The sequence below is a fragment of the Pimephales promelas genome, chromosome 4, assembly GCF_988280905.1.
Source record: "Pimephales promelas chromosome 4, fPimPro1.hap1.1, whole genome shotgun sequence".
Classification (NCBI taxonomy): domain Eukaryota; kingdom Metazoa; phylum Chordata; class Actinopteri; order Cypriniformes; family Leuciscidae; genus Pimephales; species Pimephales promelas.
The window spans coordinates 33,138,147-33,248,993 of NC_142772.1; the positions used below are offsets into that span (position 1 = coordinate 33,138,147).

Consider the following 110,847-nt stretch of genomic DNA (forward strand, 5'->3'; position numbering starts at 1 on the left):
ATACTCCACTTTTTTTTTTTTTTGGAAATAGGCTCATTTTACAACTCCCCCAGAGTTAAACAGTTGAGTTTTACCATTTTTGAATCCATTCAGCCGATTTTCTGATGTTTAGAAGAATATCAGTAACCAGACCGTTTCTGGTCTCTTTGTTACTATGGAATTCAAAGAGACCAGAAACTGTCTGGTTACTGATATTCTTCTAAATATCAGAAAATCGGCTGAATGGATTCAAAAATGGTAAAACTCAAGTGTTTAACTCTGGGGGAGTTGTAAAATGAGCCTATTTCCAAAAAAAGTGGAGTATCCCTTTAACAAACATGTCTGCTGTTAAAACATGTAAAAATGTTGATTTAGCCGAACAGTTCTCTTGACTCGTAAACAATAAAAGCAGGAGTCAGTGGCACTTCTACCCCCTACAATGTCAGTCATGTGCATGACAGAGGTTGCATATTTAACTTGCTAAATGTGTTTCTCTTTGTGAGTGCTCAGGTGTTCTTGACAGAACCTTTTCTGTTTGAGGCCAGCTGTCCACCGCAGATCATACAGACGTCTTCATCTCCTTTCTCTCTTAAAGCACATGCACATGAATCCTGCTGTTATGTTGCCTTCACCACTGGGTCCATTGGCACATTCAAGGGTGCCGGAGTTAAAACTTTCATGAAGCCCTTTCACTATCATGTTCTGTTCATGATTTTTCAAGGTCAGACCTTCATGGGTGAGACAAAGCCTGTGGAATAGTACAGAGAGACTGAAGTCGACAGAGCGTCATGTTTCAGCATTTTTAGCCATCTCCTCTGGAGTGTGCAGTGTCAGGTTGTAGTCATGCAGTGTGAGAGCTTCGAACCCCCTGTTCATCCGTAACACTGCTGCGAAGCATGTGCTAATTAATTAGTCTGTGTCTCTCTTCTGAGCATGAGGTGAAGTCAGTTCTGAGAGAAAGACCAATATAGTAGTAGTGAAATGTGCTATGGAGCAAGACACAGAGGACACTGTTGTGAAATAAATCCTGTTTCTATCTGGAATAGAATTTCATTCCATCTACAATTGGCTGACAAGCACTGTATAGATGGTGCTATTAAAGGGATATTTCTACGGTGGCCGAGAGAGTTCAACGTGTTGCAACCTAAAGAAGACACAAATACAAAAAAACGTGTGCAAATATAAAAAAAAAAACATCCGCAAAAACATCTTCATCAGTTCCACAACACACGTGTGCTCCAAGTACTCACAACACAACCAAATACACAAAACACGCTGCAAAACCTCACAACACAACCAAATACGGAAACGCTGCAAGTAACACAGAGCACAACGGAAATGTTTCCGCGGAACCAAATAAGTGACGGACCCAACTGGGACTTGCTTATTGCTCGTGAGCTTCCCTATGCCCTACTCCCTTCAAAAATGTATATAGGCTTTGACTTCTTGTCAATAAAGGTTTTTGGCTGTAAGCACGTCCTGTGTATGCTATGACCACGTCCCAGTCGGGTCCGTCACTTATTTGGTTCCCCGGAAACATTTACGTTGTGGACTGTGTTATTTGCAGCACGTTTCTGTATTTGGTGGTGTTGTGAACGTTTGCAGCGCGTTTCTGTATTTGGTTGTGTTGTGAGTACTTGGAGCACACGTGTGTTGTGGAACTGATGAAGATATTTCTTAATTTGCGGATGTTTTTTTTGTATTTGCATGCGTTTTTATATTTGCACACGTTTTTTTGCGTCTTCATCAGGTTGCAGCGCGGTGAGCTCTCTCAGCCGTATTTTCCACCCCAAAAATGAGAAGAAACACATACACACACACACAAATGTCCAAGATGCTCTTAGAATGCAAATGGATAAGAACCAGGAGGTCACTGTTTATATTCCTTGAATAGAAAACAGCAACTTGGAGTGAAACTAATTAGGAACAACAATGATGATAGAATTTTCATGTTTGGGTGAACTATCCCTTTAAAAAAAATAGATGTTAAGCTGTTTAACTGAAGAACATTATACTTAAAATACTGCCAAAGGAATCCATCACTTATGAAGGTGTCCTCTAAGTACAGCCAAGAAGAGAATACATCCTCCTTGCTTTGAGTCAGTTGAAAAAAAAAACCCTCTGCACTGTCAGCCAGTGAAGGTCATGGCCAGTGGCCACCGCGTAAAACCAGTTACCATTATAGAAATGCACCAAGCTCATCCTGAAAATCTTCCATTGCCTCCCTTTATTATCTCCTCCCCTCTATCTCTTATTTTACACTCTCCTTTCTCCCTTCTACAATTGCTTTCTTCCTGATATACAGTCTTCCCAGCAGTGCCTTTCCAGGTGTCTTTCTCCTCCTCTTTTTTCATGTCTTTTGTTGAAGATTTAAGACGGAGCAAGGACTAAAACATTCCAAAAAATACTTTTTAATGCATATTCCTGATCTTATTGTGAACGATTTGACAGTTATTTAGACATTTGCACACCATTCTAGCATTAAAACGAATTTGTCTTAATAATAAAAATGATGTGGTCATTGCTGTGTTCTGGTATCCTCTTTTCACCACCAAATAAATTCTTAATGGATTCCCAAAGTCCTAGTCTAGATAGTCTTGTTCAACACTTGTCACATTACTGTCCTTAAAGGGATAGTTCACCCAAAAATGACAGTTAACGGCCATTTCACACCGCAAGTGGCAGCAGCGCGTGAGCGTCAAGCAGGAACGTCACCTGAGCAGCACTGAAGCGCAGGTTTCGGGCGCAGAGTCTATTTTTGCTGCGCTGCTGACGCTCAATTAAAGTGAAAGCACACAAAATAAAAAAGATTTCACACAAAAAGTGCTCAAAAATGCACAGAATAAGCATGTGTGGTGTGTTTTAAGAACTGGACTATGTCAAAAAAGAAATCGAAGATTAAAAAAAATGTAGAATATTTACCCATTTAAACTTGTTTTAATCATTCCGTTTGGGTGAAAGTATGGTTATGATTATAAAAAATAGTGCACGTGGGCAGATGATGATGTACACCTGTACAGCAATAGATGATACGAGGCTGATCGTGGAAGCTGAGAAGCACGAAGTGCTTTATGAGCCAAAAAATAGGTACTACAAGGTAGAGCCTGACCGATATATCGGCAGGCCGATATTAGGCATTTTCAAAACTATGCAGTATCTGCAGTTATAATTGCCTTATAATAAATAATAATACAGTTAAAATATTATAATAAATTAATATTTCGAAAATAAAATAAAAACGGACGAAACACGCTTGAACCATGTCATGAGTGTTGGAGTTGCAGTATGATGTAATCCATTGCTAAATTATGGCGCATCATAGACTAGCTAACCACAAAGCTAGCTAATGCCACTATCATCAGTCTGTTGTGTTGTGACAATAAAAGAAACTAAAAGAAAATAAAAGTTTCTTTTTAAAATGCATTTTCATATTATTTTAGTTAAAACTCATAAATAACTACAAATAACTAATGTTAGGGAAATCTGTTAATGTTTTTGCGCGTTTCTGAAAAAAAAAATCTAAGTCGGCATCGGCCTTGAAAATCCTTTATCGGTCGGGCTCTACTGCAAGGACATATCTTCTAGCGTGGGATGAAATTGCTTCTGCTATTTCTGCAGATGGTCAGTCAACAATTTTATTACAAATATTCTGCAAGTTAAATACTGGCATATAATGAAGAAAAACCGAAAAGTTGTCTGAGAACCCAATGTTTAAAGAACATTGTTTAAATTGTTCATCTGTCGGTTTGGAGCTGAGCTGTGACGCTGCACAAACGTTTCCAGTGTGAATACTCTTGCCCATCTGCAGCTGCAGTGACGATGTATTTGCGCTGTGGCGCTGTCGCTTGCGGTGTGAAACGGCCGTAAGTCATTATTTACCCACCCTGGTGTTGTTCAAATTCTCAATGACCTTTCTTTTTCTTTTTTTGTGTTTTAATTATCTTGATTTCTCAAAATGGTGTGCTTTTCCTAGGCGAGCCAGTGTGAAGTGCTGTGCTAATACAGCCTCATGAACACTACACAGAAGACCAACGGATAAGGTCAGGACTTTCGCTAAATAAAACATTTAAATTTGCCCTCAAAACACTTGGATAATACAATGTATAGGATCATTCCTTTGATCTTTTTTGTCACTATCCACTTCCATTATAGGAATGAGCATGTGTGGGGCATTTTTAAAAATATCTCCTTGAAAAAGAAAGACGGTCAAACATCATTAGAAAAACACCAGCGTGAGTAAATAATGACTAAAGTTGCATTTTAGGGTGAACTATCCCTTTAAGTAATGTCTTGTGCATGTCAACTTGCATTCACTAAGTAAATTAAATGAAACATTCATGTTGGTCAAGTGGGTGTGTGCCGTTCTCTTTACTTACAGATAAGGCATCAGTATATTTCGCAGGCAAATTCTACAAACTAATACTATTTATTATAGTCATTATTGCTAAAAGGACTGTACTTAATGACTCTGAATCGGAGGAAAAGTTTGATGTGAAATGCTTCTCGCTGATGCTGATGCTCCCCCACTCAATCCCCAAATAATATAAATATTAATAATAATAGCAATACACAATTTAACAATCTTAGAAAGGGAAAATCTCAAGAAAGGATGCAAAATACTCTCCACCCCACTTTATGTTGTCTGTTTTAGATTTGGAGCGATAACACTGCAGTCCTGTAGCCCTATATTTCTGTAGTCCTGATGTTTTGAGGTTACCAGAGACTGCAGCGCTGCAAAGCTATCACATGTGAACATCACAATTACACGTCAAGCTCTTGCTCCAGGCATTAACATGGTGCGTTTTAGTATCATCTAGTCTTTCCCAAATGACACCTTGTTCCATTCACCAACTAATTGCTATAGTTTTATATCTAGATATCATCGAGGCATCTTAATGTGTTCACAATAATTACTTACAGAGAAAATTGCATGAGGAATGATATAATCTCATAAATTTAAAAGAGTGGCAGAGGGAGATCAAATGCTTATACCATTTATCTCACCCTCACGTTGTTCTAAACCTGCATGACTTTTATTCTTTGTGGAACAATATACAGTAAAAGGAGCATTGGCAAAATGTCTGAACTGGTCCCCATCCACTGTTAATGTATGGAAAAAGAGCAGCTTGTACATTCTGCTTAATATATCATTTTTAAGCATATTCAAGAAAGCCATACGACATGAGTGTTGGTAAGTGATGACAGATTTTTTAATGATCACTTTAAAGGGTTAGTTCACCCAAAAATGAAAATTCTGCCAACCCCGTAAGACCTTCGTTCATCTTCGGAACACAAATTAAGATATTTTTGATGAAATCTGAGAGCTGGATCACTCCTAGTCCATAGGCTTCTTGAAGAATTGAAACTTGCCGTCCTCGAAAAGTTATTAAATACATCGTTAAAATAGTCCAAGTGACTTCAGTGGCTAAATCTTAACTTTATCAAGTGACAAGAACACTTTTTGTGCGCAAAAACAAAAATAAAGACTTTATTTCAACTATTCACTTCCTTCTCTATGCGCCTCTAGTCAGTTAACGTAGTGTGATAGCGTAGAGCTACGTCACACGTAGGCTCACTATTGGCTGACGCTGCGTGTGACGTACAATAACAGAAGCTTACGCTGTTAAACTAGTAACCTGACTCGAGGCAGAGAGAGAAGTAAATGAATAGTTGAAATAAAGTCGTTATTTTTGTTGTTTTTTTGTGCACAAAAACTATTCTCGTTGCTTGATAAACTTAAGATTGAGGCACTGTAGTCACTTGGACTATTTTCACGGCGTCTTTAATAACTTTTCGAGGCCAGCAAGTTTCAATTCCTCAAGAAGCCTATGGACTAGTATGCAGGAGTGACCCAGCTCTCAGATTTCATCAGAACTATCTTAATTTGTGTTCCGAAGATGAACGAAGGTCTTACGGGGTTGGAACAACATGAGGGTGAGTAAATACTGATTTTTGGGTGAACTTCTCAGAAACCTGGCGAATGAGAAATTTCTACTGAAACTGTGGCACAATAAACCAATGAGTGGGTGAAGTCAACATTACAGAGGTCCTCAGAGCTCACTGAGGAGATAATAGCATGACTAGCAGAACTTCACCTCAGCCTCCTTAATAGCAATAACGGATAGCATCACTTCTGAAAGCACCGGGATGCTTTAAAAAGATTGATAGTACAAATCTTTTAAGTAAACCATAAAAATAATGTTTTTTCCTTCTGTATTATATGAATTTGAATGTGGTTATGAATCAAGCTCATGCAGTACAGCCCTCAAGTGTTTTAAGTTCAGGGAAGTAGGTGGCGTTACGCAACACATGCTAGAGAGTCTGCAAATCAAAGGAAAAGTGAAGAAACATGTACTGGTGAAAGAACAACTAGAGCTCTCAGAGAAGGTCTCCACCCACAGTTTTACCTTGAGTGGATAGACATTTGTGGGTAGATGAGAGGAAAAGGTCAAGAAATGTTTCTGGACTTTTCTATAGGTCTTTTCTCATTAACCTCTATTCCAGTTCTTTCATTATCAAATCAACATATTCTATCCATCTGCTGAGAATCCCCCCCCCCCCCCCCAACTCCTGCTGCACCTTATCCTTATGGGAAGAGGGATGGAGATAGTGAACGAGAAGGAGAAAGGCTGAAATCAGACTTCGCTAAAGTCAGTCTAATTTAGTCTAGAAGATAATCTCAGCAATTTTCTAATCCACTTTTCAAAATCATGCCCTAAATTAAGGTCTCTACATGTCGACAGATATTCCAGATATGTAGACTTGTTGGCCATCACTACTCTTCCGAGATTTAATCTCCAAGTGAGACTTTCATCTGTTGATCAACCCGGTTTTATGAAAAGTCATAATCCTTTTTACAAGATTGCAAATCTTAAATTGTACAGTATTGAGTTGAGAAACATACAAATCAAACCAAAACCTACTAGTGTTTTCGTTAAAATGTAAGTGGCATGTTACAACGCATTTTCGCTATCTCATATAAATTATTATTAGTTGTCATTTGTACTATTACCAACCCAGTATGATGAAAAGACATTTATTTGTTCAAGATGGAGAATAAAATGCCAATAATTTGTGCAAGATTGTAAAAAATATGTAGTTTTACTTTACATTTTCACAATCTTGTATGACTTGTGGCCTATTTTCTCATGAGTGTGTTGCTATCTGGACCTTTTTGCGGACTTGTAACTTGTACACACGACTTTGCTAGTGGGTGGTGAGCCAAAAATGTGAGTGCATCAAATGCTCATTAAATGGCCTGTGGCCAGTTTTAGACTGTTCTTGATTTCTTCATTAACAGCATGGACAGATTAACTGAAGACCTGAGTGGTGGTCATAATACCTGCTGCTATTAACCAGGGCTCGTTTCCTTGACGATAGAGGAGAGGAACGGGGCGGATTATGACAACAAGGCACCCAAAAGCCCTTATTAAGAATAATCAAACATATGCTAAAGGAGAAATCAAACCTAAAACAGTCTCCTGCGTCTCTCAGAGCAATCAGACATGTCCCTCTGTGATGTCATTAAATCTGGGTTAAAAGGCTGAGCGGGGTCTCGCTCTCGTGGGTTATTTAAACAAGCCAATTAGCTTGCTGGCAGGTCTCTAAAGAAGTGACATTTGGGAAACAGGAAGTAGGTCTCATTAGTATTGTGATGGGGCATTCCTTTAATGAAGTTCTTAGAAGTCTGTGACATCTGATGTGATGTCATTTCTACAGTGCTGGAATGCGTTTGATTCTCTGAAAAAATGAGAGGATTTGGGGTACCACGTGTGAAATTAGGGTTAGAGTTGGGGTTGAGTTATCGTGGCTAAATGCTCATTCCGTTGGTAAAGAAATGACTACAACCTAAAACTGTTGAATGCTGCCTTTGACTCCAATTTTATACTTGTGAAAAAGTTCAATAAAAAAAAACAACAACTCACTGCATGACACAGGACTGCTGAATGAAGAAGCTCTAGTAACCTCTTTTCAATGTTCTGTTGAAGGACAAACGCTGTAAAGACAGTTTTATTTTTTCAACAGTCTACAAGGACAGAAAAAGGGTGGAAGAATAGCTATAAAGTCTTCCATCATACTCATCAGGGATGCTAAAGAAAAAAAGGCCATGTTCAGAGAGGCATATTGCCATTCTACTTGTAGCCTACTATTTTTAAGGTATGCAAAATTGCATAGAACTCCCTATATGCAAATGTGCACTACACACAGAGGAATACTGTATCCCACAATGCAGTGAGTGTTTATGTATGAACATGAAACAATAGCAACAGCTTTTTTTGTTCAAAGAGGATAATTGAATGCTTATTGCTGAATTCACTATGTAGTATAATGTGGTCATGAAACAGCAGTGCAGCACCGTCTGAAATAATAATCACCATGACATGTTGCAAGTTGTTTAATATATTTAGAGATATATTTTCAAATATTAAAACAGAAAACCCTTCACAATATTACTGTATTTTATTGATCATATAAATTCAGCCACGATGAGCATTGCGAGCCCGATCTCATGAAAGTTCGTATCTATAGCACGAATGTCATTTCTCGTGCCATTTTTTCGCGCGCATATGATACACACTTTTTGGCGTATAATAAGTACGAACTCCCCACCCCCCTTCCCCCTAAACCTACCTAGGGGGTTTTCAGTGCGTAGCACATGCACACAAAAACCATTTTTGGCGTATAAATGCCACGAGAAATGACAATCGTGGTGTAGATACGCACATTCATGAGACTGTGTTGGCATTGCAGACAGAAGACGTTGCAAAATGCTTACCAACCCCAATCTTATGAATGACAGTGTATGCATTATATACTGCATAATGTGCCATACACTACATTCTGAACACAGAGAGAGAGAAACAGGAAAAATTGTCTAAAACTGTCATATTGCAACAATACAGAGACATAAAGAGAACAATTTTCACAATGACGTCTTCAGCTCTGCCTAAGGCAAATTAAGTAGGAAAAAACTGAAGTAAGCTGTAGTGTATTGACAGAAAGACTTGATGTGTGTAGTTCTCGAGTGTCAGGAGACGAGCCACGGAGGGCAGCTGACTCCAGTGAAGCAGAGCTCAGCCTCAGATCATCTCAGCACGGCCCTGCACTGCCTATAGGCATTGCAATGGAGCTTGACATCAGAGAATTGAAAACAAATGCAAATATTCTCTCCCCAAACACACACACAAAGCGAGCCTTTTCTCTCAGCCTCTTTCTTACATACAGGAAATCAAACCTCCAGCGTTTGACAGAAGTCAGAGAGCAGATCATTGCTTTTCTCTAGAGCACACTTACAGCGATGAGATTCATTTCACACGGCACTTTCGCCTCGATTTCATTTCGTGAGTGGACATTAAAAAGACATGCCGCTAGGGATAGTGTCTGAGACATTTGAAGAAAAAGAAATCGTATCAGTTAATGAACACGATGAATAATTTAGCTACATTATAGTAGCTTCTAAGGGATCACAAGCTGTTTAACTATCATCATTGAACATATAATCATGATGTACATTGGTAAACCTATGCAAATATGTTAATCTATTAGCTGACAAAACTAGCTAAAACTTTAAACGACGCTTCCTTGGTCAAACATAAGATGCTGCATACACTTTACTGCCAATAGTATGTAGACACCCAAATGTGCTTACTGAGGATTTAAATGTCAAAACCACTGGCATTGGACGGGACACAGTAATGAGATACAAAGCATCTAAAAAAAGCATGTGAAGAGTACAAGTATCTAAGATTATGGTAGCAAAACACAAAAGAGATCAGCAGTTTAGAAAAATATAACTTTGTTGTGCTTCTGACTTGCAGTCGTAAAAGACAACTGCAGGCCATTCTCAGTGAATTCATACACTCATAAGTTTTCAAAGGCTTTTGCATCCCAAAAGAATACAAATCGTCCTGTTTGTGTAATAAGAATCAAGTCCTCGTATCCATTGTTCATCTATGAAAGTATCACCGTTTTCCTAAGAGTGTGACTAGTTCATGCGAATAAAAATAGTGTAGATAATGTAACCATGATGGCAACATTTCGTATATGATTTAAAGGTGCTATATGTAACTTTTCTTCTAAAACGAATCCTTTTTTTATTGCCCGTGTGTGAAGGGGTTGTAATCACACATTACAATGATTCACTTGTTGGGTTTTGCTATTAACTCTGAAGGCCAGTATTCCTATTTCTAAGTGGGTCGGATTTTCTACTAAATCCATCGGATGTGACGTGTATGCGCGATCCCGAGCCTCTCTCCTTTTTATATAAAGTCTATGCGACGGCACTACAGCTGACGACTTAAATCTGATAACGCCCAAAAATGACCTGCCTCCTGAACAACACAGACTCAAAACAAACTGTTACACTGAAATTGTTCAGTTTAGTTCACAAACCGTTTTCGTTATCATATTATACATTCATCTACGTTGACACTGCTGCCTTATTGTGAAAGATACATGAATAGTTAGTGAAATGCCTTATGCTAGTCCACATGCTGGTTAAATGCAGTCACTGTAACATTATCATGTTACGAGCATGGAGCATGTTCAACGACAAGCAGATAAAAGCAGCCTATTATTGTAATATTGCAGTGGGAGTTTACACGAGTTTCCAGCATGTTGTGTGATACTTTCTCCGGCGTGTTGAAAGTCTCAGTGCGACCGGTACCATGAGTGCTCACTCTTGTGTTCAAGCATGAACGCTCTTATAAAAATTGGTTGCAATCTGATGCTACATTCACACCGGACTCGAATGGCGCGTCAAATTCGCGTCTAGTTTGACGCTTGACCACTTTGCGTTAATTCGCGCATCAAGATCGAGCGAAACCGAAACATATTTAGATATATCGAAATCATCTTCCATTGCGATTTCCTGTGTATCTAAATATGTTTAGTGAAAGGTAAAACTTCCGAAATCTCAGTGTAAACAATGCGTGACGTAGACGTGCACTTCCGGGACACGGTTCAGTTGGACATCTGATTCTGATCAGTTCGACATAGCTGTTAACAAGAGGTAAACATAAATACTGTTCGTTTTCTCACACAAACCGCTCATTTCGTGTCTTAGGCCATCAGTGTGTACTTACATTTACGAGTCTTTAAATCATGTTTAATTTTCACTTCTCTGTGCATGCTCTTTGAGATGGACCCCCTAAACCTGCATTATATGACTGACAGAAAACAACGGTTTGACCGAAAAATGTCAAAATTGAAAAATACTGCAGAAACAAAGACACCTACATCTTGGATGGCCTTGAGGTAAGCTAAAACATATCAAAAATGTATTTCGAAGTGAACTATCCCTTTAACAAATCAGCTAACAGTTGTAGTTGTTATGTACTCTTGTCTTGTATGGCTACAGTTGTACGTAACTGGTTAGCAACAAGCACAAGTTTGAGTTATAGGCTAAACAATGCTAATTCTCTATTATTAGCAATACAAACCAAACTGCTCATTTCTAAAACAAGCAATAAACAACTGCATTCATCTAGTGCAAGCCCTTATTCCTGCATAACATGACGCAGAGCCAAAACACAAATCATCTGCTGTGAAAGCACCATTAATCCGGACTCCTCTTCAGCGAAGCCTGAATCACAGCCACCCACCCCTTCTCGGGACCAGCACATCTACAGATTATCAGTTACTCCGTTTTTCACTTCACTCTCTCACTTTTTCCCTCATCCGAGGTGTAGGTGTGAAGAGAGAGTTTCGCGACCATCCCGGTGTCAAAGGCTATTTATACTTCTTCAAACCCACAGCCTCAAGCCCCCACCGGATGACTTCATCATCATCATCCTCATCTCCCCTCTGCTGTCGCAGCTGTAGGGTCTCACTGCTGGTGTCCAGCTCGTGGGAAGGCAGGGAGCGGGAGAGGAGGTGTGAGGAGAGCTGACTCACAGGTAATGAGGGGGATGTTACAGTTTAGAGCTCCTCTGAATCATCACTGTCTTCTCCAGCACAATCACCACCACCATCATCATCATCATCAGTGACACATCCGTCATTCAGTGTTTCTGTGAATGGAGAGAAAGAGGGAGGCAGGGAGAAATACTGGTGCTACTATGAGGTAAATTTGTCCACTTTTATTGGTGAAGATGAGTTCCAGGGTGTGGCTCTGTCACATGTCGACAATGCATGCGTATTTTTTTGAAAGCGACAGCCTATATTTAGGCGAAGGGTTACAATAAAACAGCAGATGGTTTACATTCTAGGAGGGAAGAAAATGCTGACATGGGAGGGACTATTTGTATTACTAAAGGGAGGGTCCATGTGTTTGCCAAGCCAAAACACAAACAAATAGACCTCAGACACCTCTGATGCCTGTTTTCAATTGGATCAGGATGCCGGGAATGGTGTTAATATTTAAATAGGAAACGAACACAAAAACCTCATGTTGGCATGATTTTTTTTAATGCACTTGTAATTGTTACATTTTATTGAAGTTATAGTCAAGTTTCATAAAAACTGGATTATGTGTAATTTAGTATAATTTTCAGTAGCAAGCCACAATCGAGGCTTCAGGCTCCATATGTAAGGCAGTTTGAGATTAATTGATCCTTTCAGCACTGGGAAAAAAGAAGGATCAAATCAAAAAGTACTGACAAATGTCTTATTTAGTACTTATAAGTAGCTACATACGAAATGTGATGGCTTTTGTTAAACAGCTGCACAAATTATATGGAATTTAATATGGGACAGAATTTCGAGGTCAAAGCAACAGAAACCTTGAGGAATGTCAATATGCTAGAAGTAAGGGTGTAAAATTAATCTTAAATAGAAGCTGCATGGCAAATTTTGTGATTTCAACTTAAAAGTTTAAAATTTCAAAAGAAAGTAAAATAGGCAAGGAACAATTTACAGTAGCAAAATAAATTCAAGTTAATTCTACAAATCCAAGTGAACAAACAAAATGTTCTTAAATCAGCTTAATGCAGCGTTAATGTTAATGAAAACATTTGTTAACTAAAATAATAGTAATGATAATAATAATAATAAGTAGCAAAAACTGAAACTAAACTACATTATAGTCCAGTCAAATAAAATAAATATTGCTGCAACAATGTAGCAATTCATGTTTTTTTGCTGTTATAAAACTCGCCAACAACATGCTCAAGTTTTGACTCAAGTAATTTTCTGTAAAAGAAGAAAACCCTTAGGCACATGAATTTGCATATCTTGCTTTTTTAATTAAAAACAAGTGAGCAATCAACCCAGAGCAGTTTTTTTCTTTTTGCGTGACATAGCAAATCAATTCAAAAGGGTCAAGTGTAAACTTACAACAATATAATACATTGTTATGACATTTTTTTTAATGTGGATGGCTGAATTGAAAAATTCTTTTCATATCAATTATTTATGCAATTGTCCATATTCACAACTATATACATTCATGTCAAATTCAAAGCAATTGAAGCCATAAACTCTGAAAAAAAAAAAAAACATCCATAAAAATAAAATAGATAGAAAATGCTTCAAATTAAACTATATAATTTTCTTTAAAAATATAGTTGAAGAGAGGACTTTTACAATGATATGAAGATTAAATTAAGATTGCTTCATTTCAAACATAGGCACATCGTTTGTTAATATCTGAGGCTTTATAGTGACAGGAAATTTTCCTGGCAGACATTTTGAAATGTTCCACCTGAACTGAGGCTGAGCAGGGCCACCAAACATAGCCAGCGCTCCATGCTAGTACATATGTAAACAAAAACATCGAGGACTAAAGGATCTGTGTCCGTCATTGGAGCTTTCTTTTCGATTATAACACCACCTCCACCAACCGCCCCCAAATATCTCTTCTGGAAGATAAATATACATTTCTTTTTTAAACAACAATGATTCTTTGGCATAAATAACTTCCCATCTCAATCCATTTCCAACTAAAATGAAATCAAACTGAAATAAAAATCAAAGACCTGAACACCCCTGTCAAGAACAAAAAGCTATATTTCATAAAAAAGAGAAACACTTGGCTACAGGGCAAAAATGACAATTAATAAAATAGGTTAACTATTTAGATAGACATTGATTAGAACCTTTACGTGACCGCAAAAACAGCAACATATCTCTCTGTTAGCCAATCAAATGCTTCACTCAAGACTCACCCTAAAATGTCCCTGTAATGATAATATATATATTTTTAAAGCAACACAACTTCCATAACCGTATCCATGTCACCACAGTTAAAATACTGGTGAGTCTCAATCGCTAGATAAGAAGGAAACCGCTTTGATGGATGTTCAAGTTCTGCACCTTTTGACCGTCCAATAAACTCACGAATGTGCATCATTTAACAGATCAAACACTCAAGATAAGAACCTCTCCAACCGCAGTAATATAACAGAATAGATCTATAAAACCAACTAATATGCCCCAAAGAGTAATGGACATCATAATTCAGTCCAGTGTTTCATGCGGCACAACATAAAGTGATATTTCTGTACATAGTGCTCTACATTTCCTGGAGATATGCCGCACTACGAGTGAGTTGAGGATCTGGGACGTCACATGACAATGTAAGACACAAGCACTGACATTCCACTCATTAGGACATTTCATAGCTTTGTTAACTGGCCCACAATCAGTTGAAAGATCACTTTGAGTTGCTCTCTTAAGGCAAACGGCGCCTTCTGTACTCGAATGGCACATCAAACTCATTGTTTCGTTTTTTTATTTTACTCGCAAACACCAGCCGCCATTTGTCTAGAAGCATATGGTTTTCAATGTAACTGCTAGCTGCTAGTACAGAACAAACATCAGGCTCCTCGGTTTTGGATAGATATCGAAATATTGTGAATTGTATGTAGTCTCGGGCCACTTTGAAGGATGAGACTGCGTCGGCAGCTTCGTATTTTTAGGCGACGTGTCCGGAGAGAGTGGGAGAGGCAGGGAAGGTGACCTGCTTTTACTTTGATCGATTGTCTTGCCCACGGTGGCAAAGAAAACCAAGGGGCGGAGAAAGGAACATGTGAGTAAGAAACAAATTTGGCACAGCCCACTAAACTCTCTAAAAAGGGGGTAAAACAGACAACGTGAGCCCAAAAAAAGAAGAAAAAGTCAATACCCTTCGCCATCATTTCAAGAGGAAACTTTTATGATTATGAAGAGACACAAAACATCACCGTGCCACTAACTTCATGATTAAACAGTGAAGGGGTGGGTTTACAGGTGGATTTTTCTGGAAAACGTATGTGGCCCGTTCCCGCCGCAGCAGTAGAGCGCAGAAGGCCATACACCCATGGGGCTCTGGCAAGCTTCCCGTCTTTCATCTGCATCTCTCTCTTTCATCCCTCCATCACGGGGACAGGTTGAGCTGCTTAGTGGATTTATTTGGGTAATTAATGGCCAGGCTGATGGCTGCGATGTTCTTCAGCGCCTATGCAATAAAACAAGTAAAAGAACAATATGTGAAATGTGAGTGCAGAAGGAGAAAGAAAAAAAAAAAGGGAGGGGAGGGCAACAAAAGCAGAAAAAGTCATAGAGAACGAGAGGGACAGGGAGAGAGAGAAAATAAAACCATTAAGCAAAACATTGTGGGTAATTTATCAAACCGTTTCACACACCTGTGGCCTTCAGAGCTCAGCAAAAACACCCACACACAAACACACCATTATCACACTTCAAATATGCCACTGCTCAACCCATTTAAAAACTTTTTAGGCACAAAAACACTATTTGGTTAACAACATGAACCACTTGTTTGGCTGTCTGTCGTGAATATTACAAGCCTGTTTTGTATTGAAGCTAAAAAGGTTCTAGGGAGAAGATAAATAGAGAGCATTAATCCCGTCCTACACATCACAATGTGGTCATTTAGCCGCCCCTGTGGCGGAGATGAGGCTGCGCCACACCCAACGCGATAATGGGGTTAATGACTAAAAGCAACAGAGTTGCCCTCAGCCCCCACACAAACACACTCTTAAACACACGTACACGTACATGGAGTCAACACAGGTGTTTTTTTAATCAATATATCCTTTCTGTCGTTCAGCTGTTTTAGCATAATATTTGGTTAAAGCCATCAGGTGATGAGGAGCACAAATATTTATTTCACCAAAGGCAATTGTGTCACTATTGCCATTATCTCTCAATGTGAACAAAGGTTGTGGACTCTTACTTTTAGAGAAAGTAAGACATTTTCTCAAATTGCCTTCATGAATGATACTGCAACAGAAATGATCAAATGCGATCGCTACAGTATAGTAATAATAAAATACACTTTCATTAATTTTTCATCAAGCATCCATTCCGTACAATGACTGTCAGTCATCAAGTTGTGCTGATAAAACAAGCTTTACACATCATTAGACATTACAGGATCATTATTCCTCATCAACATATGGTGAGACCATCCATCGGAGCCATTTGAAAAGCATCCCCATTTCACTGTGCTGTGGTTTTCCTGTGAATTTGCAGCTTTACAGCAGTTACTGCACTAGGCTCTGCCACATCTCACTTTAAGCAGTAAACCAATGCCACTGAAAACCCAACGTGGCTCCTGTTATACCGTACACGTACTCATTTGAGGATAGCTGCATCAGTTTCTTGTCCTCATTTGTCTTCAACTGCACAACCCTTACCTACTGTATATTGTATAATACGATCTGGTATCTTTCTCTTCTTATATATCAACTTATTAATTGGTATATACAGATTAAAAATATTATTACATAATTAATTCCTAAAACTGGTCAATCTCTGGTACTCACGCTACCTGTATAAAATGTTTAATTACATAATTACAGCAAATGTACTAAAGTTGAATTGACAGTCCATCATTATTTCCAAGGGAAAACCATCTTTTTGCTTATCTATATTTTAATGATACAGATGTGGTGTTTATGGCTTATGTTCTCCAGATATGCTCATGAATGTTCATGAAGCCTGGTCTGAACTAGGAAAAAAGTTATTTTCATTTTACAGGAATAGCTTACAAACAACAACTGCAACTTGTGACATCAGAAGTAGCGTAGTGCATCTTGGTCACCTAATTATACACCTGTTCACGTATTGCCATATTGCCTTGGCAAACAAAAAAATGTTTTTCACAATAAAACCCAATTCACAGTTTTATGTGAATGATTAGGAGGATGATTTTCAGATCATTGTGAAGAAAAAACTCTAGGCAGCAACACCCATTAGTCAAAAGTAATGTGGACGTATATTTCGTATGTGTTTTATGGCCTTATTTCAGAACCTTTGATTTTTAGTTTTTTCAATAACCATACATAAACAATATTCTCTCAAAAATACAAACATGTACATACATGTAGCTCACATATTATGGTAGCCCTGTTTGTGCGAAATAGAGTGTAATTTCACCTGTGCCATTATTATGTTTATAAGCAAATGAAAAAAGCACAAATGTCACAGCATGTCAAAACATCTCAAGGACACCTTAGACCCAAGAGGGTTAAATATCAGCAGTATGTCACATTACTACACATTACATACCATCTGCTGGACGCTACTTTTTTACTTTATTAAGTTTAAAAATATGAATATTTATCTTACACGAACACATCGCTTCACTTTAGAAGGCTGTGTGGTGCACTTTTATCATGGATGGATGTACTTTGATGGACTTCAAAACAGAAACATTCACTGCCATTATAAAGCTTGGAAGTGTCAGGACATTTTTTATATAACTCAGATTGTATTCATCTAAAAGAATAAAAGTTATATACACCAAAGATATCTTGAGTGTGAGTAAATCATGGGCTAATTTTCAGTTTAAAGTGAACAACTCTAAGTTTTTCTTGCCTCGTGGGTTTACATTATCTTAACAAGCAAAGCAATTCAAAATTATATTAAATAAAATATTTATTATCACAAAAATGTTATGTTTATTGAAGACAATAGACTGTCATTGACTGAACATATTTGGGTTCGTATCCATAGGCCACGAAGTGTTGCAAAATAATTCTTGCACAAAATAAATTCAGTCCCTTTCAAGGACCAGTATCTATGCATGTTTATCTTCAAAAACTTTCCAGGGCCTTGACATTTTTTTCCAGAACCATAAACTTTCAAGGATTTCAAGGACCCGTGGGAACAATTATGAACACCATAGGGATTGTGGTTGTCTTACCTGTGCAGTGCGAATTACCAGCTGTTCATTGGTCGTGAGAGCAAGAAGGTACTCTTGCAGAACGTCCTGCTCCTGATGGACAAATGAAAAGACAAATACCAGCATCAGTATTCACCCACAATATGAACTGAACACATTTGATATAGAAAACAAGCTGCAAAAACATCAAAATTTATTCTACAGCATTTGCCAGGAGAGCGATCTGATGAAAGGCCAGTTCAATTCAAAGCCAGTTAGACTGTTATTTACCATAGACTGGCTCAACATGAGCTGTTAATCTGGGGTTTGGAACAGCACCATGCTGTTGATGACATGACTCTGAATCAAACCAGACATCATCTAAATCAGCTCCGCCTCTGCTATCTAATTTCCTGAGGTAGGAGTACTTGCACTCTTCCAGGTATTTCACATTGATCAAAGTCTAAAGCCAATTTCTGTTACACATAATCTCCAGGGAATTTTTGAAGGTGCATGGAACCATAAAGCCCATATAAACGTTACATAAAATATGCATAGCAATACAGTAAAGTAGATTGTTTAAAAAAAAAACCCTGAAAAATCAGAATATATGTTCATGTGAAAGTAAACTTTGATCGACATTACGTATAAACAACACACCATGAGGTTGATAAGGTTAATGCATACTTGTGCACCAATTGGCACAAATTAGCCATTGAATGTTCAAATGTGCTCATGAACTCCAGATGGCACGCTATAGGCTAGAAATGCGAATGCTAATGGAAAATGGGAAACTGAACAATAACAGCACAAAAGTTATTGTAACTGTCCTTAATTTTTTAAAAGGGAACTTTTGATACAGATATCAGTATTCAGTCACTATGATTAGACATATAAGACATTTATAATGTTACCTAATATGTCTAATTCAAATAAAGATTTTTTGATTTTATTATTTACAGAGAATTTTGGAACAAAAACGTATCATGGTTTCCATGAAAATAATAAACAGCACAACAGTGATATTAATAAGCACCAAATCAGTATATTAAAATCATTTCTGAAGGATCATGTGACACTGAAGACATGCCGAACATTAAGTTTACCATCACAGAAATAAATGAGGTAAAAAAATAATTTCAATAGAAAAAAAAGTTATTTTAAATTGTAACATTTACAAATAGATATATATATATATATATATATATATATATATATATATATATATATATATTATGCATCTATTAAATAAGCATGCTGAAAAAAAGCATGTAAAATAAAAATAAAACATTACTTAAAGGGTTAGTTCACCCATAAATGATAATCCTGTCATATACAAACCTGTTTGAATTTCGTTCTTCTGCTGAACATAAAAGATGTTTTGAAGAATATTTATAGAAAAAAAAAATGGGACCCATCAACTGTTTGGTTCATATGATTCTTCAATATATCTTCTTTTGTGTTCAGCATCAGAAAGAAATTCATACAGGTTTGGAACAAATTTAGGGTGAGTAAATGGTTATAGAGTTTATTTATGGTGAACTTTAAATGTAAATAAATTGTTTTCTAGATAAAAACATTTAAAAAACTAATATACATCCATTACAATATCCTGTTTAGTCTCCTTAACCTCGTCAAACAACATCCTTACTGAGAGCTCAACTTTGATGGCTTTAGTTGGAAGAGTAATGAACGTCAACAGAAGCCGGTCAGATCGCACTTTACCTCTAGTCTACACCCAAATGAACAGCATCTAGACATCTAAACGCTTCATGACAGAACTCTCTGAAGACTGTGGAGAGGCTGCAACTTTTGTCATGTCAGAACACATTCGAAACCACTTCCTCTGTGAAGGAGGGTTTTTTTTTTTTTTTTGTCATCCAGCAGAAATATGTGTTACTACACTACAGGAGAGGAACAAAAAAGGCATGTCTGAACGTCTTATCAGTTTTTTTTCTTCTTTCCGTCTCATTTCCGACATGAACGTTGCAACAGCTGAGTATTCACATTCTGAAACGCTCTTTCAAATACGCGTTGACAATCTCCCATTAGTTCAGTGCTCTGAGCCCATTTTATAGCGTTGCCTAACAGGAAAAAAACAATAGATCAGTCATGATCATTTGGCGGCTGAGATGTTTGAAATCTTTATGGTAAGTTCTGAGAAGTGCAGCGGTTGTGGTAGAGATTAAGGCTCTTCATAATGAGGCCAAACAGTATTGAGTATCTACTGCCGTAACCACTCAACACTCAAAACACTCACTTCATCCATTTGCCTGTCAGTCCACACTAATGCTCACTTAAACATATCTCATTCAAACACACACAAACAAACCACTTCATATTCGAGTCCAACTTGGCTGTTACAGCATTACGGCTCAGTGATGAAAGAGTATAGTCAATAAAACTTTCCTCCCATTCACAGGCTCAAAGAAAGAGCGCCATTCACGCAGACATTACCCGACATGGCTGTCTATTTCTATAAATGTACTGCATACATATGTTCATATGCATCTCTCTGAACTGTCTGTGTGACTATACGGTGTTCTTGAAGACTATTTTGACTTACTTTAAATACAAGGAGGTGTCTTAATGCCCTCTAGTGCCCACTTTTGTCTCTCCCACGCACTTATAAAATGTTTGGAAGCTGAAGCCACGTTTACATTTGTATAATTGTCCTTGCAATACATAACAAAAATATGAAACATTTTTTTTTTGAAGAAATATAGCAAAACACTAAGTTTAACACTAAGTTTTAAACACTGTGTGTTTAAAACTAAGACAAGTATTTTGACACCGCTTGTCAAACATTAGTGTAACATAGTTAATGTGATGAAATACACATGTGGTTACTCTGCTATGAACATACATGAAACTTACCTAATACATTCACTTAAAAATGACCTTGAAAGCAATTGGTAAAAATTCATTGCATTCAAATAGTAATTGTTAACCAGTGAAAAGTGCCCCAAATACTCTGATCGTTCACATGAAAAAACTAGAGATAGACAAAGAAAGACATATAGAAGTCTGTATCCATATGAATGCAATATGTGATGGATCTTGGACAATTTTGGATTGTTGCACAGATCCATACATATGGATCATCAAAGAGATCCATGACTGTGAGTTTGGGCTGAGGATCCACCATCGGTAAACAGGACATGGATTACAAACAGCCATAACAAGTCTTTCTAACAAGTCTTTCAGACTACACAACGTAAATGTGGCCATTAAGGCCAATGGCAGGCCTGTATGTTTCGGTGTGGGTGTTTCTATTATTTTTGGAGCATACAAATGCATATGGGAAGCCCCTGACAGACACTCACAGACCCTGGCATGATTCATACTGAATGAAATCTGACACTAAAAGTCTATTGCTCTCCAGTCTCCTTTTTCACATTTCATCACAGAACTATTTCCTTCAGACAACACAAAACAATTACTTGAACGTCACCTGGAAGCCTCCCAGAATTCAATAAATATGCTCCATAAAAAGCAACTGTTCGGACAGAGGAATGCCAGGATAAATTTTGGAAGGGGACACATTTGTCACAGTTTTATCATCACTGTCTGAAGGACAGAACATCTGTTACACATGCACAACCCTAAACGCATACCAAAATAAATGATGAATCAAAGATAGAGACAAATGATGCACCTTAAATGAAACTATACAAAAATATGACTGATGTTCTCACCTGATGTCAACTGTTTTCTATTTTAATATACTGTAAAATGTAATTTATTTCTGTGATGGTAAAGTTGAATTTTCAGCATTATTACTCCAGTCTCCAGTGTCACATGATCCTTCAGAAATCATTATAATATGCCGATATTATGCCCATATGATGACTTAATTAATTGGGTTTTAGTGATTTTATTGGTGTTGGAAAGACGTGTTTGCCATTCCTTAACCATTCCTTTCAACAGCTAATCAGCTTTAATCGAAAAGATTTGTAGCTGAGGTGAACGCTTCTTTCTCAAGAATGTTTTTAGAAGAGCTGCTTGAGAGGAAGAAGAGGAAGAAGATGGTCACTCACCATGGCCTTTGCTTCGGCAATGAAAAAGAGCTCTGTGAGAGCGCGGTGAAGAGGAAGGAGGACCGTGATGCTGGTGGGGTCCTGACTCAAACCACTTTCCATAGTAGTGAAGAGCTGCCACAGCGGCCGCAGAAGTGTAAGGTCACAACCCCTGTGTTAACACACACAACAATCTAAATGTGAGGTCATTACACCCTGAATGATCTTAGCTTTATCATTACTCATATTTGACCTATATGGCCATCTCATTCACCCGATTAATGTTCCCCTTGCGGAGAGCAGGTGGTCATTTGCATGGGCTATTCCTCAAACTCGCTAACTCATCTGACACCACAGGTTAATGTCTCTATTTCTCTCATACACGGCCTCTCTGCTGCTGATGATGATGTAACTGTGTCCAAACACCATGGAAATTATGCAAATCAGCCTGACATGTGACCTTGTTGCCATGGGAACAATGAAAGCAGAAAGCCACTGTCAGGTGCGTTATGCAAAAGCTGTGTTAATCTGGATGCTCACCAAAACAAAACACACTAAAGAACGAGCCAGAGTAGTATAAACCACTCAAGAAGTGTGAATACAAGAAATACAACATCTGTGTGCTTAAAAGTCGGCCCCTTGATTCAATTTTAAAAAGCATTTCTGAACTCATTGATTTTCAGGAACAAGAAGAAAAGTTGCAGAGCGAGAGGAAGATAGGCTCACTTGAGGCGTTTTAAACTGGGTCAAGTTGGACCGGCTATCCACAGAGTGCAGAACTGACCTGACAGGTTCTGAAAGCAAGTTGCTGCCTCATCTCTCCAGAATATTGGGACAGCTATAAAGCACTGCAGGATGATGCGGCTTCCTTTTGTTGGTTTTAATAAATGCCGTCAGCTTTTAAAAAGCACTATCAGAAAGGTAAGAAGGGACACACCATTGAGACGGACACTGCAGGAGCCGCAGCAGCAGATGAATAGCTTTCAGCCGCTGGTTTCCAGTTTGCCGACAAGCCACGCCCACCTGCCACTCCCAGATGTCAGACAGCGGGAGGTGAGTGAGGGCCTGCTCATCCGCTAGCATCTGCTTCAGGATCTCAAAACCTGTTCAAATTAAAAAAACACTAATGTGAACATTAGTTAAAGGGGTCCTATTATGTTCATCATTGTTTATGAGGTCTGATAGAATACACTTACATTCTTTAATGTAAAAAAAAAAAAACATTTTCCAATAATTTACATTGTTGACGCATCTGAACTCTGTTTTAGTTTAGATTTCTTTAAAACCCGCCTTTCGAAAAGCTCAGTCTGCTTTGATTGGTCAGCTGGCTCCAGTCTATTGGCGCTTTTCCATTACCAGTACCAGTGCGACTCGACTCAGCTCACTTTTCCATTGCAGTACCGCCACAAATAGTCAGTGGTCGTCATAGTGACGGCGCAGGAAACTGCCGTGACGTAATCTTATACGCGAGTATTATGAATCTTATACAAAGGAAAGTCTGCACCTCCTCGTTTGACCACGCCATATTCTTACGAGTTGCCATAATAATATTAGTAAGTTTAGTAACTATCTCTGGTCAAACTATTTAAAAATGGCGGGGTTATTCTGGATACTCCATCTGGCGCGTGCAATGATAACGCAGTGAATAGTGACGATTCTCTCTGACCAATCAGCAGTCGGCATCAGCTCTGTAACTAGTGGTGTGTTCACGTGCTATGGTAATTATGGTAAATACCAAAAGCCGACGTGGAAAATGCACATGAACCCCCCTTCATGTGGTATTTTCCACTGGGCAACTCGTAGAATATTTTGATGCACGAGTTGCCGAGATGAGATAATCTTTAATCTTTTCAAAATGGCGGAGAGCAACGCAAGAGTCGTGAATGGTAAAAATATGTACTATTCATGATCTAGAAAATAAACAACATATTATTTACCGTTTGAATTTGATAAATCATTTTCTTGTGGTAGCAGATGACTTAAGCAATCTAAAATAGTTGTAGCTAAATAACAGGTCTGGATCTCCATCTTTTTACCACATTACGACAACAAAAGCACTTGAATGCATCAAGAGTTATTAAGTAAACAATTGCAAAAGCATACCAGTCTGGAAGCGCCCTCGATGGCCACCAGTCACAGTGAACTTGTAGCCCCATTCTGTGTTACTCATGTCTGATATAAACCTGAAGTAGAGAGTGTCCCCTAGAGGAGAAAGAGGAAAAAAAAATATGGTTTTCACTAAAGTTACATCATCAGATATACAACTGCAGGAAAACATATGTGAAAGCGAACCATTTCTTCTTCACTTGTGAGTAACTCCAATCTTCACTCTTCACACACTACGCTTGTAAAAAAGAACACTATTAGGGTTATAGTCAAGTGTTTTAGTTGCTTTACAAAAGTGACGCATTCGGCGCAGCATCCGTCCAGTGAGCCAATCAGTGCCATGGAAAAGACATGCAAGTCAGTGATCCCCGCCCACTGAATTGAGTCTGACTGATCGAGAACATGTACGGATGCCAGCAGTACTGTAACGATTTATCTGCTACAGTTGTGTGCGTGCCTGTAAAGTAAGTAGCAGTCCGTTTATACATTGTTCTCCACTTAGTTTATGAACGTTTGAAGAGCCCCGCATGTGTAAAAGTGAATGTATATGAGTGACAATACGAACTAGCTCATAAAGATGTTCATGTGCATTGTTATATTTAGAAGACATAATCTACGTGCCTTTTAGTCATTATAATGCTCCTCCCACCTGCACAATACTCTTCTATCTACTTTTTTACAACTGAGTTCCCACGGAACTTCAGCGCGAGACTACAGCTAGCCGTCTAAAACACTATTTAGTTGAATTTAAACAATGGCTAAGTTGCTAAACGCATCTTGTTGTCGTGTAAGGGCCATGTTCATGTTGGACAGACATTTTAATCGCATTTTGTGTCTGTTAAGAGGCACAAAGACAATCTTTATGTATCCACAAGTTTCCGAGGGGCGCTCCTGTAAAAAATAAAGTGGGTGAAACTTCCGGCGAGGCGGCGGAAGTAGCATTCCAATGGTATTTTGTGTGTTAGTTAGCGAAGAGGCTAGCCGTTTTTCGGAGAATTATTTTACTATTTAAAGACGCAAATCTTTACGAGAGATGTCGTTACGGAGCTCAGGGACATCATGTGCTGTTCGCGGTTGTATGTATAACCGGACTAAACTAATTCAGTGGCTTAAACATGATTGTTTTGAACATAAGCTGAAAACGAAATCACAGTGATCCTACCAGAGCCCGTCTCTGATCCTGCCAACGACTGTAGTTTCCATCACCTCCCAAAAGACGACGAATCTTCCTGTGTACATTTGTTTAAATTCTTAATATTCTATAAACTCTATCAGCATGTGTTTGGCTGTTCGCTACTGATGTTACACCTAAACTCAGGATCTAAGCCTGTGTTGACAGAATACCAAATGTGCCAGTTAATGTATTCTAGTAGCACATTCATTTATAATTTTGAATAAACTCCAAAGCCCAATGACTAAGTGTGTATTTTTTATTTGAATTGTTTGTCAGCTCGCACAACTGTCTGTCACCATGCCTTGATGAGTATTGATTATTAATAATGTTATTATAATACTCCCAATCAACTACTGCGGAGGGTAAAGGTACTGTTATTTCACCCTTTTGAATTTCGTTGAGGTTGTGTTCCCACATCGTTAGCTAGTTTGGATCGCTATAACTTGAATGACTGTCAACTGTTGAATGAACAAGTGTCAAGCATGTCAAATCGCGCTTTGTTTACTTCCAACCGGAAGTCGCGCCCACTTTTGACGCAAGGCATCATGGGGCGTAGGAAACTTGTGGATATGCCCCCATAACTGCTGTTTTAGCTGAGTGGGAGCTCTGGTCATCAGCTTTAGAAGCTCCGTGTTGCAAGCACTAATCCGGTTCGTTTTTTTTTTTTTTTTCTATAGACACTACTCTCAAAGGTATAACGATCAAGTAGGGCTGTCAAATGATTAATCGTGATTTATCACATCCAAAATAAAAGTTTGTGTTTACATAATATATGTGGGTGCACTGTGTATAATTATTTTGTATATATATATATAAATACATACACATGCATGTATATTTAAGAAAAAAATATTATTTATATATAAAATGTTTATTTTTACATATCATAAAAATAATATATAAATCTATATACAGTATATACAAGAAAATATTTCTTAAATATATACAAGCATGTGTGTGTATTTATATATATAAAATAATTATACACAGTGAACCCACATATATGATGTAAACACAAACTTTTATTTTGGATGCGATTAATCGCGATTAATCGTTTGACAGCCCTACGATCAAGATTAACTAAAAAATTGCCCGGAGTTCACCTTTAATTATTTAACCAATTTATGCAGAAATTCAGACCATTTCTGAGTCCAAATCAAGTAAAAGCAAGTCCAAACCAAGTAAACGCAAGTCTGTTATGATTCATTATTTATAAACCACTAGCACTCAAACATGCCACTTTCTCAAACTCTCACCAGGAATCTCAAAGTCCGTCCATTTCTGGTGAGAACCACTGAAGGTGTGCAGGTCTTGCAGGAAGTCGGTACTGCTGGCCATCAGGAGCTCGTCACATCCTTCCTCTGTGTGACAGCGCGAGTCGAACTTTACAGACAGGAAGATCGCTCCAGGGATGTGCACCTTATCCTGAGACAATGCAAAAGATGACACTGAGTGGACCAGAAATACTCAATCATGATCAAGGGATTTTGAGTAAAAAAAAAAAATGGAATTCATACCTCAAAGTTGGTATTGTTGTCATAGGGGTGCTTGGACTCACGGACCTGCACGGCCATCCCAGGCTCCTCCATAAACTGACATGCAGTCAGTGACAGATTACCCAGCATGCTCTGGCTGCAGCCCCTCAGTACCTTCTGCAAGATCTGAGATGCAATATGTGAGGAAGAAATTTAGTAACAATAGTAACAATTGTACAGTTTCATTGAAAGAAACCTTCCTGCCTGTACATTTTCTCAACTCACTCACAGGTTTGGCATTTTAGATCCTGACTACAAATCCCCTTCTCACCTTCTCCCACATCGGTCTCTCCTCTAGTTGCATGAGCATGTCCAGTATGTAGGCCATGTGCGATGCTCCACTCAGCTCAAGGTCTTCCTCTCTGATGGGTGTGTCAGAAGGCCAGTTGGCCAGCAGTGTCGCCAACACATGACGTGCGTACAGGATAGCAATGGCCTCGTTCACCTTGAAGAGGTACTGTCGCACTGCCTTGTTACTGCGGGCGTCCAGCTCTTTATGCAACAGAGCTGAGCTTTTGGTGCGCCGCTGTTTGGCGTAACTCAGCTGCAGGTCACTCTCGCTGTTGGTGATAAGTTTCTGTGTGATGACGTTCGTTTCTTCTGTGGCTTTTTCACACCGGGTGGGTTTAGACTAAGGACAAAGAAAGTAGAGTGAATCAACTTAATTTACTCAAGATCACAAAATATAAGTTTAATCTTAAAATTATTCTTACCACACAGGGCACAATGATAATATCAGTATCTACTGCCTTGGTGCTTCTTTCCTCAGAACGAGGTCGTTTAGATGGTTGCCACTTCTGTGCCAGCGTACGAATAGTCTCATCGGTTTTTATAGCATCACCATCAAACCTTCGAAATGATATTTTAGAAAAAAAGGATCATTTGAGAGAAAGTCTTTGATTTTATTTAAAGGAGCCGTATGTACGATTGTGGCCAAAACTGGTACTGCAATCACTTTCAAATTACTGTAGAGCGGTGTATCCCCTCCCCCTTGACTCAAGGTTTCCAGATAGGCTACAGGATCCATCATTTTTCTTTATACAACACATCTGTATCTGCAGCTGTGATAAATAGAGCAGAGCTGGCAACACTACTGGCTTTGTAATTGGTAGATCGGTGGAGGGTGGAGCATCAGACCAAAACACAACATGACAACATCAACATCAGTTGAGGGCTGCACCTTCACTTTTTAAATGACAATATCCTGGCTGGACTACTGTTGTCAGTGATACAAGTATTTGAAATGAACATGATTTCTTAATGTCTAGTGACATATTAGGGCCATTTTATGATTATTTGAAATACATTTCTTACATACAGCTCCTTTAATACAACTGAGTTACACACACACTACAATTCTGCTAATAAGTCAGCACACCTCTCACAAAATCTGCAAGAACAAAATATTTTCAAAATTATTTGTTTTATAATAAACCACTCACTGAGAAAATACAGATCAAGAAGTCACTGATTCACGGATTTGTGTAATTTCAGTCAATCTATGTATGTATCTATGTATTATTTTCCCTAATGGGCCAGATTTACTAACAGCTTGCACCAGCGAAAACCCTTTTTTGACATTAATAAACTACTGTCAGGATTTACTAAAGATAATTTTCACTTTCAGATGCAAAATTTATGAGAGGAGAGTATTTAAATGAATCATGCAAGGTGATCACGAGCAGAACTTTACACTCCAATTGGCACTTTTTTGGAATTGCGCTCACGCTAATTTGCCCTGTTTATTAAATCTGATTTTTTTTTCTATTTTTTTTGTAAATCTATTTTTTTCATGTATTAGTACTGATTCTGCAAGAGGTATGCACATTCTTAGCTCATTCATGATAAAATTTCAAGCTTGACTATATAACAGAAATCCTAATTCAAAGTACAACTCACCTTTTCTGCACCTCAAGGAAGAAAGAGTCAGTCCTCTTCATCTGGAGCTCATACATTGCTCTCAAGATGTGGAGTGGGGCATTGAGAGCATCATGGGTAATCTAAGAGCAAGACAAATATCAGAGCTAATTATTCCTCTAAATACTAATTTCTACATTCTAATGCTGCGAATTATCCACCCCCTTTCCTTCTCCAATTCAGCTGGTAAGGAGCAATTACAAAACTCAATCAATCTGATGATTCAAGATCAAACTGCTGGAAGAGATATGAGAAGAACAGAAGGAGGAGAAACCAGAGGATGAGTGTCTGAAGCCGAACCTGGAAACAGATCTTTGTTTCTTCATCCAGTCCTTCCAGTGGGTCCGGTCTGTTTGGATCAGCATCATCAGCGCAGCAGCTGGAGTGATCAGAGTCATGCTCTTTCTCTCTCTCCTTCTCTCCATCGGTCTCGGCGTCTCCGTCCTCTGCCATGGAGTGGATCTCTCGCTTGGAGGAATAAAGCATGATGGAGAGGATCTCTAGGTCTCGCAAAAGCCACATCTTGCTGAAGCCTGTGCCCTTGCTGCACTTACGGACCAGGAGCTGCATCAGGCCGGAGCCTTGGATGGCCTCCTGGGCTTTATCCACACCGTGCTTCTGCAAGAAAGGGAAACATGACCACTCATGACTTGTTGTGTATTTATATATTATAAATAATGTGTATAATAACTGTAATAATTGTATATTTGATACACTATGTCTGGTGAATACCTTCAGAGTGTTATAGAGTCCTTTAAGAGCGAGAGAGAGCACCCAGGTGGCCTCCACAGCATCTTGGGCACTGCTCTCCACCTCGACCTGCAGCAGGTGACTCACAATAGAGGTGAAGTTCTTCAGGTAGGAGCTCAGGTGGGCGGAGGTCGGGGACACAGCCTGACCCTCATGAGACTCCACATCATTCCTGCTGCTGCTCTCATGCGCCTGGACTAACTGGTAGTCTTTCACTGAGAGGAATTATAGTAGACACAGAGAGTCGTATTTATTAATGTAATTTCTTACCATTACTTGTTTTGTGTGACCATGGGTGTTTCTGAAATGTCCCCTACGCAGCCATTATTTGAGGTAAAGAAGTCCTAGTTGAATGTTTATAGAACATCCCGTCTTCATCGTCTTGCAATTCTGCTACCCACAGCATACTTTCAGTGGTCGAAATTTGAAAGCCAGTTTAATCACAACAAACACTGTTGTTTTTTCAGCATATGATTGTTTTACAATAGAGAAATATGCATTGCAGTCATCAAATATTTGCTGTTATGTTTAAAGCCTTAGAAGCCAGTTAGTTTACTTAAGGGGTACCTTCATACAAAAACAGCCTGTTAAACAAGGGAGTAAAGCAGACACACCCTTTGTAAATGAAGGCGGGTTTGAATATCATTGGCAGTCATGTGATTTTAGACAGTGCTGAAAGACTCGTTCAGCTCGGGTATTTTTACAGCTTGAGAAACCAGTGTGATAAGTGTAAAGAACCCATTGAAAGCTCTACTCGCACCTGTTCTCCTCTTGCGGGTCTTGACGTCCACCACAGCAGCTCTGTTCTTCTCAGTGAAGTGCTTGAGCAGAATCATGTTGTGCTGTTCGTTGGCATTATCGATGAACACAGCCTGAGTCCCCATGCACAGAACCTAACATAAAGAGACACGTTTATTATGAGCAGCTTCTCAAAATGTTATAAGGGCTTTTGCATCTTCAAATAAGTGTTATTGTAACAGGGCATTGTTATATAATTCTACATTTAACTTAATACAGGCCTATATTAAACGTGTTAGCGTGCACGTGTGGCATGTTCGTTCATACCTCAGGGAATCCCACGAGCACCAGCAGAGTGAAGAGGTTGGTTCTCTTAAGTTGCTGTGGTAACTGCTGGATGCAGTGATCAGTGAAAGCTGCCACAACAGCACACCACTGTGAGGAAACATTCAGGTTCCGCAAGATGTCCGCCACTGAACAAGCCCAATCCAGACCTATACGACTGTTGTCATGTAAAGACAGATGATGGACGCAGACACAAGTGAAAAGTGTTATATAAAACATAATTTTGTTAAATACATTAATATGGTTCTAAATGCATTTTATTATAGGTCAAAATGCACATTAAAAAGCAATTTAAAAAAATATATAAAATACAATAACTTACAACAAACCTAAAGTTTCATTGTCTCTTTTGGAGTCAGTAAGATTAAAAAAAAAAAAATTGTTTAAGAAACAACGTTTCTTAACGTTTTCAACGTTTTGTATTTATAATTATTTTAAAACGCCAATTATTCCTGTGATAGCAAAGCTGAATTTTCAGCATCTTTACTCCAGGCTTCAGTGTCACATGATCCTTCAGAAATCATTCTAATATGCTGATTTGCTGCTCCAGAAACATTTCTTAGTACTAGCAAAAGTGAAAACAGTTGTGCTGCATAATATTTTTGTGGAAACCATGATGCAATGTTTTAGGATTCTTTGACAAACAGAAAGTTCAAAAACGAGTAAGTGAACTTTCTAATTTTTAATTTATTTGAAAGTAATTTATTTGAGAGTAATTTATTTGAAAAAGAAACATTTTGTTAATATTATAAATGTCTGGTCAATTTAATACAACAAAGCATAAAAATAAATATATATTTTACTGACGCCAAACTGACACTGTACATCAAAATTATTATTTAAGTGGCTTTGCAATGGCATCATTATTTATAAAATACAATTTAAGCAGCATAAATACATTAATATGGTTCTAAATGCATTTTATTATAGGTCAAAATGCACATAGCACAATATTTATACAATATTGAACAGTAAAATCTGTTCATCTCTGTCTCCATATTCAGGTTGAAGACCTCTCATACACATTCTATTTAGCCATATGTTACATATTGTATCACACTACCTGTCAAGACACACTGCTCCCAGACTGAAGAGCAGTTGAGTGGTCTTCCAACCAGGAACATCAAGTGCTGCTCCATATCCGAGGGTAAGGAGATCAAATTTATCTGTCAGTGCCTCTGACACAGCTGCATCAGCCTCAGCAGGAGCAATCCTTAACAGAAGCTGTCCCAGAAGACCTAGTGTCAGGTGGTATGTTTCATTGAGACAGCCGGCATTCGAGATGACCACTCTGAACAGCAGTGGCAGAATGGGACTCAAGCTGGACAAAGATACTGGGCTGCCCTATATAGGATTACATTTGTATATTAGCATATTTTGTAGAATAGAAATGTGAAAAAAAGAGGTATTTCAAATGGCTACAAATCAAAAATATTCCAAAAGTAATCTCTGCCAACAATTACAATGTATACTGGAATCTTTGTTATTACCGGTTTGGTTGCAGGCAACATGGCTGCCAACAATCCCAGAATTCTCTCTCTGGAGCATTCAGCAAACACGTGTTCCTGTAGCGGCCCCCGGGCTGTCTTTTCCTCCTGGTCTTTATATGCATCCACATTTTCTGAGGTAGGAGATGTGATGGTGTCTCCACTCGACTCTGAAACTGAGACACACACAAAAAAAATAACACACTAAATTAGCTACTTATAATGTAAGTTACAACATCTTTACTCTAGTACTTTCGTCCCCATTTAAACCTTCTATGTTCCGTTGTCTTTGATTGAATCCCACAAGACATTCAAATGTAACAAATTTACACCTAAAGCAGAAATCAAACTTGGACTAAATAAAGATATTATACTGTAGACTAGAGCTCTTGATTATTAAAGAGTACTCAGAGAAAACGAAATCCCCACAAGCTCACCTCTGACTCCAGGGGACAGTGTGTCCTCACTAGACACAGAGGGTGTCTGACTTGCACTGGACGAGTCTGATGTATCTTCAGAGACCAGCTTCCTCCTCCTCGCATCACCTTCTGGATTAGGCTCATGCTTTTGAGGTTTCTTGTCAAGAGGGAAAAAACATTATCATAAGGGCAGATTGTACTTTTTTTTTAAAGGGGTTATGAACTGAGAAATCAAATTTTCCTTGAGGTCATCATATTCTCAGAACTAAAAAAACGTCCTTGTTAGTCCAATAAAAGCTTTTATTGACACCAGGCTCAGCAAACGACTCGTTTTTAAAGTGGGAACTATGACGTCAAAGAGGATAAAACACCACCCCCGCAGAGGAAGATTAACGTCTACTTCAACACGGCCGGTTTAGCCCCGCCTACCGATTCGCGCATTACACGTATAGCTAGATAACGGAGGCCTACCTCGTGATGACAAACCGGATCAAGCTACGAAGCAATACAGAATATTGTGCAGTGCCTGGTTGTGGAAGAAGGCAGTCGCTGCATATGCTTCCTCTGGACTCCAATAGGAATGCATGGTTAAACTTTATTTTTAATGACGTTCCAGCTGATGAGGGAAAAACGTTGTCCGTTTGTTCACTTCATTTCACTGAGGATTGTTTTGTAAACAAGACTGGATTTATAGACCGATTAAGAGTAAAGAACAGTGCTGTGACGTCTATATTGGATCCGACAGGAATGGTGCAACAACATGGACTCTGGGTCGAAAATGTATAGGCGAATCATTCCGGTTGCCATTTTACAACATTAGACGTTTTCAAAACAATTTCCTAAGTTGAAACGAGTGAATTTGAAACTCATTATAATATGCAAAACTGTTATCCACTCACAGCAGTGGGCGTTTACTTCCAAGTCTTCAGTGTGAGACGCCCACAAAATCTGTGCGCTTTTTAGCTAGACTCAAAACTAGGGTAGAAAATACCCTTGATTTTGATGTTTTTGAATGTAAAAACCAAGCGAACGTCATAAGTTGACCTCAGACGACAATATAGTAAAATTTAAAAAGCCAGTTCATGACCCCTTTAAGTTAAAGAGTATGTTTCGTGGGGTGGGGTTGTCACAGATTTAAAAAAAAAATAAAAAAAGCAAAGGGCTTGAGTAATGTAGTGTGTGCAGTGACTGACTCTGTCTCTAGGTAGCAAAGGGGAGCAGATAGCTGTAGTGCTGCTAGGCAGTGAGGAGGTGTCTGTGCTGCTGATGTCCTGAGAGGAGCCGGCCGTCGCAGGACACAGTTCACTCTCTGTGGCTGAATCATTCGAAGAAAGCAGGGACAGCAAGGCAGAGGCTCGTAAACCTACAACAGGAAACAACAGCAACTCTAACTATACATACAAACCACTTTAGACTTCCATTTCTAGTTAACACACATACCGATCATGAACATTCAAATATACTGATTACCTTTCCCAGTTTGTCCCTTCAGCAGGCACTCATTGATGATGTCAGAGCAGTGGGTCTGCAGAGCGCTGGCATAACCGAGGGTGACATCATCCAAAGGCTCTCCGTCCTGTGCTCTCTCGCTGACCAGCTCAGAGGTGAACAGGGCGAGTGTGGCAAAAAGAAGCCAGGAGTAGTTATGTATGTAGGGCTGGATGAGTCTGTGGCGGTCACTGATGCGGATGGTGACCATAGGGTACACTGTGATACGGTGGGTGGGCAGATGGCTGGAGAGGGGAGATCGGCACAGATATAATATTATTATTCAAATGAGCGTTTGATTTTCTTATTGAGGGAGTCATTGAATCATTCAGTCAACCAATTCAGGGGGACTGATTCATTCAGTAACGAAACACTGCAGTGTGTTGTTCAGATATAAAACGGATCTGCTGTGGCTTTGTTTAAAACGATTTTTGTTGGTGAAATGGAACAAAAACAGACAATATTGTGTTTAAAATGCAAGTTGCATAACTTCTTGTTTATTAAACTGTCGTATAAAATAAATATCACATTTGCAATCGTGCTGATATAGAAGAAGAAAAAAATACTCTTTGTGTGATTGCTTAACTATGTTATAGGATATAAAAATAGCCTAAAAGACAAAATATTCTTGTATGTTTATTAAAAGTAAATCTTGCAGTGCAAGCATTCAAGATCTAAATGTGCGTGTGCAGAAGTCCTAAACTTAAAAGGCTACATCACGCAGTGTATGCATGGACTCTCTAAGATTGCTTTTGTGAAGTAAGGGACATATTCGATAATGTCAGATCCCACATCGTTAAAACAGATGATATTGCACACCCCATACGTGTATTACCTGTCTGGGTATTTCTTGGCATTGTAACAGCCAAAGCAAAGATCGAAGTCCTCACAGACATTACAGTTAATCCTGCTGCCCACAATAAGGCCCTGGCAGTGGTCACAGGCATACTCCATGTTCACCATCTCATGGTCATCCTCATGGCCTTCTGGTTTAGCACCACCTGAACAAGAAGAGCAGAACCATTCAACAAAAGCACTCCAGAGAAATGTGCAGAGAAATGGTTCTAACTTTGTTATTGTAATAAATAAGTGGAAATAATGCTTCGTGACAATGCTGCTTTCCCTTCATTACAGTGTAAGTGACTCACTGAGGAAGCAGGTCTTGCACAGGTCCATATCTGTGCACTGCAGGCACCGGTAGCGATGCCACGGTGCGATCCGCTCGCAGCCGTCACACGAAATCTCCACATTAAGCAGGTCGCAGTAGCGTGCAATGAACATGTGCATCTGCAAAAGATCAAAAATATACAATATGTTTATTGGGTAGGTTGCATATGGAAGTGTGTAAAATCTGTGCTTTTGCTGTTCACAGAAGAACTAGATCAAAATTTAAACTTGAATTACTGTGGATGCTGACATTTACTTGTGTTTGCAGAGATTAACCATTGGTTTGCACTTTGCAGGAATACATTCAATTAAGATGACAAGCATGAATAATAATGCAATACCTCCACCCAAAAGTTACTTTTTGTGTTAATTTAGCTGCCTTATTTAATAGTCTCCATTATTTAATTTTTTTTAATTAATGTGAACTTTGATGGTCTTTTGTGAGCTACAATTTTACTGTACAGGAAAACATTTCTTTGATGTGATATCTGTACCTTTCTCTTCTCCTCCACTGAGGCCTGGCTGATCTTGTCAAACCATTTCTCAAACATGCCGTCCAAACACTCATCCATCCATTCACAGTTCCTCTCATAGTCAGCGATCTCATCCTCCTCCGTCCACTGACTATACCACCATGTCACATGAAGAAAAGGAGATGAGAAGCCAAATAAAACATTTGACACATTTAAACCTAGTTTGTTAATAGTGTGTAATCTACACTAAATCCTTATCTTACAGTTTCAATAATGCAAAACAACTAACAACAACAAAGCTCACGGAAGTACTCAAGACATGTTCAACAACTACACATTAGAAGTCAACAGATAGATTTGGACATCCACTGTCTTTCTCCCTCCTCATTTTAACCCTCATTTTATAGAAGTCTTTTAACAATTGAAGTCCCCGTCGCTGAGGCCATTTTTCATTAATTTAATCAGGTTGAAATCAAGTCAAAAAGGCGGAGAACGATACCTGATGGCAATGTCATGTACACTGATGTTTTCCTGTGACATGGTGAGCAGCAGATCAGGCAGTTTGATGTCCTGAAACAGTGACAAATCTTCGGCCTCCCAGCTCATATCCAGCAAATGCAACAGACATGTCTGCACACATGACAGGGCAGGCAGCAGGACCCTGGGGACATAAAGAAGACATAAGGGTCATAAAACATAGAAAGGACATAAAAAAATATGTTGTATATAAGGAATACAGCAGTTGTATTTGAAGTACCTATGTGGCAACTTTATTATTAGCAAATTCTAAAGCACACAATGGTTTCAAAATTCATGTTCAGGTTATGACTATGTAATTTATATTGTAGAACAAATGTTTAAAAACAGGGGATGACTAGAGAACCCACTTTTCGTTCAGTGCGTTGAAGCCCTGCACGGCCGCTACTAGCATGAGAACCAGCTGATGATGCGAATGCCTGACCAGCTCCCTCATCTCCTGCCCGCTGCCTGCCAACTGAGAAAAGTAACTGAGAAAGAAAGATATGAGTTAAAATAATGATTAGGATAGTACTAGTAGATATTATTAGTACAGGCCATTTTTTTGGATAACATACTTTGTGAAATCTTTCTGACAGGCCAAGAGTTCCTGGAGAAACAAAATACAGGGTGCCTGGAAGAGGTGCGGTTTCCCCAGGGTGAGTATACACTTCTGCACGAGCTCCAGCACCTCACACACACTCAGAGCCTGCGCTTTCTTCAAAGCCAGAGTTTGAAGAACACTGAACACAAACACAAGAACACTTCATTACGACTGATCAGAGACATGTCACCACATTTGCACACATTGAAAATCTGGGATTAAACAAAGTTTTAGGATTTTGACCAGAGGTTTGGGGTCAGTGAGACTATTAAAGAAATAAAGCAGCACAATGCCTCCCACATTGATAGTAAGAAATGTTTCTTGAGTAGCAAATCAACATATTGGAATAATTGGAAGGACCATGTGACTGAAGACTGGAGCAATGAAGCTGAAAATTCAGCTTTGCCATTATCACAGGAACTAACTTTACAATTAGATCTACCCAAGTTGTAACACTTTATAACAAGTATACAGTAATGAAGTACTTTACGAATGATAAGTTTATAGTTAATTTATCATAGTCCCTACATTGTTAACATTTTAATAGGCTATATACAAATAGTGAGTTCTTCATTTATTGTCACTGTAATTAACACAATTATTAATGTTTAATTAGCCCTTAGGTAAAGAGTTAGATAACTTTTTATGCTTTGCTAATGTATTCCTTGTAAGTAGCTCTCACTTGAGATTAGGTCACAGAAAATGGGAGATTTCATTAAGTGCTTTAAACCAAGCTTTATTAAACATTAATTGCATTAGTACTATGACTTAATTATAAACTAATACTTTGTTAATGATTTGTAATTAATTTATTGCAGTATATTTATTAAGTGTTAAAGGAGTAATTAAAAATTTGCTGAGTTTTGATTTTTTATAAGTTTTAGAAGCATAAATGCTCACCTTGCTCTGTTCTGTGATGCGCGTCAAAATGAACGAACCTTTTTTCGAGTCATTTTGTTCATTGAATCAACCAAATGACTCGAAAAAAGATTAGTTCATTTTGATGCACGAGTTCGAACATGGAGAGTGACGAACGCGCATCACAGGCCAGAGCAAGGCGAGCATTTGTGCTTATAAAACTTAAACGTTTTTATTTGTTTTTGAAATGAGCGATCGTTTCACTAGATAAGACACGTATTCATCGTCTGGAATCGTTTAAAGCCCTTTGAAGCTGCACTGAAATTCTTATTTGGACCTTGAACCATTTGGTGCCCAATGAAGTCCATTATATGGAGAAAAATCCTGGAATGTTTTCATCAAAAACCTTAATTTCTTTTCGACTAAAGAAAGAAACATGGGCATCTTGGATGACATGGGGGTGAGTAAATTATCAGCAAAAGTTTTTTTTTAAGTGAACTACTCCTTTAAGTGTTAACAAGATTTGTAATAATATTGTAATTACATTAAAAAGAAGTATTTCTGTGTTCTCAGATGTACAGTAAATGCAACCATAATTCAACAGATTTTATTGCATAGATAACAGTTCAAATATATATATTTCAGCGACTAATAACTGTAATTTCAGTACAACTTAGCAAACAAGTTGTAAGGGCTACTTGAAAGATCATTAAGACCGTCACTTTTGGAGCCCCGGTCATTAAGCATTACTATGTGGAAAAAAAGCCAGTATCTACTTTTGTGTAATGGGCTATATGCACGCATAAGTTCCGCATTTGACGAAAGGATGCTCGTCCATTTCCGGTTGTGTAGATTAAAGCGGAGGAAAACCGGAGAAAACGGGTTTATGGCAGAGTCTTCAATATTTGCTGTCCTCCCGTCTTTGAAACGAAACGTACATACGTTTAGATGTAATTTTATATAAAGTTATGTTTATTTAATATAATTTTAAAAAGAAGCATAAACACAACGAGGGGTGTCTGTTTTATCTGTTTTTGTGACTGACGTTTCATTAGTATAACTATGGAGTATAAAATTCAATATACATTCTCGGTATTGCATTGGACTCTATGATCGGCGGAAGTTATCGAGCATCCCTAATGCTTCACCGGAAATAACGCCGTGCATAGAGCCCATAGTGTGTCAGATAATCATCCGGGTTAGCATGACGTGTGTGTGTGAGTTTATGCATCAAAATTTGTTGAATAATGGCATCATATTTCTAGCTCTTCACATCACAAGGTGAAAATACTCAGTTCATACCTGCTCTCATTAATGACCATGTCCTTCAAAAAGCTGAGGATGTGTTTGAGGATCAGGAAGCGCTCTTTGACGGGTGGTGCTGTACGAGGCTCCTCCATAGATCGTAAGGACAGGAGCCTCAGGCGTCCCCGACTGAAAGGTGCTTTACGTGGGAAGACTATCGGGGACAGAGGGTCTCCTGCTTGAGACTGAAGACTTTCTGAAGAGCCCGTGGCACCATGAGAACTGATGCTGCTGGAAAGACCAGCATCCACTGATGCAGAGAATGCCTGTTCCTGTGTCCGCTCACTCTGACCTGGCCCTGCTGCTTCTGCTCCCTCAGGGGTCTGGGATATGGAGGGACTGGGCTGGAAGTCTCCCTCTGTGGTCGATATAGATCGGAAAAGAGGAGCAGCACAGGCGCCATCTTCAGGTCTGGAAGACTCTTGTTCCGGAGGTGCAGAGATACCTCCGCCCGGGCTGAATTGAAAGAGGAACAAACTTCTACTGATGCAAATTTCAGCTGTTAAAAGAGGGAAAAAAAGGGAGAGTGAGAATGCAGCCTGATTATTTGAAAAAAATTTGCAAAGGTATGCACCGTATAGCATCAATATTTACCAAGTGACTCCATCGTAACCTCATTCTGACTTCGATCTTTTTCCTCTACTCCGTTCATTTTCCCCATAAGGTAGCGTTGTTTCATCTCCAACTACCAAAACAGTTTAAAAGAGAGAGTAAATAAAAATAAATATGGTACTTTTAAACCAATAATCATAAGCCATACTAACCATCCATGTTCTGATGCCATCTGCGAGGGTGTAAACCTGCATAATGTCCTCGCTGAGACCGCACTGACCGTTTTTAGCAACTAATGCAGGGAAGATGAGAAAGGAAATGAAATATGGTCAAAACTACATTTACATGTGTGACTACTGAATTTGATCTGTTCATACAAACATCTTACAGAAGCAGACTAAATACTGCCTGTCCCAAGGGGACAAGGTTTTGAATAGATGAGCATTACCCTGATGAATGAAGATGGTGTGAAATGTGGAAGTCTATACTTGTGTGCACATCGAAAAATCTGGGATTCAAAATCTAATTTAAACCAAGACAGTTTTAAAATAAAGAAACATGAAGTAAAATTAATAAGAAATATTTAAGATTCAAGACGCATGCCGTTCTGTTTCTAACTGCTAGAGCAGCAAATGTTACAGACTGAGGCTTTAAATATAACAAATGCATTTTAGGGACTTTAGAGGGGTGGTATAATGACCCTTTTTACAATATGCAAAAAAAAGTCTCTGTTGTCCCTAGAGTGTGTCTGTGAAGTTTAAGCTCAAAATATCCCACAGATAATTTGTTACAGCATGTTAAAATTGTCCCTTTTTGAAGATCAGTAAAAATGCGTCGTTTACTGTGTGTCCCTTTAAATGCAAATGAGCTGCTGCTTTTCCTAGTATTAAAAACTTCTTCTGGGATGGCCTATTCTGCAGTCAATTTGAGAATTAATTCATGGAGTTCGTTAATAGTACATAGATTCAACAGTTTTACCAAATACTGATTTAAAAATGTTTCAAGACAAGAGTGTCAGGAACATTTCTCTGCAGTGTTTGCTCTCTTAAACCTGTTTAAAAGTCTTTAAAATGTCTTTACTTACCAAAGCTTCTAAGACTATGGTGAAGTGCTGGTGTGTGATACACCATGGCCGCCCAGGTGGCGTTCACCGCCTGGTCCACTTTTGAGCCCGCAGCAATCTCATTCCTGAATGGCTGCTTCTTGCAGGTCATCAAAAGAGTCCTCATGAGCTCCGTCCTGCCATCAGAAGAATCCTGTAAAGGATCCCAGCGAGCAAACTCCTTCAGGAATTCCACCAATTCATCTCCACAAGGAGCTGGATCGTCCTGTTAAACAAATTTGCACAAGACGCACAAATTTGATTAGACTTTTTTCAGACTGAAACACACACACATATACAGTAATATTCAGAGTATCCTCACTTGATTGGTTCCTGGGCTGGCCTGTGCTAACGTTTTTTCTCCGGGATTCCCACTCAATCCTTGTCTGAACACAGGCTTCCATAGAGGGCAGGACAGGACATGGTTCATCAAGGCTGCAGGTAACTCCTTCACACCACGGATTTCTTCGAGAGGAAGGTACACATGATACAAAACCAATAAGTCCTCAACTATATGCAATTTTTTTGTAACAGTTTAAAAGGTTAGTTCGCCCAAAAAAGAAAAAATAAAATCTTCATTTACCCACCCTCATGACGTTCCAAACCTGTAACACTTTCGCTCATTTTCAAAACACAAATTAAGATATTTTTAAAGCAGCACTATGCAGTTTTTTTTTACCTTAACTTAATAGTTATTGCAATGGTTATATGACTATTTTCGGGCTGAATGTTGGGCGTCAAATTTACAATTAAAAATTCCTTTTTAAAATAAATTAATATTTTAGAGAGAAATAATCAACTGATTAATCTATTTTCAGTGTTCTCTCTCACCGTAAGGTGATTTCAAAGCCATGGTGCGGGAGGCCAGACGTCCCATCAGCCTGGACACGAGGAGCTGCAGGTCTGAGGTCCAGGACACAGTGACGTCTGGTAGGCCGTACGCCGTCACTGTGAACTTGTAACCCCATTCGTTATTACTGCTGTCTGAATGAAACAGAAACTGCAGCTGTGGACCCGCTTTAAACGTCACTTTCTGAAGACAAAAAAAAAAAAAAAAAACATTATTTATTATACGTAACATATTTTTTTTCTCCAAGACACCAGACCAGACTAAATTAAAAAAATGGAATTACGTACAAGCCCGGGGCAAAAGTAATTGCATTTATTTTTAACGCTGTGAATTGAATTGCATGCATTTTTAACAGAATGACTGCAAATGGATATTGTCTATAACTGTCTATTCCTGCTAGTATTTTTCCTTATCTTTTGAGGAAATTATTTTTCTTGCAAGATAATGTATTTTAGAATTAAAATGGTTTGGATCCAATTTGGATATTGTTTAATTTGTGTTTTTTTCTACTCAATTATAATAATTTGGATTATGGATGTTTCATGTTCGCATAGTAGCATTAATATTAGGCTTAACAAATATAAAATGTTTGTAATATTTCACTGCCTGTTCATTTTTCTGGCTGCTGTCCATGATTGGGTTACTATTGCAAACAAAAATGCGTTTGCAATGGTAACCCAATAATGGACAGCAGCCAAAAGATTGAACAGGCAGTGAAATATTACAAACATTTTATATATATATAAATTACACAATTAACACATTCAGATAACATTAACACATTATAGTTAAAATGCTCCAATAAACGTTTTTGTACCTTTGGCCATTTCTCCGTTCCAACCTTCATATCATATCGCACTTTCCCTCCCCTAGCATCAGTGAATTCCAGATAGTCATACCTACAAAAATATATTTAAAAAAACACCTCAATCAGTTTAAATATAATGCATACTTAAGAGCCACAAGGGGTCTATAACAGGAAATGATTCCTGTTATCACCAGAAAGCAGCAGTTGAGTTGTAGCATAAGCCATTTACACCTTTTCTCTGTTTCACAGCGTTCATCAAACTCCACCTCGAAGGATGTGGCACCAGGACAGACAAAGATGGTGGTCTCATGCCTGCTGTTCTCATAATTATGAGGTGACTCCATTTGCCACGTCCTTAAAACAACAGGCTGCTGTGTCTGTTGACACCCCTCCATATCTACCTACAAACACAAGGGGATAAAAAAAAATCTGATAAACATTCTTATTAATTATCATTCATGGTTTTTAAATGGCAAGTGAAAACAGTGAAATAATCCGTTTTTTTAATTCAATTTCTTTGTATTCAATTTATTTCTTTAAGACACAAAGCGAACTGACCTTAGAGAAGATGTCCTCTGTGTCACTAGACAGCTTCTTGAGCATGTCTGCCAGAGGGTAGAATCTTTTGAGCAGCACACAGTGAGGAATATTCAAAGCGCACAGCTCCAGCAGGAAGATGGTCTACAACAGGACACAGAACACTTTTATATACATACGTGCAGAAGCATAATATATACATATATCCAGAAATATTAATAACTGAATAAATAATGAAATATATATATATATATATATATATAGTGGTGTGCTACCAGCTGTCTTGCTGCCATGGCAAGGATAGATCCACTGAGTTTCTCCATGATGTCAGCTCCAGAGAAACGCTTAACGAGAGGACTCAGTATGTCTTTGGTACCTGACAGGAACTGTTCCACATCTAAGAAAAACAACATAGATGTATTCACACTGTGACAGACCACTGCAAATAAATAAACCATTCAAAAGTCTGTAAGATTTTTATTTAAGAAAACGCTGAATTTATCTGATCAAAAATACAGTAAAAAGTAATATTCTGGTTGCGAAATATTACAATATAAAAATAACTTTTATATTTTAATATATTTTAAGATGTAATTTATTCCTGTGATGGCAAAGCTGAATTTATCAGGCATTATGGCAGCCTTCTAGCCTGGCTAACGTCAGACCCAAGTGAATAAAATAAAATTTTATTTTATTAAAAACGTCAGTTTTATACATGAATAAATTCGCACTGCGGTGAAGCAGTATGGGGAAACACAGGCTAGCAGCCTTCAGTATCACATGATCCTTCAGAAGTCATTTTAACAATGATTTCTCATTATTAACAATGCTGTTCTGCTCAATATTTTTGTGGAAATTGTAATTCTTTGTTTGATGAATATAAAGTTAAAAAAATAACAACAATAATTATAATCTTTTGATAAATTATAATTTAAATCTTTTGATAAATTTTGATAAATACTTTACTGTCTCTTTTGATAAATTGAACGTGTCCTTACCGAATACAATCTTACTGACCCCAAACTTTTGAACGGTATTGTATCCGTCATGTTCACTATTTGCTCTGAAGTACACCGTGCTATTTGACAGTCAAAAAAAAAATAGCTGAGAGTAAAGTTTAGTACTAAACTAAAAAGTGCAGTTACTGAAATTTTACACAAACATTTGCTGTTTTACAGAACTCGCATAATATCTAAAGACAAATAAAAAAAACCTGAAACTCAGCAACACAACTCTCTAGAAATGGGAGTAATATGCTCGCATATGCACTCGCATTTGCAACCAAATTTCACAAGACGAGATTAAAGAATGTCAGTAATTAGCCAATGGCAAGTAAATTTGTAAATTTTGTACGGTTATTTCCACCAGTGGTCTCAGACTTCTGGAACCCACTGTGTTTTGAAGGGCTCTTGGCAAGAAGACTGGAAAACCAAGAAAATCACACTAACATTTAAGCAGAATTTCCCTGGCCAGATCACCAGAGGTGGCCGTTCCTCCTTTAAGCTGCAGGAAACACCAGGACAGCAGGCTTCCCTGTAGAGCCCAGAACAGAGACAGCAGGACCCTCCAAATGGACCCTCCTCTGGAGTCCAACATCAACACCTCACACTGAAATAAATGAGAGGGACATTCTTACATGGATAAACATCACATTACTCTTTACAAAGCTACTAGACAAGGGAAACCTATTAGCGAGCTGTAACACAATGCATTACAATACGAGGTGTCAGCTAACAGACGTCAATGCACAATGTACACATCTAAACATGAGTCAGCTATTTGCAGGAGATTGTATGTGAGCAGGGATGAATAGATGAGGTTGGTAGCTGTCGACATGCCTCTCTAGTGGCCACAATGAGCAGTGTGTCCATGACGGTCAGGATAGGCGAGATGTCGAAGTCAGACGGGGCTCCTTTAGGGGGCAGCATAAGGAGACCTTTCGGGTCATGATCACTGCGAACAGAAATGAGTGAGAGACAATGTGTGAGCAGGAATCTCAGTTACACAATTTACAGGACAGGACAGGACAGGACTGGGAGTACAAGTTTAAAGGGAGGTGATTCATACCTGAAATAACTGCAGAGAGACTCGAATGTCAGTTTTACAGATTCCGGTTGATTTTCCTCAGTTATGTTTTGCTAAGAAAAGCAAAAAAAAAACACAAAAAAACATGCTCATATAAAAGCAATTCACTATCAATATTTAGCCAAGGGAAGTACAGTCTTACCATCAATAGGAAGAGTTTGTCCCTCCGGCTCTGTTTGTCAGGGTAGAAGATGGCGGCTCCGTTGAGAATGGCTTTCACAGCTTCTTTCCTCAGAGCTTTATCCACTGCAGTCTCTCCTTCAGGCCCATCCACCACTGCATGGCACAAAAACTATGGGTAACTTTCTCTTATCCACCAATCAAAACACAAAGGCATCACTACACGGATATTTTAAAGAAGTAATACTCTTTAGTTTTCAGCTATCAATTTTAACTGATGTTATTTGGAAAGATGATACTAATCTACTGTTCAAAAGTAGTGTTAGTATGTGTTCTTTTTTTATAATAATGTTACAGAAGATTTCAATTATTTCAAATAAATGCTGTTCTTTTGATTTTTCTACTCATCAAATAATCTTATTTATATTCTATTCATATTTTCTATTCATTAAACAACAGTATGTGAGTCTCACCTTGACACAAGTGACTGTAGAGCTCTCCGACAGCTTCTGAAGGGTCCACATCTGCGCTGGCTGAGGCTGATGATGAAGATGATGATGCTGCTGATGCCGTGACGTCTGTCGGCTGGGACTCTGTCAGGCTGGGCAGCATTGGGAAGCAGTTCTGGAGCAGCTGAAGCAGGAGAACTCGTGTCTTTACAGCCTCTTCTCCCTCACTGAGTGTACAAACAAACACACACACAACAGAGAAACACATTAACACTGATCAGTCAGCATATTTCCTATAAGTGAACACATCATGGAAAACACAAGTTCGTCCATAAAAGGTCCATGCACATTCCTTTTAGGCGTCATTAGTTCATTTTGGTCCTGTTTTCAACATTGTGGAAATGTTTCTTGAGCACCAAATCAACATTTCAGAATAATTTCTAAAGGACCATTTGTCACTGAAGACTAGAGTAATTATGTTGAACATTTAGCTACACCATCACAGGAATAAATTATTCTATTTTTGCCTTCATTTTAAAAGATCCTTGAAATGGACACATTTATAAAAGATACTGTAGACATTTTTAATATTTTGTTTAAAATAATTTGACATGAAGTAGAGCATGTCACACCAAAGAACAATGTTGAAATTTGATGTCAAGTGGATCTAAACATCTGTAGAAAGAGTCACATGCGTCGCGTTTCCTTTGAACTTTGGGGAGGTACTCGGTGTGTATCGACTGCAGGAACCAGGGTCTAAATTAAGTTCCGGGGAAAAACTCAGGGAAAGTCCCTACTGGCAAGATAGTACTTTTTTAAAGTTCAGGAACTGTCAGGGGTGAGACTTGGGTGCTGAAAATCCCTATAAATGTAATTTTGCTGTGCATAATGCAAAATCCCATTTATAAATAATTTAAAATAAAATCCATGCACATAAATATACACAAACATTAATATTACGGCTTTACTCACATGGATCTAAGTTTGCGGTAAAAGTCCCAGAACAGCAGCAGGTTGAGGTCACTTAAGTCCAGCAGAGACTTCTGCTTGGACAGAGACACATCCTGTAACATAGGCTCAGGGTTTATACAGCTCTCTTTAAAGATTTATGCACAAAAAATGCATTACGAATTTCAGGTGCGAGTTGTGTTTAAATAAATTAGGTCAAAGTCATGGTGAGACCCCTTGCAAGAGGACATTTGGTGGGTGTACCATATCTCTGGTGAGTTGCTGGATGAAATAAAGGGTTTTCTTCATAAGAGTGAGACCCGTAACCAGGCCTGAGACGCTCCCCTCAGCCTGAGCACTCATTTCCTCCACATCCTCCATCCGCTCAGAGTCTGGACACAAATAACCACTGAAACTCATCTGCTGAACCCCCAACCGGTCTGCTGTGTCCTGCCTAGCACACAGGAACTTCACCATCAGAAACTACATGCAGAGACAGAGAAAGTTTAAGTTAATCAAGTGTGTGTTGTCTTATGCATATAAATTCAGATTTTTCAGTTTCCATATTCAATAGCAACCACTCAAAGATGTTTTGAATTAAAGTTAAGATCAAATCATAATGACATTCAGAACATCATTTCGACTCGTCCTTCAATTCTTACAGTAAATATATACTTCCAAACCAAATAAAACAGACAAGCACCGCAGAGAATGAAAAAAAGTAGTGAACAAGCAGAGAAGCGACCAAACACCTCCACGTTCTCCCTATTTAAGTACAGTTACACGAGTAGTGTAACTCGACCTAGGACAGTGACACATAATAAAACATTGTGCTTTGCTTAGTGTGTAAGCGACTCTGCGCATATTTATCTATGTACTCGCCGCAATCATATCATCACTCCGGGGAGTGAGAGGGGGTAGAGGACTAGTGATGATATTACTGCGCCGGAGAGTCGAAGTGCTCCCAAGCACTTGCTGTGGTATTCCGCCATACAATATAGTTATCCATTTTACACGCTTAGAAAAGCGCAACGTTTTATTTTGTGTGACAGTCCTAGGTCGAGTTACACTGCTCGTGTAACTGTATTTAAATAGTGAAAACGTGGAGGTGTTTGGTCACTTCTTTGCTTGGCCCATAATGAATAAACTGGGCTAGTTAAGTGCTATCAAAGTTTCTAGCACGCCAGAGCGATTGATTGCATGTACAGAGACGACAGAGTTATGTATCAACTCGTCTTAGTTAAGGTAACAGTTTAATAGGAAAAAAAAAACAGTGGAGTATCCCTTTATAAGACTGTTTTAACGGTCTATATTTTATAGCTTACAGTCCATTTTAAGGGTTTTATCATAACCGTGATTTTTGCTTAATTTTTTTAACACTGAAAGTCGCAATAAAAAAATGATCAAACAGCAGTAACCATTTCCATGTATTTGTTAAAAATAAGTGACTAAGTGACAGACAGACAGATAAACAGACAGACAGACAGACAGACAGAAGAAAGAAAGAAAGAAAGTCCATACTTTTGACACTCTGCATTGTTGCAGCTTGATCTCCACGTCATTCCAGTCCTCCTCCACCTCAAACCAGCCGATGGGCTCCTCCTCACTGGTTTCTGGTATCCTTGTGCTGAAGTGTATGTGTGTGAATGTGAAAGTGATACATGTGACAGTGTGTGGGGTACAGAAGCAGATAACACTGAGAGGTCAATTGACTGACAAAAACATTCTCACTAAATTTACAACCATGTGCAGACATGCAAAGACCAAAATACACTCACATGCACTGGCCAAGAAAACACATTCTCACACACACTCCTAAACAAGCACCATTTAAAGTTTACGTTATCAGCATTTGCTGTCTCTTATGAGCAACAATGTTATGCAAATTAGCTCCATACAAAATACATCGACAGCTAAGCACATGTTACAGACTAAGAATGTGACATACCTGTCCTGGAGAAATTCCTTATATTCTTTGTAGTCCCAGCTATCATACTTTTTGAATCTTTTGAAATGTTTATCGGCATCAAATGGCTCGCTGTCATTGTAGGCAAACAACAAGCCACATTTAGCACCAATGGCTCCTTTACGGACCTGAGGTGGAAGAACACAGCAGTGCTTTAAAACTAGGATGAGCAAATCAAATCAGTTTGTGTTTCCAACTAACCAACCATATTAGCAGAACTTATTCTAATTTCATGTTTATGTAGTTTAAAACCCAAAAGTTCAAGTGTGTACTGAAGCTTCTCTCACTTTAATCTTGATCTGTGTGACCTGGAAGCAGGTCTGGTTTTCAGTGGACAGAATCACACTGGCTTTCCTCTTTCCATTCTCCGTCAGAAAACCTGCAGTTTCAAATGAAACATCTACATTGAAGTCTCAACTTTTACTTTGTTTCTAAGCAAAACAGATGATGTGAATAAAACAGAGAAAGTTTAGTAGCAACTTTTGCTTTTAAAGTTTCAAAAGACGTTTCTATCCATCCCAGTACTCTGGCGATTTATCTGTGAAGTACTTGACCGCACATATTTTAAAACCAGGATCATTTGGAATAATATAAATGGTTTGCATACCATCTCCAGAGTTGGGCTCCATCAGCATGTTTTCAGGGCCAGACTTCTCCTCTTTACTCTTCACATCACATGCCTGCAGATGGAGCTGGAGGGGTTTACCTACACACACAGACACACACAGGTTTACATGCATTACAATACTGTATCTTTTAACGCTGAAAGTGAAATTTTGTGCAGTTGTCTGCAGACTAATCTCTTCTCATTAATATTAGATAGTTATTATACAGCTATGTAGAGCAGCAAATGAATTTTTTGCAAAGCAATTTGGTACTAAAGTCAGGAAAATAAACAAACAAAATAAATGTATTTGCTCTACGCCAGGGGTTTTCAAACTGGGTTGAAAGGGGCTTCTAGGGGGTCCATGGGAAATTCAGTTTTAGCAATAATGAAAGAGGCTTAAAAAAACCCCGCAAAATCAGTGTTGTTATTAAATAAAATCACAACTATTAACAACTATTTCCATTAACTAAAAGAAAGCTGAAATAAACTCTAAATATTAGTTGAAAAAAGTAATGTTTATAAATATTAGATACAATTTAAAAGTGTGGTGGAATATACTACGTTTAAGTTGAAGTACTAAAATGACTAAAACGGAAATTAAAATAAAAGCTAAATAGAAAAGCAAAACGTAATAAAAAAAAATGACAAAAGCACAAAAGAATATTACTCAAACTTAAATTTTAAAATGTAAACTAGCATATAAAAATAAAAGATGATTTAAAATATGAATAAATACCAAAATAATATATAAATTATACTAAAATAACCCGGAAAAAAAAGTTCTTCTCTCCAGTCTTGAGATTTACATTCATAAATAATTATGGGGATCATCATATGTAAAAGTTCATGATCAAAGTTTTAAAACACTTTGTCTATGGAACTGATGTCCATTACCATTGCGGTAGAGAAGTCTTAGCCGGACCGACGCCATAGAGGCCAGCAGTGAGGAAGCTCTGTATTCTGAGTCCAGATGCTCACAGATGCCAGACAGAGAGATGAGGACTTTAGCCACGCTGCCTCGAGCCAGAGCGAACGATAACAAAGTCAGCTCAGCCTCAGGAGACACACAGCAGCTACAGAGAGAGGTGGGGTAGTTAAAAGCAAAGCACTTCTGATAAGCTTTCTCAGCAGAGAATGGCAGTGTCAAATTACATGCAGATAAAACAGCTGCGATTATTCTCTGAGAGAAAAGAGGTTTCCATTATTATCAGGCTGATTCGTATCGAATAAAAACAGAAAGGGGTTTTGCATTGTTTTGACCTCTTAATGATAGATTTAAACGGGCTGAGTTGAGTTTGTATAGCTTGATTATTACCCTGCTATGCGCAGTAAAAAGCTGTCCACCTCTTCAAGAATGTTCGCAGAGAAGAATTTGGGGAACTCCGTTGAAGACGGTGTTAAGGACAGGGGTGGCATGTGCTGTAAGGCTTTCCTGGAGAACAAAGGGTAAAAAAAACACAGTGAAATTAATTGTTCTGAACAAATGATGGGATTAATCAGAACAAAACCATACTATCATTCAAAAGCTTGGGGTGGGTGGGTAAAAATAGTTGTATCTTATACTTACCAAGGCTGCATTTATTGGTAACACTTTACTTGAAGGGGTGTGCATAAGCCTAACATGACACCTTCATAATCATGACATGACATATGATATAAATATGAAGGAAGTTTTATGCATGTTTGTGACAACTGTCATTAAGTGTCATTCGCTCAATTATGACATTTTTAATGCAAATATGACATTGCTTGAGATGTCTTTGTTATGACACCTTGACATAAACCAATACATCATAACCTGTCGGTGTCTTTGTCATGACAACTTGACATTACTAAGACAACATAACCTGTCATAAACATGACACAGCAGATTAATTATCAAACTTAAGAAACCACCTAGCTTTATTGGTTAAAATTACATTAAACTGTCAGGTGGTTGGTTTTGACACTGGCAGTCATGAAGCCATTATAACATTTTAATGACAAATTCAATTAGTACCACTGTAGTTGAGGTCACGAAAAATATTCATGACACAGTTATAATGGCCTCATGACAGCCAATGTCAAAGCCAACCACATGACAGTTTAACTTAATTTTATGTCAAGTTGTCATGACAAAGACACTGACAGGTTATGATGTTATGGTTTATGTCAAGACGTCATACCAAAGACATCTCAAACAATGTCATATTTGCATTCAAAATGACATTATTGAGCAAAAGACACTTAATGACAGTAGTAATAAACATGCATAAACCTTACTTCATATTCAAGACATATGTCAGGTCATGGTTATGAAGGTGTCATGTCAGTCTTATGGCACACCCCTACAAGTAAAGTGTTACCCATTTATTTAATCAATTAACATCTTAATATCAATGTTTATGATGTTATAAAATTGCTGTGCTTAATATTTTCACAGATACCATTATATATTTTTAAAGATACTTTGATGAATATTTTTTTTTAAATAACAGCACTTAACATTTTAACATTATACATTTATTTACTGTCACTTCTGATCAATTTAATGCAACATTGCTGAATAAAAGTATATCATTTTTTCAAGTAGTGTAAATGTCTCCAAAATTATGATTGTCAGTTTTAAAATTAAAATGCATCAGGCAAAGTAGAGGAAGAAACATTAAGTTCCCATCTAGGACACTACGGCCTGGCTTCACAGATTGGGTTTTGATTTAGCCAGGATTACGCCTTAGTTCAATTAGGACATTTAAGTAGCTTTTATAAATAAACCTTGGCAAAAAAAAACAGTATCACTGATATATAGTGCAAGTTGTTTCAGTTGAAACAGCTCAAACATGCATTTTAGTCTAGGCTTAATCCTTGTCTGTGAAACCAGGGTATGTAAATCAAAAGCTGGATTTGTATATAGTGCCATCACTACCGAGCTTTCGTGAGAAGCAAAATTCAATAGTCATTTTTCTTGACTCACTGTGTGCTCTGTAGGACTGTCTGTGCAAGCACAGGGTTGGTTTCCATGGAAGCGGTGACCAGAGACGTAAGGAGAGACAGATACCATATAGCCGAGGCGTCAGATACTGAAACCTCTTTGCTCTTGGTGATCTGGTAGCCCATTGTCTTCAGACCGTGAATACGCGTGTCACAGCCATCGCTAAGGCAGCGCTTAATGTTAATCTGAATATCTGAGAGACAAAAGGAAGATCTGTGTGAATTTGCAAAGGCTTTCTGACTTCTAACATGCATGTGGAGAGAATTAGAGGAGTAAATACTTGAAATACACACAAATACAGCCACTCTTTAGATTCCACTCGCAGTATGCAAATTCAAAATACATTTACACTAGTGTGCAAAAGCTTGGGGTCAATAAGATTTTTAAAAAACAAATTAATACATTTATTGCACAAGAATCCATTAAATGAATCAAAAGTGACATTTATAATGTTACAAAAGATTTATATGTCAAATAAATGCTGTTCTTTTGAACTTTCTGCAATACCGTTTCTACCAAGAACATCAAAGTTCTCAATATTGATAACAATAGGACATGTTTCTTGATTTCACCAAATCAGCATATCAGAATGATTTCTGAAGGATTATGTATGTACACCAAAGACAGGATTAAATAGTAATACTATTTCACAATGTTACATTTTCTTAATGAAATGAATGCAGCCTTGGTGAGCATCAGAGACTTCTTTCAAAAACCCCAAACATTTGAACAATAGTATCCCACTTTGAACTTCGAACAAAAAACTGTGCTATTTAAACGTGTACTCACAGGGATGGCTGATGTTGGCATTTTCTAGCAGTGGTACATATCCCGTGACGTTACTGGGGATCCTCACATCTCTGATCTCCTGCATGGAACGCCGGCTCTTCCCTACAGCTACAGACACGAGTTGTGGCATGTAGCTGTGGTCATTAGACGCAACCGCAATAGCCAACCGTCTCAAAACTATGTCTGGCTTCATTTTTAACCTGTGAAAGAGATGATTCACAGGAGGTGGTCATAATTAACTAGATTTTTAGCAAAGATAATAGAATCTGTGCCACCATGTAGATGCACCAGTGAAATAAGCAGCTTGCCTTATCCAGTGTGAGCGAGCGCTGCCGTCCGACTGCCAGAAAGACACTGTCTCCCCGTTGGTCAGCTTATTGATATCTGCACTATTGGACGAGGCCTCGATGAAGCTGTAGCACTGGGTGACCACTTTGACCTTATCCATATCAGGGTCATGATTGAGCTCTGCTCTGTACTGGATGTCTAGATCTGAAAGGAGATTTATCAGAATATGATGAAGATGAAGGTCAGAGGAGAAGATGGAAGAAAATGTTGTCATTTTTCCACAGTAAATTTCACCACTGGTACCACAAAATGAAAATTGTTAAATTCATGTTTTGTTTTCAACAGATTTCAGCAGTAATGAGTCCTAAAACCTGCAAATGAGTTAGCATTTTTGCCATTGTGCTGTTCAGAATGTGTAACTCATCTTAACACGGCAACTAAGGCCAAAGAATTTATTAAAATAGTGTTCTCAGTGTTATGTAATATGACGGTCCCAATCATATTAGTCATGCGCTGCTGTTTGAGCTGAGCGGGCTAAAGCTGAAGCGCTGAATGAACACACAGGTAAACGGAGCTTTGCTAGCAGGTTATTTAACTCAACAAAACGCATTCTGTATGAGATTAATCAGATATATATCCAAAATAAACATGATGTTACAAATTATATCTGCACAAAGTTACACTAATGCACAAGCTAACTGGAACTAAGCTATGAGCTAGTCACAAATGTGTAACTCCGGTTGTGAAACTCCTGTTTTGTGGTTGAGCAGCACGCACGTGCATTGCCTTGTGATCGATAGGTTTTAGTCGATTAATCAATGGAAATTCCTATTGGCTTATTGTGGAGGACCAGGAAGATGCTAACTTCTGGGTTGGCCAACACACACATACATACATTTTATATATATATTAGAGAAAGAGAGAGAGAGAGAGAGAGAGAGAGAGAGAGAGAGAGAGAGAGAGAGAGAGAGAGAGAGAGAGAGAGAGAGAGAGAGAGAGAGAAATTGATGTAATGAGCCCACCCCCCCATTTACCTTTCTCCTTCTGCAGCAAGTATTCCAGGAAGTCTTGCAGTACAGATGACCTCATGGTGCAGATGCTGTTGTAGCCTTCCAGCACAGGGAATGGGATGGCACTGCTGGGGATGCGATTCCGGTGCAAAAATTTCAGAATTTTGGAGGCATGTGATTTGAGGCGGTCCTTGGACTTGGAGAAAATATCCACAAATCCTGAATAAGCATGAAGGAACACATCTGGGTCAAAACACTGACAGTCATTTTCATAATCACCCGGAATGGTCAACTATGGGCATATGTGCTCCTGTCACCACTGCATTCAAATAAATATAACTGCTTTCATACCTGGTGTCAAAGAACACGCCTGAAGTTGCCTGATCACATGACTGAGTTCTCCCTTAAGATTGGCTCCATTGGAGTTCTTCAGTGCCATTAGCATGTTCTCTACATCAATAATCCCGTCACCCTCAGCATCAAACTGACCAAAGGCCTAAAGTGCACAAAAGGAAGAGGAGATTTTTCTGTCTGTGCATTCTATAACACAAATATCAGGACACAAAGGAAAAGATGAACAAAGCAAAGTCATGCTGCTGCTTGTCTCTCTAGCTCTCTCAAACCAGCTGTCTATTTCACTCGAGCCAGCATGCGAATCATTTGTAAAGCAAATGAAAGGGAGTCATGGTTGAATCAGAAAAGGCACAAAAAGTACCATAGTTCAACCATGTTTTGGATTCATCTTCGAATAACATGTAAATACCATAGTGCATGAATAAAATAATCACTCAGCACCAAGGTACATATAAAAGTACCACACTGTATAGCAATGTATAAACACAAGCCATCAGTATAACCAACAGTGATGTTGTGAGCCAATCCTAGAAAAATAACACATTTATTCAATATCATATGCTCCGGAGAGGCTTTACATTTAATCAGGGCTAACTTTGGGGCTAAATTTTCCCAGGCCCTGCGATTATGGACACCCACTAGTACACTACCCCATAAACAAGACTAATATGGTTTAGCCTATCACATACATAGTACACATGTGCGTGTGCGTATGTAAAAATATATGTTTTACTTATACAAATTGGCAGCCTAGTCAGATGTCAAATGTAGAAATATGTTTCAAAAGTTAGATTTGTGAAATGTCATTTGCTAAAGCATATATTATAATATATTTATTAGCAAGTAAAGTACAGTAATAGTACAGCAAGACCTTGCATTGAATTGGCTAATATGAATTGGCCAATTTAATCTAAACCTGTAGCTGCCAATCAAAAAAAGACAAAGTAAAATCTAACAATGATAGTCCTAATACCATAAAATGCCGTTTAGATTGGAAGTAAACTAGGTGGAGAGAGTCAATTAACAGCCTTTATCAAACGAGTGATAGAAGGATAGAGATTGCGCAATTTTACCACTCGCAGATTAGTAGAGCTGTGGGGTCAATTACACAACTTTGAGTTGTTAGTCACAGTGAGTGAAACATTACTTCTATCCATTTTACGTATTAATTAACCGGGGCAGAGGCGCTTTTTACTGTCTTTGAGGCTTCGCTCTTTCAGTTACCCGAACTGGCAAAAATGTTAACCACTAGACATGCTCGTCTGAGTGGCATGTCTCCTCACCTCCTCGCACTCCTCTCTGGTGGCGTCTCTGGTCTCCAGCATCTCGCAGAACTGCTCCAGGGTCACGGACTCCTCTCCGCGGCTCAGACGCTCCTCCAGCCAGCGCACCAGAGCGCTCTCGTTGCGAGCCAGTACCGACTCCGAAATGGCGACCCACGAGTCGCTCATACGGGCCGCTGCCTCTCGCAGCTTCACCTGTTCCAGTAGAGCTTCAGGGGTGGGAAGTCCGTAGATCGGTGCCGGAGGGTTCGCTGCACTTCTTACACCTTTTCCCTGCCCGGAGCCTGCCGCCGCCGCCGCCGCCGCCGCTGCTGCCGCTGCTCCTCCACCTCCACCACCACCATTACCACCACCACCTTCGTTGCCGGCCCTTGTGCCTGTGGCCGCAGAGGCCGGGCTGCCCTCGGCGAACACGGGACTCTCCGTTTCTACGTCCTCCTCATCGCCGCTCCCCGCGCCACAGCCGCTCTCCGCGTTCCCCATGCTGTTCTTCTGCGGCCTCGGGCTCTCTTCCGATCGCCTTCACCCCAGTATTCAGGCTTAGTTTTAGTGTCAGGCTTGTGCTTTTCCAGTCAGTGCGTTCCTCCGCTGTCACTACCGCATTGACGGGCTCCGCCAGCTGACGTCATGTTTGTCAGCAGAAACTTTGGCCCCTTCCGCGTGAGCTCAGCGACACCCGCTGCATTGGAAACACGCCCCCTAGCGAATCACCGCCAGTATTTGATTTATTTCATTTTTTAATGTTGGGCCAAATAACTGTGCTTATTTTCGAAGCTTTAAAGTTACATTTGTTGGCTATCTGGAAAGGTAATTTTTTATTAAAAAATGCGAGAACAATTTAAAGAAATATGTTTAACAAAGGGACATTTGATATACCTGTGAACTGTGAAAATTAAACTAATATGTAAACTTCTATTTGTTTTATAATTGTAATTAAGCAAGACATTTTTTAAAGGATTTAGAATAGATTTTGTATTATTTTTATGCCTACTTATATATTTATATAGTATGTGTACTTATAGTATATAATTATACTTATTATACATAAATACATAGTTTTGCGCAAGCGCATTTCCACACCCGGAAACATGTTGACGTGACATTGTTGAATCCGATGCGATACTCGGTACGGAATGCAATTGTTTCTCATTTTAAATACTGACTGCCTGACAGTTTACAATGCTAAAGTATTTAGTAGCTCTTATTTCAATGGTCCTGGCCGCGTGGACGGTGCCCGAGTGGCTCACATTCCCGATCTATGGCAATGTTGTGAATGTACTAGAGTCGTGGCTGCGGCAGCAGGTCAGTGATGGGTCAGCATCTCCACCTGGACGCATGCTAACCGAAGATGAGCTGTCTTTATACAACGGAGGAGACAACAGTAAAGGATTGTACCTGGCGATCTTAGGACAGGTGTTTGACGTTGAAAAGGGGAGAAAACATTACGGCCCTGGTGGCGGTTACCATTTCTTTACGGGTTAGTGCACGCATTTTAACAAGACAGATGTTTGAGTGATGCTAACGCATAGGGATTCTTTAAAAAAAAATGTGTGTTTGTGCAGGAAAAGACGCGTCTAGGGCGTTTATTACAGGTGATTTCACAGAGTCTGGCTTGTCTAGCGATGTCTCGGATTTCTCGGACTCCCAGATTGTGGCTCTTTATGACTGGCTGTCATTTTATCAGAGGGACTACACTCCAGTAGGTGGGTACCACACGATGATGCCACTCATTTGTTATAATTCAACCACAAATAAAGAACTCGGATCTCTTTACCTGCCTGCCTGTATACGTTTTTGGAATAAATAATTCAATGGCACCATTGAAAAAAAATCTGGCTTCAACAAAAATGTTAAAAAAAAAAAAAAAAAAAAAAATTGTTTTGTTTTTTCTTTCAAAAGTTTAAGTATTTTAAAATTATAACTCATAATTGCTACGTAAACTTGAAACAATAATCTGGAAGAATAGTGCTTATTTCATAGTGTTTTATAATTATTTTTACTATTCCATGCAAAATGTTACTTTGATAAACATGTCATAGAAAATACTTTTATTTTGAAGAAAAATGTTGATATATATTTGAATTATTTAAAGACCTGATCATTCTATTACTTGTAAGACTTCTATGGTGTAATATCTTAGATATTTTGATAAAATGCACTCCACATTAATTTCTTAAAGTCAAAACTGTAAAAACTGTGTATTATATGCATGTATAAATTGCACAATAATACACAATGCGTGCTAATGCATAATCCTTAATGAATTTTTATGTGACTTAAGGGGGCGACCAGTGGGGTGAGGGGGTGGGGGGGAGGATTCCCCCGCCCCCAACCCCACTATACCAACGTCTATGCATAGTGGCGGATGCGCGCACCCTATGCAGAAGTACAAATTGGCCTTAACTCGCAATTGACCGCCAAACTGATGCGAGCGGTCAGCCTCCAGGGCTCAGTGCGTCAAGTAGGGGCGTGTCCAGGAGCTCAGGGGCTCCAGTGTGTCAAGTAGGGGCATGTCCAAGAGCTCAGGGGCTCTAATGCGTCATCAAGTAGGGACGTGTACAGGAGCTCAGGGGCTCCAGTGGGCCCCCGTTTTAGCCCCGTCCAAATCTGGACAATAGCAATGGTGAAAAACGGTTTAAATCCACAATTCAGTACCTCACAGTTCACAGTCTTTGTAATATGTTTTAGCAATACATTTCTAACATGTATAATGTGTTTAGGATTTTTTTTTTTTTAGAATTACCTTTACAGGGACTTTACGTTGTTGCAATAATTCACCCACGAATGAAAATTGTCATGAGTTTGACGGATTTTAGGGTGAACGGTCTCTTGAAGGTCTCTGTCTGTATGACCCCTGTGGTGCAGGTACACTGATAGGCCGATTCTACACAGAAACCGGGCAGCCCACTGATGCTTTGCTACGTGTCGAGGCTTTCTTGTCGGAAGGGTTGAAGAAAAAGGCCCAGGCTCAGACTGAGATGCAGCTGTACCCAGCCTGTAACTCGGAGTGGAGCGAAACCAGCGGGGGACGGGTATGGTGCTCCACAATGAGGTACTTACATTTTTTTTTTTTCCCGGACAATATTCAATACATTTACTGGAAAAATGTAACACAGGTTTTCCTTTGTAGCGGTGGCATTCACAGAGACTGGGTTGGAGTACCCAGAATGCTTTTCTCCCCTGGGTCTGGTCATTCCCGATGTGTGTGTATCCAACCATCCGATCCTGTTCACACAGAGAACCGAAACCTCCGAGAGTACAAGGACTGTCCTCCTCAAGCAGAATCCTGCCAAATCACTAAAGACTGAGCTATAAATCCTCATCTACAAGTGTCAGTGAATTTGATTTGGATTTCAAAGACTCTTATTTAGTTGTTGTCATGTTTTTATGATTGGTTTATTATAGCAGGCACATGCTATATGCAAGAGACCAATGCTGCTAGTTGTTTCTCTGATTTAGTTTTACCTCTAATTCCTTTGCAATTTGTGACAGAGTTTATTATTTATGCCATGATATAATTAAGACTGTTGAATAAAAAACAATTTCATAGATTTGTTTTTTCAATTGTCCTTTATGTAAAGTTGTCCTCCCTTTCTTGAAAAGGATACTAGAGGCGGCGACAGGCTAAATATCTGAGCATACAGATACCATACAATATGCAGAAAAGATTAAACAGAGGCCAATTGTAGGTTTGTCACATAGACAAAAAAGCACAACCTGCATTAAGTACAAAACAGTTGTAGTGGTCAAAAATATTATACATTTATCTGTACAGTTTAACAATACCAATAACAGACTGTGGCCCTTTCCCTGCCCAACCCCCCACAAACAAGCCAATCTCATTTGAAATGTGATCAGAAATGTAAAAAAAAAAGAAAAGAAAAACTTTGATAAAGTGCACCTGTTAAGCATGGACATGAAAAAGCATTTAAAATATGATAGGAAACATAACGTGACGCATTACGCCATCAAGAAGACTTTGGAAAAGGTTAACCGGAATGTATCGTTTGGTGATCAGAAATGAATAAAGTGTAATTTATGATGACAATAATGACAGGCTACAAATGTCATGCATATGCATAGTGAGCATATCATAATTCTGCGCATGTATTTCTGCACCTGTCCGACTTAATAGAATCACAAGTAACGATTTGAATTCCACTTCAAGAACACTTACACATCTGAAGTGTTTCTCAAATTTTAGCATGACGTTAAATCTAATGGATCAGTTAAAATAAAGTCCACTGAATATGCAGATTAATACAAGATTGAGTGATCATTTTAGTAATAACATAAACCCAGCAAGGTATATTTCTCCATCTCTTTCTTAGTGTTTTGATTTGAACTCCAGAGAAATGCTAGAGAAGGTTAAAATGTGTTCAAAACCTAAATCTAACAGCTCACAGACCCTGCGCAGTATGATTAAGGCTTCACATTACTTACCTTTTATAGATTCGTTCATATCAAGCAACATTCAATACCAAACAAACTTGAAATATTTATCGACCAATCTGTAGAAAGTCAATTCGATTGCTGACAGCATGATTGCATGTGGGAATCATACCAGTTTTGTCATTCTAATGGGAAATGGAAGTAATATTTAATAACATCCGTGTCCATATAGCACATTAGCCCTGTATAAAACCCCTATGGTTCATTTTCTTTTCTTTTTTTTGTAGTAAATGGTACTTGCCCTTCTCGATCACACTTGGTTTTTGTCGAAAGCTGAACTCGGAACTACATTTGCATCCGCATTCCACTTGTTATAATATTTTGGTTCTAAAAAGAACTGCTAGAACAAACACGTTGTTATGGTTGTATTTTTTCCTTTGACAAGAATGAAATGGTTTTGTTCATGGGCTCTTCACAATGCGTCTTACTCCATTTCTCCATCCTTTTAGTGCTAGACCCAGCCTGGGTGCCCGTCCTCTAGTGTGTTAGGACACGCCACCCAATGTCAGCACATCAAAGCAGATGTCGCATACACGCACAGGTTTGTTCAGGTCAAATTTGATGATGGGGATCTCTTTTATAGAGCACTTATGGCAGAGCAGACGCCCACAATGGCGGCTACGAGACAAAGAAAAGACAAAGAATGGGTTGTTAGGACAAGGGAAGATGACAAAACATCATAAATGGAGGGAAGAATTAGAATTTGAAAAGAAACAATGAAAGGAGGAAACGAGGCAGACAAAGGCAGACAGATTAAACTCAGTTGGCTACATACCAGTGATGTTTCCTGGTGGTGACTCCAAATTTGGTTATACATTCATAGCAGTTTGATCCATCACACCACGGGGGCTCTTTGGAAAGCATGTCTTTTAAAACATGATACAAAAGACTAGTTAGGTAGAACTACTACAAGCACTGTACATGTTCTAGAAACACTAAGCCTGTATCTTTTACCTAGCAGACGGAACAGAAGCTGCTTAGTGGCAACTTGATAGTTGAAGATGTTGATGCCCTGGTTGTTCGTGACGCCGAGTCGAGCTCCAGCCCTCACGATGGCACGACACAGGTTAGCGTTTCCTTTCATATAGGCCAACAGAAGCACTGAAAGGAGAAAAACATCAACTATCATTGATCCAGTGTTTGTTTCTGACAAGCAAAATGGCTATTGTTATTATTAATATGGAAAATTATGCATTTAAACATGCACATTTAGTATAATCAAAGCACGTGTGCTTCACCAACCCGTGTTCCCCTCATTGTCAGGTTTATCCAGGGGATACTCAGGCATGCATTCCAAAAACAGCTCAAAGATGGCTGCCGCGTTCTCCTTCCCATACTGGCCGAGGACATGCATGGGAGATTGACCTCTAGACAAATGAAAATAAGGCAAAAAAGTTAGTAAATGTCCATGAAAAAGTTATAAGGCGAAAAAGTTAGTAAAGGTCCATGTCCGCGCTCTCAGGTCAGATGATCAGCTGCTCCTGACTGTGCCTAAAACTAAGCGTAAGCTCAGAGGGGACCGTGCCTTTGCCGTGTCTGCCCCGAAACTATGGAATGAGCTGCCTTTGCATGTTAAACAGGCCTCTTCTTTAGCTGTTTTTAAAAAACTTCTTAAAACCTATCTTTTCTCTTTGGCTTTTGACACCTAGCAAGATGTCGACTCCATGAATTTTTTTTTGTTTTTTTTGTTACTAATGATGAATGTAGGGTTTTTAATTGTACGTTTATGTTTTCTGTACAGCACTTTGGTCAACTTAGGTTGTTGTAAAGTGCTAAACAAATAAAGTTGGTATGGTATGAATAATGGACATAATTTGTGAATTAAATAGTGTAATAGTGTACATGGTGTCTGGGAGGCTCAATGTTTACAATTTTTGGCATACTAATTTCAGTCAATAAACGGGATTAAGAGAATGTATTTTAACAAAAAAAATCGTACATACTTCCCCTTTAAGTACGGAGTAATATATTTTGAGTCAAACCTGAGATTATAGGCCTCAGCATCTATGTTGGACTCAGTGAGTAGCGCACGCACATTATTCAGACGCCCCTGCATCACAGCCAGATGAAGCGCTAGAAGGAGATATACAGAAATTAGTGAAATGAAATTGAGTCATTCAAGAATATTAAATTAAATAAGTTTAGCATAGTAGTCTACCATTGTTTCCATTCTCATCTACGGCAGCAAAGTCAACGCCATTCTCGATCAAAACGGAGCAGATTGTGGAAAGGTCCTGTTGTGCAGCGAGATGCAGCGCTGTCTGACGATGCTTGGTCAGCTCGTTTACTTTTGCACCAGCCAGCAGCTAAAGTCAGAGAAAGACAAACATATGTTATATGTTTCAGTGTTTGAATTTAAAAAAAAGAAAAATTCCTCCATCAATTATTTTTGCTTTACCAGATTTCTGACGATGATCTCGGATCCTGCCTGCACGGCCAGGTGTAGAGGAGAGAGTTTGGCACTGTCCTGCACTCTGGAGTTGACATTGGCCTGTACGCTAATGAGAAAGAGCACACTCTCTATGTCTGAGTTCTGCACAGCAACATGCAGGAAGTTGCGACCTTTGTTGTCCACCTAGACAGAAAGAGAAAACATTTATAATATTCAGCGGCTAGTGACGTCACATATCAAAACAATGTGGAGTCATTTCTAAAATTGGAATTTGTCCTCTGCATTTAACCCATCCAAGTTAGTGCACATACATTATAAGCAGAGAGTAATTAACAGTGGACACATACAGCCAGAGCAGTGGGCAGCCATTCACTGCAGTGCCCAAGGAGCGATTGGGGGTTAGGTGCCTTGCTCGAGTGCACTTCAGTTGTGGGTTATTGAGGGTGGAAGAGAGTTATATATGTGGATATAATCATGCCCACACACCTGTTCGGCAGCGCCAGGCTCTCTCTTAAGGATGGCTTCGGCAGCCTTGTTGTTCTTGTGGGTCATGGCACAGGCAAATGGCGTCATGCCTTGTCTGTCTCGAATATTCAATCGGATTTCAGGGTGGGAGATGAGCAGCTGAATGATGATGCTTTGCTGGTTGCTGATGGCGACGTGGATCGGAGCACGGCCTTCTGAATCCTGCATGCAGAGAAATGGGCATTGCAGTTCTCAGGGCATTTGAAAACAGGGAGTAAATGGGACATATCTGCAAAAACTCTTGTAAGAACTTGGGTGACTGTGTGCATCTGCTGTATATCTGTATTAACCTGGGCATTCACATTGGCTCCAAACTCCAAAAGGCACTGCGCCACCTCCTCCAGCCCCCAGGACGAAGCCAAATGCAGCGGGCACTGTCCATCCCTCGCCTCCTCATCTCCCTCACCGTTAGGACCAGGCCTCCTCGGACTGTTCACATCACAGCCACTGAAAACAAATGTTGAGATCATTTATGATAGAGAAATAAAAAGCCATATTTTGCATAACACACAGATAATTAGACTTTATATAAACTTTTAAAACCTTGTGGTAAAGTCCCAGTCTTAATTATAGCCTGAATAGAGTGATGTGGTGATGACGTATTTTTGTAGGACAACCTGAAATTTAGCATCACCCTGGTTCCTTTATTCCAAAAGCCAATGGAAAAATCTCATTGTAAAAAGTGACCAAAACAGTTTGATTATTACACAACATTTTGTTCATTAAGATCTTCACAAATGAACAACTTGTGTGAATGTATCTTGAGCTTATGTTAACCACAGACCTTATTTCAACCATTAAAAAAAATGAAAAAAGTGTATTTTATTAAAAATATAAATTTGATGAATTGTCTAAACAGATATTTTAAAACACAAATCCTGAAGCAAGAGAAAACAAGGGGTGCTTCTCATTTCTTATTTGTGCATCCTCGTTTCCTTTCCTTGCTTCCTTTGCTTGCGTCTCAGCTCCACCCCCTGTAGGACGCGAGGGAAGGAAGCGAGGAAAGGAAAGAAGGACAGAGGAATCGAATAAAAGCTTTTTCATATCCATTGGAATTCTTGATCACTCGAGTGTCACTCCACAGTGTCATCAGCAGCGCTAAAAGGATCTGCCCTTATGTTGTTAAAGTTTGGTAATTCATAATAAATAATAATAAAGATAGACTATATCTGAGATGTGTGGTTTATATAAACTGCAAAGGTTAAGTATAAATTAAAATGATTGTGACCGATGTGAAGAATTGACACGTGTGTCACGTTTAGTCAATATAACAGTTTCGCGTAGGATGCACCTGTGTATCCTCGCTTATGACTCCTCAGGAAGCCTCCTCACTCCTCGATCCTCGACTCCTCACGATGCAATTAGAGAATTGAGATGTCCTTCAAGATGGCTGAGCTCGATCGGTTTCCGGGTCATAGGAGGGAGGACGGAGGAGCGAGGAGACGAGGAGGGATATTGAGAAGCACCCAAGGAGAGGTGTACAAACCTGCGTACAAGGAAGCAAGCAGTGACCTCGTTGTTCTCATCGATGGCTCTGTGGAGAAGATTTTGCTGACAGCCTCCAGGCCCTGAACTCCAACAAGTTGCATCACACCCGTGCCTGACCTAATCCAAAAAAATACACAAAATACTGACAAATCAAATAAACTCATAAACAAGCATTTCTCAAAAACATGGAAAAACTTTAACTAATTTCAAGGTAGTTAAAGGTGCTCTGAGCGATGTCACTTTTTTAGGCCCAAAATGCAGATGAGGAGGGAGGGTATATCTAGCCTCCGTTTTGTTTGAAAACACTTTAAATGTCAACAAGAAGTCACGTCACCCAACATCGCTTAGAGCACCTTTAAGAAAACGAATGCTAGGGGAAAATTAAAAAAGGCAATTCTCACCAATGTGGACGCGATGTCCTCCAAACCATTTTCCAAAGCCAGCCAGAGTGGAGGATCACCCTTCTCATTCACCACTGACATGTCAGCTCCTCTTGTGCAGATGGCGTCCACTACTAAAGGGAGCTGGTTACTGATAGCCAACTGCAAAGCCGTTTGCCCCTCTTGGGTCCTAAAACAAAGTCAAGTCACCTTTATTATACATTACAGATTGTTTCAAAGCAGTTTTAAAGCAATGACAAGAAAATTAACAGTTCATTTCAGCTGTACTGCAGCTCTAAAAGAAAATAGTGTCATTGTGCATCTGAAGTCAGTTCAGTGTTGATTCAATTCTGCTGTAAGGGATCATTAATTATTAAATCACTTAATTTAATCTATAAGGCATTTCTGCAGAAAAACAGTGACAATGTCGCCCAGCTCAGTTCAGTTCTCATTCAACAGTGTCAGTGCTGTCAAATCAATAATATTGTTGAATATTAGTATATAATATACATATGTAAATATATATCGCAACTCTTTCAACAATAGCTAATTGGGGAGAAAGAGACGGAATTGATAGATACACACCACGGGCAGGACTAGATCCTTCTTTGCCCACATGAACTAAACATGTCTAAAGGGATGTCTGCTAGTGCCAACCGATGTTTTTATAGCAGTTCTAGTACCTGACGTTGATGTCCGCCTGGTGCTCTAGCAGGAAGAGGGCGCTCTTGCTGTCCTGTCTCTTTATAGCCATGTGCAGTAGCGTCTGTCCATCAGACATGGTGTCATTAATGGCTGCTCCAGAACCCAGCAGCTGTGCGGCAATATTGTGCATACCTAGCAATGTAAATAAGAAACATTAAATGATCTGCATGAGAAGTGAACTCCCTGAAGGAGATTTTAGCAGAACCCACCGGTCCAGAGTGCAAGACCCAGAACGGTCTGATCCATAGAGTCTTTCAAACTGAAGTCAGGGATGATCTGCAGATTGTTGGTGGCATGTAGTGCATTGGCTATGGATCAAAAATAAAGTTGTGAATGAAAAGAGATGGCACAGCTGCACAGATCACTATTCAAAACAAACAAACATCCTCCCTCACCTTTCTGCTCTAGTATGACAGACACCACATCTGGGTGGTTGTGAACGATGGCCAGGTGGAGCGGGCTCTGGAGGAAGACTCCTTGGCTCTTGTCGGCTCCGTCAGTCAGGGCGCTCTCGGTCTGCAGGTTAGGATTCGCCCCCTGCTGGAGCAACTCCACCGTCAGCCCTGCCAGGCCACTACGGCACGCCGTATGGAGGGGGGTCTCAGCCTACAAGCGAAAATGTGATCATAAGAAATCACAAGGGGGAAAAGGAATATAATATAAAAAATAACAAATATTTAATTTACAACAATCCACCCATTTCCTACTACTCCTGTTTTATAATAATTGCTAATTAATACATTTATATATAAATTATCATTCAAAATGTTTAAGTCTCAAGCTCAGCAATGCTGCATTTATTAGATCAAAAATACAGTAATATTTTGAAATATTCTTAATTTAAGTTTTCTATTTTAAAATATTCTAAAATGTCATTTATTGTGTCACACGATCCTTCATAAATCATTCTAACATTGTTAGTTTCAGTACTCAAAAAACATTTCTTAATATTTTTAACATTGAGAAGAGTTGAGCTGCTTAATATCTTTGTGGAAACCGTGATGCATATTTTTTTTTTCAGTATCACAGCATAATTTCCATACTTTAAATTTTTCTATTTAGTATTTTCGATGACTCACTATTATTCTGAATTATGTAAAAGAAATATGAATGTTCAAACATTTGACTGGCAGTGTATTTCTAATAAAAGCTGACACACACACCCATTTGTTGGTGTGATTGACTTTAGCTCCATGTGTGGCCAGGAAGATAGCGGCTGCTTCACTTCCTGTGATAGCGGCTCTCTGCATGAGGCAGTTACCTGAGGAGGAGATGTCGTGATTAGCAGGTATAAAATGGGTAATGACTAATGGGACACAAAGATTTTATAAAGAGCAAGATGTTTGGTACCATTAGAGTCTGGCGCATCAGGATTGCTCCCTCTTTGTATAAGCCTTGCTGCGAAGCTGTTCTCGTCAAACGAGGTTCCGTTCACAACAGGAGCTTCATCCTCAAAAGGGTTCACGGAGGGGTCAGAGGACACAGTGATGTACTGCAGGGCCAGCCACAGTGCAGTGCTGCCTTCGTGATCCTTCAACTCCAGGTCCAATCTAGGCAGGAAGGGGAGGGATTACAGTGTTACAAAAAGGAAACAAGAAAGGGACAACATTACACCAAGAAGGTAGAGGCAACTACTGTATCTCAGTGTTCAGAACACTAGCTTACTGAACAGTATACAATGTATACTATTACATCAAGTTCCTTTATCACAAAGGGAGGTGAAGTAATGCATCATGGGATACACGATCCCACATTAGACTCTTGCATTTGTACATTTTTTAAAACAAGTTTTTGATAATTCTGTGTATTCCATACAGTCAGAAAGTAGTTTGTTATTATGCTTTTTCATTACCCACATAAATAATTTAAGATCATTAGTTTTGAAAAAGAGGGTGAATTCCAATCGGAAGTGAGCATCCCTGTGCCCTACTAACTCTGAAGGCCGGATCTCTTGAAGTGGGAACTTTGAAGGGAGCAGGGCACTTGGGTGATATAAATAATGTAGTCGTTTGGAAAGCATTTTTATTGCTGTTAATATTATTGCTGCTAATAAAACAAAACACTTTATAATGACGCAAATATCATTATATTAAAAAAAATATTAAATAACGCATTTTGTGTGTGCGTTCCCTATTTGCTCTCAACTTTAAAACTTGCGGTCTCTTTGGACTCTATATTCTTATTCATCTACTACTGAAGAACCCCTGTGGTGAAAATCAAGTTTTTAATGTTGTTTATATGTCTATGCGGTGTGTTTTCAATATGCTTTTAGACAAACCATGCATTAGCCAACACCATTTTTTCTCTTTAAAAACAGCAGTGATCTAAAAAAACACACAGTTTGAAATCACTGGTGTTTCTTACATCACAAACCAACTTGTAACCAATCACGTCAATGTGCCGGCGGGCTTTAGCATATCATTAACTGCTTTGAAGCCTCAAGAGAAGCCAGGTTATCCCAGCATACTTCTCTGTTAATATGAAAAATAAGGTACATTTATCAATATAGCAGAGTTGTTCAAAGTGTTTCTAAGCATGCTGATTTTTAGAAGACAGCTGTCTTGACTCTGAGGTGGCGAACGGGAACATGGTTTGTGTAACATTATTAACATTATAAACATTGTTAGCTACGATAACGTAGTCCAGTAAAAGGCTAATCATATTAATTACTGTTATTTGTCCAACGTTGTAGAGAGCGATTTATAAAACACATTACCATCTGATACATCGACTTATACAAGCCTGTATATTTCACTCTTCCACTACTTCTGGAACTGGTTCAAAAATATGGCTGAATTAAATTAGTATTTCCACTTGCCATTTTGTAGCATTTACTACAGTAAAGTAGATCAGCTATTCTAAGCACATATGAGTGAGTGGAGGCGGGTCTAAATTGCTTTTTCATGGATCGGTGTGTAGGTATCCTGGACTTATTGAAGCAAGATTGTGAAGTTACATTCAAAATTTAAGCCATGAATAATTCTTTTGTTTTTTAAATCACATTTAAAAGTTTTTTGCCTATGCCATTTTGGTGTTCAAAGATGAGTTTTAAGGGATACAATTGACTACAGGGGGACTTTAAACATTTCTTACCAATGAAATGTATTTAATCTTCATATAAAAATGTATGAAAAAAATCCATCATATGTACCCCTTTGCTAACAGACTTGTGGAGAGGCCCTTCGTGAGGGGATTCAACTATTCACTTTCGTTTGGAATGGCACTACAAATGGCATCCCCTCCCCAAAGTTCCCTTCAAGGGCACAAAAATGCAGTTTTTCGAATTTGCCCAGATAAAGCCTGTTTAAGCTTACTGTTTGCATTGTAGAAGCTGGTTAAAGACTGCTTCATTTCCTGACACCACAGCCTCATGTAATGGCGTCCTAAGAATTAGAAAAATTAAACCAGGTTATGAATACAATGAATAAGCTTTACTCCCCAAAAAACATACCAGATAAAATAATCCCGAAACTCATTATTGCAGAAGAAACCCTTCGACTTGTTACCCACCGTCCTTTGCTGTTTTGCATGTTTGGGTTGGCACCAGCTTTGAGCAGAGCCTCAGCAATATGGGCCATGCCAGCCATAACTTCACCACTGTGTTTCTTAGGGCTGAAAGAGCAGACAAGGTGCAGAGGCGTCTCAACTGCACCCACTGTGGCAGCATTCACCTGCGCCGAGTGACGGATCAAAAAAGTGGAAGCAAATTCATCTCCTAAAAAAAGAAAGAGAGAGAAAGATACAGGACAGGGACAGTATTTAGATCACAACAACAATAACAAAAAAAAAAACTTCTCAGATCTCAACAGATTTCGAAAATCTACGCCTTTTGGGGGCTAAACAACTTAATGCCAACTTCAAATTCATCATAAAATAATATTCCCCCTTAGCCCAAATACAAGCACTCCTCACCTCTCTGGATGGCCTTGTGTAGAAGACTCCAGCCGCTCTGGTCCACCATGTCAACATCTGCTTTGTTGTTGACCAGTGTGGTGGCGATGCTCTCCAGCTTCTTGGACAGAGCCAGATCCAGTGCCAAATCTCCATTATTGTCAAGGTCATTCAGCTTTCCGGGTAACTTGGGAATGAAATGAAAGAAACATTTCTCCTAATAAGTTTGGCTTGCGACAAACAAGCTTATCGACAGAAGATAAAACATTTATCAGTGGCTAAAAATGTGCTAAAAATCAGGGGCGACAAAATGATTGCGTTGTAACAATTTAAAAAATAAATAGACAGCATGCGAGTCATTCAAAATATAATTCATATTTTTAACTATGTTGGGTCACTACTAGTTGTCCAATGTAAAACCAAAACATTAACCATAGAAAAACATCACTTGATATTGATTTCACTGGGTTAAATCACGGTATATGAAGCAAAACACTTCTTTGATTCAGTGCTGGCTTTACCTGGGCGTCCATCTCTATTAGATAAAGGAAGACAACATCTTCTCGTTCTACTTTAATTGCTTTGTGAAGGGGGTACTCGGTCTTGGATTTGATCATTTTATAGAGCAGCTGAGCATCCATAGTACTGAAGTCCTCTTTCCGTAGATCATCCTGTTTGAGAGGGTAGAGGAAGTAAATATTAATCCTACCTTCTGCATGAATACACACTTCCAAACAAACAGCAGGTGGCAACATGTAATAATTATTACGCAAATCTCCCTCTGGCTTTTTTCAAGGTCTTGCTCAAGGTCTGCTGAGCTGATATTGACATGTTTAGTTCACTCAGCAGAGAGCTTGCCTGTAAACCCACCATAATGTTTCCTTTACCATCCCGATCTTATACATAGCCTTGAGAATCATCACTAGTTGTGGGGATTTACAAGGAGCCATAAAGAAGACCCCAAACATTGAGGAGGACAAGATCCTGCTGCTTTAAACAGAGCATTCAATGGAGGAAGGCTATCTTTCACAGTGAAATTGTCCATTTATTCATTATTATTGATTTATTTCTGGCAAACAAAATAACGGTCCAGCCTATGTGCATCTATAGAACGAATTCCCCATCTTTCAAGGATGAGGACGATGGCTCTGTTCTTCTGACTCACCCAGTGACTGGCAATGATCTCTCCACAATAGTTCATTAATGTAGAGGCGTCCAGCTCTTCGGCTGTCTGGTAGAACCTGATACAGTTCCTCACGTTCACTGATGACATCACTCCTTTCTCACATCTGCATTTGAAAAACCATATCTAGGTTTAGAGCTCGCTTTGTATTCTTTTACATAACATTTCAGTTTTGTGATAAACGAGATATGCATAAATAGTTATCATTAAAAGCATAATTTCTAATTCTTTTCTCCTTATTTTAATACAATGAAAAATTATTACCACCTGAGTTCAGTATACTTTATATAAATTTGGTCCATTTTCTATATTACACCTGCTATGAGTTCAGCAGCATCACACATTTTTTTTATATATATATATATATATATATATACTGCATGCTTCCATTCAAAGGTTTGGGATCAGTAAGATTTTGTTTTGTTTTTTTAGAAAATAATACTTTAATATTCAGCAGGTATGCATTAAATTGATCAAAAATTATAGAAAAAAAAACATTTATAATGCACAACAGTTTTACGATATTAATAAGCATCACAGCTGTTTTCAACTAATAATAATAAGAAATGTTTATTTAGCCCCCAATCACCATATTAAAACGATTTCTGAAAGATCATGTGACACTTATGATGCTGAAAATTCAGCTTTATCATCACAGGAATATATTACATTTTACAATATATTACAACAGAAAACAGTTGTTTTAAATTGTAATAATATTTGTATTTTTGACTAAATAAATGCAGTCTTGGTGAACACAAAAGATGTACAGACCACAAATATTTAGACAGTAGTTTATATATTTCCTGTCACAACCATGCAATGACAACTCACAAACTGATTTTAATTGCCATATAATGTATTATTAAACCGAAATAAATGTGACATATAAATGTCAGACATATTTTGCTGTTCTGCAGTCCCACTACTCAAGAATAAAAGCTGGTCATTAGCATAAAAGCACCAAACATATATGCTGTTTGCTTGCCATTAAGGAGCTGCTTTCATCCAAAGAATACTTATTGACAGAGGATGACTCAAGGGCACAGTAGTGATGGGTCATAACTGCAACTCTCCAGTTTAACTAGAAGACTATTACATGCAAATGCCTGGTAAAAGAGCACATGCTTTCAGGGAGATGTCTGTCTAATTTGATGAACATGAGCAGAGTGACTAAAATGATGGTGTGACGCATATGCTGTATTAATCATCAAGTGTAGCATTCATCACCAAAATCATTCATGTTCCACACACATCAATCCATGCTGAGGGATGCTTTATTTTTTACGTCTTGTAGTTGATATTCTTACATATTGAGTGACTGATAAGAGCAGTTACAAGGTGTTTTTGTTGATGAAACAAAAAACTATGAGATGTAAAGCTGCAACATGAGTCATAAAATCTATGCAGTCATTTATTATTCTAGTGGACCGTTCCCACCTTTCACGCAGAAGATTGAGCTGGAAGCGGTTGGCTAACTTCATCAGGTCGATGAGAAAGCCGTCGTCCCCACTCAACTCCAGATCATCTGTGTACGCCCAGCGCAGCATTGCCATGGCAACCTCTGGTTTGGCATCTAGGAAATCACATGGGGATGTACAGGAAAGAATCCAACAAGTTCAGTTTTGAGGGATTACTGCTGCATACTGCATTAGAACAATAAGGGAAAAAACAACCAAACATAATCTAGACATCCTGCATTTCTAGTGCAGGTTGTAGGAAAACAGAGAAGCCATTGTTACCTGAGAGGTCCAGTTCTGTAGTGGAGGCCATGTTGGCTGAACTCCAGATTTCACTCCGAGCAGCCAACACGAATTTATGGGCGCTGAGCCTCTGATCTCCAATCTTCACCTTCAGATCGCTAGGAGAAAAAGACTGATGTGATCATACTGACTTTACACAGCATCTCTGTGAAATATGCAGTAATCAGCTGCCATATCATTATGCATTGGTCTCAGTGAGGTCAGATTGGAGACAACAGCCTAGGCACAAATCTCAGGCAGGTCATTCTGTAACCTCATAAGCGGTGCAATAAAAAGAAACAACTGTAATAGAACTTCTTAAGTTTACAGGCACAGCAGACATATTAAAACCCTTTCAGCCAGTTTTTATACACCAAGAAGCAAAATTAAACTGTAAATCATAACTTTTAAAATTTAAAAAAGCCATAAACAAGCTTACATACTGCAATTCAATTACAATGTGCATCTTATAAAACTGTCAATTGAAATTTGACAATTTTCATGACAATTAAGTACATTTAAACGCTGGTTTCATTCTCAATTCCGCAACACAATAAATACATTAAATATTTTAATTAAAATATGCAAAGAATTACTGATATATAATATTAATATATTTAATTATAAATAGCTTGAGCCTTGATGGTACAAAAAAAAATCATTTGGAATTTTTAAGTTTTGCATTGGCATTTCTAATAAGAAAAACTATCACAGCAAATGCAATTTTCTTTTTACAAACAAACATTATTCTTATTTATTTTGCTTCTGTGGTTAAATATGACCATTGGTGACTATTCACCTAACATCTCATCTAACAGTGTGTGAGCATTCATGTCCAGTTTTCACCTGTACTGCTCTTGCTGAAAGAGGTCAGCCACAATGGCCAGCAGGCGGCTGATGAAGGAGTCACTGGCCTGGGACACAGAGCCGGGGAGAGAGGCCTGGGCAGCCAACACAGAGCACCGCCTGTCTGTCTCCACCAGCTTCTGTTGCATCTTCACATACTCCTGCCTCAGCAGAGCAAGGTGCTTCTGCAATTTCTGCACCTCCTCTGCAGGCATGATGGAAACCATGAAGAGAGATGAGTAACGGAACAAAAGGAAGGAGCACATGGAGTACATGGAGAAAATAAGGGTAAACCGTCAAATGTGGTGGGTAAAGCAAAAGGGAAGTGGAAATGCCATGTAGACAAGAGAAAGAGGGACAAAATACAGATTTCACATGGAAACTGCTGACACTGACAGACTTCCTGAGCACACTCACAGGGGGAGAAGTGGACCTACGATATGCGAGCTAAACTGCCTTTACGTGTTACAAGAAGTAAAAACTTTTTGGTCCGATTCATGAGAACCACAATCGCAAAAGTTAATACACAACCTTGATCAGTCTCATTCCACTCAAATCTCAAAATAACAACTTTAAACTCGCCATCTTGAATGTGGTAATTGCCTTGGATCTGTGACTAGAGGATTTCACAGCTTAACCTACATTCCAACACAGCCGCTTCCTTCCTCTTTCCTTGAATTTATTTACGTTCACCTCTCCAGAATGCTGAGGCTACACTTTGCCTTTTTTCCACATAAGCTCAGGTGCTGAGAGAGCTGGTCTAGTAATGTCTTACCATTTGACATCTAGGAAAATCTCTGAATTCTGCTAAAAGAACATAAACAATTAAAACACCAGCAAGCTATCCAGCGCTTGTATAAGTATAAAGAAAAGTCTACCACAGTCATTGCACACAATTAAACCTGTGTGAGTGTGTTGTAAGCAAAGGATTAGAATGTTTTCAGTTTAATATGTGAGCCATTTGTCTTCAGCCTAGATTCAAGAATCCAGTATGCTGAGCAATCAACAACTCAGAGATGTCCAAATAGGTCCCATAAAGTATTTAAAAAGCTCATCAGCCAATCAGATGACAGGAAACCTTGTGAAGCAATAATCTGCTTGCATCACCAACAACCATTAAAACGAATTATAACAGCTCATGAATTACTCAATGAACTGACAGATGAAGAATAAATCATTCCAAAGAAATTGTGCAATTAGTATACAGTAAATTGTTCTAGCGGTTTCATAATTCGTAAATGGCTACAGAAAAATAGGTACTACAAAAGGTAAGGTACAAAATATTACCAAGATGACCAACCATGACTTGTTAACAAATTATGTTTATACTACAATAAAACTTCGCTAGCCTGTTATTAACCACCACGTTTAAATAAAAAAAAACAAAATGACAGGAAAGACAGCTTAAGTGTTCTTACGAAGGCAATTCCACCTAAATGTATTATGATTTAACAACATGTTGGGGGAAGATAAAGAAGCGACATGTCACACATCAGCTGATAAAAATAACGGTTACAAACGCCTACAGAAACGTCACTAAATGTATTCATTATATGAAAATTATTTATAAAAAAAAATCAACAAGGCAGAGCTATAAAAATTATTTTCTACTGTTATCATATATAAATGTTGAGTCATATTCAATTGTATCACATAAGCTACATTAAAAGAGCAATGTATTTGCAGATTTAATCATCACTTTGCAAATTAAGCCAGATGAATTTACTCATTCAGGGTGATGAAGACTAAAACAAAAGACAAAAATGGGAAATTTCTGATTAGAAATGACTTGGAAAAACCAGCGCAAAATGAGAACATGGGACGACAATGCCTCTAAAATCAACCATTAACCTTTCAAAAGCATAACATTGTATGATATGCGCTAAATGCAGTTGAATATATCATTTGAAAAAGGATTCATTGGATATCTCTTTACATGAGAGCTCAAATCACCCGGCGAATTATTATTACCACCGCCCAGCCCACCACCTGACTTGCAACCAGCTAGGCTGGACAAAAATGCAATAAAGTGGTTCATTTCAGCGTTATGCAATATTTATCAACAAATGGCTGTGGTGATAACACTTAAATGCAGCATTAGGCCTGTCCATGGTGTAAAGAAATAACAACTGTAGACGTTAAACAGAAAGGGCGTGAAAAATAAGAAAGAAACCATCCTCATACCTTCTGCCATGTTGGATCCGTGGCTCATCGCCTAATATCGCGAGAGAGCGCGGGAGGAAGGGTTTGATTTGGGAGGAGCCTGCTGGTGGAAGCAAGCAATGACCCAGGGATACATTACGTTTGTAAATTCCAGATTTAAAAAAAAAAAAGTGCAAGTCTGTGTGTTGCAAGGAAACCAACTGTTACACTGGGTCTTTATTATTCGGTCTCATTTAAGTTTAATTCTCACCATTATCCTAAGTGTGTTACTCTTCCCCATGGCTGTTGCAGACATATTAGGGAAAATAAATTCTATTTAGATAAATGTCCTCTTTGGCACATTCCCAAACCCTTTCTAAAAATAGGGCCTAGTCTGTTGTATAAAAGTCTAAGTAGACCTACATGGCACCTGCTGCACCATTGAGCATGTTAAACTGTTGCACATTCAAATGCACATTGTTACAATTCAATTTGTACTTATCATGGCCAACCAATATTTCCCATCGTCCCCCTAAGCAGTGTTGTTATTGTTAGCCAACACAGCAACTATTCAAACTTGTTTTCAGCAATTTAAATAAAGTGAATTGGAAAAAAAAATTACAAAAATTCCCTTAGCAACTAACTGAAATATATTTAAGCACTAAAATTATTTTAGCTTAAATATAAAATATAGCTTAACTAATAACAAAGCATGTAAAACTACAAATAAAAAATATGAAAAATAAAACAAATTTAAAATATAAATACAATAACTTGGTATATAAATCCTAAAATCATACTGGCCCAAATATGTTTTAAAACTACAGAACTGTAGATACACTTTTTACCCAGTGGTTTATATAAGACTGCCATGTTCTGAAGCATATTTTTAATAAAAAGCAAATACAATTGTAGTTCTGCTGGTATTGATGAATGGATGGGTGTCCTATCACCTCCAGATTTGTGGTGACACTTTGAACTGAACACAGACAGCACACAAGTATTGGAAAAAATTATATTTTAGAAGAACTCACTAGAGGTGACAATTTCATAACATGAAAAATATACATCGGTATTTTGTCTTTGTACATTAGGCAAAAGAATTGCAGTAGTCTGTCAGAGCCAGAATAAAATTAACCAGAGAATTAAAGATTGTGGGAGAGAGGATGGGAAACAGGCATGCACACGCACGCACGCACACACACACACATTTAATGCTCACTCACCCTTAAACACAAACACCTCATCTGAAATCCCAGAAACTGTTAGCAAGAAATCTACATTTAAAGCATGGCTAAGAAACCTATCAAAGAAACCACACAAAAGAGATGTCAAGCGCACACACACACACACACACACACACACACAAATCTGTTCCGATACAGGGGATAATCTTTACTCGAAATCTCATATGAATATCCAATTTTAGGATGTCCTCGGAAAGTGGGCAATGCAGTTATTGCTACACCAAATAATTCAGAATGCTGGTACAAAGTTTATGGAAAAAAAAAAAAACCTTACACATTCACACAATCTTGAGAGGATGTTAAGCAGTTCTTAAACACGTTCCTCCCTTAAGCTCCCGTTTGATGCAGGGCATGTAACAAGCCAAGCGATTTAAATTGGAGGCACTTTTGAAAACAAAAGAGAACATAACATGCAGGGGGGAAAAAAAGAAAATCACATCTGATGGGTTTCCTTGCCATTGCCTTCCCGCCTCAAACAGACAAGACAAAAGATGAGAACCTGACACTCAGAATGCAGTCAACCTTTCAGCCAAAATAAGAGTACCCCCCCCCCCTCCCAACCCACACTTTTTAAAAACCAAATCAGAGAAACACCTTCATGACCCCTAATTAATAAGAAATTGACGTGCTTTACAGCTATTTTTACCTGAAGTGTCCCGAGTGAGAAAGCCATCCAACATGACGAGCATGCTTTGAGTCCTAATTATAGCTTAACCCTTCCATCCCCACCCTAAAACTGGATTGAGTTTAAGTGACTTTTGTTCAAACCGACAGGCGAGTACGTGAGGCTGCTTGCAGATGTATCAGATCTGATGCACACTAAGAGATGTGAGGCAGCAGGAGGTGGAGGGTAGGAGATGAACTATACTCTTCAAGAACTGTACATGATGTCACACTCTAACTACAGAATTGCTATTTTATTTGGTACTAAGTCCTGCTGGATGGATAGGAACAAGTTATTATATATTATCCGGTTTTTATGTCTGTGCTATGTACACGTCTTTACAATCTCTTCCTGAAAAGTTGTATCAGTTCGTAGACTTGGAGGAAAAAAAAAGAAGGAAAAAAGCGTAATTGTTTGTAAGTTGTTTTTTTTTTCTCTTTTTTGTTGGCACTTGCTTGGCGTGTTCTGTCAGCATCTGTGATGGCCTTATGTTCTATTGCAGCCTATTAATGCCAGTCTGTTACAGCCAACATTCAATGAAAACCAGTCCAGCAATAGGGTGGTAGAGTGCAAGAAAACAGTGCCATGTTTTTTCTCAACTGGAGACCTGTGAAAGACACAGACAGAGTTATTAGTTTAGATATTTCAAAAAATGTCAGACTAATAGACCTTTAAACATCTATAGCCTTCAACAGTTCATTTAGTCAGTGACATACATCAGCAATATCAATCTTTTGAAACTTAACTTACTTTAAACACACTACAGTTACAGGGGTAATGTGTGAATGAGGGGGAAACAGTACAACAACTGAAATGCTCAGGACAAAAGGGTCTGAATTACCTACGAGAGGCTAAGCAGACAAAAGAGCCACTGTTACCTAATAATCTTTAGCATTGAACCTCTATTTTTAAACAAGCCTTGTGAACCTGTTCTAACAGGTTAGCCCACAACATTACTATGACAGAAGTCTACTCAGACTGACAAAGGCCCTATTCCGAGGGGATTACTTCTGTGTGGGATAGTGAGTGCAACATGAGAGTTGGGTGATTTTTAACCCTGTACAAATCAGACTTTTTATGTGCTACGCATACATATGCAAATAAGGCACATTTTACCTTTTATTTAAAAAAAAAAAAACAACCATAGGTAAAAACAGACCAATGTAAATCAACGTGCTAATAAAAAAAAAAAAGTCACCTGAGGGATAGCTTTAAAACTTGTGATAAAAATGATCTGCATCACCTGGCTCTGTGCTCGTGAGTTTTCAATAAGTCAGTCAAGTTGGGGAATTCAAACAAACAAAAAAAAAATGGTCACAAGACATCAGCAGTAAACCAAGATGGTAAAAGTCCACTTGCTTACCCTGAAAATAGTGAAGCTACAAGCTGCTAGATGAATTTCACTCAAAGGCAGTCTCTTGGCTCTTTCTCACACAGCGGGCAACTTTTCTTTTGAATTCACCATGTCTGTCTTCCCTCCACTCTTTCTGAAATATTAGATCAAAATGAATGCATAAATACACATATAATGTATCTAATTTATCACTTAAGTGAATAAAAGTACAGCAGCCCACAATGGAATATGAAGCAAATATATATTAAATAGTTATTGATCAGCCGAGTGTGGTAGTTTTAACATGTTCGCATCAAACTTACTGCTGCATCAACATTGGCAGGGGAATCTCCATTGGGGTCAGCTAGCATAGAGATGACACTAATCATAATGGTCTCTACGGTGTGGATGGGGAGCCAACGCTCTTCTGGTTTCTCGTAGCCGTATTTATCCTCCCCCGGTTCGTGCAATATCGAAATACAAACATCACCATTCTTGTCAACTGCAAACACAATACAGAAACAGAACATGAGGATCGCATGCAAGTTCTTACAGTCTTACACAGTTTGACATACATGAACCATTTTTTTTTTCTGTTGCGATTCATTTAATATAATAGATAAATATGATTGCTGATAGAATTTTTATATCAACGCAATAAAAAACAAGTGGCAGGGAATGAAGATTTTCCCTCATTAAAATATTACACAGAAGAATATACATTTCTTTAAAATCACGCACATTCACATGAAAAACCTCTTGTCATTTCAATAGATTTTATCAATGCGATTTATTTTATATAGAGGAGGTCTCCTAATGGGAGCAGACAAGTTTAGGTTAGAAGACCAGCCAAAAACACACAAAATAGTAGGCAAGCGCCATTACTAGACATTTTGCCAGTGAAAAAACATTTACATTCTGAATAATAAGCAACAAAAAGCATATCCATGAGGCTGAATTCACAACGCTAGGGTGCAATATAGATTTTATATCAGCTCAAATGGTGCTCACTGCAGAGCCAAATGACCTGTAGCTATTCATGAGTTGAGACCTAGTCCAGCTCCACCTCTGTGGATTTAATGGGTGGAGGGATAGAGTTATGGGTAGGGTTAGGGTGTGGTTGAACCTTCACCCATTACGCCAAAATAACAACCAGAGAGGAGGAGCTGAACTTCACACTCCACCCATGGCTCTGCAGTGAGCAGCCTCTATTTCAGCAGAGGGCAACCTGAATAAGGGATGCTTACATTCTGTGGAAACCTACAAACAACAAATCTCACAAAAATCTTTATCAGTTTTACAACATTAAATACAAACATTGCTGATCAATGCAGCTCATAAAAAAATGTGAAAGAACCAGTGGGGTGAACCCACTCTTACCATTTGGATGCCATATTTCTGTTATGAACTTCATTTTAGGAGGCCTGAGAGGATAGTCTTTGGGAAATGTAAGATGGGCTTTAAAGACACCACCTTCACTGTAAACAGAAAAAAAAAAACATAACAGGCTTAAAGTTTCATTCAGCAACAATATTGTGGTGGTAAATTCTTTCCAATGCATTAAAATATTCTGCAACTGCTTAAACTGTGCCAGTTAGTATCCCCTATGGCACCACTAAAACGTGTGTGTGGATACATATTCATCTTCATTAAGAACAACCACAACCAGGCTGTCATTCGCCATGGGGCAATCCATATTAAAGTCATCATTTAATTCTGATATAATTTACTCACCCTTATGCCTATATGACTTTTATTTCTAAGCAAACAAAAAACGTACATTTTGAATAACTGTAGTGCTCATTCTTTGTTAATGATGACAGACATTTTTGGTTGCACTAATCCTTTTACTGATGACATAGTTTAAATTTGTGAATAGAATTGTCACGTGGTATTTCATAAGACAACAAAAAGACTTACTAGAGTGTATCAGGAGGACCAATTATTAGCACTTCCCATCTGTAGAGGTCATTATCATCTATCAAACCGGCTGAAAAACCTTCCACAGGATTTTTATTTAGTTCTGTCAGGAAGAGAGAACATAAAGATACTGATCAGCTATTTTAGATGAAAGAAGAAAAAGTAAACGTTGCATTTGTGCTAACAAATGGGTGTTAATTCTTGGACCTACACATAGTAACACTACCAAAAAATGTTTTCACATCTGGGAGAATTTTAGACAAGAAACGAGCAATTTGCCTGTTTGTTATCAGTTCAACTGACTGAGCCTGAAGCCAAAGAGAACGTCCATCTTTTGGTGCCTGTGGTCTCAGATGCTCTGTCTGAACTTCTGTGTTCTTAGAGAGCAAAACAAAAACACTGTAGGTTTGAGGATGACCATCTTGTTGACAAAAACAAGTTGACAGTTGGGTATTCCAGTCAGGTCATGGATATGTCATTTTAATGAGCGCATTAAGATCTCACAAGTGCCACATATTCGTGGTCCATATCTTTCAAGCCCAACATAAATGGATGTTGTGAAGCTTTTGTTCCCACAGAGGGTTCACTGAGTTTAGAACAAGGCCGATGAGTTCACCCTGCTGGTCCTGCTGAAAGGAGACAACCAAACCTGCCCCGATCCCCTGAATAAGTCAATCAGCCGCAGGGCCACCGCAGAACCTGACGCCATGACAGACCCGGGGTGCCAGTCACCCTGTCAACCCTTGGAAAGAAATAGGCTAGTTGCCTCTATGAGTGTGTAAGATGAGTAATTTGGGGGGGATGGGTTTGCTTGAGCGGTCTATGCATCAAAGAGACAGCTGTCATGAATCAGATTTAACATGATCTGAACTGTTCATGTTTAAACTGAGAACTTATGCTATCTGCTTATTTTGACCCTTTTACAAATAATTCACTTCACTGGCTGCACTGCGCAAATGGGGCCCAGTGGAGAAATCCTCCTCTGGCTTGAGCTCAGTAAAGCTGACACTCACGGATCATGTTGCTCAGTGTGTTTATTGGCCAAAGAACATGAGAAACAAACTAGTAACGACTCTAATAACAGATAAATTCGTATAACCAGAAAATAAAAAAAGCACGTTGTGTGTACATCACGTATGTAAATCTAGTATGAAGAGTACAGTTTATCAGGACTGTACAGAGTCAGACTGTACTGTAGTTCACTCTGTACCAGTGAGCTAGTGTTCAAACAGCAACCATCAATTTGTTAGCTTAGCCTGTTAGCCAGCTAGAAAAACAAAGGGATTTGATCGCCCCGCTGCGGAGACATGGTACACAATGCACGGCTTATACATCTCACTTTTGCGCCTTGTGTTACAATACTGGTTTGACGGATCAAGATAAGATGGTAAACGGAAATGGGACCAATGACAGAGTTTCCCTGAGACTATAACCGACGGCTGGTGCTCCTATGTAAACTGCGTCCGGAGTCCGGACACAGATGTCAAAACACGGACTGGCCGACAGCGAGCGGCCCCGCCGGAGTGATTACAGACAAACCCGCCTGACATACATTTCCAAAAGCAAACTGAATAAAACCAAACAAATGTACGCGAATTATTACTTTAATTAAATGTCAACGGGTCTCGGATGAATATTCCATCATGAGTAACTTAGTAGCAAAACACAGCATTTAAAAATAACAAAAGACGGCGGAGATAGCCTTTAGCCGGCTAATTTAGCTGCTAACTTGCTAACGAATGCTTCACAATGAATGCAGCGCTCGTTAGCAGCTAAACTAGCGGCTAATGGCTAACACCTCCGTCTTGACTGCATTGACAGGCTAAATTTTCACCGGTTTGTTAGCCTGGCTTTGCCAACACCAGCCTTGAAAAATTACCTGCTAGCTGTCTCCTGAGTAACAGTGCTGATTGGGGCTCCGTCATGTTTTTATAAGTTATATTCTAGGTCGACAGTCGTTCACTTCGCTAATGAGAAAATATGTTTGAATTTGCTTGCAGGTCTTTCCGTCTGTTCTCTAGTCCGTTTTGCTCAACATTCTGATCCGGTGTGCGCATGCGCTCTACTGTCTATGAGGCCGCGAGGAGAGAAGGATTCGCGCATGACCCAGTAACAGTGATGGCTTTGAGGGCACGATTTTGTGTTAGCGCTCCAATGGTGTTATTGTGTGAGTCTATTGAAAAAGTGATTTTAAAATTCACACAGAAGACGATAAAATAATAACTAGATGTACATTTTTTTGAAGAAAATGTGAGTGGTGCAAAACTCGTCACAGATGTTAGGACATTCTGCATGTTTGCAAGTTAAAACGATAAGCACCACTAAGTAACATGTTTTCTCCTTTTTATAGCTTAATGCTCTACTTAGTGTATGTTTAGTGATTAATTGGGCTGTGTTTTCTTAGTTTTTGTAAGCCAGATTAGATGAAAAGTTTTTGATTTTATGGACAGTATAGGCCTACAGTGTCATTCAACCACTGGGTGACAGTAAAGAGTAATCCAAAATTCCAGTTCATCTATTGCGTAATTATTGATTAGCATATAAATTAGTATGCGATTTAACAAAACCCATCCTTCTTTTTATAATGGTAACCTATATTATTATAATACATTATTAATCGGCCTAATTATAATGCATACCACAACCTACTTTTTCATGACATCAGTTTATCTTTCATTGAAATCAGCAATAGGCTACAGATGTGGTGAGAGGTCACTGGTCACTGTAAACAAGTACGTGTGATGATGTGGTCTTACAGAAAACGTACAGTAGCCTATGTCATCATGCTACATAATATGGTAGAATGTACAGAGGCTTTGTATTTTGGAGAAGTTGTTATAGGCAGGGAGGATTTCAAAAGAACACTTGTGCACCATCGGACAGGAAAATACTGAAGTTTCACAATTCTGCTTTGAAGGAAGGGTGGAGGGGGGGGGGGGGGGGGTAAGGCAAGCTATTACTGGCAAGCCATCTCCAGGAAACATGATTATGATTATATCTAGAATGAAATATGCATGCATTAGTATGAAATGTTAACTATAAAAATAAGGGTCATAAACTCAGTTGAGTAGACAATACAAGATAAGGTTTCCATTTGAAGAATTCCCTCACTGGTGTTTATTTTCTGCCAGCTCTTTTATCAGACCTTTGTCCTGGTGTTCAGAGTTCAGAGCAAGAGCATTGATGTGAAACATAATGCCAAAAGCCCTGCAAACAGATCAGTGTAAAGCAGAAAGCATGAAGGGAGTATGCATGAAAATCTATTGGTTTGTGGTCTATATCGCAACACAAGGAGGAACTGTTCTGCTGCCTGTGACCTAAAAAAGGGGGTAGGCCTTGGGCTTGATTCTAACTTGATAACCCTGTAGTGTGCTGCATGCAGAGGAATGTCTTTCTGTTTCTACAAGTGACATCTCAAGGAACACAGCAAACGACGAAAGAGAAAAGGAAAAAAGGCCAGCAAAAAAAAAAAAAATGGATTAGAGCAGCACTGGACATTGGAGAACATCGACTGAAGTGTAAGTAACTGAAATTATTGAATTAGCAAGTTGCTTAAATTGTTGAAATTGTCAAGGTAAAATGATCTTCTAATTGTTCAATATGCATTTTGTGAACAAATGAATAAATAACAAATGGGAATTTAGCAGCCTCAATGTCTAAAAGACTGGTTGTAGGCTGAACAATCACATGGCATTGTCCTGTGTTGGTCATACACAGCTAATCATCACAACAGTGGCATTGTTGGCAGTCCGCTAGGAACTGAGTGCTGACCTGAACTGATGAGACCCAATTGGAAGTAGCCTATCATCTGTTCGGACTATCGCTATAAGAGAGGTTAAATCTGACAGATCTTCCCTCAAGCACACTGAAACATGTATAACTTTAGTAAAATATTATAGTGGCCATATGTTATATTTACTAGGTAGAGGATGCCCTTCCTGTGGCAAATGTGAGGCCAAAATTAGGACTGCTGCAATTAGGACTAAAATAACAGCTTGCTGCGGGTGCAACTAAGATCACAACCACCAACTTTGAGATAGCAAGTTCCGGTCTTCATATTGCATTTTCACACAATGTCTGTACATACAAGTCAGATGCTTTGCAAACGTAGTATTATTAAAAGGACAAATTTGTTTGTGAGATGAATGAAATGACAAGTATTCTACTCTCTACAGAAATTGTGGCATCCCATTGAAAAACAGATGTTTTTTATGGTATTTTCACAGCATATCATGAGAGAATACACTAGGAAAGTTTGAGAGTTCTGGGCCTATTTATTATCGAACTCCTGCCTAAAATTATGTCACTGTGCTTATTTGTCTTTAGAAAGTTCTGCAATTTGACTGACCACACAATGGCTGTATGCTAGGTTGCAACACAAAACCAGTAAACATCCTCATAAATGTAATACATGTAAAGCCTTTGACAATTAATTAGCTTTCAAGAAACACACTCAAAAAATGAGTTCTTTTTACACAAATATTTTTTTGTTAAAGTAACACACATATATTTCTTTTACCACCAAAACACTATTGTATTTTGTTTAATTAACTTAACCTACTGTAAATAATTTTCAACTATACTTAATTGTCAATCGTTAAACTAATGTAAATGGTTTAATTTCGCGATTCAAAAAACCCCGGGTGTAACTATTTTCCACGTATTGGATGAAGATGGTGTGTGAAGAAGGTGGCAAGGTGCATGGCCTCAGAGAAAATATAAAGTTAATCTAAAAGCAAAGTCTTTCATTTCTGTTAGTATTTCGGAAAGAATTTTCTGAAATGCTTTAAATTTATGAGAGAAAAAAAACCATTTTGGCTGCTTGTTCAAATTGCTTCAAATGAGCTTAAGCAACATAATTGATATACATTTTGTCCAAACTTAATTTGATTGTGTTCAATCTGCTTAAATATGTCAAATTAAAGTTTACTTAATCCATTTGTGTTGCATTGAAACTGGGCAGTGCTTGTTAGTTCCCAGCATGATTTGCATTTAGCTGAATTAAGAGAGAATAAATGAAATTGAAATTAAGTGTTATTTTATGAGTTTTTTAGAAAATGAGTAAAGGGGAAGATTTTATAGAGTGTAATTGTATTTAATGTTGCAATTATTAGAACCATTTAAATTACGTTGGGTACAATACCATTGTGGAGAAGAGTGGAGCATTTGGTTAGGATGTGGACTGATTCAAAAATGTATATGTCTTTATTCTGAAAGACCATATATTACCTTTAAGTACTGTATTACCTTTAAATAATAGCTATAGCGACAGTCTCGAAATTTGTTTAAGGTATCTTGTAAATCCTACATACTTTCATTTTCAGTGCAGTTTTAAAATAAACTAAAGTATATTCACTAAACTTAACCGATTTAAGTTACAGGGAAGCAATTCCATTGATTTGTTTGGACAATTATTTCACATAGATTCTTCATTACTATTTCACATAGAATATTTCTCATTCAGTTGTGTTGTCACAACACAAGAAGCTTACATAGATTCAAAATAATTTGCTTGTGTGAAACCACTGTCCATAATTTTATTAAGTTAGTCATTTTTTTAAGTGCAAGTTAAGTGTTCCTAATCCTGCAAAACCAAACCAAATTATTTGATAAAACACTGTTGGGTGTTTATTTCTATATGAGGCATTTGTCACCACTCACCAGCCTTGTTCATTGATTGCAACTTTTCCTTGCTGCCATGGTTACTCTTAAAACATTGTCCAGTGTCCTGGAATCACATGGAAGCCATGTGAGCTCTATGCCACAGTTCACAAATCATTCATTAGAGGGCTTGAAAACCACACTATTTTTGCATTGTTACCATCTATGAAGTTCTTAAAAGTCATTTTTCTTCTTACAGGGGCAAAAAAGTCTTTAGGTAACGATAGAGTCAGAGAGTACTATGGCCTCCAACCAACACAGACCAAAACCCAGCTTGAGCCTCCGCTCAAACACAACTGTACGTTATGGCTCCATGAGCTCTGAACAACCAGATGGTGAAACACCCTCCGTTCAAACAGCCTCCATTTCTCAGCGATGCTCCTACATCTCAGTGGCAGTGCTCTGCTACATCAATCTCCTCAACTATATGGACCGTTATACTATAGCAGGTGAGCACACTATAGCTATAGCAAGTGTGATGGTTCACAGATTGTCACTTGAAATAGTGACAGATGTTGTTCTGATTCTGTTCCAGGTGTGCTGCTTAGCATCCAGAAATACTTCAAAATCGATGACAGCACATCAGGTCTCCTACAGACAGGTATCAGTTTTAATTTGTAGCACATTGCACTGACAAAACAGTAAGAAGGATGACAACATTTCCGTCCTTCGGATGAGACGTTAAACCGAGGTCCTGACTCTCTGTGGTCATAAAAAATCCCAGAATGTCTTTCGTAAGAGCAGGGGTGTAACCCCGGCATCCTGGCCAAATTTGCCCAGTAGCCTCTGTCCATCATGGCCTCCTAATCATCCCCATATACACCAATTGGCTTCATCACTGTCTCCTCTCCACCAGTAAGCTGGTGTGTGGTGAGCGTTCTGGCGCAATATGGCTGCCGTCGCATCATCCAGGTGGATGCTGCACATTGGTGGTGGTTGAGGAGATCCCCCCCTTCTATGTGAAGCGCTTTGAGTGTCCAGAAAAGCGCTATATAAATGTAACGAATTATTATTTATTATTATTTAACATTGCAGAACTTGATTTTACAACAGTATGTCCTTGTTGGAGATGAACTAATAGGTATTTTACTGTCATTTTGTAAGTTAGTAACAAGCCTGGTATTAAGTAAAACACAAGTAGATATGTTCAAATTTGTACATGTAAATGATTGCTTGAGTTTGCATTGCTTGAAAGTAGCAAAAAGGCTCATGATCTAATCCAACACTGATCTGGTTTACAGTTTCATGCTTACTCAGTCTCTGTCTGCTCTAATCTCCAAACTGTTAGTTATTACTCTGCATACTGACATTCATTAAAATAATATACTTTGCTTCATGGATTTGCATAATCCATACATTGATACCATGTTACAGATCAGGGTCCTCCTTGCTCCTCGTGGTGCCGTTCTGGAGGAACCATGCTTGGTTTCCGGAACTGATGCAGCTCACGAGCACTGCTTTGTGGCCGATTCCATTGAGAAAGGATCTCCTCTCTCCACGGTACTAGAGGCAACGAAGAGTGACCCTTTCGGGCCACTGCAGTCAGTGGACTTACGGTGTCTCTCGTTCAAAACCAATTTTCTCATGGCTACCGCTTCAGTCGAGCGAGTGGGTAATTTACACGTGCTCTCTGTGAGCGTGTCATGCATGGAATTTGGGCCTAATGACTCTAAAGTTATGCCTATGTCCCCAAAGTGCTCTCCGCTCCTTTCAGAGCACAAGTCATTTCTCTGTCAGCCCTTCCGGGAACTTATGACGAGAACAACGTAAATCTCCTTTGCCCCGTCAGGGCGCTAAGGATTTATGTTCAGCGGTCTGCTGCTTTCAGGCAGTCAAAACAGCTTTTTGTTTCGTTTGGTGGCCGCACTAAGGGGCTAGCTACCTTACAGAGCATTTCCAGATGGATAGTTGAAACTATTGCTTTGACTTATAAGTCTAAAGGGCTAAAGGCCTAAGTGTAAATACTAAAGGTATTAGAGTCCATACCACTAGAAGCATGGCCTCATCCTGGGCCTGAACTAGTGGTGTTTCACTCCAAGATATTTGTAGAGCAGTAGGCTGGGCTAGTGTGGATGATCTCAGCATGCACGGCACTTTAAATTGGGTTCCCGTGGCGTAAGCCAGCTTACGCAACACGAGAGTATCTCGTAAGAGAACCTAACTCGGTTTGCGTAACCCTGCCATGCGCTGCGTTCTGGTTTGCATCAGTATGAAAAACCAAGGAACACCCTATCTGGACTCATATGGGATTATATAGGGCTTATATAGGGATAAGCCACACCTTTTTTGGCAGGACATGAAGTGCAAGGGCGCCCCCGCGCCCTCATTGGTGTTTACGTCATGACCAGTCCACTGATAGGTTGCAGCCAATAGGCGTACAAGTTGCCTCACCTAGCTCTACTCTATGCAGCAAGGTGTTATATAAAATATATACAAAGTTAAAGGATAATTTTTGGCTTCAGTATTCTGGAGAAAGGGGATTTTCCCATAGCGTAAGCTAGCTTACGCAACACTTGTTCCCGCTTCTAGAGAGAACTGAGGTTACGTTAGTAACCAAGTGTCGTTTTCAGTTCAAAACGGTGTTGTGTGTATGTTAATAACTAATGATTTTTACAATGGAAATTAATTGATTAAAAACTTACAATGACTTTCTTCTAAAGCAGCTGTACAGCCAAAACAATTATTGCATTATTTTCATAACACTGTTAAGCTGCTTTAAAACAATTTGTACTGTAAAAATCACTATAAGGTGACTTGACTAGATTGCTTTTAGCCCGTATTCTCCTGTGTACCCTATTCTCCTGCGTCTTGACTTTTGCTTATTTGTTACAGCCACACCGTGAAAATTGCAAACTTTCAATGGTAGGGTGTATCTTTGCCATCAACCCTATGCTAACATATGTATAGTTTTTATCTGTAGCTTTATGTTGTTGGCGCCAGTTTTTGGTTACCTTGGAGATCGCTACAACAGGAAGCTTCTCATGATCGCTGGGTTGATTGTGTGGATTGTTACATCACTGGGCAGCTCTTTCGTCAAAGATACGGTACAGTACAAAGTCTTTATGGGGAATTCCGGGGTTTCAGTGTAATCTTTTTGAAGTCTTACAACCCTGGTAATGTGTAATTGTTTCATTTTGTACCGGTACTTTTGAACACTATCTTTATATAACTATATTTAACAGTTCAAATGGAGGAGAATAGAAATGTTAGTTACAGTTACAGATCTTTTTTGATTCTCACTACAGCACTTCTGGATTCTGGTCCTGACGAGGGCCCTAGTTGGGACAGGAGAGGCCAGTTACTCCACCATCGCTCCAACTATCATTGGTGACTTGTTCACTGGCAACAAAAGAACTCTCATGATCTCCTTCTTCTATATCTGCATACCGGTCGGAAGGTGAAGATCTTACTAAACTATATTTAAGAAAGAAGTTAAATATACTCTGAGAATGATCATGTATCACAATTTATACAATAGTGTTGTTTTGGTCCTAGCATTTCATTGGCTGAGAGGCAATCTAAAAGTTCATAAATACAGACTTTTAACCATTTGTATTACCAGGGCTGCATTTCCCAAAAGCATTGTAAAGTTGGCAATGGTCCTATGATCAACAAAGGCTTAAGATGCAGCCCATGTCAGAGCAAACTCTGAAAGATTTCATTGGTTATGTAAATCAGAGAGCTTTTTGCCAACACAATGGTAAAACAAATTCTAACCCCTAACCCTACCCCACACCCTAACCGTCACCAAAGAAATTGGGTTAACTCTTTACCTCTTACTGCATTAACTCATTAACTCTTACTACAGGATATCTTAATGCCAGTAGGGATGACAAGTGACTGTCTTTACAAGTGTGTCATCGACTCGTTTATTCAAATGATTAATTCAAAAATGGATTGATTCAGGAGCGAAACAATTGTCTCATTCAGATCAGTCAACTGATTTGTTTAAAGTTCTGATTAATTCAGAAACTGTCGAGGCTCATTTAAGAAAACAATAACCATTTCACTGCAAATTAATAAAGAACTTACAGTAATTTACGCCTCACAAAGAATAACAGTCAATTTTATAATGGTTACTTTTCTAAATATAAATAAAAAAGGTAAAAAAGGTATTACGCGTTACTTGTAAATGTAGTCTGATTATAACACTCACTTTCTTGTAATTGTTTACCCAACACTGGGATTCTTATATATACAATGCAATGTTTCCTACATGTTGACAAGACTTTTGCTGAATCTTACTGTAATGTTTTCTTTTAAATTTTCATTTAGTGGTCTAGGATATATAATGGGAGCAACTATAGCTAATGCAACTGGGGATTGGCGTTGGGCCCTGAGGGTAAGATAATATACATTTTGTAAATATATATACACTCTAAAAAATGCTGGGTTGTTTTAACCCAACTTTGGGTCAAATATGTACTAACCCAGCCGTTGGGTTAAATTTTTACATTACATTTTTAACCCAACATTTCGGGTTTGTCCATATTTGACCCAAAATTGGGTTAAAACAACCCAGCATTTTTTAGAGTGTAGAGAGAAAATATTGTGCAGAAGCTATATGTTAACTTTACCGTGTTAGATTTAATAATCTGTTAATCTTGTTATCATGCTGCCAACTGAAAGGTGGTCAGCCAGCTATAAAATGGGCTCTGTAATGCATTATATTTTAAGGGTCTAATTGGATTTCCTTCCTTGGACTTATATTGCATATCTGTTCTATATTTAAGCTAAAAAGTTCACTTTAAAGTGGAACAGTTTTAAGTTAATATTCTCTGTTCTCAATAAAACAGGGGTCTTAAACAGGGGGTCCAAAGCAGTTTTGCAAAGTCTGGCAAATTATTTGGTCTCAAACAGGAAAATATTAAATCTATTAAACAAAATTGCAATATTAAATTAACCTAAACTAAAGATTAAGATGTTTTGTTGTCTTTCCATCATTATAATACACTAAGTAAAATATCATTTTTACAAGATTATGTACATCAGTCATGATTATTTTAGTGGCTTTGCTATGTAAGCATATATTTGATTAAAATAATCAAGACAATTACCTTCCACATTTATAAAAGGAAGTTGAGCATATTGTTTCTTCTGCTATAGTTCAGTCCTGCTCTTGGAGGACTGGGTCTGCTGCTCCTTGTGTTTCTGATTCCCGATCCTCCTCGAGGAGCTTCGGACAAACAGGGAGGAGCAACGTTGGAAAATACTGCTTACATTGAGGACGTCAAGTACCTCTGGAAGAAGTAAGTCACATTGTAAAGACCCACATTACATTAAATGTTTAAATCTTTTTTATTATTATTATTATTATAATTGTATACAATAGGGGGGGCTCTTAGGGTTTCAGGTTGTTGCAAATATCACTTTTTTTATTGTGTTTTGTTCTGTGCCCTCCTTCCAGTCGGAGTTTTGTCTGGTCTTCTCTTGGCGTGACTGCCATGGCTTTTGTCACAGGGGCTCTGGCCTTCTGGACCCCCACCTTTCTGTCTCGTGCACAGGTTACGCAGGGTCTCAGGCTACCTTGCAGTGAAGAGCCCTGTAACCCTTTAGACAGGTACAGAAAGTTTCTTGATGCTTTTTGACTTGATATAATTGAACAGATCTTCAATTAAAACAGGAAAACAGTGAGGTTAGCAGTAGACCAGTAAAATCAGATTAGCCAAAGATTGGTTAAACTGCAGAGACTTCCTCTGTGATAGTGTTCATATCTGCGTGTACTGCAGCTGTTTTTGCTCTCGCAATCCTGTCAATTTATCTGATCTAGCTATATTTCTCAGCCATTTCCAAACTGAGTTGAGAGAGTATTATCAGTTTGACTTGTTGATGGTAGAGCATGTATTGGCAGAGAATGTTCTGAAACTGAGGCCAAAATTGAATAATATCTCACTGTTTCTTCTTTCTCTTGTGAAAGTTACATTTTTGGAGCAATCACAGTGGTGACAGGGGTTGTGGGAGTGTTTCTGGGCACCTACATATCAAGGAAGCTGAGAGACAGATTCCCAAATGCAGACCCTCTCATCTGTGCTTTTGGCATGCTCAGCTCCTCCCCCTGCTTTTTCATTGCCATCATCCTGGCAGGCACCAGCATCCCGGCCACTTATGTAAGCAAAGCTCAGACACTTTTCTGCGTTTGGCTAGATTATTTTGTAATTCAGTGTAAAGGGATAGTTCTCAAACCTGTATGACTTTCTTTTTTTGTGTGTGGAAAACAACAGAAGAGCATGTTTAAACTGTTTTATCCGTAAAATGTAAGTTGTATGGCCAGAGATAATCCTGGAATAAAACTGACTTTGAATTTACATAGGAAAAAAAAACATATATTTTGTGTTCCACAGAAGAAAGTCACAACATGGGTTAGGAAATGTCAGAATTAAACTTTTTGGGTGAACCTTTTTTATGTTATTTTCCAGTGTGATATAAAATTGCCGAAAAATGTTGTGTGTGAAAGGCATCTTTTATATTTTAACTACTAACCTAAACTTAATTGCTTTGGGACAGATTGAGTACATACAGAACAGATTATTTGCTGTTATGGCACCGTATGACCACCAGGTTGCGACATGCTCTCTAAATACTCGAAAAATTAGAATATGGTGCAAAAGTTCATTTATTTCAGTAATACAACATTTACTGTATATAGACTCGTTATATGCAAAGTGAGATATTTCAAGCCTTTATTTGTCATAACTTTGATGATTGTGGCTTACAGCTTTAAAAAAAATCTAAATATTAGAATATTGTGAAAAGGTTTTCATAAGCTGTAAGCCATAATCATCAAAATAATAATAAAAAGGCTTGACATATATAATATATTAGTTTCACCTTTTAGTTGAATTACTGAAATAAATGAACTTTTGCACGATATTCAGATTTTCCGAGTTTCATCTGTACAGCATGTTTCCTATGTTTGTGCCATTTTTTTTTTACAGACATTCATTGCAATTGGAGAGTTGTTGCTGTCCCTTAACTGGGCTCTTCTGGCGGACATTCTGCTGGTGAGAGGTTTATACTTCTCAATACAACATAAAAAAATGTGCAGACATGAAAACTCTTTTAAATTAGCACTGGGCGACAAGCATGTGAAAACTTGCTTAGTGATTCAATAAAGCTAATAGCATAAAAGTAAAATGCCATCATGCTTAAATTTAGAAATGTTGAGAACAGGGATGTATTGTTTAATTATTGTGATTCTTGTTTCCAGTGTGTGATTAGATTAAATTCCTGAAAAATGTTGTGTGTAAAAAGGCATCTTTTACATTTCTTTCCTATTATTTTTAGTATGTTGTCGTGCCTACTAGAAGAGCTACAGCTGAGGCCTTACAGATTATGGTCTGTCATCTTCTTGGAGATGCTGGAAGTCCATACCTTATTGGTGCGGTAAGCATATTTTAATCCACAATGCTTTCACATTAAATAGCAGATCGGTCAAAACTATCCAGAAGTGCTGTATAACACAAGGTACTATACTGGATACAAAATTGCTCCTTGTGAAACAGTTACTGTTTTGGCATAATTACAAAGGCTTTTTTACAGTGTAGTACTGCTATCGAAACGATTAATCACGATTAATTGCATGTACTGTACTAAAAAGTATACATTTTTTATACTGTATGTACAACATTTGATCTGCGATTAATTAATTTGACTGCACTATTTAAAAGACAAAATGACTCATCTTTCTATGTGTTTTGTTCAGATCTCAGACGCTCTGCGTAAGTATAAGCCAGACACTCTCAGCTGGGACTTCCATAGACTGGAATATAGCTTTCTTCTGTGCCCCTTTATTGGGGTCTTGGGAGGCCTATTCTTCCTAATGACCTCTCTGTATATCAAAGAGGACAGGAAGGCAGCAGAACTGCTCACTTCAGGTAATAACAGGCTATTGTAATTACAGACTGTCCAGTCTGTCTTCTTGGTGCCTTCAGATAATGATTGTATGTTTTTGGACATGATCAGCCAGTTCGATTTTAAAAATGAATAAATATAAATTGAATGCAAGACACAGTTGGCAGATAAAAAAAAAAAAAAAACGATAACAATATTAAGTAAAAAAGGGACATTTGAAATAGCCAATTACAATAACTGATTAATTGGAAACAAAGCTATTAAATGTATAAATAGCGTTGTCAAATGATTAATCGCGATTAATCGCATTCAAAGTAAAAAATTGTGTTTACATAATATATGTGGGTGCATTGTGTATAATTATTTTGCATATATAAAAATATATATATAAAATATTGCATATATATAAAATATTGGCCGAACTCCAATAATATCAGTCCAAAGAACCCAATTTAAAATGTGAAAAGCTGTCACATTTTATGCAATCTTGAAGCTGGTTTTAGATAGCGGTACATAAATGCATATGTTTGAAATATTGTCTTTCCTTTCTGTCGTCTTCAATTCAGGAGAGGCTCCTGCACCACCGGAGACATCCACAGAGTCAATGTGACCTTTTACACACGGCCGAGACCTTGGATGAGCTTTGCTACATCAAGCAATCACTTGTAAATGAGACATGGACATGGTTTGAAACTTTCAAATGACAATAAGCATGTGTTGTGACAGGATACGAGTAATGTACAAGTTTACATCACTAAAACACTGGACTGGCATCTTACTGAGAAAAACAAACAAACACATTAGGATGCGTTTTTATATTTTACATTTTTTTTTAATTAGTCATGACTCTCATACGTGTGAGTAACTTATTGTCTTGCTTACAAATTTTCCATAAGGGAAATTAAACTGCCTGTTGTAATTTGTGTCGTTTTCAACCATTTATGCTAAACAAAAAAAATGTTGACAGACAAAGCTCAGCTCACCATGCACTTGTCATTAGAAGCTTACGGCCTGCTTTCTTCCCTCAGCAGCTGTGTGCTACTAATGAGAGCCTCAGGGGAACAAGGGGAGAGCACAGCCCCTCCTGGACTAAAATTTAAAGCTTGAAATACTGTATTTGCCAAATTAGACTGGAATATTTTAGCAAATTAATAGGTCATTTAAATATCATTATTTTATTGTACTTTTACATTTTTGTTTTGTATCATTTATTTTTATTTTTTGTTTGTTTGTTTGTTTTTTACAAAAAAGCTTTTAAATAAATGTATGTTTTTTATGCTTTGGCTGCAATTTAATTTCCACATATACTGTAGTAGTTAAATTCTGCCATACCCTTAAGCAACAGTAGGTGTCAGAATATACTCAAGTTTAAACCACCAGAACCTGTTGACATGCAAAACATTCATGACCTAAACAGATGTTGCATTACTAAGCCAAACCATGAATCCTTTATTCAACCATTATCAAAATGTAAGAGGTCTTGAAAGTGCCAATAAAAAGTGCCCTTTCATTGATCGATTCATCAACTTACACACAACAAGCAATACACATTAAATAAACATCAGAATTTAATAGCAAACATATATTAAAAATGGGTTCCTAACTTTTTTTTAATTGTAATAGTATAATAGTACGCCCACTTCTTGGGCGGTAATGGTTGCACACAAATTCATTTAGGACACAGCTCAAAAATTGTTTTGTATTTATAATTAACTTGCCTTGTAAAAAATGTATGATGATCAATAAGTTATGTCAACATATGTTTTAACATTGCTTTACCTCGCCAAAATAAGTTCAACTCATTTTTTTAAAGTCAATTATTGTTTGATTTAAGTTGAAATAACTTAAATATCCAAGTTCGCGGCAACGTTTTTTAAAGCAAGTTTATATTGAATTGGATAGAAGTTCAATATCTCTGGTGGGTCATGATTAAAAAAAAAAAATGTTAAAGGGATTCAGCGATTTGATGTGTTTAAACCTACCTACTTTTCATGCAAGGTGAATGTAATGTTAGATAACAGTTTATCGAACATATCTAATAGATGTCATACCGGAAAAAACAAAAACAAACATGGTAATTATGCCAAGAGACACCAAAGTGCACCATGTGACATTACTGAACCTGCGGTAATTTCCTTGGTTGACATAAGAGATCATTAGGACACCTGATAAAGGTATAATTAAAAATCTATTACAGGTTTCAGCAAAGTCCTTTATTGTGTGTTAAGCAGTTTTACCTGTCACCTGATACCGTCAGGAATGCTCATTTATTGATTATTTCTTTAGTGGTATACTTAATAACTGGTGCTGATGTGTAATACATTTTAAGTCAGGAATGTCCCATATGTTAGGGTTAGTAAACAAACCATAAGGCCAATCCTATTCATGCCTCAGTCTGTACATCAGTCTATTTAATGCTTGTTTTGAAAAAGGGAGCTGTCAATAATCCAGCAAAACCAGTGTCATACCTCAGTGTAACTTCTAATAACAGACATGAAAACAAGCCCTAACAAGCCCCCAACCTCTCCGACACAGAAACCACAAAATATATATTTAAAAATTGTTGTCATCACCTATACAAATAGACCTGCATAGTCAAAGCTCACTCCTAGGGCTTAAAATTAGTCATGAGCTTAATAGATGTAAAGATAATGTAACACTGCTGTTTGACAGTATTGAAAGGACAGATACTGTTTTCCATTTATAACCAGTAGTCCAGTGCACACCCTTTCCTCAAAACACTGAACTTAAACTCGGAGTGCTATTGACCGCAAAAGGTCAAGGTAATTCATTTAAAAGCCATTGTCGCTCATTTGTTTGCCTTTGGCTAGAATCCATTTCCTTTACCCTGTTTTGTTCTTCTCATCCGCACACTTGTTTTTCTGACCTTGTGTTTGGAATTTTGAAGGCCTTCGTGACAATCTTCATTCTTCAGCTTTACTAGATTAGGAGGTGCATGCATAACCACGCTGAGAAAACACGGCCACACTTTCATACACACAAACGTACATGCATACCTGAAAAACATTCCATTCGGGGTAATAATACTTTGACCCGCAATCAGGACACAATAGGTATTGTGTGCCCTCCCTTTATCTGAGCAGTTGTGTGTTTCCCCTGATCGCCTGCTGAACCTGGCAGGAAGCTGTCACAATGGCTAATAAATTTACAGGGCGATCAATGAGAAGCATTATGGTGAGCCAAAAGGAGAGAGAGAGAGAGAAAGAGAACTGACATGGTTATTTAGGCCTGGTGTGCATTTCATAACCATAAATAAGAGGAACACTGTGTGAGCACACACAATACCCATATGCACAAACAAGGCTCATAATTTCATAAACAGTCAATTATTGCTGTGCTGATCTGGAACAATATCAAAGAACAAAGCGCCTTACAGTAACTCTCTGGGTGAACAAGAGATATGCTATATTTTCCTATGTAATTTGCTGTGCTGTTGATTAAAATGCCCTTAGCTTTGCATATTCACAATTATGATGATGCCATGGTCTTTATAACTCAAGTTCTGCTTTACAGTGGTGTAATTGTTGAATTGCATGTAGCTGTGCTGCTCTAAGCTAGGCATCTTCATGCTCAGCCATAGCTGTCCTAAGTATAACGTTGAATAACTAAAAAGCTAATTGTTTTTCAGTAATCTTGCCTGTATTGTCTTTTCCGCTTTTCCTAATGTGCTACTTTTCCCAACACGATTAATACGTCGCTGTTTTGTCTGAGCTGAGGGAATAAAACGCGCTCATCTCGTCTCGCTTTCTCCATAGCTTAGCATTATCAACAGCAATTTATTATAGTGAAACGGTTCATCATAAATAGTCCTCTCTCTCATTATTTGTAACACTGTAAAATCAGAGTCTGTGAAGGGCGTGTATGAGTCTGTGTGCGAGTCTCTCTCTGTGTGTTTGTGTGTGTGTGTATATATATATTATTTATAAGTACCTTCCCCAGCGCTGGGACATAGGCCTACCTTCACTGTTTGTCTCATACGAGCTACTATTCAGCGAGATGGCACAAGATGAAAGAATTCTTATCAGTGTCTCTCGTGTCAGGGAGGAAGAGCCACTCCCTGCCTTATCACCCTCGCCCGGAGGGGTCCATGACATCACTGAGGGCCCCTACATGCATTTGATTACTAAAGTGTCTTCATAATACTGACTCATCATCACACTGTCCATCAGTTCAGAGCACAGAGCATGAATGGAGTTATGCCAATGCAAATTTCAGGATCTATTTTTATAATACAGGCCACACAAGGGCTGACACACAAGAAAAGTTTGCATTCCCCTGACACATGCAATAAAAAAGGAGTATGAACTGAAATGGTCAACATGAAATGAAAACTGACCCTATTTCTTTTTTAAATCGACTCATTTGTGCACAGTCAGTGTAATAAATTCAGTGTTTTGTAATGAGCTAATTTTTTTTACCTCTCCTAGATGTATGTGTTTCTCTTCTGCTACTCTAGGACCTGTTTTGAATGTGTTGATTGGGGTGCTTTCATTCTGCTAATGAACTGCAGATCACTAATACTCCTGCCAGTATTCACTTAAGCGCGCTGGTCTCAGATCAGCCCTCAGCGCATGTTAAATTCCCTTTAACACTGCAATAAGGCAGCTTAGAAAACTGTTCTCAGAATAAAGAGTTTTTCTTGTTTACTTCACGGATTTGCTTTGACAAAATATGCAAAAAAATGCAAATCCCCAACATTTTGGGATAGCCTATACTGTTTAATTATGTTTTTGAATAAATAGCTTGAAAGTAACTAAATAAATACAATACAGAGACTGTAGAAAAATGGTTATTGTAAAATTATTATGTAGGCTACAATACTGTGTTGCACTCTGACATACTATGCAAGGAAGCAATATATCTTCATTTATTATTAAAAATAATAATCAGTTTACAGACACGAAACATATTTAATTTTAATATGGATATCTTTGAAAATAATGATAACTATAACTGGGCTGTTCATTAAAGAAACTGCCCATAAGAATCATTTGTTCGAAGATTCATTCATTTTATTGTCTTTTTGTTTGCGGTCAATGGCTCTCAGAGTCAGTAAAATGATCCGAACTTCCCATTAGTGCATGATTTTATATTGGATCACATTCAGTACAGACTGCAAATTCGCACCAGCAACTACACTGTAAAAAAATATTGTTGGTTTAACTTAAAAAAGTAAGTAACCTGGTTGCCTTAAAATGTTCATTGAACTGTAAAAAGTGAGTTAATACAATGAAGGAGATTAATTTAACCATCAGAAACTCAAAATTATATGTTATCTGAACTAAATAAATTATTTAAGTTGATTTGACAAAAGAAAAAATGTTGTGATTCCTACACTGTAAAAAAATATTGTTGGTTTTACTTAAAAAAGTAAGTAACCTGGGTTGCTTTAAAATTTTAAGTTGATTGAACTGGAAAAAGTGAGTTAATACAATGAAGTAGATTAATTTAACCATCAGAAACTCAAAATAATAAGTTATCTCAACTAAATAAATTATTATAAAGTTGATTTGACAAAAGAAAATATGTGGTGATAACAAATCTTGAAAATATTTTTTACAGAATAACATTTGATAAAAACATTTTTTTTTCTTCCAATAGTAGTTCAGCACCGCCAAAATGCAGTATAGGAAACACTGGAAAAAAATAATTGCTTGCCCCTAAACCAGAACTCTGACTCTCTTAACATAAGCTGAGCACCGTACCGCACGAGGTGGTGCCTTTGATACACTTCATAATTTGCTTTATGAGTGACACAAATGAATGTGATAATAATATAGCATCTTGTTGCTATTTTCTTTACGCTGTCAGTATTCAGTTTTTCCAGTCTTCAACAAAATAAAAAAAGCTGAAAACCCAAAAGAATGAGACCAAATCTGAGGTCAGGCTCTTAATCACACAGTATACATGTGGTGTGTCTTCTCCCATGTATTTAGCATTCCTGCATGCAAGTCGCATTGCTCTTTTCTGCGTTTCTCTTCACTTTCCCTCTGTTTCTGCCACCATCCAGAAAGCAAACACACATACGCAGGAGGGTAATTACAAAGGACTCAGCGACTAAAAATATTGACCACAACTGCACTGCTAAGAGATGCATTGAGATCTGGTTACACTAAGCCCTCATCATTCCATAACTAACTGCAGGGCTCTTTGCTGAAGTGTCCACTACATTTGCAGAAGTGTGCACTATAACTCAAGGCTCAAAAGTTTACTAAGAGTTGATACGTCACACTGGCATTTTTTTTTTATACTGAACTGACTCTGTTTCGATTTTGAAAACAGCCTAACAAGCTTATGACAGAGAGAATACATGCACTCACACACACTGCTGGTATGTGTGCATCTAGAAACATCCTCTCCCACAGAACACACAGAACACTGCCTGAGCGCACACACACTTTCATTATAGCCTTATCGATCATACCCCCTCTTGTTCGTCCAAGGGATTATGACTTCAAATAGCTCCCCTCAGTGCCTCTACTAGAGACCATGAACAAAAAAAAAACTTTGAGAGGAAGATATCTATCTATCTATCTATCTATCTATCTATCTATCTATCTATCCAACGACGTCATATAACTGACGTTTTGGGACGTCTTTTGACCATACGTCAATATTCGCCTTTTTAGGGCCCCCTTAAACGTCAGTAGATGAGGTTATGGGATCCTAACTCTACCCCATACCTAAACCTAACCCTAAACCTAACCCGTCACCTAACTGACGTTAAAGGTAAAGCGTCAGTTGTATGACGGCATGGGATCGCCATCTACCGACGTTTAAGGGGGCCCTAAAAAGGCGGATATTGACGTATGGTCAAAATACGTCCCAAAACGTCAGTTATATGACTTTTTGGGATGAGACTGTGTTAATCTATCTATCTATCAATCTATCAATCTATCAATCTATCAATCTATCTATCTATCTATCTATCTATCTATCTATCTATCTATCTATCTATCTATCTATCTATCTATCTATCTATATATCTATCTATCTATCTATCCGCCTATCCATCCATCCATCCATCCATCCATCCATCCATCCATCCATCCATCCATGGTTGATTGCAATATGGAGGTACATCTGAATTCAGCACAGTGACTGTGTGTGTGTGATTGTGGCAGACTCTGAGACTGGAGCGGGGTTAGAGGAGGACAGTCAAAGTGTCTCTGGCTACAAACGCAGGTTGAAGCAGTCTGGAAGCAATGTTGAACACATTACCATGACTGAGCAATCTCACTGCAAGGAGACTCGTCTAGGATGGAGATGCTTAATACATTATTAAACTCACTGATAAAAGACTCTCTCTATTCCTGTCATCTATGTATCTTTCTCCCTTCTTCTGCAGGCTAAATTTAGTGTCTTTGTTCCAGTACAAAATGTGAATACTCCAGATGGGAGTCTGGGGAGAGACATGTCAGATCTAATATATCGGAACTAAGCAGCTTTGCAGCAAAGAAAACAGTGTTTGTCAATGTTTGCATATTTTTCATGCGTGTCTGTGTTTATGGCAGAGTGTGTTTGTAGCAAGTAAGAGAGAATCAAATGCAAAAAAAAAAAAAAAAAAAAAAAACAAACCCAGGCAGGACTCAGTATAAACACTTTTTGAGGTGCACTAGACTGTCCTGGATGCGTTTGTCATTATAAAATTGTAAGATATGTAAGTAGGTATACTTTTAGCTCAGCATGCAAGGGATCATACACAACTGTTACTGTAAAATGTTTGTGTCAATAAGATTTTTCTAATGTTTTAGAAAGATTATCCCTTATGCTCACCAAAGCTGATTTTATTGCATCAAAAATACGCGGAAACCCCCCCCCCCCCCCCCCCCCAGTAATATTGTGAAATGTGAACATCTGGAGGGTATGTTATGCTCAGAACCAGCAAAGCCATGATGAAACTTGGCTTCAACAGAATTTCAGTAGGGTGTCGAGGCAAGTACTAAATAAATTGGCTAGAAAGAGTCCCTTATGCTCACCAAGGCTGATTTTATTGCATCAAAAATACAGAAAAAAATAGTAATATTGTGAAATATTACAATTTACAGTTTTTTTTTCAACTGCTTACACACAAAATCCTTACTTGTCAAACTGTTTCTGAAACCTGACACTCAAACACCAGAACCACACACCATAACCATAAACCATACACTAAGTAATTCTCTGCCTTTGACTCGGCCACACAAAAATCAAACAGGAAGTATCTTGATTTCCTTTTACAAACACAACTAATTCATCAGTGCCTCACACTAACTCCTCACATGTGCAAACACTCGTTGCTTTACTTGACACCAACCAATCATTGCTTTAGAATAGGCCTATAAATAGGCCTAAGGTCAAGTTAGAGATTTTTCGGACAGTGTAATACTGTATTCAAAACCACAAATCCTTACAGTAAAAAAAAGTATATAGACTTCAATCTTGATTTCGTGTTTACTGTGAATTTCTCAACATCTTTCTGCCAATTACTTTCATTTTGTACAGAAATGTCCATAGGATATTTAGCATTTTGTGTGTGTGATTATTGGATTTGTGTGTAAAGTTTTGAAAACAAAGAGGCACTGATTTTTCAGCATCATTACTCCATTTTTCATTGTCACATCCTTCAGAAATCAGTCTAATATACTGATTTTGTGCTCAAGAAACATTTCCTATATTATTATCAATCTTGAAAACAATTGTGCCTCTTCCTTCTTAAAAAAACAGTAATGTTTTTGTGGAAACTGTGATACTTTGATACATCTCTTTGATTAATTTAAAGTTCAAAAGAACAGCCTTCATTTGAAACAGTAAAGACATTTATATAATATGACAAAATTATTTCTGTCACTTTTGAGCGATGCTTGCTGAATAAAAGTATTTCTTAAAATCGCACTGTCCCCAAACTTTTGAATGGTAGTGTGTGTCTTTGACCATGAATGTTTTTATGTGAGTGTTCTGCTGTTTTGTGATGCATGTTTGTGGTTTGACATTCTTGCCTATTGTGTCCCCTTGATATGATCCCACTTACATCCTTACATCCTTTTGTCAAATCAACTTACATCCTAAAACAGCAGGGATGCGGGGAGGTCAAAAGCCATGCAGGTCAGCTGTGGCTTGGTCTTTACCTTCCTGCATAGCACACTCCAGACGTCTCCTTGGCTCCAAAAACAATAACAAAAATGTGTGTCTGTGTGCATATTTTTGTGTCCATGCCGTTTTTTCGTCTGAAGCTTGAAAAAGACATGACCGTATATTAGAGGCGGACGGAGTACACAGCTTTATTACTTGAGTAAATGTACAGATACCCATTGCTAAATTTTATTCAAGCACAAGTAAAAGTACTTCAGTCAGATGTCTATTTAAGAAAAAGTACTGAAGAACTAGTTTTTAAAAGTACTTGAGTATCAAGAGTACAAGAGTACATTTTCTAAATATTGCATTACTACTGCCACGTTGCTTACATTTATGGACAGAAACGTCCTACATGGAGTTATGAAAAAAGTTAACGTTAATACCTTGGAGAATGTAAAAGGACTTGAAAGTAAAATCAAGTCATATTCATCTTTTTAACATGTTGCTTTATTTAACATTTAAATTTAAAATTTCAGAATATTCCGAAAATTGAAATAGTCTGGCGAGGTGGGGCCACAGGTTGGCACATTCACGGGATGGACCTGCTGCGTCTTTATCCATGGATTCGTCCATGGTTTCGTCTTGACTTTGGCGGAAAGCTGAAGGTGATTGCTGATAGGGTGTCCCAATCAGGGGCGCTTGCACAATCCAATCACGTTTGAGAGGGAAACAACAAATTGAGGGTTTCCGAGATTTTTATAATTTCCATTTTTTTTTTTTTTTTTTTTTTTGAAGTAGCAACTCGTACTCACGGTTATGGATAGAAATCTAGTGGAGTAAAGAGTACAATATTTCCCTCTCAAATGTACTTGAGTAAAGTCATGTAGTAGGCTACTCCCCAAAAATGATACTCGGGTACAGATCCCTCAAAATTGTACTTAAGTCCGGTACTCAAATAATGTACGCCAATACTGTCCATATGTCTATGCTCTGTATATTTCAACTTCAAACATGCTCGCTTATTTTTAAAGACAGAAACTAGCATTGTTGATTCGATTATGGGTTCAATTAAACCCCCCAAATTCTGCAATTATTTACTCACCCTCATGTTGTCAATGTCATTTACATAAAGTCAGTGGTATCCAATGTTGTTTTTGACATTCAATGTATGAACAAAACGATTAAGATTTTTTTTTAAATATGTGTTCCACAGAAAAAAAGAACCTCATACAGGTTTGGAATTACACAAGGATTAGTAAATGAATTTTCATTTTTGTGTGAACTATCTCTTGAAAAGAGAACAAGGCAAAGAAAGCAAAAGAGACAAAGAGACCTAGCGTTTTCAATCCACATCACACTGACATTGTATTACTGTAAATCCCACAACCAAAAGTTCTATTTTCATTTGCCACTTTGGTTTGGAAATGAGCGACCTGGCCTGTGTGACCGCATTCATTTGTATGGTCAATAGCTAGAATAACTCTCCACAACATGATGATTTAGTGGAAATGAAAAACAGCTTGGGATTCTTGTGTTTACGTGTCCTGGAGTCACTCAGAATGACAAACAGGAAGTGGTTGTGGAGGGAGGTATTGCAACAAGGAGTCAACTCTTAAGATCAGCAGCTTTAAAACTGATACTGACCTCTATTGGGCCATGAACAGGACAGGTTCTGTCTGTTTGAGAAGTTTAAGTCATCATATATTCAAACCAAACAACTTTAAGAAAGGCCAGTGCCTGTTTAATTCATTACCTTAGACTGTGATAACAGAGACTTAATATGTATCTCTATCCCTTGTGTTATTTTTTTTTTTTGGGGGGGGGGGGGGTACTGGGTTACTGGGGATACTGGGTAACCTATGATGCCTCCTTAATTTTTTTTTTTTTTTCAATTAGGGTCATGAACATGCCTGCAGTGTCGACACACTGATGCGTTTAAACTTTCACAAAGGCAGCAGCACAGCAGTTATGTTATATTAAGTTATATATTTTTGGGACTTTATTTAGATAGGACAGCATGAGGACAGACAGGTAATCATGGGAGAAGAGAGAGAGGAATTAAACAGGGAAAGGACTTCAAGTCCGACATACTGTACAACCATATTGAGCACAGATTCCTATGGCTGATAGAAACAATAAATGTATTAATGTATACCCTTTGAGATTATTTACACATTTGGCAGATGGTTTCGTCCAAATAATCTTAGAATCAGTTCATATATTTTTCAGTTCGCTGGGAATCAAACCTATCTTGGCATTACTAACGCCACTGTTAGAACTTTATCTGTTTTAAATATTAAAAAATGTAAGGTGAGAGAACTATTATTTTCAGGTTTACTGATTTTACCTGATTCTTTTTTTGTTTTTCATAAAGTGATTTTGGTCAATTGTATTGAATTAAATTACACTGAAAAAAAGGTTCTTCAGCGGTTCTTCAGGGGTTCTTTGCGGTGGTCATGGTGCTATATTGTACCACTACCATTTAACGAACCTGTTAAGCCCAGTTTGGTTCTTCAGGAGTTCTTCAGTGGTTCTCTGTGGTGGTTAATGTGCTCTGTGTCACCTCTTATGGTTCTACATAGCACCATATCACAAAGATAAGTGGTTCCCCTATGATTACAAGCCAATGAACCACTTTTAGTGCTATTTAGCACCAATTTTTTAAAGTGTAGAGTCAATTTGTCCCCCTCCATATAACGATTGTACTCATTCTCTCTTCCCTAACTCTAGAAGTTGGCGCACGTTTTTCTGCTCCTCAAAAATTAGTGTGAACATCTGGAGGGAATGTTATGCTCAGAACCAGCAAAGCCATGATGAAACTTGGCTTCAGCTTTGAACAGAATTTAGGTGTCGTGGCAAGTACTAAATAAATTGGCTAATGAGACTGCATATCCATCATGGTGGAAGGGCATGTTCTCAGTCTCTGACACATCTATCTTCAAACTGGAATTTGTGGAATGCCTTTTCCCAGAGCAGGTGCTTCCCGAAACCTCAGCCAATTCATGTGCTTCTAATTGAAGATCATCTGTGGGACAGTATATGCAAGTCAAGTATAGTAAAAAAAATGGTGTATAAAGAGCTATCCGTTGTAATATTATTTGCTCACTATTGCGTTTTTCCTAGTAAAAAGCGATAAATGGAACACACCATGCGCCTCATTATCAGGTCCATACATGGATGTGTTAAAAGAAGCCCCAATTTATCATTCAAAACACACTGTGGCTAAAGAAATGATAATGTATTATCATGCCATACAGCTCTGTGACTCCACCACACAGGAAGGAAGACATCAATAGGACGTCTAGATAGTCAAAGGATGTCCATGGAGACAGTATGGAGCCAGAAAGACATTTTTTAATGTCTCTGTTTATTAATTCAATAAGTGGTAAACATAAGTTTTTCCTTCTTTTAAAAAAAAAGTATCAGAATGGCTTCCTAAAAACCTCTTCCCTAAAGACAACAAGAACGTCACAACGTAACATAAGCTATTAAACAGCTCTGATTCTGATTGGTTAATTGTGACATTTATTCACTATCATTCATGGCAATGTTGTACATCAGTCCACTCCTCCGAGTAATTGTAACTGGAGCTACTATCATGCCTCTAGTATCACGCAGAGATCTTGTTTTATATGCAACATGGTGGAACTTCTGTGTCAGATATCAATCGCAGTGAAAATGACCAAGTATTACTCTAATGAAATATTAATATTACAGCAATATTACTGCATTATTGGTGGAAGCTTTAAAATAATATACAGCTTATAAAAGATCGTAAAATAATATTTCATGACCGGCTGCATATATTTATTTATTCAGAATCCAATATTAAGTGAAGCTGGAACACTTGGTGTGCTGCTGATACTTAAATAAACATGTGAACTAAAAGGAACATGGACTGTAAATATCTACTGCTGTGTCTTGGCTCGTTTCATAATTTAAAGCAGCTAACAATAAACTAAGTAGGGGAATAAATAAAAGTATAATGTTTGAGACAGAGGGAACGCAAGAGAAATGACCAATAAGATCAAACAGACTAGGAAAACTAGATACTTTTCTGTGATCTCGAGTTTGATCTGCAAACACAGAATCAGAATTAAAAGAATAAACAGCACCAGCTAGAGCAGAGCAGAGTAAACACGGGCAATGAGAGAGGATCAAACAAATAAACATGACTTGATGAATAAGTAATGCTAATTAATAAGCATGAAAACAAAATAGAATTGTAGCCTACATGAGGAGGCTGGATCATACGACCATGTAAGCTAAAACTTTGTAGTCTTTGCAAAGTTTTGGGTTTAAGTAAACACATTGCCTTCATTGCTGTGACCTATTCCTTTTATTCCCCTTTCCGCAAATCAGTCTCCCCCCTCCCCTCGGTTTTATGCACAGCTTTTTTTTTTAGCTGAGTCAGAGGCCATTCACCACTTGGGGCCATAACGCCCTGTGACAGCTAAAAAGCCTGTAGTCTCCCGGCTGCCAGAATCCTCTTATTCACTGCATTGGTCCGAGCCCGCTCTCACCATGGCTACAATTACCAGAAGCATCATCAGCCAAAGCTGTGCACAACTCGACCTCGACCCACAGCGCTGCAGATGAGCACTAACTATTAACTTTGATCCATTCCATGTTAAAAATATTGTGCTTTTAAATAAAGTGGATTTAGGAATCTGTTCCGACATTATCCTTTAAATGATTGATCTACTGAAGGCCAAATGTTTTTTCCCTGTGTTGGAAAAATATGAAACATGAAGTTGAGTGTAGGAATTGCTCAGGGGCCCATTTATCAAATTTAACAATATTAACTGTAACAATTTAACATGATGGGGAGAACATTTGGCTCATATCCTTTACGTCCAAATTTATAATACTTATATTAATACCTAACAAGACAAACTTTTCCTTTTTTTCATTTTGTCATTATAAATGACCAGAGGCCATTTTTGACAATTATTGAGCTTTTATGATTTAGATAATGACAGTTCTCAACTACAGCTGTTTAATAATATTAATATTTTGATATTGAAATGCTGCTGTGCAGATGGTGAATCACATCTATTGTGATCTCAAAACTCGGGCCAGTTGATAAAACCAAGAATATCAAAATCGACTGATGGCGGTAGATCCTTTTTCTTTTTAGCACCAAAACAGTCGGAAAAGAACAGTCCTAACATTGTCCGGGAAGCAGACACACTCTGTCAGTTTGAATTTAGACTGTAAACACATCTCTTTAACCTGGCATACAGATCGAAAATTATACATGTCTATTATTAAAATCAGTTAAATGATAATTAGGTAAGCCGGAACTGGGAACACTTCCCATAACACCTAATACTCACATCATAAGAAGAATGGCATCTACGTTAATTTTAGTCTTTACTCATGACTGGGCTTTTTATAATCCAATTTTAACATTCAAACAGTCAAAACGCTTTGTTTCTAAGGTTACACGAGTAAACTTTGCTTCAACATTGTTTGTTTGGGAGAGTTAAGTTTACACAGTCACTAAAGTTCATTCTTTTACATTAATTCAAACTATTGTTTTAACCTTTCTCTCTCCCTCTTCCACATCTTCTCTATCTGTCCTTCTTGGTTTCTGACAGCTTCCCTATAGCATAGACCAGCAGGTCATAACACTTCTCCATCTGTCTCTCTTAGTCCCATGTACTCTCTCAGTGTTGACCTCTTTCTCCATGTCCACATGCCTCCTTTTTCACTTTTTTTCTACTTTCTTACTTCTTGCCAAAGCACAGGTTTTTTTATGTAGAAATAGCTCTTGCTCTTTATTCAATTCCATAATCAGTTTTCCCATCTCTCTCTCTCTCTCTCTGCAGCTGATCGTACCATTGCATGGATTAGCTTCTATCAACCATGTTCTGTTTCTTCTTGTGTCATGGAAATTCAAACTGAATAGCTGGACTGTGATCTCTTCAGTCTGACGAGACTGATACTCATTCCATCCTCATGCATCCTGTAAAAACTACAAAAAAATCAGATCCATTGATTTCAAAGTCTGCCCGTGAGACTTTGTCTCTGGTTTTGATTAAATCAGTATACAACAACTTGCTTCTGGAATTCTGTGAATTATTTAGTGCATTATATCAAAGAAATGTCTTAAACATGTTTTAAAACACACACATTTCTCTGTACTCTGAACCATATGTCTGAAGTTCAGCTGCATGCAGAAAGGAATGTGAAGGGAGATAAATGATATTGCGGAAGTCAAACGGGACTAGCCCCTTTCTCCTTCCGTCTCTATAGTGCTTATCATGTCATTGGGGGACAGGAGTTACAGAGGCTTCCTTTAGTGATAATAAATGATATGAAGTGACCCACAACAACAAAATAAATAAAAAAAAATACCCACATACTTACACAATTAACCTAAGTGTGTGCGTTTCTTTTGCTTTATCAGTCTAGGATATGCATACTGATAGCCCATGCAGAGAACCAACAGGAACTCAGGAATAGTGGATGACAAAGGTAACTTTAGGCATTCAGATTGTTTGACTTATCTGTGTTCCATGCCTTCGCAAGAGAGCAGCTGATATACAGCAGGAGGCAGATAAAGGATGCTTGGTTCTTTATTGCACAGTCTGTGACCAGTACATGGGATGTGAGATTTGCTGGCATGCAAATCACTCATGCGGTTGTGACTGAAGGTCATTTACACTGCCAGTATATAGAATATTGACCCAACGTTACACTGCATGAAAGCATCACAAACGTATCAAAGTATCTCTGAAAAATAAATCCTGTTTTTTTAGCCTTCTTCCCAGCATGCACTGGGGCATGAGTCATTGACCATTTGGTAGTTGTATTTATTTTTCTAGTTTTACAAATTTAGTAACTCGTTTTGTGTCGTTATGATGTAAATTTGAATAGAACTTTTAAAGTTTAAGGAATCTTGGGGAATTGATACAATGATGGTATATTAAATCATGGCCTTTACATTTAAAAGTGTATTAATTCAGCTTATAAAAGCAAATAAAATCGTTCAGTTTTGTGTGAGCTGTATGAACACTTAAATTGACAATTAACACATGTATGCAAAAAAAAAAAAGACTGAATTGCAAGTTTTTACCGTCTAGAGTGGCAGTGCAGGATCACATTAAGATTTATGACCCCTTTTAGTTTGATTTCTTCTGACAAGTATATATAGCCTACCCTCTGATCTGAATTAAGATGAAGAAAAAAATAACAACGAATAACTCTCCTCTTTGCGACAATAATTTGTCTAGTATTTTTCAACCTTCTTGAGAATGACGCATACTTCATAAAAGACTGTTCTGTGATCGAGATAAATCTCACAGCAAATCCCATTTTAAGGATGGGCATTTTGGGGCTAGACACATTGCTGTCCTCCAGAAACGAAAAAAAAAAAAAAACGTTTGCGCTGCCAACGCATAGGCTACAAGTGCGCATTAACAAAAGGAGGGAAACTAAGATGTAGGTTAATGACATGATTTGATCTAATCTTCGCTAATTGATGGGTTTCGGTGAAAAGCGGGGAATGAAATCAGTCGAAAAGTGCTCAATAATACCCTTAATTAGTTAATCACACAATGTACAGGAAGTAAACTCTCTATTAGCCCACTCTATTCAAAGCCTACCATCATTTTGCAATACAGCTTACCATGTTTCCCAGCACATAGGCTATTGTGCAGATTGCAGAATATTAATTAGTAAATGCAGTAAATGT

At 38.3% G+C, this 110,847-nt stretch overlaps 5 protein-coding genes across 10 annotated transcripts; 2 read left to right on the plus strand and 3 right to left on the minus strand.

The window, feature by feature from the left end:
* Nucleotides 1-13,142: 13,142 nt before the first annotated feature.
* zzef1 (zinc finger, ZZ-type with EF hand domain 1) lies at nt 13,143-56,282 on the minus strand. Of its 2 annotated transcripts, none has more exons than XM_089130295.1 (54): nt 55,649-56,282; nt 54,363-54,507; nt 54,036-54,230; nt 53,022-53,205; nt 52,714-52,913; nt 51,907-52,117; nt 50,269-50,385; nt 49,848-50,026; nt 48,954-49,052; nt 48,634-48,725; nt 48,329-48,474; nt 47,902-48,007; nt 46,645-46,863; nt 46,405-46,475; nt 45,457-45,659; nt 45,006-45,139; nt 44,846-44,916; nt 44,617-44,731; nt 44,227-44,386; nt 43,054-43,175; nt 42,800-42,922; nt 42,473-42,642; nt 42,251-42,332; nt 41,415-41,616; nt 40,906-41,048; nt 40,566-40,809; nt 39,694-39,773; nt 39,524-39,614; nt 38,927-39,428; nt 36,741-36,905; nt 36,534-36,653; nt 36,146-36,307; nt 35,668-35,797; nt 35,155-35,293; nt 34,842-35,007; nt 33,989-34,251; nt 33,712-33,881; nt 32,537-32,675; nt 32,103-32,275; nt 31,676-31,956; nt 30,595-30,769; nt 30,290-30,422; nt 29,512-29,744; nt 29,080-29,397; nt 28,762-28,862; nt 27,576-27,711; nt 27,134-27,493; nt 26,845-26,988; nt 26,584-26,752; nt 24,151-24,249; nt 22,985-23,150; nt 22,069-22,219; nt 18,071-18,142; nt 13,143-15,355 (listed from the first exon to the last, which is right to left on the minus strand). In XM_089130295.1, exons 1-54 carry the CDS (start codon nt 56,129-56,131, stop codon nt 15,275-15,277), a joined length of 9,135 nt encoding a protein of 3,044 aa, XP_088986421.1. In that variant the 5' UTR covers nt 56,132-56,282; the 3' UTR covers nt 13,143-15,274. The 2 variants fall into 2 exon arrangements, with proteins under 2 accessions (XP_088986421.1, XP_039531145.2); XM_039675211.2 differs by having other exon boundaries at nt 46,405-46,496.
* A 427-nt stretch (nt 56,283-56,709) lies between these two features.
* On the plus strand, nt 56,710-59,199 carry cyb5d2 (cytochrome b5 domain containing 2). 2 transcript variants are annotated; one of them, XM_039675208.2, is made up of 4 exons: nt 56,711-57,125; nt 57,211-57,351; nt 58,514-58,700; nt 58,779-59,199. In XM_039675208.2, exons 1-4 carry the CDS (start codon nt 56,828-56,830, stop codon nt 58,954-58,956), a joined length of 804 nt encoding a protein of 267 aa, XP_039531142.2. In that variant the 5' UTR covers nt 56,711-56,827; the 3' UTR covers nt 58,957-59,199. The 2 variants fall into 2 exon arrangements, with proteins under 2 accessions (XP_088986422.1, XP_039531142.2); XM_089130296.1 differs by lacking the exon at nt 57,211-57,351 and having other exon boundaries at nt 56,710-57,125.
* Nucleotides 59,200-60,435: 1,236 nt separating this feature from the next.
* ankfy1 (ankyrin repeat and FYVE domain containing 1) lies at nt 60,436-75,561 on the minus strand. 2 transcript variants are annotated; one of them, XM_039675207.2, is made up of 25 exons: nt 75,437-75,561; nt 73,253-73,457; nt 72,407-72,525; nt 72,105-72,240; nt 70,647-70,770; nt 70,003-70,152; nt 69,503-69,668; nt 69,101-69,305; nt 68,905-68,973; nt 66,941-67,140; nt 66,754-66,851; nt 65,986-66,196; nt 65,800-65,898; nt 65,569-65,722; nt 64,907-65,075; nt 64,504-64,622; nt 63,308-63,464; nt 62,979-63,179; nt 62,499-62,675; nt 62,259-62,406; nt 62,083-62,173; nt 61,343-61,467; nt 61,055-61,201; nt 60,876-60,966; nt 60,436-60,718 (listed from the first exon to the last, which is right to left on the minus strand). In XM_039675207.2, exons 1-25 carry the CDS (start codon nt 75,462-75,464, stop codon nt 60,586-60,588), a joined length of 3,522 nt encoding a protein of 1,173 aa, XP_039531141.2. In that variant the 5' UTR covers nt 75,465-75,561; the 3' UTR covers nt 60,436-60,585. The 2 variants fall into 2 exon arrangements, with proteins under 2 accessions (XP_039531141.2, XP_039531140.2); XM_039675206.2 differs by lacking the exon at nt 75,437-75,561 and having other exon boundaries at nt 73,253-73,494.
* Nucleotides 75,562-77,739: 2,178 nt separating this feature from the next.
* Nucleotides 77,740-82,620, minus strand: ube2g1a (ubiquitin-conjugating enzyme E2G 1a (UBC7 homolog, yeast)). 2 transcript variants are annotated; one of them, XM_039675224.2, is made up of 6 exons: nt 82,438-82,619; nt 80,559-80,661; nt 80,019-80,116; nt 78,962-79,140; nt 78,669-78,792; nt 77,740-77,912 (listed from the first exon to the last, which is right to left on the minus strand). In XM_039675224.2, exons 1-5 carry the CDS (start codon nt 82,481-82,483, stop codon nt 78,706-78,708), a joined length of 513 nt encoding a protein of 170 aa, XP_039531158.1. In that variant the 5' UTR covers nt 82,484-82,619; the 3' UTR covers nt 77,740-77,912; nt 78,669-78,705. The 2 variants fall into 2 exon arrangements, with proteins under 2 accessions (XP_039531158.1, XP_088986423.1); XM_089130297.1 differs by lacking the exon at nt 77,740-77,912 and having other exon boundaries at nt 78,665-78,792; nt 82,438-82,620.
* Nucleotides 82,621-83,749: 1,129 nt separating this feature from the next.
* spns3 (SPNS lysolipid transporter 3, sphingosine-1-phosphate (putative)) lies at nt 83,750-95,347 on the plus strand. Of its 2 annotated transcripts, XM_089130298.1 has the most exons (13): nt 83,750-84,076; nt 86,419-86,668; nt 86,755-86,820; nt 89,127-89,263; nt 89,465-89,616; nt 90,495-90,561; nt 91,326-91,468; nt 91,627-91,779; nt 92,137-92,326; nt 93,155-93,220; nt 93,504-93,602; nt 93,922-94,093; nt 94,637-95,347. In XM_089130298.1, the coding sequence occupies exons 2-13, from the start codon at nt 86,461-86,463 to the stop codon at nt 94,678-94,680; spliced, it is 1,497 nt and encodes a 498-aa protein (XP_088986424.1). In that variant the 5' UTR covers nt 83,750-84,076; nt 86,419-86,460; the 3' UTR covers nt 94,681-95,347. The 2 variants fall into 2 exon arrangements, with proteins under 2 accessions (XP_088986424.1, XP_088986425.1); XM_089130299.1 differs by lacking the exons at nt 83,750-84,076; nt 86,419-86,668 and having other exon boundaries at nt 89,140-89,263.
* The last annotated feature ends 15,500 nt before the right edge of the window (nt 95,348-110,847 follow it).

Excerpts from the sequence above, each read along its gene's own strand:
- zzef1 (XM_039675211.2), bottom strand. The coding sequence starts at position 56,131 with ATGGGGAACGCGGAGAGCGGCTGTGGCGCGGGGAGCGGCGATGAGGAG. Across the intron at positions 54,508-55,648 it reads CCAGAGAGGAGTGCGAGGAG|GCCTTTGGTCAGTTTGATGC; the intron begins GTGAGGAGACAT and ends TGTGCACTTTAG. Across the intron at positions 39,429-39,523 it reads GGTTACGATGGAGTCACTTG|CTGAAATTTGCATCAGTAGA; the intron begins GTAAATATTGAT and ends CTCTTTTAACAG.
- cyb5d2 (XM_039675208.2), top strand. The coding sequence starts at position 56,828 with ATGCTAAAGTATTTAGTAGCTCTTATTTCAATGGTCCTGGCCGCGTGG. Across the intron at positions 57,126-57,210 it reads CGGTTACCATTTCTTTACGG|GAAAAGACGCGTCTAGGGCG; the intron begins GTTAGTGCACGC and ends GTGTTTGTGCAG. Across the intron at positions 57,352-58,513 it reads GAGGGACTACACTCCAGTAG|GTACACTGATAGGCCGATTC; the intron begins GTGGGTACCACA and ends CCTGTGGTGCAG.
- ankfy1 (XM_039675207.2), bottom strand. The coding sequence starts at position 75,464 with ATGAGCCACGGATCCAACATGGCAGAAG. Across the intron at positions 70,153-70,646 it reads AGATCATTGCCAGTCACTGG|GATGATCTACGGAAAGAGGA; the intron begins GTGAGTCAGAAG and ends CCTCTCAAACAG. Across the intron at positions 62,174-62,258 it reads AGATGAGAATGGAAACAATG|CGCTTCATCTGGCTGTGATG; the intron begins GTAGACTACTAT and ends ATCTCCTTCTAG.
- ube2g1a (XM_039675224.2), bottom strand. The coding sequence starts at position 82,483 with ATGACGGAGCCCCAATCAGCACTGTTACTCAGGAGACAGCTAGCAG. Across the intron at positions 79,141-80,018 it reads AGAAATATGGCATCCAAATG|TTGACAAGAATGGTGATGTT; the intron begins GTAAGAGTGGGT and ends TTGTGTTTGCAG. Across the intron at positions 78,793-78,961 it reads CTGCCAATGTTGATGCAGCA|AAAGAGTGGAGGGAAGACAG; the intron begins GTAAGTTTGATG and ends CTAATATTTCAG.
- spns3 (XM_089130298.1), top strand. The coding sequence starts at position 86,461 with ATGGCCTCCAACCAACACAGACCAAAACCCAGCTTGAGCCTCCGCTCA. Across the intron at positions 86,821-89,126 it reads ATCAGGTCTCCTACAGACAG|TTTTTATCTGTAGCTTTATG; the intron begins GTATCAGTTTTA and ends ACATATGTATAG. Across the intron at positions 94,094-94,636 it reads AGCAGAACTGCTCACTTCAG|GAGAGGCTCCTGCACCACCG; the intron begins GTAATAACAGGC and ends TCTTCAATTCAG.